This window comes from Pristiophorus japonicus, chromosome 1 (genome assembly GCF_044704955.1).
Source record: "Pristiophorus japonicus isolate sPriJap1 chromosome 1, sPriJap1.hap1, whole genome shotgun sequence".
NCBI classification, from domain to species: Eukaryota; Metazoa; Chordata; class Chondrichthyes; family Pristiophoridae; genus Pristiophorus; species Pristiophorus japonicus.
In genome coordinates this window covers 482,939,783-483,083,961 of record NC_091977.1, presented here as the reverse complement: position 1 = coordinate 483,083,961, position 144,179 = coordinate 482,939,783, and the positions used below count along the sequence as shown (strand labels likewise).

Below are 144,179 nucleotides of genomic sequence, written 5' to 3'. Positions count from 1 at the left end.
TAATGAACACTGCCCTTTTCTAACTGTCAACAAAATATAGGTGAGATAATTAGTTAGCTTCAAACTTGAACTAACATTAACATGAAGACTCTTTCATCCACACTCCTCCCTCTTTTTCTCCTCCCCCAGCTTAATACATTTTCTAATGTATATAGAACACAAAAAGTTACAAGCTTTGTTTTTCTCACACATGCACACACAAATACAGCTTTTTTATTTTAATTTTAAAAAGCACTCAATAGAAATTTTAGCTCCAATCATTTGAAATTGATCCTCTTTGCTTTCAAAATGATTTGATGAAAAACTACTGAGTAAAATTGATTAGGAGCAATAGAAAAATATTCCAGTGGACTGAATGATAATGGTGCAACCTTGGGCTGGATGTTCTGGTCCTTTGCACTCCGGGTTTCTCCCTGGAGCAGTGTGAAAGGCGGCGATATGGTCTCCTGTGCCCCGTTACGATCCTCCAGTGGGGTTTAGCGGTGATGCCGAGCAGGACTGCAGGGAAGAGCTGCACGGGTGTGCAATGTCTCTGGTTGTGACACCGGCAGTAGTTTTGACTTTTGCCTGATCCGTCCACCTGGAAGTACGCCCACAATGACCTGACTGCCTGGGAAATCAGAGTGATCCAGCATAGCCGGCAACACAGAGGAAGATAAAGTACTCCCAAGGTAAATGCGAGTGTTTCTCCTTTTAATTTTTTTGCGATTTGTGTTGTGGTGGCATGGACAATGTTTTGGGAATGGTTTTTTAATGCTTCCCCCCGCCCCCGCCAGGCCTCTCTCGGACCGTACACTGACCGGCTCTTTAGTTCGCGAGTTTCCCATCCTTGTGCCACGAAAAGTGTACAACACCTCCCTTAGCGCTGTGCCCCCTGACGCAGTGCCCAGATGCCCAAACTTACATACTAAAGCACAAACAAATTATTCCCGGCTGGTAACTTTCCTTCCTCGCCTCCGTTTTCGCCCTGAAAACAGAAAAGCCTATTATCCAGCCCATTGTACCCACTCAAATTGTACAATCCAAACTTAGGTCATAGAGTCACAGCTCTGAGCAAAAAAAATCAAGTTTAAGCTCAGGCTTTTGTGAGACGTTTAGCCTCTAGTAAAACGTCAATGAAGTCATTAAAAACACAAAGGGCAATTTAGTGGCCAAATGTATTCATGTTATTGTTAAATATATATTTTATGATTTTTTTTAAATTCAAAATTCTTACTTTGGACAATTGGAAATGTCAGTTACTGAGGAAAATATGGTAAATGTAAAAGAATTTAGAAAGTACTTTGAGAATTGTGGGAACCCAATAGCTAGGTTCACAATTACAGGATCATATTTGGTCACTATAAATAGAAACTATTCTGTGTATCACACATTGTTATAGGGAAGCGTGGCACTTACAGGAGTAACAGGTAATACATGTCCTTGAAATGCATGCCCCAGACTGAGAATTCAATATATAATGGATAGATCGAGGCAAATTTGAGCTTTCCCTGACAGATCATTCAGTGGCTAGCTATACGGACCAGGAAGCTCCCAGGTTCGATTTATTTTCTGTGCTACCTTAGCGGATCTCAGCCAAGGAAATGGTCAGAGGGCTATATTTAGCCTCAGCGCTCTTGGGCTGGGATGGGAATCGTACTGAGTTGGACTTCCGATTGCCATGCAATGTGTTGTGCTGGAAATGGACATCATTGAGTAACATGCAGTGGGCAACACAGCCGAACCTGATCCTCTCCAAACCTGCGCACATCCAGCAGGAATCACTGGATAGTCATCAGGAATGGTATTCCTGTCTGATTTTTCCCTCTATGTCAAAGCTCATGCATGAGAATGGACACTTGCTGAAGTAACAGATGGCTACCACCCATGGAACTTTACCACAGCAAGGAGTTCATGTTTTCAGGAGAGAAGGGAGAAAGGAGAGATTGTTCTCCTTCGAGCTGAGAAGGTTAAGGGGAGATTTAGTAGAGTTGTTATGATCTGGAATGTACGGCAGTAGAAGCAGATTAAATAGTAACTTTCAAAAGGGAATTGGATATATACTTGAAAAGGACCAACTGCAGGGCCATAGGAAAAGAGCAGAGGCTAATTGAATTATTCATTAAAAGAGCCAGCATAGGCACAATAGAGTCCTACTTTACTGTATGAATCTATGAATTGCATTTTCAAGGAGAAAGACTTGAGTGGAAAAATACGATAACCCCGAAAATGGGTGTGAGAATCACGATGCGCGATTGACCTGCTTCGTGCTGTCTGTTAATTTGCATGATTGCTGCATGCAACCAGCGCTAAACTGGTTGAGTGAATTCATGCTTCAGCAGTTTGTGCAAGGCTAGCACCACTTAAAGCTAGCCTGCACTACTTAAAGCCAACCTCGTAAAGGGGAGGTGCATTCTGGCTGCAGCAGCTGACAGATTTTAATGAAGACGTGAAGCTCCGACGTCTGACACATTGTTTCTCACTTAGGTTCAGGTAGTAGTATTGCTCCCTGAACACCCTGGGTGGACATGGTCTCCTGTTGAGAGCCCTTCTCCCCCTTCCTCTTCCCGCAGTTTGTCCTGCTCTGTGTCACCTCTGCTCATTCTCGCTGTCATGCTGTAGGCCAAGGGGAATGCCTACTACTGCACCCATGTCTGGGAGCAAGTGGTCTGAGCAGAAGTCCTTCAGCACTTGTCACACCACTCCCTGTAGACTTTAGCAACTTTAAAGAACTCTAGAAACCACCAAACACTTCTACAAACACAGCAACAACCAGTAGAAATCAATCAGCAACATTTTGGATCCAGAATGGCACTCATAGTGCCCAAATAGCAGCCGCTAAGAAGCTGAATTTCAAAAATGTTCTAAAACTCCTTCACAGACAATGAATTACTTTGAATTTCCATCTCGTTCACCTTCTACCATCCTGGTAGTCGCATGATCTAACAATATCATCGAACTTGCTTCCACACCAAAAGGGGTGAGTTCACAGATGTTTCAAAGGAGGACCCGATATACCAGTCGTGAACTCCAGGGGTGGAAGATGCCTCTGCGTGGATATTTTTTAACGTACGGTGACCATTGCACATCAGCCACCACACCGGCTTGACAGAGCTCGGCCTTTATCCAGTGGCAAGGGTAAACCAGGATGACTGGAGACCTGCTCTGTTGCATGGACCTAGTGCACGCACATATCGCAGTGTGGGCTTGCCCGTGCTGCCCCTGGGCCCTCACCTCTTCTGGGTCCCGCACCCTCATTTGCTGCCCCGATCTCTCACCGCTCCTCCACCACAAATATTCGTCTCACCTCCGCCATGATCTCTCACCGCACCTCCGTCACGATCTCTCACCGCACCTCCGCCATGATCTCTCATCGCATCTCCACCACGATCTCTCACCGCTCCTCCACCACAAACATTCGCCGCACCTCCGCCACGATCTCTCGCCGCTCCTCTGCCACGTTCTCTCGCCCCACATCCACCACAAACATTCGCCGCACCTCTGCCACGATCTCTCACCGCTCCTACGCCACAATCTCTCACCGCACCTCTGCCACGATCTCTCACCGTACCTGCGCCACGATCTCTCACCGCTCCTCCGCCACAATCTCTCGCCGCTCCTCTGCCACGTTCTCTCGCCCCACATTCACCACAAACATTCGCCGCACCTCCGCCACGATCTCTCGCCGCTCCTCCGCCACGATCTCTCACCGCACCTCCACCACAAACATTCGCCGCACCTCTGCCACGATCTCTCACCGCTCCTACGCCACAATCTCTCACCGCTCCTCCGCCACGATCTCTCGCCGCACCTCCACCACAAACATTCGCCGCACCTCTGCCACGATCTCTCACCGCTCCTACGCCACAATCTCTCACCGCACCTCTGCCACGATCTCTCACCGCACCTGCGCCACGATCTCTCACCGCTCCTCCGCCACAATCTCTCGCCGCTCCTCCGTCACGATCTCTCACCGCTCCTCCGCCACGATCTCTCACCGCTCCTCCGCCACGATCTCTCACCACACCACACAACAATAATGGAGTTGTTGACTAATCCTAGCAATCAATCTCTTTCAATTAGTCTACAACAGACCCAGACATGATGTGAGGAAAACCCCCAGTGATGGAGAGCTTTGGGAACCATGAGGGGAATGTAAATCCCTCAAAATAGGCAGGTTTGGGGTTGGGTGATAGGAATCTAAAGCCTCACACCAACCCACCTCCAACCCACTCACTTTCGGTTTTAACAGTTTCTTTACTGTCCCACTGTATTGCCCAACCAGACAGATGGAGCCTCAGTCTGACATCTCACCCGAAGGGCAACATTTTTGGTAATGAAACACTCCCTCAAAACTGCACTGAAGTACTAATTTAAATTTGTCCTTCAATCTTGGAGAGGGACTTGAGGTAACAACAGCTGATGAGAAAACATCAAATACTCCATGGGAATCAATGGTTCGTGTGCTGCTGGGATCATGGGAATAACATAGGTTTGGATAATGAGAGTGTGGAAGCATCAGATATCCACTAAGGAAAAGGCAGGGAGTGGACAGCTCAGCTGAAGACTGGAAATGCTTGATGGGCTGAATATCCTCCTTTGTAATGTAATTTCTATGTCGACATTGTTGAACTTATTTCTCTACGTTCAGGATCACAGCGTATTAAACAACAGTTTTTCTCAGGAGATTCTGTAAATTGGATAGATTCCACAATAGGGCACATTATACCTGGTTTGTGAAAAAGAGTGGGCTTGACAGGTCAAATGTTCTTTGTTCTTTGTATAATGTTTAGTAAACTCTCTTCCTATCTCTATCTCTTTTTTCTTTCTCATATGGTCTCTTTGAAGTATTGCTCCAGTCTTTACTGAAGCTTTGGAGTCCACATGTCGGAGATCAAACCTGAGACTTTCCTCATCTGCGCGACCACCATGCCACGTGGTGCAGTTTCCTACTCAACCACCGGGGGAGTGTTCTATTTACAAAGCTGTGTGTTCAGACTAGTTTGTTCATGTTTTATAGGACTCTTGAATCAAATCTGAAAGGCCCCAATAAATTTTCAGACAGTTTATTACAAAGCTCGCCAACTAATCTCTGTCTGCCCCAAAACCTATCCTCTGTGCAGTCAAAGGCTTTCTCTTATTTCCTTCCTTCATGCCAGCTAATTCATATGTAATGTTAATGGGATGTTTTCAACCTCAGCTAGAGGGGCTGCACTTGATTATTGATGTGTTCTTTGGACTGCTGTTGGTCTGTTTCTTAACAGCAGTGAATAAATTTAGCTGACCCGTCTTAATATTTTCTTAAGGGTCAATTTATTTCCCTAATTTTTCTTCTCGCCGGTCACGAAAACGCTGACTCTTGCTGGGGTACAGTTCCACTGGTGCCAACAGCTTTCCGACACTTTGTCAAAGTGGCCGCTCTCCACGGAAATGTTGGCAGGCTATTCCACCACAAAGGGCATCACAACTGCACCCCCCTCCACCATCCCACCCTTGCCCAACAACCGTTGCAGCAGAGACTCATTTGATAGAAATCAGAAGTCGGAACCCCTGGCTGTTTCCTAATTTTCCTCAGCCCAAGGGTGTTGCATCATGACTATTGCCCTGCCTGAGATCAGCGAACATAAGGACAGATTGGGGACCGAACCTTGGTCCTTCCTGGGCCAATTAGCTCAGTACTGGACTAGTGATGCTTTTACCATCATTACTTGTTTTTAACCTTGATTTGTTTAAGACTTTGTTCTTGAGATATGGACGACACTAGCGAGGCTGCATTTATTGCCCAAAACTAATTGTCCTGAGGGAAAAGGCAAAAGTTTGGGACTTGAGTCATGTGTAGGCCAGACCAAGTAAAGGTGCTAGGTTCCCTTCCATGAAGGACATTAGTGAACCAGTTGCGAATTTAACAACAAAATAGCAGCTTTTGTGGTTATTTTGCTGGTGTCATAGAAATATAGAATCATAGGAAATAGGTACAGGAGTAGGCCATTTGGCCCTTCGAGCCTGCACCACCATTCAATGAGATCATGGCTGATCATTCCTTCAGTACCACTTTCCCGCTTTCTCTCCATACACCTTGATCCCTTTAACCATAAGGGCCATATCTAACTCCCTCTTGAATATATCCAATGAACTGGCACCAACAACTCTCTGTGGCAGTGAACTCTCTGAGTGAAGAAGTTTCTCCTCATCTCACTCCTAAACGGCCTGCTCCTTATCTTCTAGACTGTGTCCCCTGGTTCTGGAATTCCCCAACATCGGGAACATTCTGTCCAGTCCAGTCAGAATCTTTTATGTTTCTATGAGATCCCCTCTCATCCTTCTAAACTCCAGTGTATAAAGGCCCAGTTGATCCAGTCTCTCCTCATCCAGAGATTACCAAATTTTTTGAATGTCATTTCACAATTTGTCATGGTGGGATTTGAACTTATGACCTCTGAGCTGCAAGTCCAGCACTCATTTAAGAATGGATTGGAAAGGTGGTTGAAGGAAAGGGGAATAAAAGAATATAAGACATGGAGATTAGAACTACCGCTTGCATGGAAGATAAACACCAACATGGATTTGATCAGACAGAACAGCCTATCTGGTGTTGTCATTTCTATTTAATTCTCTAACCACCAGGCTACGGGACCCTATTATGTTTAGCATGCTTGGGAGGAACGTATGGTTCTCAAAGCTTCCCAACAATCAAGTTCCATAACCATTAGTCTTAAGTACTCTGAAATTGGCAAATATGCAATACCACCCCCAGTTAATCCTATACTCCCTCTTCAAACTAGTTCTTTCTAAGATTAGATTGGAAGATGTAATGTTTTTGCTTTATGGGTTCTTTGCTTAAGAATTCATAGCAACACATTGCTATTAAGAACTAGTTGGTTTATTAACAGAGGTTTAACAATCACACTACACAATACCAGTTCATCCACTAGGCTCACAACAACATACCTCATTGTGGATGATCTAGACTCAACTGACTGGGGTTTTATTGAGTCTTGTGAACATCATGTGACTGGCTAAGCCACTCACGATGAAACAGCTCTACAAACCTATGAGCATATTCACTGGTGCCTACATTACAGAAGGGTAGTCAACCCTTCAGTAAGATCAATAAGATCAGCCATGATCTTATTGAATGGCGGAGCAGGCTCGATGAGCCAAATAGCCTACTCCTGCTCCAATTTCTTATGTTCTTATGTTTAACCCCTAAGGGGTGAGGCCCGTGAAGACCGATCCCATGTTTGCAACAGTTTCTGTTCCTCTATGTTCCTCAGTACTCTCTAGAGCAGGCTTTTGGCCTATTTGGTGTCTGCAGTAAACTAATCATATGGCATCCAAAAGTATTCAAATGTGGTTCTGAATCTAAGCTCTGGATTGCAGTTTGGCTGCTGCATCCGATTGCACTTCAAAGTCTCTTCTTCTGAAAAAAAGCAAATGGAAAAAGAAAATTAAAGTTGTGGATTGGGTTAAATAAAGAATGATTAGAAAAGAAAATCACTAATCTTCTTAATCTTACTAAAAGAAACTGGTACAACTCAACCTTCACTGAAAACACATGTGCTAAAGAATGTTGTTCAGTCTTACATTCTCCTTTTCATAGCCTGTGCTTCTCCTCGCAGACAATATCACAGTGACCTGTCATAGCTATTTTGTTCAATTCTTTCTTCAATTTATTTCCTACTCCCTCCTTATATGAGGAAAGGGGATAAACGGAACATAGGAACAGGAATAAGTCATTCAGCCCCTTGAACCTGTTCCATCATTCAATTAGATTATGGCTAATCTATACATATCAATTCTATTTACCCACCTTTGATCCAAATGGGGAGGCTATGCTGGGGAACTGAAGGCATGGTAAAAGAGGAATGCTTTGAGGAAGTTATGGCATGTAGAGAGGAAGGTGGCAAGATGGAGGAAAGTGGGTAGAGAATTCCAGTGGGCAGGAAGATATATCTGAACAAGTGAAAGGAGCAATCGGAGAGGAGAATCTGATGTTAGAGGAGTGTATGCAGTATGAGGAGATAGAATTGAATATGAATACTGACATAGAAACAGAAACATAGAAAATAGGTGCAGGAGTAAGCCATTTGGCCCTTCGAGCCTGCACTGCCATTCAATAAGATCATGGCTGATCATTCCCTCAGTACCCCTTTCCTGCTTTCTCTCTGTAATGTCCTTACTCAATGGCACAAAACCCACATGAGGCACATTCTATGGACAAGGTCACTCTATGACCTGAACCTTTATTCACAGGACCAAGAAGTGATGACCCTGCATGGGACCTCCCTTATTATACCTGGATGACCAGATAAGGAGTGTCTCCCACAAGTTCCCCCTGTGGTCAAGGTGTGCATTGCTTAAGTATATACAGTATTGCAGTGGTGTTACATAGAGGTTACATACATGACATCACCTCCCCCCCCAAAGTCATATTGGGATCATAGGTTAAATCTTTCAGGTGGTCTACGCTCCCTCGTGGAGCGCCGCAGTTGGGGCTCTGGTTGTTGAGCCTTGGCGTGAGTGTCTGTCACCTGTGGTGATTCCGGCCTGTCCAGGCTGACCGCTGGGACTGTGCATGCTGCTGAATCTTCTTGTTGCTCGTTCACTGGCGGTGGTGTGAGCACCATCTCATGGTCTTCCTCGGGTTCCTCAGTTTCCATGCTGAACCTTTTTTTTACTTGATCCAGATGCTTACGGCATATCTGCCCATTGTTAAGTTTAACCACAATGACCCTGTTCCCCTCTTTGTCTATTACAGTACCCTCAAGTCATTTGGGCCCCACGGCGTGATTGAGGACAAATACGGGATCATTTATTTCTAAACATCTCCCCCTTGAATTTCGGTCATGGTTCTCATTTTGGGACTGGCGCTTGCCCTCAACTATGTCAGTCAGGACTGGATGAATGACGGTCAACCGAGTTTTGAATGTTCGTTTCATAAGTAGCTCAGCGGGTGGGACCCCCGTGAGCGAATGCAGTCGGGATGTATAGGCCAGCAGGAGGCACGATAGGCGGCATTAAAGGGAGGGTCCTTGAATCCTGAGCATGTCTTGTTTAATGATTTGGACTGCACAATCCACCTGGCCATTGGAGGCCGGCTTGAACGGTGCTGTCCTGACATGGTTGATGCCATTGCCCGACATGAACTCCCGGAATTCGTAACTCGTGAAACATGGGCCATTATCGCTAACAAGGATGTCCGGCAAGCCGTGGGTAGAATCTCCACAGTGGTGGATGTCGTGCTCGAATTCAAAATGATGCATTCGATCCATTTCGAGTACGCATCTACCACAATGAGAAACATTTTTCTCATGAACGGGCCCGTGTAGTCTACATGAATACGTGACCATGGCCTGCTGGGCCTGGTGGGCCAGGGCCACGGGCTGAGCGGGGCCTTCCTGGGGGCATTACCCAGCTGGGCACATGTCATGCACCTGCGAACACAGTGTTCCAGGTCTGAATCAATTCCCGGCCACCAAACATGTGACCGGGCAATGGCCTTCATCAGCACGATGCCTGGATGCTCAGTGTGGAGCTCCCTGATGAATGCCTCCCTGCCCCTCTGGGGCATGACTACCCGGCTGCCCCATAGTAGACAGTCAGCTTGGATGGCGAGCTCATCCATCCGCCTGTGAAACGGTTTGACCTCCTCAGGGCATGCTCCGTGTGCGGGCGCCCAATCCCCAGTCAGGACACATTTCTTAATCAGAGATAGGAGGGGATCTCTGTTTGTCCGGATTTTGATCTGGCGAGCTATGATGGGGGAGCCTGCGCTGTCAAAGGCATCAACGGCCATGATCATCTCAGCGCTTTGCTCCGCTGCCCCCTCAGTGGTGGCCAGTGGAAGCCTGCTGAGCGCGTCAGCGCAATTTTCGGTGCCAGGCTGATGCCGGATGGAGTAGTCATAAGCAGCCAGCGTGAGAGCCCATCGCTGTATGCGAGCTGACGCGTTGGCATTGACAGCCTTGCTGTCTGACAACAGGGATGTTAGCGGCTTGTGGTCCGTTTCTAATTCGAACCTCCTGCCAAAAAGGTACTGATGCATTTTTTTTACACCTTAGACACATGCGAGTGCCTCCTTCTCAATCATCCCATATCCCCGTTCTGCTTGAGAGAGTGACCTGGAAGCATAAGCCACAGGTTGTAGTTGGCCCTCAGCATTACTCTGCTGCAACACGCTCCCAACCCCATAGGACGATGCATCACATGTCAGAACCAATTTCTTACAGGGATCGTATAGGGTCAATAACTTATTTGAACAAAGTAGGTTCCTCGCCCGATTGAAAGCCCGTTCTTGACAGTCCCCCCAAAACCAATCACAACCCTTACGCAGGAGCACATGAAGTGGCTCCAACAACGTGCTTAAGTCCGGCAGGAAGTTCCCAAAAGTCCCAGAGTTCAAGAGTCCCAGAAATGAATGCAACTCCGATATGTTGCCGGGCCTGGGCACTCGTCGAATCGCCTGTTTTGGATTCGGTGGGCCGAATCCGATCTGCAGCAATCCTCCTGTCCAGGAACTCAACCTCAGGAGCCAAAAACACACATTTAGACTTCTTGAGTCGCAGGCCTACCTGATCCAGTCGGTGTAGCACCTCCTCCAGGTTGTGGAGGTATTCCTCGGTGTCACGACCCGTGATGAGGATGTCGTCCTGAAATACGATTGTTCCAGGAATGGATTTGAGCAGGCTTTCCATGTTTCTTTGAAAAATCACGGCCGCTGATCGAATGTCAAACGGGCACCTGTTATAAACGAACAGTCCCTTGTGCGTAGTGATGGTGGTCAGTAGTTTAGATTCATCGGCCAGTTCTTGGGTCATGTAGGCTGAAGTGAGATCCAACTTGGCTAACAGCTTGCCGCCTGCCAGCGTGGCGAAAAGATCCTCTGCTCTCGGGAGCGGGTATTGGTCTTGTAGGGACACTCGATTAATAGTGGCCTTGTAGTCGCCACAGATCCTGACAGAACCATCCGCTTTTAGGATGGGAACGATGGGGCTTGCCCAGTCGCTGAATTCAACGGGCGAGATGATGCCCTCTCTCAGCAAACGGTCCAATTCGCTCTCAATTTTCTCCCGCATCACATACGGCACCGCTCTGGCTTTGTGGTGCACTGGTCTGGTGTCCGGGATGATGGGTATCATTACTTTGGTACCTTTGAACGTCCCGACGCCAGGTTGGAATAGTGACTCAAATTGTTGTAGGATTTGTGAACTTCGCTCCACAGATGACATTGCGTGCACATCCCCCCATTTTCAGTTCATCTCAGCTAACCAGCTCCTCCCCAACAGTGCGGGACCATTGCCCGGGACAATCCAGAGTGGCAGCCGGTTCACTGATCCATTGTGTGTGACAGCCAACATTGCACTGCCTAGTACTGGAATGATTTCTTTGGTATACATCCGTAGTTGTGTCTCAATGCGTTCTAGTTTGGGTCTACTGGCTTTGAGTGGCCATAGCTTTTCGAATTGTTGAACGCTCATGAGAGACTGGCTGGCCCCCGTGTCCAGCTCCATGAGTACAGGGAAGCCGTTTAATAAAACCTTCATCATCATTGGTGGCGTTTTGGTATATGAGCTGTGAATGTTTGCTACATGATCCCGCTGAACTTCAGCCCATTGATTTGCCCCAAGAGTCATCCTGCCTCACAGACCCCTCTTCTGGTCCATCCGTCTCGTAAATTAGCCTGGTTACACGCTTCCTGCACATTCGAGCTAAGTGGCCACTGAGGTTGCAATTTCTGCAGACAAATTGTTGAAACCTGCAAGTCCTGGCAGAATGTTTGCCCCCACACCTCCAGCATGAGCTGAGATTCCTATTGTTGTGAACAAAGGAGCTATGGCCCGGCATTCCTCGCTGATTGTCCCTTTGACTGCTCTTGAGTACCCTGTTAGTGGGCGTCAATGACCCCATCCCAGATCGCATTGTCTACTGTGATGGTGTAAATGCCTGTTCAGCCTGCCATTGTCTCTGTTGAAAACCTACTCTGGGGTCTATTGCTGCCTCGGGTGTGTCGAGCTGCCCTTGCCTGCCTGCGGGGCTCTGAGTCGCGTTTATGATATTGACTCCCTGATCCCCAGCCGCGTTGGAGGCAGAATTGCGTGCATATATTATTTTGGTTTCCTCCTCCCCCGCCATGAAAGTCTGAGCCATCAATGCCGCCGCTTCCAAGGTCAATTCCTTGGTCTCAATTAACTTTCGGAAAATCCACGCATGACCGATGCCCTCAATAAAGAAATCCCTTAACATCTCCCCGCTGCAGGCATCTGTGAACTTACAGAGGCTGGCCAAACGCCGGAGGTCCGCAACGAAGTCCAGTATCCTCTGTCCTTCACGACGTTGGTGGGTATAGAATCGGTGTCGGGCCATGTGTATGTTGCTCGCTGGTTTGAGGTGCTCACCGATTAGTTTGCTGAGCTCTTCAAAGGTTTTGTCCGCCGGCTTTTCGGGTGCTAGTAGGTCCTTCATGAGCACGTAAGTCTTAGGTCCGCAGCTGGGCCCTTCGCTTGTCGGCCGCTGCATCTCCCAGCCATTCTTTCGTGACAAAGCTTTGCTCGAGCCTCTCAATGAAATCATCCCAGTCCTCACTAACACAGTACCGTTCCTCTGTGCTATCAGTGGCCATTCTCGTGGGTCGTTGATTCCCATTTCTCATCGCCAATGTAATGTCCTTACTCAATGGCACAAAATCCACACGAGGCACATTCTATGGACAAGGCCACTCTATGACCAGAACCTTTATTCACAGGACCAAGAAGTGATGACCCTGCGTGGGACTTCCCTTTATATACCTGGATGACCAGGTAAGGAGTGTCTCCCACAAGTTCATCCCTGTGGTCAAGGTGTGCATTGCTTAAGTATATACAGTATTGCAGTGGTGTTACACAGAAGTTATACACATGACAGTCTCCATACCCCTTGATCCCCTTAGCCATAAGGGCCATATCTAACTCCCTCTTGAATATATCCAATGAACTGGCATCAACAACTCTCTGCGGCAGGGAATTCCACAGGTTAACAACTCTCTGAGTGAAGAAGTTTATCCTCATCTCAGTCCTAAATGGCCTACCCCTTATCCTAAGACTATGTCCCCTGGTTCTGGATTTCCCCAACATCGGGAACATTCTTCCCACATCTAATCTGTCCAGTCCCGTCAGAATCTTATACGTTTCTATGGAATCCCCTCTCATCCTTCTAAACACCAGTGAATAAAGGCCCAGTTGATACAGTCTCTCCTCATATGACAGTCCAGCCATCCCTGGAATCAGTCTGGTGAACCTTCGCTGCACTCCCTCAATAGCAAGAACGTCCTTCCTCACATAAGGAGACCAAAACTGAACAGAATATTCCAGGTGAGGCCTCGCTAAGGCCCTGTACAATTGCAATATAACCTTCCTGCTCCTCTACTCAAATCCCCTAGTTATTTGCCTTCTTCACCGCCTGCTGTACCTGCATGCCAACTTTCAATGACTGATGAACCATGACACCCAGGACTCGTTGTACCTCCCCTTTTCCTAATCTGCTGCCATTCAGATAATATTCTGACTTAGTGTTTTTGCCCCCAAAATGGATAACTTCACAATTATCCACATTATACTGCAGCTGCCATGCATTTGTCCACTCACCTAACCCCTCCAAGTCACCCTGCAGTCTCTTAGCGTCCTGGTCACAGCTCACACCACCACCAAGTTTAGTGTCATCTGCAAACTTGGAGATATTACACTCTATTCCTTTATCTAAATTGTTAATGTATATTGTAAATAGCTGGGGTCCCAGCACTGAGCCCTGAGGCACTCCACTAGTCACTGCCTGCTATTCTGAAAACGACCCATTTATCCCGACTCTGCTTCCCGTCTGGAACCAGTTCTCTATCCACGTCAGTACATTACCCCCAATACCATGCGCTTTGATTTTGCACACCAATCTCTTGTGCGGGACCTTGTCAAAACCCTTTTGAAAGTCAAAATACACCACATCCACTGGTTCCCCCTTGTCCACTCTGCTAGTTACATCCTCAAAAAATTCCAGAAGATTCGTTAAGCATGATTTCCCTTTTATAAATCCATGCTGACCCAGACCGATCTTGTCACTGCTTTCCAAATGCGTTGCTATTTCATCCTTAATGATTGATTCCAACATTTTCCCCACTACTGATATCAGGCTTACCGGTCTATAATTACCTGTTTTCGCTCTCCCTCCTTTTTAAAAAAGTGGTTTTACATTAGCTACCCTCCAGTCCATAGAAACTGATCCAGAATCGATAGACGGTTGGAAAATGATCACCAATGCATCCACTATTTTTAGGGCCACTTCCTTGAGTACTCTGGGATGCAGACTATCAGGCCCCGGGGATTTATCAATCTTCAATCCCATCAATTTCCCTAACACAATTTCCCGTCTACTAAGGATATCCTTCAGTTCCTCTTTCTCACTAGACCCACTGTCTCCTAGTACCTTCGGAAGGTTATTTGTATCTTCCTTCGTGAAGACAGAACCGAAGTATTGGTTCAATTGGTCTGCTATTTCTTTGTTCCCCATAATAAATTCACCTGAATCCGACTGCAGGGGACCTATGTTTGTCTTCACTAATCTTTTTCTCTTCACATATTCATAGAAGCTTTTGCAGTCAGTTTTTATGTTCCCTGCAAGCTTCCTCTCGTACTCTATTTTCCCCCTCTTAATTAAACCCTTAGTCTTCCTCTGTTGAATTCTAAATTTCTCCCAGTCCTCAGGTTTGTTGCTTTTTCTAGCCAATTTATATGCCTCTTCCTTGGATTTAACACTAACCTTAATTTCCATTGTTAGCCACGGTTGAGCCACCTTCCCCGTTTTATTTTTACTCCAGGCAGGGATGTACAATTGCTGAAGTTCATCCATGTGATCTTTAAATGTTTGCCATTGCTTATCCACCGTCAACCTTTTACGTATCCTTTGCCAGTCTATTCTAGTCAATTCACCCCTCATACCGTCGAAGTTACCTTTCCTTAAGTTCAGGACCCTAGTCTCTGAATTAACTGTGTTACTCTCCATCTTAATAAAAAATTCAACCATATTATGGTCACTCTTCCCCAAGGAGCCTCACACAACAAGATTGCTAATTAGAGGGAAAATGGTAGCCAAAAATGGTGTGAACAAATTATTATTTCATTGGTGCATTTATGAAGCAGTTGCTGGTTCCAAATTGCTTTGATTTAATTGGCTCATCCAAATGCATCAAATGTGTATACAGCGGGAGTTATGTAACCGTACTTGTATTGAGTAACTTCCAAAACAATCAATGGCTATAATGTCAATGGTAACTGATTGGTTCACATTCAGCCAGTCAAAAACTATTTCCATTCGGGACAAATCAGCAATGAGCAAGCACCACAAAAAAGGATCTAGTCAGATTTTCTCTGAAGCACAATCAATAACTGCCAAAAAATGAGTTAAATCACTCAGACAATTTCTTCATGGTTGCCATTTTACTTGGGCCAGTGCAAAAATAATACACTCAAACGAAAAGCAGAATTCTACAAAAACAAATCACAGCTTGCCAGTAAAATTGGTCGTTTAAGGGGTAGTTCTATGAGTACGCTCAATGGCAACAAACTTTGTGTGCCTCCAACGCAAATTGAAAAATTCTGGGAAGCATTGCAAAAAATGTTCTCTGAACAAGGCGTGCCCATCTGTCTGGAGCCTGGGGCTTGAGATTTTCTTCAGTCTCAAGAGGTGGAAATTTCACACAAGACCTGCGTGCTAGGGCTTTCCAGCTTCTGCTGGCAGATTCTGGGTGTGTGCAGGAGAGAAGTATCATCTGAGTTATGGTTTTCACTCTTTTTTTCTTGTGAACTACAACAACCAGAAATGTTCTGTGACAGCCAAGCATAAAATTTACAAAGTGACAACCGGCAGAATTTTGCCAGCATGTTAATTCAATTTAGCCATTAAATAAAAATATTGAAGCAACGGAGCTATTTTGCATAAGATTTTCTTTTGTGTGTTGCTGAGGAGGGTTGATACTTCATCCAGGGATAAAGGGGAATGTTTACGAGGTACTTTAAGGGCTGCAGCAATTCAAGAAGGCGGCTCACCATCACCTTCTCAAGGGAATTAGGGGGCAATAAATGCTGGCCTTGCCCACATCCCAGAACGAATTTTAAAAAACTTTGATGGATATTATGACCAGTTAATCAATCAAAGGAACAGGAGTAGGCCATTCAGCCCCTCAAGTCTGTTCTGCCATTCAATCAGATCATGGCTGATCTATATCCCAACTCCATTTACGCGCCTTTTCTCCTTGTTCCTTGATAGCATGACCTAAGAAAAATCTATTGATCTCAATCTTGGATGCTCCAATTAACTCCCAGCATTCACAGCCCTGTGGGGGAGTGAGTTTCAGATTTCCATACCCTAGTGTGAAAAATTGCTTCCAGATTTCCCTCTGAAATAGCTTGGTTCTAATTTTAAGATAATGTCCTCTCGTTCTTGATTCCCCCATCAGAGGAAATAGTTTCTCTAGGCTCAATTTTGCCCAAGTCCATTTTCTGGCATATTGCCAGGGTTACCCCCATTTTTCTAGGCCAGAAATGTGCCCAAAATAAGTTTCCCCGAAGTATAATTCGAATTTGGTGCCAGGCAGCATGTCCAGTTGCCTCGGGTGGGGGGGGGGCATGGAGCCTGCTGTCTGCACCGAAAATCGATGTTGCACCTTCTGCGCATGCGCGGAAAAAAAAGTTACATTTCTGATATCATTACAGTGGACGCACATGCACAGTACAGCTCCGAGTTGACAATCGGCCATTTTTAAAGAGCCAGTTGTGTGTATGAGAATGTTGAGTGCTGTGTGCGAGCATTGGAAAAATTGCAGCTGCAGCAGTACAAGATGCAACATGGTGCAAGGACAAGAATTCCTTACAGGATGAAGTGGAGGTACTAGCCACTGTGATTGAGAACTGATGGCAGGAGCTGGTCACCAGCAGAAGTCACATAAAAGTTCCACCCAAAGAAAAGAAGAAACGCTGCAACCAAGTTGCGGAAAATTACTGCGCAATGGTGACCACCACGAGATCTGGAGGCCAGTGTAAAAAGAAGTGGCAGGACCTTGGTCAAGTAGTTAGTGTAAGTAATATTTTCATTTATTCAGTGGAATTGCAATTGTAAATGTGACCAGTTGAATGTCCCACCCAGCAGAAAGATACCTTCTTTAAAAAGTTAGGTTTTCATCTTTGCAGAGGAAGGTGGCACATAATGGGCCCAAGTTACCACATGATTTGCGCCTGATTTTTAGGAGCAACTGGTGGAGAACGGACTATCTTAGAAATCGCAATTCTCCACATTTTTGTTTTTGTAGTTCTAGTCAGGTAGAACAGTTCTACTTTGGAACAGAATTTTTTCTTCAAAAGGGGGCGTGTCCGGACACTGACGCCTGATTTGAAAGTTTCCACAGTGAAAACGTACTCCAAACTAACTTAGAATGGAGCAAGTGAAGATTTTTGTAGAACTGAAAAAACCTGTTCTACACATTAAAAAAATCAGGCGCAGGTTACAAATTAGGCGTCTAGAACGAGGTGGGGGGGGAGGGGGGTGGAAGGGAAGTCATTAAATTCTACAATAAATCCTTATTTATACTTCTACAAATATTATACAAATAAATCCAACCTGAATAAACATTTATAAGCAAAGAAAAGATTAAATAAACCATCTTCCTACCTGTGTGAAAGTGCTTCAGCCAGCCTCACAAGTTCATTCGTTTGTTCCCGACGGCAGGGGGGTGGAGGAAGCCTTCCAGACGACGGGAGGGAGGGAGTGCGGGCCTGCCCGCCTGAACGCAGCGGAGGGGGGGGAGGAAGCCGTTCCAGACGGCGGGCGGGAAGGAGACAGTGAGAAGGCTGCAGGAAGCCTCAGTGCTGATGTGCTGATGGCAATGTGCTTTTATTAAAAAATGTTCAAAAATTAAACAGCTACAAAGAACTACAAAAATGGCCGAGTGCCAATGTTTCCTTCACACTGCGCGTGCGCGAACGCTCCAACGCGCATGCGCAGGGTTGCCGGCAGGAAAAAAACTAATTTAAATAGCACCCGCCCCCTCCCACTTACAAAATCGGCGCGAGTGTAGGCTCCACCCCCCTGGGCACCGCGCCAAACAGACAAGGAGCTGCAGGGCTCTCCTGAATCGCGAGGTTTTTTTCCGGCGCCGTTTTAGGCGTGAAAAACGGGCGCCCAGCTCTGAGGGGCGCCCGTTTTATATCGTGTGGAAACTTGGGCTCAATAAAAGAGAAAGAACTCAAACAGGAGGAGGCTCGGCTAATTGCACCCACTGACACCCTTGAAAGTGAGGGTCGCTGCTTTGATGGGTCCTGCCTGGAGAAAAGCAATCACCACTGCACAAGCTGGGCCCACACTCGAAGGAGAGGGTAAGTCCTGCAAATTCATCGTGGTCCTTCAAATCAGACTGCTGCCTGGCCTGCGCTGTGTGAGCCTACTCATGCCACCAACCCTGCCCCTTCCTCTGCTGCTAACCATTTGACTGTTCTGTTATATTTTGCAAAACTTGAGTCCAACCCTGACGATGCAGAAGATTCAGACGCGGACGCACCTGAAGAGGAGAACATCTTCCAGTCCAACCCTCCAGACCAAGAACATGGGGGTGAGGGGGAGGGGGAGGGGATGGAGCCAGATGAAGCTCCCACTGTTGTACTGACTTTGCAGGAGGTGTCGCTCATTGAGGTGACAGCCATTTCTGTGACTCGTGGTTTGAGTGCTAGTGGGACATTCCATGGTTTCACACCTTCCTAGGTTGTGGGTCTCAGTGGTGGGGTGCAGCGAGGCACACCCAGGGCCCCACTGTCCCAGGCTGCAGGTCCCAGTGGTGGGGTGCAGCGAGGCACACCCAGGGCCCCACCGTCCCAGGCTGCAGATCCCAGTGGTGGGGTGCAGCGAGGCACACCCATGGGGAGGAGGGGAAACATAGAAACATAGAAAATAGATCCAGGAGTAGGCCATTCGGCCCTTCGAGCCTTCACCATCATTCAATATGATCATGGCTGATCATGCACTTCAGTACCCAATTCCTGCTTTCTCTCCATACCCCTTGATTCCTTTAGCCGTGAGGGCCACATCTAACTCCCTTTTGAATATATCTAACGAACTGGCCCCAACAAATCTCTGTGGTAGAGAATTCCACATGCCGACAACTCTCTGAGTGAAGAAGTTTCTCCTTATCTCGGTCCTAAATGGCTTACCCCTTATCCTTAGACTGTGACCCCTGGTTCTGGATTTCCCCAACATCGGGAACATTCTTCCTGCATCTAACCTGTCCAATCCCATTAGAATTTTATACGTTTCTATGAGATCCCCTCTCATTCTTCTAAATTCCATTGAATATAAGCCTAGTCGGTCCAGTCTTTCTTCATATGTCAGTCCTGTCATCCCGGGAATCAATCTGGTGAACCTTCGCTGCACTCGCTCAATAGCAAAAATGTCCTTCCTCAGATTAGGAGACTAATACTGAACACAATATTCAAGGTGTGGTCTCACCAAGGCCCTGTACAACTGCAGTAAGACCTCCTGCTCGACCACACTCTTCTGAGGTGCAGGATCTAACAGATGTGGTTCAGGTGATGTCATTGAGTGCGGAGAGCATTGACCTTAGCCAATCACTCCTGGAAGCCATCAGTGGGGTGGGTGATGAGGTAGCGGGACTGTCGAGAGAAGTAACAGCAATGACACGAGAAATGGGAACGATGTCCGGGACCATGAGTGAAGGAATAGTGGACATGAGGGAAGAAATGTCAGAGGTAGTGCAAACCACATCACTGACCATGAGAGAGGGAATGTTGCAGGTCGTTGAGACACTGTCAGGGCGCATGAGGGACGGCATGTTGGAGTTAGCTGCTGCAATAAGGGCCCATTGACAGAATCAACTGTCACTCCCACTCCAATCCCCACACCATCCCCACAAGAGTCTAAAGCCGGACCCTCCAACTTGTCGCCTGCCATCAAGTACACCCCCCCAACCCCCGCCCCCTCAACAGGTGCGCAGTACTCGATATCTTAGAATGAATAAGCTTGGTACCAAGCCCAGAAACACTGCGCCACCGCCTGTGGGCAGGGGTGATGGTGAGTCCAAGACCAAGCAAAGCAGGCGGTCTTAAAATAACGTGGAGGACAGATGGGTGGGTGCAGCCTTTTTTTGCTGCTGTTGTTGTTATTATTATTGTTGTTACAGTTGTAACTGTTCTCAAATTTAAAAAGTTTTGTAAGTTATGTTAATTATAAGTTTAAAAGTTTGTAAGTGATCTTAAAGAGTAATCTTAAAGTAAAGTTTAATACAAAAATAATTTTGTTAAAATTAAGTTGAGTACAAAAGAACTGTTTGTTAAACTTTTGAATAAAATATGTTTTACATTAAAACTGAATCATTTACATTATTTGTTCCATTAACACAACACAACATTATGGAACAGTTCCAAACAGTAAACATGGTCCATGTGGAATAGTTGTCGCTGAGCCTTCAGGCAGCAAAGTATTCATGGATGAACTGCTGGCGCAAGGCTCGAGCAATCGTTAAAGGGGCACGATGCCCCACCCTCCTCCGGTGTTGTGCTCCGGCCTCAGGCACTTGCATGGCTTCCTCATCCTTGTTGTCCTCTTCCTGCTCATCATCTGCATCTTCCTTATCATTATCATCAGCCATTCTTACCGCAGGTGGGTCTTCCACTACCAGGTGCTGCTGCCTCCTGGTGGCTAAGTTATGCTGCATGCAGCACACAACAGTGAACTAACCGACAATCTCAGGGGAGTACAGCAAATAGCCACCGGAATGGTCCTGGCATCGGAAACGCTGTTTCAAAATGTCAATAGTCCTCTCTATGATGCTGCGCGTCGCAATGTGCGACATGTTGTATTCACGGTCAGCTTCCGTCCGGGTTACGCAAAGGGGCGTCATGACCAGGTGGCGAGGCCGTACCCTTTGTCTCCCGATAGCCAGCTCAGCCCTGCTGGTCCCACACAAGAGATTAATGTGCAAAGTTAAAGCACATGGGATTGGGGGTAGTATGCTGACGTGGATTGAGAACTGGTTGGCAGACAGGAAGCAAAGAGTAGGAGTAAATGGGTACTTTTCAGAATGGCAGGCAGTGACTAGTGGGGTACCGCAAGGTTCTGTGCTGGGGCCCCAGCTGTTTACATTGTACATTAATGATTTAGACGAGGGGATTAAACGTAGTATCTCCAAATTTGCGGATGACACTAAGTTGGGTGGCAGTGTGAGCTGCGAGGAGGATGCTATGAGGCTGCAGAGTGACTTGAATAGGTTAGGTGAGTGGGCAAATGCATGGTAGATGAAGTATAATGTGGATAAATATGAGGTTATCCACTTTGGTGGTAAAAATAAAGAGACAGACTATTATCTGAATGGTGACAGATTAGGAAAAGGGGAGGTGTAACGAGACCTGGGTGTCATGGTACATCAGTCATTGAAGGTTGGCATGCAGGTACAGCAGGCGGTTAAGAAAGCAAATGGCATGTTGGCCTTCATAGCGAGGGGATTTGAGTACAGGGGCAGGGAGGTGTTACTACAGTTGTACAGGGCCTTGGTGAGGGAGGCCACACCTGGAGTATTGTGTACAGTTTTGGTCTCCTAACTTGAGGAAGGACATTCTTGCTATTGAGGGAGTGCAGCGAAGGTTCACCAGACTGATTCCCGGGATGGCGGGACTGACATATCAAGAAAGACTGGATCAACTGGGCTTGTATTCACTGGAGTTCAGAAGAATGAGAGGGGATCTCATAGAAACGTTTAAAATTCTGACGGGTTTAGACAGGTTAGATGCAGGAAGAATGTCCCCAATGTTGGGGAAGTCCAGAACCAGGGGTCACAGTCTAAGGAAAAGGGGTAAGCCATTTAGGACCGAGATGAGGAGAAACTTCTTCACCCAGAGAGTGGTGAACCTGTGGAATTCTCTACCACAGGAATTTGTTGAGGCCAATTCACTAAACATATTACTACTCGGGGGATCAACGGATATGGCGAGAAAGCAGGAATGGGATACTGAAGTTGCATGTTCAGCCATGAACTCATTGAATGGCAGTGCAGGCTCGAAGGGCCGAATGGCCTATTCCTGCACCTATTTTCTATGTTTTCTATGTTTCTATGATGCTGAAACATGGCAGATATAATGCTGACGCGTAGGATGAAGGCATCATGGGTGCTCCCGGGTATCTTGCATCAATTGACATGATACGATGCATGTCATCACACACGGGCTGTACATTAATGGAGTGGAAACCTTTTCTGTTCCTGTACATCTCGGAATCCTCCAAAGGTGCTCGCAAGACGATGCTGTTACAATCAATGCAGCCCTGTACCTTTAGGAAGCCAGCAATCCAGGAGAAACCCACAGCACTGTCATGGATTGCTTGGGCGGTCATGGGGAACTTTATGGAGTCATTCCTCTGGGTATATGCTGCAGTTGTCACCTGTGTTGCATGTTGAGAGATGGCGCACACATCCCCAGTTGTAGCTTGAAACGATCCAAAGGCATAGAATGAAAGTGCAGCTGTAACCTTCACTTCAACTGACAAAGCAGTCCTCCTGATGCTTCTAGGTTGCAGGTCTGGTTTTACTAACTCACAGATCTCAGTTATAACTACTTTGCGGAAACGCAGCTTTCTGACACAGTCTGCATCACTCATTTGGAGTTACGAACGCCTGTCTCGATATACCCGAGGTGGGTAAGGCCTCCTGCCCAGCACCCTACGGGCTCTGATGTTCCTGATGCAATGATGTCAAATCAATTGTTTCCTACGTAGCACCATGATGCAGAAGGCTCGCACAAGGTATGGCATTGTCAGTATTGCCCCCATATTTAAATTTATTCTTTGAAAGAAGCTCAAAATGGCAGGAAAGTAGGCAGTACAGGTTGGCAGTTCTCTCTCTCCCCAAAGTCTGTATGGATGGACCACACCCAAGGTCCTGTAACTTCTCCTCTTTCCCCCCCTACGCCCCCTTAACTAATTGCAGTCTTGTAACTTCTCCTCTCTCCCCCCACTTAACTAATTGCATCCTTGTGACATCTCCCCTTCTCTCTCCCCCTCCTCCCCCACTCATTGCAGTCTTCAGAAGTCTTCCAATCGGCACCTCACTCCCCAGGCTCGAAGTCTTCCGATTGGCATCTCGCTCTCTCTCTCTTTCTCTCTCTCTCTCTCTCTCCCTCCCCCCACGGCTTGTTTTCTAGCTGAGCCCCGAACCAATGTGTCCGGGCGCGGGGCCGATTCTGCCGGCCAAAGCTACAACCCTATAGCACTGCTTCAAGATGTTTGATGGCGGCGTGTGAGTGAGTAAAAAAATGAGAAAACTTCTGAAATCCAACAAATTTACATTTACTACGTTGACAGATAAAAAAAGTTCAACTTTATTATTGATTTTGACAGTGTTCTTGACTCCCTCCAAAATCTTTGATTTAATAACAATGGCGATTTCAGCGCCGATTTCTTAATGTACATTCATTTTCTTAAGTGCCCAGAAGGTTTTTCAGGAGTGGCCAGATATGCCGACCTTGGAGGAAAAAATATTGGCCAAACTGCGAAAAATTATGAAACCAGGCGCAGACATGAGAGGAAAAAAAACTGGGCTAGAAAAATCATATCTCAGTCAATTACGTCGGCGCAGATCGCAGGGGGAAACTTGGAAAAAAATAAATATGCCAAAAAAAACGGCGCACGCCAAAACAACGCCGCAAATGACCGGGGAAAATTGAGCCCTACAATATCTACGCTATCGAATGCATTTAAGATTTTATACACCTTGATCAGCTCACCCCATAAATTTCAATGCTTAAGATAATACAAGCCAAGTCTATGCATGGTGAATGACCAGCCATTCAACCACCTTGCCGTTGGCGAATCAATGTTGAGAAAATCCTCTCAGGTGTGGTGTACGTCAATGACAGCTTCAACAAGAATTACAGATTCACCATAAAGGGGAGAAAACAAAAAGCTTTTATAATCACATAAATTACTGAGAAAAAGGAGGGAGGTTTGAGGAGGGATGAATAAACACATTTTTAAAAAATCACAATGTAAATAAGAGGGAAGAAGAGAAGCAAATTAGGGTATCTTGAGCAAGTGGTAGGGTAGCCGGTATATTATTGTCTTAGTCTGGGCTAGTTCTATTGGGAGTAAGGATCAATCAGCTAGGTAGAATAGTAAGTAGCATATAGGTAGGGTAGGTTGTGATAGTAGTAAGGGTTAACTTGGATTAAAATCACACTCTGGACATGCAAAGATACAAGTCTGAGAAATTAGGTGTAGAATGGCCTGAGAGTGCAATGTTAATTATTGGACAGGTGCCCAGCTGTCTGGTGGAGGTGTTGGAAGTGTGAATAGTGAAGGCGTCAGTGTAATAAACGTTTAAAAAGCTAAGGAAAAGAGGGTTCCGAAGGCCAGCCTTGGTTAATCATGTGTGTGACAAGTCCAGAGACTATGAAACAGATAGTATTGCTAACGAGCATGTAAGAAAGGCGGATATAGTCTTTGTAACCACTAATGTGCTTATATATTAACCTTACGAACTCACGTACTAATTATACATACTATGGACACGCTTGCATACTAACACCATGCTTACCTTATGTAATTAACCATATAAAGATACAACACACTTTAGGAACTTTAAGGAGTTTTCATGAGACTACCATGAGTGGTTAGAGGACTCAGTTCATGAGGCCCAATGAGTTTGTTGCTTGTGAGTATGTACTGCATGCGGTGGGTTTGTATTAAATGTATTGCTAAATAAGGCTTACTAATCAGATGCCTCTCTATCTCTTGAGTCCAGGAGCCTGTATTAAAGTGAAGGATGTGGATTATCCTAAACTCAACATTGGGCACAGCTGTGAGTGGGCAGAGCCTCCGCCCACCGTAATGACGCATCCCTGACCCCAGCTGACCTTCCTGCCTCAGAGTCATTTCCACATTTTAGGCAGGCTCTTCCACTGGGGGATTTCCTTGGATTGGGGAAGGAGTATTCCTGAGGCAGACCATGGAGGCCAGCAAAGTCGCTGGTAAAATCACGTGTGCAACAGGCACACAATTTCCGATTATGGGCTCACGATGAATGAGGCTGCATGAGTGGAGCACAGAGCCTGAACTTTTTCCCTCAAAAGTCATCTTATCGTAATACAGCTGTATGAGTAACCATGACAACACATAACCCTTGGAATGAGTAGAGTGTGAGTCTTCTGTCCCCTAATTAACCAATAAACCCCACCTTCCTGGAGATTTCAACTCAAACCTTTTCTAAGTTATTCCACCTTTCTTGGAACTCCATTAAAATAAAGTAAAATACAGATTTTCAAAACCATGTATAACAGGAAAATCATCCCTTTCCAGCCCTCCTTTTTTCCCTCCATTTTTCCAGCTCCCCGAGTTTCTGCTCCTGATCTCTCTCCAGAACTTTGGCAGAAGATTGCCAGAAACTCTGAAGAAATAGAGTAAATAGTCTCCGCCAATGTTATGGCAGGTGATCAGAAAAATGCCATGTGGAAATTTTACACTTCAATTTTTTAGCCTTCAGTCTGATGAAGGGAGTACATCCCAAACGTTAACTAACCGATTCTCTTGATGCTGACTGATCTGCAGAGTATTTTCAAAATTTTCTCTTTTCATTTCACTTCTTCTGCCTGTCATGGCATTTCTTTTTTAATCGACAAGAACAAATTGTACAAACTCTGAGAATGTTCCTGCTCCTTGCATCCTCATTGTGATTATTTCGAGGCTTGTTCCATCACCTGCATGGTGCTCATTCCTTGAAGTGTTGAAAAGGAAGACTTGCGTTTATATAACCCCTTTTATTACCAGAAACAGGGCATTTGGCCACTCTCCCGACAATAAACATGGTCATCCTCCCATACAAAAAACATGGTCACCCTCCCTACAAAACACATGGTCACCCTCGCTACCAAAAACAAGGTCACCCTCCATACATAAACATGGACAAGCTCCTTACAAAAACTAAGGCCATCGTCCCTACCAAAAACATCATCACCCTCGATATATAAAACATGGCAACCCATCCTACAAAAAACATTGTCACCCGCCCTATAGAAAACATAACCATCCTCCCTAAAATAACATGGCCATCCTCCCTACAAAATCATGGCCCCTCCCTTTCTACAAAAAACATGGCCACCCTCCCTACCAAAAACATAAGAACATAAGAACATAAGAAATAGGAGCAGGAGTAGGCCATACACCCCCTCAAGTCTGCCCGCCATTTAATATGATCATGACTGATCTGATCATGGACTCAGATCCACTTTCCTGCCCGCTCCCCATACCCCTTATTCCTTTATCGGTTCAGAAACTGTCTATCTCTGTCTTAAATTTATTCAATGTCCCAGCTTCCACAGCTCTCTGAGGCAGCGAATTCCACAGATTTACAACCCTCTGAGAGAAGAAATTCCTCTTCATTTTTAAATGGGCGGACCCTTATTCTAAGATCACGCCCCCTAGTTCTAGTCACCCTATCAGTGAAAACATCCTCACTGTATTCACCTTGTCAAGTCCCCTCATAATCTTAAACGTCTCAGAACATAATCACCCTCCCGACAAAAAACATGGCCACTCTTCTGAAAAAAATATATAGCCACCCTCCCTGTAAAAAACATGGCTACTCTTCTTCCTACAAAAAATATAGCCACCCTCCCTGCAAAAAACTCGGCCACCATTCCTACAGAAAATATAACCACCCTACCTATAAAAACATAGTCACACTTTCTATAAAATACGGCCACGCTCTTTACAAAAAGCATGGCCAACCTCTCTACTAAAAACATGGCCACCATCTCTCCAAAAAACATGGCCAATCTTCCTAAAAAAACCTTTATCATGTATGTACATTCTGTTTGTAGCCACCAGATGGCGTCATTGTTGGATGCCACTGTGCAGCACGCACATGGTGCTGCTCAGGTATAAAAGGCCAGCCATTTTGAGAGTCAGGCACTTTGGGCCTACAAAAAGCAGAGCCAAGATTGTACCTTGCTTAGTTAAACAGTACTCATTTTGAACCTTTATTGCATACATAACATTTGGCGACGAGAATACAAGAACATTTGTTTGCAAAATGAGCACGATTGGATTTTTAGAGCGATTTGTAGAGGGTGAAGATTGGACAGACTTTGTGAGCCATTTGAACCAGTACTTCATGGCCAACAAAATGAAGGGGGTCGACGATGCAGATCGGCGCCGGGCCGTGTTCCTCACTGTTTGCGGTTCAAAGATCTACGGTCTGATAAAGAATCTATTCATGCCTAGTGATCCAACAGAGAAAACGTACGAGGAGTTGTGCACATTAGTACAGAGCACCTCAAGCTAGATGGCGGCATCATCATCTCGAGATACAGGTTTTATACACACGTTCGATCGGAGGGCCAGAGCACGGCGGAATTCGTTGCCGACCTCAGACGTCTAGTGGGACCGTGCAAGTTCGGGTCGGTGTTGGCAGATATGCTGCGGGACTTCTTTGTTATCGTTATCAACCACAAGGTGATCCTGCGCAAACCTCTGGCGGTGGAGGAGTTGGATTTAAAAAGGGCCATCCAGATCGCTCAATCATGACAGGAGTCTAAAGCAAATAGCGGTGAAGAACCGCCAAGCGATTGATTCGGCGTTCAGCAGAGCGGCACATGGCAGGGCCTATACGGCTGCATTCGCGAAACATGTGGCTGCCCAAAGTCCGCCAGCGGGAATGTATCTGACTTCTCCGTGTTGGCGTTGTGGGGAAAATCATCGGCACCAGCAGTGCCGATTTAAGCAATATAGTTGCAAAGGCTGTCTGAGAGTGGAGCATCTCCAGTGCAAGCGAGCTGCGACACACCACGTGGAGGATGAGAGTCAGACTAGCGTGGATCCAGATACGCTATCTGAGATACCAGAGGAGGAAGTGTATGGACTGTACTCCTTCATGACTAAGAGTAAACCAATTTTGATGAACGTGAAGTTTAACGGGATACCGATAGCGATGGAAATGGACACGGGGGCGAGTCAATCGATCATGAACAAGAGGGCATTTAATAAGCTGTGGGATACTAAGGCTGAGCCCTGTTAATGCCAAGCTGCGCACGTACACCAAATAACTAATAAAGGTGACTGGCAGTGCACAAATCAATGTATCATATAATGGTGCGGTTCACGAGTTACCGCTGTGGATTGTTCCAGGCAATGACCGAATGCTGCTCAGCAGGAGCTGTTTGGAGAAAATCAGATGAGACTGGAATGACAGAAAGGCATTGTCGTCGGAGGAAGATACATGTGCCCAAGTATTAAGCAAGTTCCCCTCGCTGTTCGAACCGGGTATCGGCAATTTCACGGGAGCCAAGGTGCAGATCCACGTGGGCTCAGATGCAAGACCCGTCCATAATAAAGCTCGGGCAGTGCCGTATATGATGAGGGAGAAGGTCAAAATTGAACTGAACAGACTCGAGCGTGAAGGGATCATATCACCGGTCGAATGTAATGAATGGGCCAGCCCCATTGTTCCTGTGCTGAAAAGTGATGATGGCACAGTCAGAATCTGTGGAGACTACAAGGCTTCGATCAACAGGGTTTCGAAACAAGATCAGTATCCATTACTGAAGGCTGATGACTTGTTTGCGACGCTAGCCAGAGGGAAGTCATTCACAAAACTGGAATTGGCGTATATGAGACAGGAGTTGGTCGAGACGTCGAAGTGACTTACATGCATTAACACGCACAAAGGACTGTTTATTTACCACAGGTGCCCTTTCAGAATTTGCTTGGCTGCAGCAATATTCCAGAGGAATATGGAAAGTCTACTGAAGTCCGTTCCCAGAACCATCATAATCCAAGATGACATCCTGATCACCGATCAAGGAACATCTGAACAACCTGGAAGAGGTTCTACTGCGTTTGGATGGAGTGGGACTCAGACTGAAATGCTCGAATTCCTCGGAAAATTGCCGCTGATGGCATCAGACCTACTGACGTGAAAGCCAAGGCCATCAAGAATGCACCCAAGCCGCAGAATGTGACGGAGCTGCGTTTGTTCCTGGGTCGACTCAACTACTTTGGTAACTTCCTACCTAAATTCAGTACGTTATTAGAACCACTGCACATGCTATTGAGAAAAGGCGACAACTGGGTGTGGGGAGCATCGCAAGACAGAGCTTTCGAGAAAGCCACCAATCTGCTTTGCTCGAACAAGCTGCTGGTACATTATGACCCATGTAAATGTTTAGTTTTGGCCTGTGACATATCGTCATATGGAATTGGTTGCGTACTCCAACAAGCCAATGAGTCGGGGAAACTTCAACCTGTCGCATATGCATGAAAAAGTTTGTCTAAAGCAGAAAGAGCCTACAGCATGGTAGAAAAAGAAGCTTTAGCGTCTGTGCACGGTGTAAAAAAAAATGCATCAATATCTGTTCGGTCTGAGGTTCGAATTAGAGACTGATCACAAGCCGCTAATTTCATTGTTTTCTGAGAGCCAAGGTATCAATACCAACGCTTCATCCCGCATCCAAAGGTGGGCGCTGACATTATCTGCCTATGATTATGTCATTCACCACAGACCTGGCACAGAGAATTGTGCCGATGCTTTGTAGGAAGGATGTTATGTATGCAATAAAGTTTCAAACTGAGTACTGTTTAACTAAGCAAGGTACAACCTTGGCTCTGCTTTATTTAGGCCCAAAGTGCCTGACTCACAAAATGGCTGGCCTTTTATACCTGAGCAGCACCATGTGCGTACATGACAATACCCCCCTCTGTGATCTAATCACAGTCTTTCACAGGTTGAGACGGTCCGGTGCTTTGTGCTCCCGGGTTGACCGTCTCAGTTCGATTCCAGCCTGGGTGAGTGTGCGGGGTCTGTTATGGCTGGTGGCTGGATGGCTGACTTGTTGGAGGTGGCAGTGGCCATGTGAGGAATTGCAAGTCCATTTTTAATGAACAGATCTGTGATGGAAATTCCGGGTTCATTGATGACCCTTGAGTCCTCTGAAAACTGCTGGTAGGTTGGTTGGTCATCAATGGTTTCTTCGTCCGACTGTTCTGGCTCATCTGTGTGCCTCAGCTTTGTCTGATCCATGTGTTTCCTGCAAGTTTGTCTATTCTTGAGCTTAATAATGAATACTCTGTTGCCCTCCTTGGCCACGACCGTACCAACGATCCATTTGGGACCCTGACCATAGTTCAACACATATAAAGGATCACTAACAGAAATCTCGCGTGACACAGTTGCACGATCATGGTATCTTTGTTGACTTTGTCTTCCGTATTCAACATGATTATGTTAATCCGGATGTACCAGAGATAGCTTGGTCTTAAGACTTCTTTTCATCATGAGTTCAGCAGGCGAGACCCCTGTGAGTGTGTGGGGTCTTGTCCTGTAACTCAGCAGTATGTAGGACAAGTGGGTCTGCAGTGACCCTTGGGTCACTCTCCTCATGCTTTGCTTGATAATTTGTACTGCACGTTCAGCTTGCCCGTTGGACACAGGCTTGAATGGTGCTGACCTTACATGATTTATGCCATTAAGTTTTACAAACTCCTGAAATCCCTGACTGGTGAAGCACGACCCATTGTCGCTCACTATTATGTCAGGCAGTCGTGAACATGATATTCAGATTCTCTATGATTGCCGTGGATGTGCTGGATGACATGATTATGCATTCTATCCACTTCGAATAAGTGGCACCACCACTAAAAACATCTTGCCCAGGAAGGGACCTGCAAAATCTACATGGATCCTGGATCAAGGTTTGGATGGCCACGACCACAGACTTAGCAGCGATTCCGCTGGTGCTTTGCTGAGCTGCATGCAAGTGTTGCATGCTTCCAGCTCAGAATTAATTACTGGCCACCATACATGGGACCTGGCGATGGCCTTCATCATCACTATACCAGGATGTGTGCTGTGTAACTCATGCACGAACTTCTCTCTCCCTTTCTTGGACATTACAACGCGATTGCCCCACAATATGCAATCTGCTTGAATAGACAAATGTATGGTTTGGCCTCCTTGCACATTTGCTTAAGTATGGCAGACCAATCCTCTTTATGGCCACCCTATTTACAAAAAATATGGCCACCCGCCCTACAAAAAACATGACCAACCTTTCTACAAAAAACATGGTCACCCTTCCTACAAAAAACATGGTCACCCTTCCTCAAAAAATATGGACATTCTTCCTCCACAAAACATGGCCATAAGCATGTGTGACCTTAGCTCCTTTAATAAGACTCCAGAGTGTAGGTACCTTGTGGGTGGCCTGCTTGTATACCGTGCTCCCAAGAGATGCTGGGATCCCTTGGGACTCCAACAGGTAGGCCCTCTGGTCGTAGTGTAATACAGGTTGCAAGGGGTTAAATACATAACAAATCTGCCCACAAAAAACATGGCCATCCTCCCTACAAAATTATAGCCACCCACACATGCTTATTGTACACAGTACTCAGTTTCATCCTTTATTATGAACGCATCAAGGTTGCCATGTGTTTTGTAGGGATGGTGGCCATGTTTTTGGTAGGGATGGTGGCCATGATTTTTGTAAAGAGAGTGGCCATATTTTGTAGAAAGGGTGGCCATGCTTTTATAGGTAGGGTGACTATATTTTCTGTTGGGAGGGTGGTCATGTTTTTGTCGGGACAATGGCCATGTTTTGTGGAGGAAGAATGTCCAAAAAACATGGCCACCCTCGCTACACTAAAAATGGCCATCCTCCATACCAGAAAAATGGTCAGCCTCCCTACAAAAAACATGGCCATCCTCCCTATAAAAAACATGGCCACCCTCTCTACAAAGATATGCTCAACCTCCCGACAAAGACATGGCCATCCTTCCTACAAAATCATGGCCATCTTTCCTACAAAAAACATGGTCACCCTCCCTACATAAAAACATGGCCAACCTCCCAACAAAAACATGGCCACCCTCCCTACAAAAAACATGGCCACCCTACCTACAAAAAACATGGCCACATCCCTACAAAATTTTTACATGGCCACTCTACCTAGAAAAAACATGGCCACCCTACCTACAAAAAACATGGCCACCCTACCGACAAAAAACATGGCCACATCCCTACAAAATTTTTACATGGCCACTCTACCTAGAAAAAACATGGCCACCCTACCTACAAAAAACATGGTCAGCCTCCCTACATAAAAAATGGCAGCCCTCCCTATGAAAAACATGGCCATCCTCCCTACAAAATACTTGGCCACCCTCCCTACAAAACACTTGGCCACCCTCCTGACAATTACATGGCCACCCTCCCATACAAAAAACGTGAAAACATAGGCATCCTCCCTAGAGAAAACATAGCCCACCCTCCTTACAAATAACATGGCCACCCTTCTTACAAAAAACATGGCTGCTCTTCCGACAAAAAATATGGCCACCCTCCCTAAAAAAAACACAGCTACACTTCCTACAAAAGAAATGGCCACCCTTCCTACAGTAAATATGGCCACCCTCTCTGCAAACAACATGGCCACCCTTCCCACAAAAAAACATGTCCACCTTTCCTACAAAAGATGGCCACCCTCTCTACAAAAAACATGGCTAGCTTCCCAACAAAAAACATGACCACTGCCATCTTTCCTAGAGAAAACATAGCCACCTTCCCTACAAATAACATATCCACCCTTCCTATAGAAAACATGGCTACTCTTCCTACAAAAAACATAGCCACCCTTCCTACAAAAACATAGCCACACTTTCTACAAAAAAATGGCCACCGTTCCTACAAACAACATGGCCACACTTCCCAAAAAAAACATGTCCACCCGTCCTATCAAAGAAGGCCACCCTCTCTACAAAAAAACATGGCTAGCTTCCCTACAAAAAACATGGTTATCCTTCCTACAAAAAAACATGGCCTCCTTTCCTACAAAAGACATGGCCACTCTTCCTACAAAAAACATAGCTACACTTCTTAAAAAAAATACAGCTATCCTTCCTATAAAAAATATAGCCACCCTCCCTACAAAAAACATGGCCAACCTACTGACAAAAACATGGCAACACTCGCTACAAAAAACATGGTCAACCTCCCCACAAAAAACATGGTCACCCTCCCGACATAAAACTTGGCAGCCCTTCCCACAAAAAACATGGCCATCCTCCCTACCAAAAATATGGCTGCCCTTCTTACAAAAAATATAGCCACCCTTCCTACAAAAACATGGTCACACTCCCTACAAAGAACATTGCCACCCTTCCTACAGAAAATATAGCCGCCATACCTATAAAAACACGGCCACCCTTTCTACAAGATATGGCCACCCTCTCTACAGAACATATAGCCACCCACCCTACCAAAAAACATGGCCATCCTCCCTACCAAAAATATGGCTGCTCTTCCTACATAAAACATGGCCACCCTCCCTACAAAAGACATGGCCACCCTTCCCTATAAAAAACGTGTCCACCCTTCGTTCAAAAAACATGGCCTCTCTTCCTACAAAAACATAGCTACTCTTCTTACAAAAAATATAGCCACCCTTTCTACAAAAACATGGTCACCCTCCCTACAAAGAACATTGCCACCCTTCCTACAGAAAATATAGCCGGCATACCTATAAAAACATGGCCACCCTTTCGACAAAATACGGCCACCCTCTCTACAAAACATATAGCCACCCTTCCCTCAAATCACATGGCCACCCTATCTGCAAAAAACATGGCCACCCTCCCAACAAAAATCATGGCCACCCTTCCTACAAATCACATGGCCACCCTCGCTACAAAAAACATGGCCACCCTCGCTACAAAAAACATGGCCACCCTTCCTACGAATCACATGGCCACCCTCCCTACAAAAATTATGGACACCCTTCCTACAAATCACATGGCCACCCTCGCTACAAAAAACATGACCACCCTCCCTACAAAAAACATGGCCACCCTCTCTACAAAAAACATGGTTACCCTCTCTACAAATCACATGGCCACCCTCCCTACAAAAAACATGGTCACCCTTCCTACAAAAAAATGGCCACCCTTCCTACAAATAACCTGACCACACTCCCTGCAAAAAAACATGGTCATTCTACAAAATGGCCACCATGCACACAACAAACATGGCTATCTACTGTTGATGGCTTGTCACAATTTACAAGTTTTGGACTTTTTTAAAGTGCTGGCAGTTCAAATGAAATTTTGAAACATGTAGGCAGGTACATTTAAATTGCCACATGAATCCAGTATTAATCAACAAATTGCAGGACTCACAAATATTTGCAACATTGCTGCCATTAAATTTCACTGTTATCTGAATATTGAGCGTACTGACCCTAACACCCGATTCTTTGATTGGTGCTCCCATTGAATGAGACTTAAACCTGGAGCACAGTTCTTGAGCTTCAGTGCTGAGGTGTTTTCTCTGATCATGTCTGACAGTGTGATGTCATGACCTCAGATCCCTTCAAATTGATCTGCCCGCATAGTTGAAATGGTAAGAATGAATCAGTACCAAGCATGGGATAATGGTGGAGTCGTTTTATTCCATATATACTGGCTGACTTCTCATGCACATGATTACAGGAAGTCTGGGGCATGGAGTTTGAATATCATGTTTAGCTGTTAACTGATCCAGTCCATTTAAACTATAGCTGAAGCAATTCTTGTGGTGGTCTAAATAGGCACATCTAAGATCAATTAGAGGCTAATTGTTGTTGCTGTTGGTTGTTTGTTAGACGGGCAGCTGCTTGACTCCACTCCTCAGGGAGTTATCTCAAAGTTAGGAAATTGATCAGAAAATAATTGGCTCTCTTCCCTTTGCGTAACCTTTATTTTTAAGATTGTTTAGTTGCAATTTTTTGGTGCTTTATACAAAGTGTGACATGTGGAATGTGAAGTGTGATGTGTAGCGTGTGAGATGTGGAGTGTGATGTGTGGCGTGTGAAGTTTGGCATCTTGGGTGTGGTGCGTGATGTGTGACATTTGGCATGTGATATGTGGAGTGTAATGTATGGTGTGTGACGTGAAGTTTGACATGTGGTGGGGAAGTGTGATGTGTAGATGGTTCCCATTTTGATATAAAAATTTGAGATATAAATTTGAGATGGTATAGCAGAGCACAGGCAGAGAGATTAGCCTCATCATTGTCATGAGCCTCAAACCCAATAGCCAGCAGACAGAGGCACCTTCCAACTTATCAGTCAGAGCTGCACTTAGACCCACATTCCAGTTGTGAAAGACCAGTTTACAACCCAACTGGACCATACATTCCCACCCCGCCCCCCCCCAACAGTCACTTCCACCACCTTGTATCCTTCAGGTCAGTTGCATCATCATCCGATGTAGAGTATACCTCCCTCTGTTGTGCCCCAACAACATGCTTTGCCCCCAACTGCAGAAGTGCAGTCTGCTCTACTGCACCAGTGTGACATTTCAATATCTCAACCTAGTCGTCCTTGTAACCTTTCTGGCTGAGAGAGCAAGTTTGCTTGTTGTGGAGCTCTGTGCTGTGGGACATGGAGCTGGTATGACTCTAGCTCAGACCCAATTTGTTTATGACCTTAAACAGCCAGAAAAGGAATACTCATCCCATAGATCATTTGAGCCCAGGTATGAAAAAGTGAAAAAGACAGAGTTCTACCAGATAACACCATAGAGTCCACGGCCCCTTCCCCTATCCGAGAACATCGGAATTTTACAGATGATCCCGTCTCTCCACACAATCTATGGCCCCCTTCACCATCCTTTAACTTCCAATTTTGGGATGTCCTCCATTCCACACTTTCCACAAACCCTTCCACCGTTCTATGACTTCCGAATTTGAGAAGCGAGAAACGAGAAGGATGAAGACCAAACACATTTGAAAAATAATTCACAATTCATTTATTTCCAAAATTCTCTTGCTTTTGTTATACCAAGATGTTAAATAACTTAAATACATCTTCCATAGTCATTCTGAAGAATCAGTACATTACCTACAAGCTATGCACATGAGGTAGAAACAAATAATTTAGGCTCCATTAGACTCTGTGAGCAAAAACACACGTAACCTGGGTATGTTAGTATCAGGAGTGCAATAACCACAAGTTTCTTTTTCTTTTTTCACTTTTCATTCAGTTAAGTTTGTATTCTATGTGGATCAGGGTCCCACCCTGATGTTCCAGGTCTCCGCACCTTGTCTGACTGAGTTATATATCTTCATTAACACTGCAATATAGTACTAAGGAAATACTATATTGTCAGAGCTGTCGTCATTTAGATGAAATTTTGAATCTAGGTCCCATCTGACTGTTCAGTTGGGCGTTAAAAAGATCTCATTACACTATTGGAAAGAGGTTGGGGAGTTCTCCAAGTGTCAATTCGTTATTCAACTCATTACTGTTTGTGCAATCTTGCCGTGTGCAAAATGGCTGCCGTGCTTGACTACGTAACAGTGACAGTAGTTCAAGATAATTCATTACAACTAAAAGTAACTCGTGAAGGCTTCTTCAACTGTACCTCCTAAACCTGCGACCTCCACAACCTAAAAGGACAAGGGCAGCAGGTGCATGGGAACACCTTCACCTCCAAGTACTCCTGCAAGTTAAACATACATTACCATTCCTTCATCGTCGCTGGGTCAGAATCCTAGAGCACCCTACCTAACAACATTGTAGGAGTACCTTCACCGTACGGACTGCAGCGCTTCAAGTAGAAGGCTCACCACCACCTTCTCAAGGGAAAATAGGAGTGGCCAACAAATGCTGGCCTTGCCAGCAATGCCCATAATCCCAAGGATTAATTTTTTTAAATGTGAATTGCGTTGAAATGTTTCTCAAAGGATATAGTGATTTTCTGATTTCTTCTTTGCTGTCAGGACACTGAGATTGGGCATTCTCCATGTTAGGGCGATGATAGGCAGAGACTGTCTTTCTGACACTCATTGGTACAACCCATTAGAGCAAAACATTCACTGTGCAACTTCGTAGAACAAAGCCCATAGGCAATCTCTAGAGTGAGGCAAGTTTAGCAGCCGATTTAAAAGATGCCCACTTTTAGCACTGCTTCACACCGTAGTGGCACTACATAGTATCAGGAGTTTCATCAGAATAACTCCATCGGAACACAGCTGAAAGACAATTTTGATCTCTATCCAATATTAATATTTTTCTCAGTAAATGTGGCAGTGGCCATATTTCACATTCATGAAATAAACCCTTTTTATTTCAATCTTTCAAATATCAGAATAAATTCTTGATGCTAGGTGGCTTCCCTGTTTCAAAGGGCCCCAGATTGCCATGAGCTATAAAGACACACGGGCTGCATTCATTGAGTGATGACATCACTAACCGCATGATTGCTTTCCGCAGATTAACACTTGCGAGTGTGCTAAAGCCGCAATGGGAGGAGCTACACTGCAGGGTGGGAGTTTGGCTCTTTGCTCAGGAGCAAGTACTACAAGAGGAGGCCGAAAACCTGCAAGGGATTTTGAGACAAGCGTCCCACCACTCCAACCCCCTCCCCTTCCCCCACTCCTGGTGAAGGGGAAATTTCAACTTCACTGCGGGCCAGGGATACTTGCTTAATAATGAGATAGGGACAATTGGAGATAGGATTAATGCAGGATTATCTGCTGGAATGGAATTAAAATGGTGCCCAGTCCTGGACCTTTCCATCATCATCCAAAATCTAAAGTGCCCCAAACTTTTATGGCCATACAAACCAGAAACATTCTGATGCTCTGATGACTAACAAAACAGCAAGGCTAGCAGCTAAAACGGGCGGGTACTGCTTTAGTTGAAGACCCTTCCAACAGAATTGGGGCAATACTGACCTCGAATCCTTCCCTAAATATTAATCTTTCTTTTTCTTAGATGCTGGCCAATCCCTGCTGTTTATTTCCAGCAGTTTTAGTTATTACAGATGTTCAATGTTTGTTTTTTTCATTTTGTCTCCACAGCCTTGAGGAGTTCTTGTCTACCGGGTTAAGGTGCTTGAGGTGGTGGAGATTCAGGGAAGAGTCCAGTCAAGGAAATAGCGATATGGACATGTAAGTAACTTAGAAAGAGAAAGACTGCAACCATTGCACTCCTAATTAATGTCAATATAAAGTATATGTGCCGCACTAACTGAGACGTATTAATACCACAGGAGAACAGGAGAAAACTCAGTATTTACAATTTACAAGAGCAAAATATATCCACATTAAATAGTATATATTTAAATAATTACAGAAAGCATCCAGGTTCAGTGCGAGAATCTGCCTTAAAGTCACACAGCAACCCTCATTCTCCCTCATAGAAACCCCGCACCCACACATATACACCCCCAGTCCCACACATATACATCTCCACCCACACATGCACACCCTCACCCACACATATACACCAATGCTCCCATATACACACCTTCACCCACACATATAAACCCCCACCTCACACAATGCACATAGGCATCTGTTTCTTCCTGGCTCTCTTTTGGGGTGAAACCACACTATGTGATGTTAACAGAGCGTATTACCCCCATGAGGTTCCTCTCTCCGCTCTTTTAATGTAGGAGTTAATTCATGACCTCTGCAGGCGAATGACACAATTATTTATATAGCAGCCCACAACTTGCATTTCTACTGTGCACCCTTCGTACAGAAAGCATCTCACGCAATTAATGTTAGGAAGTAAAAAAACAATGGACGCTGAGTATTGCGGGGGGTGGGGAGGTGGTGGCTGGTAGTGGAGAGGGATTGGGGGGGCAAGGGTTGGAGGATGGGCAGGCGGAGAGAAATCAAAGAAGGATCACAGGGTGCTTTTTAAAATCAGGAATTTGGGTGGCAAGCCTTAGGGAACCAAGGTGGGGAATGGTGGAGGGGAGTAAGTAGGGACAAGGAGATGAGCACCAGCTGAGTGTTGGAATGTGTGGCAGGATGAGCCAGCTTACTTGGGCATGAGGAGCCAGTGGAAAGGAAGAGTTGATGGAAATGCAGGACAAAGGATTTTGATACAAACATGTTAACCTTTGCACAGCGAGGTTTCACCTCAGTTATGTCAAAGGAAAACAACTAAACTCTAATGTAAGTCTGAGGTTTAATATTTGCATAAATATTCTACCCAACTGTGATGCAAATTTGATTAAAATAATCTTGTGTAACATTTTATAGCTATACATTTAATAATGTTATCCTTTTCTTGTCACGTCTTCTAAAAACATTTTTGCCTGTCATTCAACACAATTAGCCTAATATACAAATAAAATCACACACCCTGTTGGCTCATTGGTAAATGCATTGCCCTGCATCAATGCTTCTGTTACCTTCAGACTCGACTATTCCAATGCTCTCCTGGCCAGCCTTCAATCTTCCCCTTTCCATAAACTTGTGCTCATCCAAAACTCTGCTGCCCATATCCTGACTCACACCAAATCCTGTTCACCCACCATCCCTGTGCTCGCTGACCTATATTGGCTCCTGGTCCACCAATGAGTCGATTTTAAAATTCTCATTCTTATGTTCAAATCCCACCAGGGCCTTTCCCTTTATCATCTCTGTATCCCCCTTCAATCCTACAACCTTTGAGAACTCTGTGTTCCTCCAACTCTGGCCTCTTGTGCATCCCCCACTTCCAGTGTCCACCATTGGCGGCCATGCCTTCAGCCATTTAGGCCCAAGCTCTGGACTTCCCTTCCTAAACCTCTTCGCCTCTCCTCTCTCTTCTCCTTTAAGTCCCTCCTTAAACGAATTCCTCAGCTCACTCAAAGCTCCTCAGCGAACAACTCACAGCGCTACTCTATGTGACAATAGGAAGACTAAACTCCTCTTCAACAAATGCTCCTAGAATTCTTGATTCACATTTGTTGATTGTCACAAGAATAAAAGAAGCCCTTGTGTGTGACTCTGATTAGAATTCTTTCCCAACGCTTGTCCCAAGTTCTCTCATATTCCAAGCTGGAGGACTCAGGATTCGTTTGATGACTCCAATTATACAAGTATGCATCACTTCAATCTCGAAGTGATTACCTGCCTCAATTGGTAAAGAGATAGCCTTCAGTGGATAGGAAGTTATTCTGAGAAGGGGATGATTCTTCCCATAACATCCTACAATAGGTATCAGCTGGACCAAGAAGACAAGTGAGCAGGATCATGACAGGACAAAATGGGTTTAGAGCTGGTCAGGGCTGCAGGGAACACTAGTCCATAGAGTGGCTAAATGGGATAGAGCTGGATTGAACTGCAGACTTCCTCACACACTGATAAGGAATGTTATTCCATGCACGGGCTCCATGGGAAGCTAAAGACAACTTCAGACTCTTCCACAGTTCGTGGACAATGTTGCTCCCCTAACTGACTAAATGGTCCCAACCTTTGGGCGATATCATTCCAGTAATCGGAGCACTCCCACAAGGTGGGGGTTGAGCCTCTTGATATTACCATTGGCAATGCTATGAAGTTAGCTATGCATTACCCCAATCCCCATGGGGTATTAGGTGCAACACTGTATCATGGGCTAAGTATCTGCAGAAGGAGCAAAGCTGAACTACAGACCCTGCTGCAGCCCCAGATACAGATTAAAGAAGAACTGCAGTCGCCACCGTGGCATAGACAATGCTGTCCACATAACCATCTGATTTTCCATCCATTCATTCAGAAACGTGCAACTCTCCAGAACCCCTGCTGCCAGATTTCCCCTGATGCACTCCACCTAGGCGGTTATTTGATGAAGGAGCACAACCGAAGCAATTTGCTTTATGGTTTTTAAACATACATGAACATCACCCCTTCCCCCACATACTAGCTTGCACCCCATTCAAGTAGCTATAACTCACATTGAACAGATGCTTCTGTTTGGTGCATACTACCATGTAATATCCTTCAGAAGTGACAGCATCAGTGCCTGAATTCAATGTTATCACTTCAGTAAAGGGACTTATTTATTAAAGCATTGCAGATGCTATTTAGTGGCGCTTAATCAAAACCTCTTCTATGTGTTTTAAATTGTTGTTCTCACGCTCTTTTTAACCTATTTTTTGTGAACCGTTATCCATTCAGCTGAGTTGGAGGAAAATTTCCTCGGTTCGCTGTGTGTTAGAGATGCAGTAAACCTATTGGGAAGATTTTTTGTGATCCCCAAGTTTGTGACTTTGCCAGAAATGGCAGGCGTCTCGAAATCTTCCTGTTAAGTTTATGATGTCACAAACACACGATGACCAGAGATAACTTTTGCCGTAGTGTTTTCTGGGGTCGTTTGACCCAATTTGCCACCCACGCACACGCACACACTCGCACACGCAGCCATAGCATCCCTTCCCTCCCACTAACATTTACATATTTTATAATATATATATATATATATATAATATATATTTATATATATATATATATATATATATATTTATGATTAGAACTGACCGGTTCTGTGACCGTTATACTATAGGTTACAGCAATGGGCACACTTTTATCAGTCAGTGGTGCACTGTGGTAGAAAGTTAAACTAAAGGCTTTCCAATACTACTACCAGGGTCAATATACTCTGCACTGCACTAATCATTTATAACACACCCTGCAATAGTGTGGGTTTGCATTCACCTTTATTTTTGCCTCGTTTAAAAAAAAAATTCTGGATTTTATAATCCACATCTTGGTGTCAACACTCGTTACAAAACACAGTGAAATAATTTGACCTTTCCTTGGATGTTCTTTCCCCAGCTCAAAATTACTGCCCTCCTCTCTCTTGAAGGCACTGTCTGGGGATATGGGTCCATGGGCAAAATCTGCCCATTGGTACTTCCCGCAAGGCGGAGATTTGGCAATCGAACTCAGGAGACATTGCGGCTGAGCCCGAACCTGTCCTTAACCAACATCCACACACACATGTGCTTGCCAGTTGGAGTCATTGGAAAGCAATCAAGAGCAGGAATACTTTCTGATCTTTCCCCCCGCCCTCCCCACCCCACACTCCGTCCTCTGGTCCAGAGGTACTGAGCCCAACCATAGCACCTCTGATGGTTTCCTGGCTGAGATCAGCTCACTCAGTGTATGAAACATGGGACCTCTCTGGCTTGTATGCCTCAGTTCCACACTTGGAAGTGCATATACCCACTAAGCCATTGAAGTCATTTTCACTTCCCTCCACACACTGTGACCTACAGGGAATAATACTAGGTGTGTTATAAGTAGAGCATATAGCACATTAATAACAGTCACTTAACAAAAGAACTGTCAACATTTTTGATAATTCTGTACAACTAATATGAGGCTATTCACCACATCTGCATGCACTGAACCCTCCACCCCCATTCCACGCAGATGACCGTAGCTCCTTTGGCTGGTTCTTATGTCGCACTGGGCAGCCTTGTCCTAGTGTTGTCCAGCCTGATCTTGCTGATGGAAACCGCTTGGGCCAAATTCAATGACCTCATCCAAAGTATTTGTTGGACACAAGAAACCACCTGGAGTATGTCCTGATGCCTAAGGCACTAGAAATCTTGTCTCAGTCCAGGAAACGGAAGGTATGGATCCAGGTTCTGGTCAAAATGATTTTGTGTTCCTTGACATTTTTGGATGTCTGAATTAATGACACCAAAATGATGTGCGGTGTACAGTCAGAGTGTAATGGGGCTTTGGGTTGAATGGATCAGTCTAGTAGCCAAGTGAGCTTCAATAACTCATCAATCCATTACTTACTGATTTCTGAATAAGAGTTAGTCATTTTGATTAGAATTAGATCTAACCACACATCTGATCATTCAAGATTAGATTGACATTCTATTTATATCCAATGAACCCAAGCCATGTAATTGTTTTAAAAGTTGATGCAATATTGATATTCTACCACTAGGTGTCACCAGCATATTTAGTGAATACTATTTACAAGGCATGCTCGTGATATCTAGGGGCAGGAAACCATCACTGCACCTATTTTACTGCATAGAAACCTCAGTTACGGAAGCTGAGGCAAGATGATGTTTGATCTTCCTGCTGATCCTTGTTCCTGTTTTTGCAATCTGTTGATTTCAGCTGTGAATGCTTCCCTGATGGAGCTACTAGTATCTGAATCCATCTTGTAGAAATTAGGGGTGTCAGGGTTAAAGACCAGTTTGTGAACATGCATGGTGATACGTCAAGTTGTTATAATAGTGAGGAATATGCAATTACTGCCAGTCCTTTAGATCTCCAGGCAGTTAAATCCACTTAAGCACAGTAGATTATTATCAGAGACCAGCCTTTCCATCGACATGTTCTGCCATGTCTACTTTAAAGTCTGCTAGTCTTCAGTCTGAAGAACCACAATCCTGGAACAAAATCACATCCTCTTTGCATCCAGCGAAACTATCCAGCCCTCCACAGTCTGATCTGCACATAACCTCGTAAGAGCTGCTAACTTTATTGGCTAGTGCTTTCTCCATCATGTATAATTGACCTACAATAGTCGTAGAGTGAGAACAACGACTAATGCTCTGACTATACCGACAGCTGGTAATTGGAGTATTCTGAACCTTCAACTACAATTTCCATTTCCAATTTGTTTCCTGCTGAACATGGGACGACCAGTGATCTATTGGTCTGTATTCTGGTAGACTGTATTTAAAGTAAGTGGTTGAGGCAAAACTATGAGCCACATCGCTAGTCTGGTTTGCATATCAAATCTTTTCCATGTATAATGCCTGCTTTCCTCACATTGCATGTGCAGTAGAGGAACACAGTCATATAGTAGCTTACAGGCCTTGTTTATTATGAATAGAACAACGTAATGAGATCATTACGTCATTGAAGCGTGGGAACTCATAGCTATGCTCTGGGGGCACATAACTGTCCAGGATTCACAATTTATGGCCATTTTATACGAACTGTTTCACGCCAATTAGGGTTAATCTGGGATGGTCCCAGACCCAGTATAAACAGATCATTAATGTCTATTGGCATGGATACTACTACACTGTCGGCCTGCATCTTCTGGGAACCTGATACTTAACAGCCACTGGAGTGAGGAGACTTTCATCTACCTGATGCCTCAGCTGGATTCAAACACAGGTCCCAGGAATGAAAGGACCAGAACGTATTACCACTCTTCTCTAAACCCTTTACATGTACAAAAGCTGCTTTGTCTGGCTCCTTGTTCTAATTGCACTATCGAGACCCATTTTCTTTTAACAACCCAACCTGAACCCTGCAGAACAAACATGAAAACCAAGTGACCCTTCGGAAAAGACACATTAAGGTTAAGGAAAGCTTTGCCGAGAACTTGCCGAGATTCTAAATAAAACCATGAAACGTCTCACACATTTTGTTTCTCTTCAGTCTCCCCAGCACCCACCCACCCATCCCTTCTGCTGAAAGGCATCGATTCCTCACTAGAGTCAGCACCCATCATCACCTTACTATCATTCACATGTGAACTGCAAAAGCATCAGGCTGCGAGGCTATCCGATCATGGAAATGGGGGGGCGCAAGCGGCATCACAGCTTAAACCCAAACTTGCCTTCACCGGATGTCCACAATCATGCACTTCCAGCAGGTGTCACAGTGTAGTAATTAGGAATGAGGGGTGCTGGCTGATTGCCCTCTCTCTCACCCTGGAGCACCGCTATTCTTTGCTCAGCTCAGATCAGGTAGCTCAGTACCGGGGATCGAGCCTGCGGCCTTCCTAGTCAGTATGCCTGAGCTACTCAAAGGGCAAGTCTATTCACCACGTTTCTCTCCTCATATCCTTGAGGCACTGACTCTTGCTGGGGCATCAGGTGCAGGTTTACTGGCCCTCTCTAGTATCTCACACCAGTGACCATTTTCCACATCTCAGCCTAGATAATGTACAGGCAGTATGTTTATGGGAGTTGTCCCAGATAGGCCCAAACCTAGCCTCACATGCACTTCCAGCAGGGGTTACTGGATAACACTCAGAAATGGGCACAAGGGCCTATTTCCCTTTCCCTAGTCCTGAGGTACTAAGGCCAATTGCACTACCCCAAATCTTCATCCCAGTGGAGATCAGCGAATTCAGTGCAGGCAGAGAATCAAACCTGAGTCTTCTCTGGTCTGTAAGGCTCAGCACTCTACCAAAGAGTACCTTTACTCCCGAACATTCTACCATTCTATGAAGACACGAGGGGGGCAGCTTACATTAAACAGGTGTTACTCAATGATGCCATGAGCATGGTCTGAATTCCCACCAAATATGTTAAATATTTGGGTTGTGGCTACCTTTCTGGTAGCCCTTCATCCAATCAGCTTTGGCTACTTGTTGCACAATGGCCTTTCAAACTGCTTCACTCTTCAGCCCAAATAGATCTAGCTAATTCTTCCACCTCTATCTGTTCTGTCCATATGAATCATCAGTAATTAACTATTTGAGCATTGGGTGGCACACAATGGACCTTGAAATTGTAGGCCTGAATAGACACGGTTGTAATCCATTAAAATTGAATTTCTTAAATTTTTAACCAGCTCATCAGTGGAAGACCTACGGAAGTCCTTGTTGGCATGTTCAGTTGGTGTTGACCTGTGATATCCTTACGAAGATCCATCGTTTCCAGGATTTTGCAGTAAAGTGGTTTGTTTAGAAGCAGACATTGCATCATTCAATATCCATCTCTGTGACTTCAGACTTTAGCTCTTTGAATTCAAGCGATCTGTGGTGTAGTTTATACGTTTGATGTAAATTGAAGGCAGAATTCTCTCCGTGTATTTTTTGGGGACTGTTGGAATTTGTTGCAGTGTTTCCTCAGGCAGATCCTTCCTGCTCCTCACTATGGTTCTCCAGAGCCTTTCCCATTGGAAAGTGGAATCTTTAGTCTTTGCAGGTGTAAATCTCTTCTCTTTGAGTACATTGCTTACACTCCACATAACAGCACCAGCGCACTTGGCACTGACAGGGTCGCGTCACCACCCGGCTCTGAGTATTGTGCCCTCGACCACAGCAGATGCTCTCGCAGTTCTTGTCCTTATAGCACTTCCGCGTTGCAGTGCCCGGTGAGTACTTGCTCGGCCGGCAGAAGCTCGGCGAGTCATCAATATAGACCAAGTCAGTAGTCCTTGGGATCTGGTTTTGCTGGTGTTGAGTAGCAGTAATGGCCTTTTTCGGTGGTGTAATCTCCCCTTCGCCCGTAGCTTCATTGGTCGTGCTGCCCACCTTGAGCGAGGTCTCGTATTTCAGTTTGAGTAACTTGCCGATTTCATGGAAAGGGGACAGCTGCCTCCAGCAAGTCCGAACGGTGCAGGAGCCAGAAACACCATGGCATTTGCAGGTGGTCTCCACACCGGATTTGATAACCTGTAGACAAGACAGGCACACAGACATCAGTCAGCATAGAAACCTATTTGGGGCAACTCAACAGTATGGATCAAGTGGAGAAGTAGACTTAGAATCATAGAATCATACACCATTCAAAGTATTGTACCTGTGCCAGCTCTTTAAAGGAACTATCCAATTGGTCCCACTCTTTCTGCTCTTTCCCCATAGCCTGGGAAAATGTTCCTTTTCAAGCTTATATTCAATTCACTTTTGAAAGTTACTATTGAATCTGCTTCCACTACCCATCCAGTTTTTAACAACGTGCTGCATGAAGAAATTTTTCCTAATCTCCCCCTTATTTTTTTTGCCAATTACATTAAATCTGTGTCCTCTGGTTACCAACCCTCCTGCCATTTTCTCCCTATCTACTCGATGAAGGCTCTTCATAATTTTGAACATCTCTATTAAATCTCCCCTTAACCTTCTCTGCTCTAAGAAGAACAATCCCAGCTTCTCCAGTCTATCCACATAACTGAATTCTTTCATCCCTGGTAGCATTCTAGTAAATCTCCTCTGCTCCCTCTCCAAGGCCTTGACATCTTTACTAACGTGTGGTGCCCAGAATTGGGTACAATACTCCAGCTGAGGCCTAACCAGTCATTTATAAACATTCATCTAAAACGTCTGTGTCATTTTAAAACACCTATGGCAGTAATTTCTGCGGGTATCCGCTCCATCATTTACCGTTACTACAGCAGACCACTGGCGGAAACCAATGGAGAAACAGTGTAAATGGGCAGTTATGGCAATTTCTCTGGCAATTTTTGTGAAGACTCTACTTTTGCATTTTGTGCTCAGTGGTGAGAGCTCAGCATCGAGGAATGAAACTTTATCAGCCTCAAGTATTTCCGAGGTCAGGTATAGTTAGATGAAGAGTAAAACTCCCTCTACTCTGCCCCAACAAGAAAGACTTGCATTTTTATCACACCTTTCACAACCTCCGGACGTCCCAAAGCGCTGCATATCCAATGAGGTACATTTTGAAATGCAGTCACAGTTGTGATGTAGGAAACGCAGCAGTCAATTTACACACAGCAATATCCCACAAACAGCAGTGAGATAAATGACAGCTATTCAGTGATGATGGTTGAGAGATTAATGTTGGTCTAGACAGCAGCAGAACTCTTTTAGGGGTGGTGCTATGTGACCTCGTATGTCCACACGAGAGTCTTGTCTGCACACTGCCTATAAGGGTCTATGCAAAATGAGTTTTGGTTCTTTATCCTGTCAGTCCGGACTGCAATCCAGGTCACAGAGTTAGAGGACCAATGTCAAATCCACTACATAACCCACTCATTTTGACCAACAGCAAGATATAGATACTGGCATCTTCCTGCTTCAGACTTCAGGAAAAATGACGAAGCCATTTGGTCCAAAAGACCAATGCTTTTGCACTGATCTCAGTCCCACAATCCCACCATCTCACTGCATATCTCAATCCCTTCTCTCTCCAGCAGCATATCTAAGTGTCACACTAATGCCCTCTTCAGTAGCTTTATTCCACGATATGGGGAAAGCTCTACCTGATTTTAATTTATGTTCCTTGGGATTTGATCCTTAATTTCTAGTACAAGTAAATTAATATTTAAGTGAAAAAAAGAAATGAGAAAGGTGATACCATACATTCCAGGCATTTTGGAGTAAATTTCTCCTGTGATTTTCTGATCTGCGCTTCCGATAGGGGAGGTTCTGTGCTGAGAGCACATAAATGTAATTTTTACTCTCCAGTTGACACTAAATAAATGATGACCTTGAAATGACATTGTGCAATATTGATGTATGGAAGCCTTTTGGGTTCCTATGGAATTCCTCTGTTCACTAATGGGTACAGGTATTATTGGGTGCAGTAGCATAGTGATTATGGCAATCCAAAGATCATCCTACCAGGGTAAGTTGTGAAATTCAATATCATTAATTTGGTAACTTGTGGGCTGGCACCAGAAATAACCAGAAAAGTTGCTGGGTTGTTGTAAAAAAAAACCTTGGTTCACTAGTGTGCCTTCAGGGAAGGGAACCTGCCACCTCTAGCTGGTCTTTTTATTCATTCTTGGGATATGGGGGTCGCTAGGAAGGCCAGCATTCATTGGCCATATCTAGTGCCCTTGAGAAGATGGTGATGAGCTTTCATCTTAGGAGCTGCAGTCAGTGTGGTGAAAGTTCTCTCACAATGTTGTTTAGTAAGGAGTTCCAGGTTTTTCACCCAGTGATATTGGAGCAACAGCAATATATGTCCAAGTAAGGATAGTGTGTGACTTGGAGGGGAACTAGGGGATGATGGTGTTCCCATGCTGCCCTTGTCCTTCTAGGTGATGAGAGGTCGTGGCTTTGGGAGGTGCTGCCGAAGAAGTCTTGGTGAGTTGATGCAGTGTATCTGGTCGATAGTACACACTGCAGACACGGTGCGCCAGTGGTCAAGGAGTGGATATTTAAGCCAACACTTGACTCGAGTCAGCCAGTTTTAAGGTGGTGGCTCACTGCCTCCTTTCTCAGGATAAATAGTGAAGGGGTAATAAATGTGGCCTTGCCATATCTGAGAACAGATATTTTTAAAACTGTTCGATGTATCTGTCAGAACGACAGATGGAGAATTTTGATACTAGTGCATGTGGCTTTTGTGTGCAGAATTGGACAATTTCAATGCAGAGATATCTTTTATTAAATGTAATCAAATTTATTTTTGGGAGCAAAGGGGAAATCTGCGACACTTTTATGAAAGCTAACTATGTGGCCAGAAAATGAAAGCTGGCTTGCTGGCATAAATCAGCATCTATTCCACCTGTAACTCCTTTACAATCTGCATAGGTTTGTGATGCTGAAAGGGTTAATGTGGTGTTTGAATGTTCACAGTTCTATTTGCTGTCAAATTTACATTACTTCCCCCCAACCCCATGCTCCCAATGGACTACTCCACTGATGATGTCATGCGTTGACTCTCTGCCATGCTCTGTGCATTATCTGTTAACCCCATGACATCATCCAGTGGAAAAGTCTGTCTGAAAAACAGGGGAATAGCATTTGGCACTATGATTTAAGGTATTGATCTGAGATTTAGAAGACTTAATTAAATAAAGGGTATAATCCCTCTAATTTTGTCCATCATTTTCTCCTTGGACTAACAGGAACATAGGAACAGGAGTAAAACATTCAGCCCTAACATTGCATTCTCTTGTTTCGGATTCCCTCAACAGAGGAAATAATTTCTCGGTATCTACCCCATTTAATCCCTTTATCATTTTAAACACCTTTGAAACAACCTTCTAAACTTGAGGAAATACAAGCCAAGTTTATGCAATTCTTCATCATAATTTAACCCTTTAAGCCCTCGTATAATTCTGGCGACTTACTCTGTGTCCCCTGCAAGACCAATATTTCTTTCCTGTGCTTTGGTGTTTAAAACTGAATGTAGTACACTAGATAGGATGTGAGCAAGGCTAGAGATTGTAGAGGGACGTGATCGGAGCCCGGGAGAGGCGTGAGTTCGGGGCCCAGAAGAGGCGTGGGCCCAGGGCAGCATGGGCCAGCCCACACTGTGATATGTGTGCGCACTGGGTCCATGCAGCAAAGCTGGTCTCCAGTCGTCTTGGTTAATCCTTGCTACTGGACCAAGACCTAGCTCTGTCAAGCTCGTGTGGTGGCTGGTGTGCAACGGTCACCACACGTTAAAAAAATCCAAGCACAGGCATCTTCCATCCTTCAAGATTTAGTTCGGACCTGGAATTTTAGGTCCATCATTGAAACATCTGTGAATTTTTTGACGTGGAAGTAAGTCATCCTCAATTCGAGGGACTGCCGATGATGGATGGTACAACTGAAGAATCACTTCCTTACTTTTGAATTCAAACCCATTTGAGATAAAGGTCAACATTCCCTTTGTCTTTTTGATTACATTTTGTATCTGTGCATTAGCTTTTAGTGATTTGTGTGCATGGACATCTGAATCTCTTTGCTCCTCCACAACTCTGAGTCTCTCACGATTGAAAATATTCCGCTTTGTTTTTCTCAGATCCAAAGTGCCTGACCTCACACTTCTTACTACTAGGGGGAATCAAGGGGTATGGCGAGAAAGCAGGAATGGGGTACTGAAGTTGAATGTTCAGCCACGAACTCATTGAATGGCGGTGCAGGCTAGAAGGGCCGAATGGCCTACTCCTGCACCTATTTTCTATGTTTCTATGTTTTCCCCACATTGAACTTCATGTGCCAGAGTGTTGCCCGCTCACTTAGCCTGTCTATGTTCCTGCTCCCATATACAGAACATACTGTGCCTTTATGATTCGATTTGAACTCTGAACGTCTGGGTTGCTAGGCTAGTACCATAATCACAATGGTCCTCTACATTATCTCATCCAGCACTCCCTGATTAGGTACAGCACAGTTAGATGTAGTTTAAAGCTTTCTCTACACCACTAAGATCAGGTGTATCAGGGGTCAGATCCAATCTATGCAATTCCTGTGTCAGCCGTGGGTCAGTGGGTAGAACTCTCGCTTCTGAGTCAGAAGGTTGTGGGTTCTAGTCCCACTACAGAGCCTCAAGCACAAAAATTTAGACTTACACTCCAATGCAATGCTGAGGGAGTGCTGGACTCTCAGAGGTGCTGTCGATTAGATGAGATGTTTAACCTAGACCTTGTTTGGTCTCTCAGGTGGACGTAAAAGATCCCGTGGCACTATCTAAGAAGAGCAAGGGAATTATCCCCAGTGTTCTGGTCAATATTTATCACTCAATCAACATGACAACAAAAAACGGATTATCTGGTCATTATCACATTGCTTTGTGGGACCTTGCTGTGTGCAAATTGCCACCGTGTTTCCTACATTACAGCACTGACTAAAATTCAAAAAGTACTTCATTGGCTGTAAACCACTTTGGGATATCCTGAGGTCGTGAAAGGCACTATATAACCCCCAGAGGCTCAAACGGAGCTATAAAAAGGGCCAATTTCATCCCATTGAGCTTATAATTAGGCCAATGTGAACTGCAGGCCATATATTGTCATATATGTTTATCAGCTTCAGAAAAAAACTTTGTTAATTCATCACTTTTATGTCATGCATGGAGAAACCAATGCAGAATTATTTTCTAAATTACCCACTGTGTTTCTGCTGAATACTTATATTCCACAGCATTCAAATGTCACAGAAGCCCAGGGATAAAAGTCTGCTCAGTTTACTGGGTGTAAGGGCCCCACGTCAAATGAGTTGGGCAGTCTCAATCCAGTTCTTAGCAGGCATGCGTCCATAGCACAAAACCTTTGCTAATATGGCAGTGATTGGAAGTCTTTCAGCAAGGCCACAGGATGGTGTGGGTAGGAAACAGGGGTGGTGGGAAAGAGATAAAATATCACAATATGGTGCCTTAGGGGTGCTCTTCTGAGGTTGAAGCTGAGGCTCATTGAGACGATGGACTTTGCATTTAGCTGTACTATACCTGACCTGCAGAGCTTAATGCAGACATTGAACATATGTGTGTGGCTATTGGATGAGGCAATATTGTGCTGATCAGTGAAGCTCCTACAAATGAATAGGCTATGAAAACTTGCTCTCTAGGATCACACATGAAGCATAGTTACTTGAGAGAATGGGTGCAGGATGCACAATGGTTGTGAAATTATTCCGCATGGTTTGGAGAGGAAGAAAGCAAATTGGAGGTGCCAAAAATAAATCAACGGGAAAGCTTAAATGACCAGTGAGTTAAGCGATCTCAGGGTATCTGAGGCTGGATAAGTCATAGCCTGAACTTTGAGAGCATTTACACCTCAGACTACCATTAACTTCAGTTCCGAATTAGAAATGACTTTCAGTTGCATTGGGATTAGTGCTTCTTTGCAGCTGCCTTTTTCTCAGGGAAAGAGCAGAGTGAGAGAGTGCACTTGGGAGGAGAAAAGAAATTCGTTTTTTTATAAACGACTCATTGAGAGCTGGAGCTCAAGCTTGGCACCAAAAAAAACTCAAGAGGTTCCCCTTAATTACCTCATCCTCACTCCAGACAAGCCCCTCTTTCACAATGAGTTAGAACTCATTGAAAGTACTTTTCGGCATTCAAACCAGAGCATCTGTGCTGCACACTATTGGTTTATGCCTTTCCTTGTGCACTTAAGACTAAATAAGTGTGAGGAGGAAACAAAACAGAGGGAGAGGACAAAATAAATCACTCATAGATTAATGAGAAATACAGAGACAGAGCAAATACAGAGATGGAGAAAGACTGATAGAGAAATAGAGAGACAGAAAGAACTGCAGAAACTTGGAAAGAGGGCTGGAGATATACAGAAAGGGAGGGAAAGAGAAAGGTAGAGAGAAACAGATGGAGAGAGAGGTAGAGAGAGACACAGTGATGAAAAAAAACAGATGAAGACTGGAGACAAAGGAGAGAACAATGAAGAGACTACATTTAGAGATAGCGAGAATATAGACATAAAGGAGGCATACAAAGAGAAAGAGAGAAACTGAAAGAAACATGCAATTAGAATGAGCAAGAGAGACATACAGCACAAGAAAAGCAAGGGAATGGATAAACTAAAAAAGGAAGGGGGAAGAAAAAAACAAAATCAGAGAAAGAGAAAGATGGAGAAAAAAAATCAAGTAAAAGTGAAGTAAGAAATTGGAAGAAAGGCAGCAGAGCGAATTCCAGCTGGCCGTTCTAATATTGACTTTCACTTCCTGATTATATACACCTGCCCAGTTTGTTTGAAAAATGATCATTTTCTCTTAAAGCAGTGAGTAGAGGAGACTGGCAGGACCCAGCTCGGCCAGGCTGCGAGGATAGATGGGCCCTGTGAGCTGGCTCATCATTTTCTGAGGCGATGGAAAACTGAGATACCTGAGGTGGGATTCAAAAAATTGTGACTGCTCCAAGCTTTCATCGCCTTAGACTGGGTCAGACACTCGCCTCGAAGTCAGACGGTCAAGGGTTCAAGTCCCACTGCAGAGTTTTGAGCACATAATCTAGGTTGACACTTCAGTGCAGCACAGTCTAAAATGCCGTCTTTCAGATGAGACGTTAAACTGGGACCCCATCTGCTCTCTCAGGTGGATGTAAAAGATCCCACAGTACTATTTCGTAGAAGAGCAGCAGAGATCTCCCCAGTATCCTGGCCAATATTTATCCCTCAATCATCATCACTTAAAAAAAACAGATTATCTGAACATTTTTCTCATTGCTGTTTGTAGGAGCTTGCTGTGTGCAAATTGGCTTCCACGTTTCCTACATCATCATCATAGGCAGTCCCTCGTATCGAGGATGACTTGCTTCCACGCCAAAAAGGGATGAGTTCACAGGTATTTCAATGAAAGACCTAATATTCCAGGTCCTGAACTACATGTTGAAGTGTGGAAGATGCCTGTGCGTGGCTTTTTTTAAAAAAAACGTGTGGTGGCCGTTGCACACCAGCCACCACACTTCCTACATTACAACAGTGACGACACTTCAAAAGTACTTCATTGGCTGTAAACTGCTTTGGGACTTCGAGGTCATGAAAGGCGCTATATCAATGCAAGACTTAAAATTAGAGAAAGGAAGTCTTATGTTTGTATCGAAGAGAAAAGAAAGAATTTGCATTTATATAGCGCCTTTCAAGATCGTAGGACATTCTAAAGTGCTAGACAGCCAATGAAGAACATTTGAGGTGTAATCACTATTGTTATGTAGGAAAATTCCAAAAACTGCAATGAGATAATGTCCAGATAATCTGTTTTAGTGATGATGGTTGAAGGATAAATATTGGCAAGGACACCAGAAGAATTCCCCTCGTTGTGAGTAAGGCTCATTCACTAGTAAGAGATACCAAGTAAAGTACCATATATTGTAGCCTCTGCAACAAATGCCCCTTCCCCTGGCAGTCTCCAATATCCCATCTCCTTTTCCTTTAATTTCCAAAAGTTTTATGCTTCTCAAAGTGTTAGTGGTGGGGAATGGAACTCGTCCCATTTCAGTCTATATCAAGCACTCCCAGGTCAGGGCACAGCATGACCACATGCAGAGTAAAGGTTTCTCTACCTTTGCTCCAAGAGCATACCTCAGCTGCAACCTCAGAAGAGCACCCCCTCTGCACCATTTCTCACACCAACCGTCTCTCTCTCTCTCTCTCTCTATCAGCAAAATTAGCGCTGAGTTAAAGATGGTTTTGGACAAATTCATTCTGGTTTCAAGTACAAAATAGACCAGGGAATCTAACACTGAGCTGGTTTCCTGACAGAGCTTTGCAATACGATGCAGGTATTCTGAGCTTGTTTAGTCGGCTAAGACGGGAGATCTTTCTTTTAATGCATTCTCAGAATGTGGGCATTGCTGATAAAACTAGCATTCCTTGTTGCCCTGAGGAAGTGGTGATGGGCCTTCTTGAACCACTGCAGTCCATGTGGTGAAGGTCTTGTTATTCCTTCCCAAAAGTGCATTAGTAAACCAGTTGGGTTTTTAAACCACAATCCAACAGCTTCATGGTCACTTTTTCTGATACCAGACTTTTGAAAGTCCATTTGTTTTTAAACTGAATTCATATTCTCAAACTGCCATGGTGGGACTTGAATTTTGTTGCCTGGATTATTAATTCCGACTGCTGGATTACGAATCCAGTAACATAACCACTACACTACCGCAACCCTTGGTAAAATATGAACATGGGTCACTCCTGTCCCTAGAACCAGCTCATTTATATTTCCAACAGCAAAAGAGCAGTGTAGTTAGTTTCAGATGTACAGTAAATGCCGTTAACAGAAGGTGTGAATACTGCTCACGAGCAGTCGGGTTTGTGATGTTTAGCTTCTAAAATAGAGCGGTGTGTTTAACCTGCTGTTTTTTATCCCAGTGAATTACAGGACAAATGTAAAAAAAACAGACACCTGGCATGGAGTGCTACCAACTGGGAGTATCTATTGGGAATTTGGGTCCGGAGGTTAGTAGGTCCTGCAGAATTTCCTTTTAATGGCAAAACTCCACAACGGGAGTATGAATTTGTAAAATTTACCATTTGGTGTGAAATAGCGTCAGCTCTGGGCAGTTTTGTATTGTGGACCAGGCCTATTGAATAACTGGATTCAAGCTTCCCTAACCAAATTTTGACGGCGAACCCTTACAGCTGTCTGACAGGGCGAGAAGGAATGACTTTCATCCCCTCCTTTCTGGGCTGGATTTCAATACAGCTCCCAGAGACGATAGGCCAGTGTTCCAACCAGCCACACCACCCAGTCTGAAGTTAACAAGACTTTTTTTTAATGTTAATGTTCTGTGAAACGAAATATTCAGATGCAGCTCAGTGACTCAATGGTGCAGTAAGTAAAACTTAAGAACTAGCCAGCTATATGGATACAACATGCAAATCGCAGCCTAGGGATTGTTCAAGACAAGGTTCGAGAGAGGTTAGCAGCACCAGCAGTGTCCGAATGGGAAATATTAATGCATTCCCTGAGCTTGGAACATGTGTAATAGAACTCAATGCAAAGTTGAACTGATTATTTAATACAAAAGCAAATATTTCTCACGCTGGTGTCATTTATTTCTCTTCCAACATTCTTCGTGTGTGAGTCTAGATAACTCAGGCAGCGGACTATTCGACTGTAGGAGGTATTACAGCTGAGCCCGATTCTGACCTCAACAGCATGCATTTTCCAGGAGTTGTTACTGGATAGAGAATGGGAATGGCCAACCTGGAAAATTGTCCTGCTGCCCGAGCCCAATGGCTCAAAGGCCAACTATAGTTCTTCATCTATTGAGATTAGCAAACTCACCACAGGCTGAGGATCAAACCCGAGATATTCCTAGTCAGTGTGGCTGTGTACCAACTGAGCCATCAGAGGAACTGGGAAATGGGGGTCAAATTGGAAATGGACGAGGATGCAAAACTGGGAAGTTTAATCACATGATCTCCCACCACTATTAGTCGCCTGGCCCATCAATCCATGCAGCAAATGGTCATTAATGGCGAGTACAATACCCACAATCCTTTGCCCTGGTCAAAGTTTATCCCTCAGCTATCACAAACAGGTTAGCTGGCCATTTATTTCTTTGCTGTTTCTAGGAGCTTGCTATGTGTAAATTGGCTGCTGCATTTCCTACATTGCAACAGCGACTATACTTCAAAAAAGTACCTTTTTGGTTGTGAAGAACTTTGGGGCATCCTGATCGTGAAGAGCACTATATAAATACAAGTGTTTAATTTGAAGGGAATAAAATGAGCACACAAAGGGTTATTTAAACTGGGTGGGGCCTGAATGGGTGCAACTAATGGATGACACCACAATTTATTTCACCGTTAACCAAGTCTTGAGCAAGATTACATAGGTCTGAATGATGGGTGTATACAATGGCTATTTGCATGTTGGTATGTTTAGATCGTGACTTTACTACGAGTAACACAGGTCTGGAATGCTTTCCTCTTAACAGATGTTGAATGTCTGAATAATTAATGGTCTCCAGCCCAAATGCAGCATGTGGAATTCAACTTCAAACTGTTCAGTGCCGACTTTCCTTGCCTGTGTTTTATAGGGAATTAAACCAGAGTGAACTGGATGGTGCAGTGGGCCAGGATGAGTGTCAAATACAACAGATAAAAGGTTTCCTCTTTGTCTCCTTCTGAAACAAATAGCTTGCACTTATACAGCACCTGTCACAACCTCAGGACGTCCCAAAGCGCTTCACAGCCAATGAAGTAACTTTGAAGTGCAGCCCCTGTTGTAATGTGAGGAAAGACAGCAACCACTGTATGGTCCCACAAACAGCAATGAGATGAATGACTAGATAATGCTTTAGTGATGTTGGTTGAAAGAAAAAAAGAATTTGCTTTTATATAGTACCTTTCACAACCTCAGGACATCCCAGAGCACTTGGCAGAATGGAGCTTGAGGGATAGAAATTGGTTAAGACACCAGGAAAACATCCCTGCTCTTCAAATAATACAACAAGATATTTTACATCCATCTAAACAGGCAGGCAAGGCCTCTTCGATTTAACATTTCAACCAAACAACAGCACCGCCAACAGTGCAGCACTCCTTCAGTGGTTCATTGAAGTGTCAGCTGAGATTATGGTCGGAAACTACTGGATTTGGGCTTGAACCCATGACTTTGACTCACTAATGAGAGTGCTTCCAGTGAGCCAAACTGACACTCAGAACACATGTGCTCACTAAAGCCAAGCAACGGGTCAAACGGCCCAATGCAGTGGCCCTGCTCACCAATGGAATTAGACAACACAAATGGGTTCAAGAGGGTTGTGCAGTATTAGTAACAAACATTAATTACATTTCCTTGTCCATTATTTTAAAAAGATGTCGTCATTCAAAAGAGAGAGACGGACGCCTTGATTTGAACAGTGGACAAAAAAATCTCAGAGGCATTGAAAGCATTTATTAATAATATCATCAGTCAGTATTTCAAGGCAAAGGATACCTTGCTGCATTTAAGAACAGCATCTACCAATGCACTGAATGAGCAGGTGAGGACACTATTCCTAAATGCCAAGCAATACTTACATGAAATAAAAGAATGGTGAGCTGTCTGGGGACTCCAAATGTGATGTTGACTGATACCGCAACAACAACTTGAATATATATAGCACCTTTAACGTGGTAAAACGTCCCAAGGTGCTTCGCAGGAACATTATCAGACAAAAATTGACACCGAGCCAAAGATGGATATGCTTGGTCAAAGAGTTCGGTTTGAAGGAGTGTCTTAAAAGAGGAGAAGGTGAAATGGAGAAGAGGTTTGGGGAAGGAATTCCAGAGCTTTGCGTCTAGACAGGCTGAAGGCATGGTGGCCAATTATGGGGTAAAGGAAGTGGGGGATGAACAAGATGCCAGAATCAGAGGAATGTAAAATTCTCAGAGGGTTGTAGGGCTAGAGGAAGTTAGAGATAGGGAGGGGAGGGATTGGAACATGAGTATAAGAATTTTAAAATTGAGGTGTTGGTGGACTGGGAGACAATTTAGGTCGGCGAGCAAGGGAGTAATGGGAGATTGAGACTTAGTGCGAGTTAGGAAATGGGCAGCAGAGTTTTGTATGAGCTCAAGTTTATGAAAGGTGGAAGATGGGAGGCTAGACTAGAAAAATCAAGGCTGGAGGTAGAAAAAGCATGGAGGAGGGTATAAGCTAGGAAGATGACAGGTTCAATTCCCAGTCTATGCTGAATTGGCTGAGAAGCAGCATGCAGACTTCTATAAATGGCCACATTATCCCAGGCTAAAGGGAAAAATCAGCCTGGCTTCCTGTTTCTGATTACTATCCAGCATCCCCTGCAAGTGGGTGTGGACATCTAATAAGGGCAGGGTTGGGTTGGCTATGATGCCTTCCATTAGCAAATAGCCTATTGACCCTCACTGTCTGGACTCCATGAAGAAAGGCTACTGAATGAGCTAATGGTGTCAGCATGAGCCAGTGCCTTAGGAGAGGAAGGAAGAAAACTGGCTTGGCTGACATACAGTAAGGTGGGACATGGGCCTATGTCCAAAATCCCCAGTACACAGGTCCGTGAAATACCCCACACTGAGTTGCTGAATGCAAGCACGTCACTGATGGGAAGGGGAGGGGTGCAGAATACTTTTAATGAAAAACAGGAAAATGTCTGATTGTTAGCAATCACGTTTAAAAGCATTGCAAATCCATCAGTTAGTTAGCAGATCCTTAATGCTGAAGAAAAATGGGTATTCTTTCATTGAAAGATGAATTTCACTCCCCGTTTTCCCCCAAACAGGAGAGAGTAAATGTCCCCTTGGCATGCAACCGCACCACAGGCTTAGTCGATACAACTCCTTTCATACCAGCCTTGCCTCCAAACCTCTGGCCTCCAACACCATCTAGATTATGAAGACCTCCCAGGAGCTCCTTTGTACATCTGGCAGAAGCTTGGCATGTGTTTGCTTACACAGCTTCCCAGTTGAAGTACAAGGGGTAACTCTGTGATCCTGCACTCCCGCTGTAGCCCTGTTTCTCTAGCCTGGGCCTGCTGGGAGCCCTGGGTCATGGAATCACCCTCTTATGTCCTGTCCAAAATCTATCCCTCAACAACACCATAAAAACAGATGATCTGGTCATTTTTCATTGCTGTTTGAGACCTGTGTGCAAATTGGCTACTGCTTTTACAACACATAAGTTTACCATCGAATAGTCATATATGCACCCAGGTTCAGTTAGGTGAACAGCCTTTGCTCAATCCAGACTTTATGGGGTAGATTTTCAACTTGGTGTAAAACTGGCTGTGTGGCTCAAACACCAGTTATATAAACCACCAAATGTTAATTTCCATGGTAGCGGTTTTTATAACGGGCGGACGATCTGTAAAGGCCAGCTTTATGCCCAGACAACAAGTTGAAAGTCTACTCCCCTATTTCTCACGCTAAATATCTATCGAGTTCCCTCTTGAATTTATCAATTCATAATTTGAGAGTTAAAACTAAGCTGGTTAAAAATTACTCCAGGAAAAATCTTTACACAAAGATAGAATTTGGAGTAATATAATCATATCACCATACCTCAAAATGCTTCTCAACTAAGAATGCGCAGTTACTAGGCCGGGAAATTCCTCTGAGCTGATAGTGCTCTAGCATTTACAATTCTGCTGCACTTCCAGCACAGGTACAGTGCTAGAACGGCAGCAGCTCCAAGGAAATTCCCAGCTTACATAGGTAAAGTCAGCAGACAATTTTCATGCAGCAAGGTCCCATAGATAGAAGACAAGGGAATGACTCGTTAGTCTGTTTCTGGCCAGTGTGCCAAGCAAACTCTCTTCTCAGCTTTCAATCTTCCATTGGATCTTTTACATCCACTGAAGCAGTGAGGGCAGACAAGGGGGTGGATTTTAACAGGAGCGGGTTTCTGGTAGGAAGCGTGCATAAATTAACGAGACATTGCAGGTTAAAATCAGAGATAGCAGGAAAAAGTTGAGTTCTAAGTGGGTAGAGTGTAAAAACAACGTTTCCCCTCAGACATACACACGTCCTAAAGAGAGCACCTCTGACAATGCTGCACTGAAGTGGAGGCTTAGATTATGTGCTGAAGTCCTTATACAATTGGAACCCACTGAGGTATTTGAGAATCATTAGGATCAGAAAGATAGAGCTGCCACGGCTAGGTAAATGGTGGAGCAGGCTTGAAGGGCTAACTCCTGTTCCTAATGACACTACCTGTCCTGCCCCACCCTTTCCATCTCCCTTCCTGTGGTCCAGAGTTACGATTTCTGGAATATATTACCATTTATCAGTACATAATTAAATAAAAACAATTACATGTTTCGAGTTTTATTGGAATCAGATGTGCTCTTTAAAATGTAAAGGAATTTTAGGAAAAAAAGATTAAAAAAAATGTAAACATCACAAGACAAATTTCTGGAATAACTGAAGGCCACAGATCAGAACCAGCCTTCCTGAAAAATAGCCAAAAAGTAGCTTCAGAACTTTTGCCAGTTCAAAAAAAAACATATCACAGAGATCAAAGAACATTCCAGCACAGAAAAAAGGCCATTCAGCCCATTGAGCCCACGTGCTGCTTTCCCCCTATATGAGCCATCTCTCTAACCTATGCTGCTTCTCATTATTGGCTCTCCAGGCATGTTGCTCAGGCTAATCCGGATGATGCACTGCTTTATAAGGACAAAAGTCCATGTGTTGAAGCTACTCCCACAGTGCTTTTAGGGAGGGAGTGCTAGGATTTTGACCTGGCGATGGTGAATGAACGGCGATATATTTCCAAGTCAGGATGGTAAATAGTTTTTTTTTAATAAAACTTACCTGTAAGGACTGCTAGTTATATTGAATGCAGATCTGGTAATCCTGAATGCAACAGGCCTGAAGCCTGCTGTGTTCAGTGCAAACCAATTTCCAGTTTGGGTCCTAAAACAGGTGTTAGACCCCTTATTAGCATATTCAAGAGGACCCAAGGCATGTTTTAGGCAGAACTAGGAAGCCCTCTACAGCACCTGAACCAATATGGCATCAGCTATGTTTCCCTGCTATTCAAGCATGGGAGGTTGGCCCTAAATTAGTCTCTTACAAGCGGAAAATGGGTGCAAAACAGGCACAGCGCATTCCAATTTCTAAGCCAGTGTGTTTTGTCTGTGTACTTCCGGAGTTTCCGCAGTTCTTCATCTTGTCCACCGTAGCTTTATCGAGAGAACCCTCCCACCCCTCCAGATATTCACCCTCTATCACTGTATCTGGTCTCTGTGTTGCTGTCTGTGTGTGTGGCCTGATGTTGGGTAAAAAGGGGAGGGAGGAGGTGCTAATGAGCTGGATGAATTCCCGCACAAGGAGCGGCAGAAAATTAGACAGGTGACCTACATACCAACAGGAACTGAGCGGAAAGTGTATGTCTGAAGACTATGGCTGTAATGGAAGAACCTACAACATTGGGAACAAACTGCTCGAAGGAATTTAGACCAAAGTGGGAGCTGGAACCATTCCCTTTGCTTTTTTTTCCCTGCCTTGCTTAATGCATTTCTACTTTAGAAAAGGTCTCTTTACAAGTCCCACATTAGCATCAAAAATTCTTAAAAGCCGTATTAGGTTCTCTCTACTACAAAGGCAAATGGCTTGGCAACTCTTGGGTTTTATTGAAGTCAGCTGCACATTGCAGAGTCCCACAGCGATGTGGAAATCCAGGAGTGGCCATGTATCCCCATGTTTAAAGATGGAGTTGTGCATTCCAGAAAGTCTTCCTGGAAAGTGTTTGGTAGTTTGTTTCTTGTTTGATGTGATGGCGGAACTCAACTCCTGGACATAGAGGCCCACTGCTTGTGCATGAGGTCACGGCAAACGCAGCTGGTATGTGGCTCACCGCCCTTCCGGGTGATGGTTAACAAGGTCCTTTAATTCTTCTGGCTAAGAAAAAGCATGACATAGAAATGTCTCCTAAAAAAACAATTTCTGCTCTGGTGATTGTGTCCTTTAACTGGTCTGAATACAGGATCATGATAGTCAAATCAGGTAGGGACTCAATTTGTAGCACACCTGCCTCTGGGTCAGTGGTTTGTGGGTTCAAGCCCCACTTCAGAGCACACAATCTAGGCCAGCACTTCAGTGCACTGGTGAGGGAGTTCAACATGGTCAGAGGCATTGGACAAGGCATTAGTTAGATCTTAAAAATCCAATAACACAATTCAAAGAAGAACAGAGAGTTCTTCCATTGTCTTGGCCAATGTTGCTCCCTCTAACAAAGCACAAACAGATTCCCTTATTAGTCTGATTGCTGTTTGTGGGATGTTGCTGGCACAGTATAGCTCATCTAGTTAAAAAGCTCACCAGGAGAATTATTTTTATTATTAATCCTCAGGATGTGGGCATCGCTGGCAAGGCTGGCATTTATTGTCCATCCCTAGATGCCCTGAGAAGCTGGAGGTGGGCCTTCTTGAACCGCTGTATCTTAGCGTTTTTTGATGCAACTGAGTGGCGAGGAATATTCTCCATTTGCCTGAATTCACACATTTATCCTTTTGTTATTTATTTATTTTTTGCATTTTTTTGGGTTTGTTTGTGTTTTCATGACATTTCTGGGAGCGCATCATTCATTTTTAACACCCTGAAATGTTAGCATGGGCATTGCTCTGGGAATTCCCCTTGGCTCCGAGGATGATAAGGAAGTTGCGAAGGAACGATCAGAAGCCTATGCGGTTCCACAGACCTCGCCAGAGATACTTCAGCAAGTCCGGGAAGACACGCCTTCACTTTTCCGAGGAGGTCCTTCTCCAGCTCTGGATCGTGCCCTGGAATTATGTGCCATTCCATTGTACAAGCAGAAAAGTATTCTCGGGACGGTGTGTGGCAAGGAACATAGAAACAGGGGTAGGCCATTCAGCCTCTTGAGCCTGAAGTCAGCCTGGCTGACGTGCTCAAGCCCTGGAGTCGGGTGTGACTCAGGCGAGAGTGCTACCAACTGTCCCAAGTTGAACAATAGTGAAGTTGATTTCAACACTGCGCTGATCCAATGCCCCTTCAAAAAACAACTTGACATTCCCATCACTAGTGACCACTCACCTTGACACCAACGTTAGTATTGTGCAGATCAACGCGTGCTCGTAAATCTTTGTTGGATTTCTTCTGTCCCATAAACTCTTTGACAAACTTGTTGCTGTACTTGAGGTTGTCCCCGCAGCCTCCCCACTGCCAAGCCTCCCGGTTTTCCAAGTCAGGAGCTTCGTCGCAAGTACACCGCTCCATCCGGCCAGCACTGCAAGCCTTGGCCAGGGCATGAGTCAGTCCAGCGGAAGAGATGGCGTATAGGAAGGCAGTCTCTTTAAAACCTGAAGGGGAAAAAAAAATGAGAGTTTTTTTTTTGTCGAGGAAGCAAAGTGGCCTAAAGTGCAGGACTGAAGGTTTAAAACAAAGATAAAAGACAAAGAAAATCTAAAATTCTTGGTTAGTGACCATCAGGCTTGGGTTTAAAAATCTGAAAGGATCAGGAAGGAGAAGAGTTCTGGGAAAGAATAAGTTTGAGTTGGAAACTATGCCATGAGTCTGCATTCCAAAACTAAGGAGGAAGACTATGTATTAGAGTGTATCTGGAACATAGAAGGAAATGGGCTGACACCCCAGTACATTACTGAGCAAGTGGTGCGCTGCCTTTCGGATGAGATAAGAACATAAGAATTAGAAGCAGGAGTAGGCCATTCATGACTGATCTTCTACCTGAACTCCACCTTCCTGCATTATCCCCATATCCCTTATTATCCAAAAATCTATCGATCTCTGTCTTGAATATACTCAAAGGCTGAGCCTCCACAGCCCTCTGGGGTAGAGAATTCCAAAGATTCACCACCCTCTGAGTGAAGAAGTTTCTCTTCATCTCAGTCCGAAATGGCCGACCCCTTATTCTGAGACTCTGACCCCTGGTTTTAGACGCCCCAGCCAGAGGAAACATCCTCCCTGCATCTACTCTGTCAAGCCCTGTAAGAAGTTTGTATAGTTCAATGAGATATTAAATTGTAGCTCCATCTGGCCTGTAGGTTGACGTAAAAGATCCTATGACACTATTTTGAAGAAGAGCACAGGAGTTCCGGTGTCCTGGCCAATATTTATCCCTCAGTCAACATCAGATTATCGGATTGCTGTTTGTGGATCCTTGTTGGGCGCAAATTGGCTGCCATGTATCCTACATTACCACGTATCCTACATTACAACAGTGACTATATTTCAAAAGTATTTACTTAACTGTGAAGCGCTTTGGAGAGTGCCGAGATCATGAAAGGTGCTTTCTTACTTTTAAAAAAGGAAAATTCAGAGAAAGAAGTAAAGAATGCCGAGGCACAGATTAAGCAATGTGATACCGACTCAGAGTAATACTGGCTCCTGCGATAAAGGAGGGAGCATAAGTTCATTGTACATGGGAGCCTGGATGTTAATACGGGCCACTACATTACAGTGCAGTTGCCAATAATGCAGAGTCCTCCACATGCAAGGTTACAGGTCTCAGCTCCCAGGGAAGGAGCGGAGGAGAATCCAGACACAGCCTCTGCTCAAGCAGTGAAAAATGCCTGTGGTGGGCTCACCGCAGATTTGCAGTTGACCATCACCTGGCAGCCAGTTTCACAATGGGAACGGCAGCACATCACTTCTCTTCATGTAGACACTGCTTAAAAGGGAACGATTCACTCCCATCTGGCACTGTGCAGCTTTTGTGTGTCTCAGTATCATCTCCTGGGCATGAACATTATTTCAGTGAGCAAGTGATTTGGGGATACGGTATATGCAAAATTCGGTCAGGCAGACTCAGCATGGATTTATGAAGGGGAAGTCATGTTTGACAAATTTGCTAGCATTCTTTGAGGATGTAACAGACAGGGTAGATAAAGGGGAACCAGTGGATGTAGTGTATTTGGACTTTCAGAAGGCATTTGACAAGGTGCCACATAAAAGGTTACTGCACAAGGTAAAAGATCATGGGGTTGGGGGTAATATACTAGAATGGATAGAGGATTGGCTAACAAACAGAAAACAGAGTAGAAATAAATGGTTCATTCTCAGGTTGATAATTAGTAACCAGTGGGGTGCCGCAGGGATCAGTGCTGGGACCCTAACTATTTACAATCTATATTTACAACTTGGAGGAAGGGACGGAGTGTAACGTAGCCAAATTTGCCGACGATACAAAGATGGGAGGAAAAGCAATGTGTAAGGAGGACACACAAAATCTGCAAAAGGACACAGACAGGCTAAGTGAGTGGGCAAAAATTTGGCAGATAGAGTATAATGTTGGAAAGTGTGAGGTCATGCACTTGGGCAGAAAAAAAATCAAAGAGCAAGTTATTATTTAAAATGGAGAAAGATTGCAAAGTGCTGCAGTACAGCAGGACCTGAGGGTACTTGTGCATGAAACACAAAAGGTTAGTATGCAGGTACAGCAAGGCCAATGGAATCTTGACCTTTATTGCAAAGGGGATGGAGTATAAAAGCAGGGAAGTCTTGCTACAGTTGTACAGGGTATTGGCGAGGCCACACTGGAATACTGTGCATTTTGTGATCCATATTTACGAAAGGATGTGCTTGCTTTGGAGGCAGTTCAGAGAAGGTTCACTTGGTTGATTCTGGGAATGAGGGGGTTGACTTATGAGGAAAGGTTGAGGAGGTTGGGCCTCTACTCATTGGAGTTCAGAAGAATGAGGTGATCGTATCAAAATGTATAAGATTATGAGGGGGCTTGACAAGGTGGATGCAGAGAGGATGTTTCCACTGATGGGGGAGACTAGAACTAGAGGGCATGATCTTAGAATAAGGGGCCGCCCATTTAAAACTGAGATGAGGAGAAATTTCCTCTGAGGGTTGTAAATCTGTGGAATTCGCTGCCTCAGAGAACTGTGGAAGCTGAGGCATTGAATAAATTTAAGACAGAAATAGACAGTTTCTTAAACGATAAGGGTCTAAGGGGTATGGAGAACGGGCAGGGAAGTGGACCTGAGTCCATGATCGGATTAAATGATGGAGCAGGCTCGAGGGGCCGTATGGCCTTCTGCTGCTCCTATTTCTTATGTTCTTATGTCTGTTGCAGTCTAATTGATAGCTATGATTAGTCAACAACTCCATTATTGTTGTATCACCAGGATAGTAGAAAATTTATTAGATGGACCTTGGTAATTTTTTATCTGGTAATTCCAATGTTCCTACAGAACACACCAGGTAAAAGGGTACAATTCAAATCCAACTGTACAGTTTTGTGTATGTCTGTTGCAGCTCCTGTACAGATAGAGTACACATTGAGTAAAAGGGAATAATTCACTCCCATCTGGCAAGGTACAACTTTGGTCTCAGTGGCAGGTCCTGTTACAGTACACAAGGAAAAAAATCATTCTCAGATGATACTGTACAGCTTATGTGTCTCAGTGCCAGCTTCTGCATTGCATTACAGAAAGAAAGAATATATATTCACATTCTCAGGACATCTGGGATGGGGTTTGAACTCACAATCTTCTGACTCAAGAGGCAAGAGTGCTCCCACTGAGCCATAGCTGACTCCTAGAAATGGTGGTGTGGCCCTGCGATCTAGGGTTTTTTGGTCTGAGGGTTGGGGGTATCCTTTGACCTATGCAATTGATTGCAAGATGGATATTTTGGAAGCTTCCCTGGGGACCACCGGCCATGCTACTCCCATGGGTAGGCATCCAAGATCTGCCGTTGCAATTTTCCTCCTCACACTGCCCCCCTCACCCAATATAAAGTTTCCATGGTAGCAGGAATCTCACCAACAGCCCCACCCTTTAGTTAAATTAGCCTGACCCTGGGAGAAAAAAAAATCAGCCAGGATCAGGAACCCAATAGTCAGTGGGCAGAAGCCTACTCCACCAGCTATACAGTGGGATTCGGTCCTTGTGGAACATCCCGATCGCAGGACATGGCAAGGTAATGGAAGAACTGGAAGTGAGGCTAAGGATTTTGAAGGTTGTGGGGCAGGGAGCCTATAAGGAATAGGAGTGATGGAGTCCAGGAATTGGTATGAGATCGGAGATGAGTGACAGACTTTTGGACAAGTTGAAGACCAATGCATTCTGATCAAGGGCACGGGTGATAGTTAGAAACAGCAGCATAGAGACGAGGTCAAAGATTAGACTTAAGGGACACCTGCAGGAAGAATCAGTTAGTACCGTTGATTGTTGTTCGAGTTTGAGAAAGAGATTAAGTTCAACTTTTTTAAATTACGTGCTTCCTGACTCTTGAAACCTGTCCTTCACAGGTAGGTCCCAGAGTGAAGGGGCAGCCATGCCTGTATCAGCTGTGCAGCCCAGGCAAGTCCCTTTCACGTTGGAGGGGACTTTTTGCAAGTTTGAAGGGAGAATTCAATGTGTTTTTAAAAATTACATATCAATGCATGTGTAGGGGCAAAGCAAACATCTGCCCTGTAACCATGGTAACTCATTGAGGGGATGGAGATATTGATAGAGGTGGTTAAATGAATGGCGTAGTTGGTTACAACACTTTGCATTCACCTCTGGAATCTGAGTTTGAACCCAGCCCAAACTGATGGGTTGAAAGTCCTCTCTCTCTCTTCTTCGCTGGCTTGTATGTGATCTTGTGCAGTCTCCATCCCAGTTGTTAGTGGGCATGATTCCACAGCATAAAATTATTCATCAATCATTGCAAAAATGCCACTAAGTTGGCAGCCTCGCTGAGTGAGGCCCCACGAGATGGCTGGTGCAGGAAATTGAAAAGTCACAATGGTGCAGTAAGCATTGCTCCCCTGAGGTTTGAGAAGAGGCACACTGATGGGGGCATTGTAGAACCAGCTTGGTTCTGCCTTTATATAACCCAGTCCTGGGAAAGTGATGCTCAAAAGGAGACCCATGACTCCCATCCGGTGGTCTCTTCCTTAGGTTGCTGTAGCTTCCCACAATTAACATTAAGGGGTAACTGACTGATGGAACACAGGACCAACAGAAAACAGGGAGCCCAATAGTGCAGGGTCTCCAGATCTCCCCAGCTTTATATGACAAAGCTCCTGCACCTATTTTCTATGTTTATAACAGCACCATATCCTTGTAAACAAGCCTTAAAGTAGAGTGTATTTGATGCAGCAGTGTAGAGGGAACTTTACTCTGTACCTAACCCGTGCTGTACCTGCCTCAGTCCTCAATTCTCATACTAAATGATATCGGAGCAGGACACTGTCCCATTCCCTCAGTACTGAAATTCCACATTCACAGGAGGGAAAACCCCCTCCACCCACAAACAAAAAAGATGGGATATCAATTACAGTTAGCCATCTTACTGCCTGAACAATTAACGAGCTCCCCACTGTTTTACTGGAGATACTGATCCATTTAAAATACACAGGTTAACGCATCTGCTAAACTGCTGGAGCCAAGTACTTTTCACGAGCCCGTTCAACGAGTGGACAACATCGTCACTATTGGTCCATTTTAGCCTCAGATATTGGACAAACCACAAGTTCTGGAGAGAGATTCATTTTTTTTTGCACATGTTTCATAAAAGAGAAAGCAAACAGTGTGCAATTTAATTTTTAATTAGGTGATATTGCATATGAGGGGTTTATCTGAAGTGTACAGCTTGCAGAAGTCATAGCAGGGCTCATAAATCAGCATGCTGCACGCCAGATGTGCAGCAATAAACTCAACCTTTTCACTGGCAAGGCAATTGAAAATGGAAAAAATAATTACAGTCAAATGTACTTGTCCTCTTGGACTAAATGCTATTTTAATTTCTCATTAAAAAAATATGAAAAGTCAAGTTGAATATTGACTCAGTAGACAAAATAGCTGAGGTCTGCTCCTCAGCCTCCTGATTATGGGTTCAAGTATCAAGGCTGCCTGATGCACTAATCTACACATCAATTCACATCTGAAAGTCCTCGTCGGACTTTTTCCTCTGTCTACTTTCTCTGTCGATATCTCTGCATCTCTCCTCGTGTCTGTATCGCCCTGTATGTATGCCTCATTTTCCCTGAGTGAAACGGATCTTGCTGAAAGTTACCTTGAGTATTAAACAGGAACTTCCGGTCACGATGAGCTTTACACTACAATTGTCAACATGAAGAATTTCACCCCCCTCGGTCTGCTCTATTCTGTTTATTTTTATTTATTCCTGGGATCTGGGGGTTCATTGGCAAGACCAGCATTTATTGGCCTTCATTAGTTGTACTGAGAAGGTGGTCGTGGGGTGCCTTCTTGAAGCACCAGAGTTAGGGGTTTGGTACAATGGAATGGTTTGTTAGGCTCTTGAGGGCAGTTAAAAGTTGGTGTGGAACTGGAGTCACATATAGACCATAGCGTGTAAGAACAGCAAGTTTTCTTCCCTAAAAGGAAATTAGTGAACCATTTGTGTTTTTACAACATTCAACAGCTATATTGTCACTTTTATTGATACCAGTTTTTTTTATTTCTAGAATTTTTAAAACTAAATTCATATTCACAAACTGCCATGGCGAGATTTGAACTATGTTCTCTGGATTACAAGGCCATTACCATAACCACTCTCCTTGTCAGTCCATGTTAGTCCATTTTATCCTTCCCCAGACTTTCTATCTGCCGCTCTCATTCCCCTCTCCGCCTTTTTCTCTCTCTCCTTTGGGGGTGTCCTTGTTCATTCTCACTTTAACCTGTCAGTACTTCCTTTCTAGCTCACTCTGTTTCTCTGCTTCTCTCTCCTCAGGGCTGATCTTGCAGTTGTGTGCATAGAGAATATCTGTGCTTTGGGCACAGGGATAATCAGAGGTGGAGACCTGAGGCTTGCTGCACTCTCCGTGCGATGTGTGCAGGGAAGTGCAGACAGCAAGCAGCTTGCTAGTACCCTGCATACCAACTGTGCTCATCAAGACCCCACATTTCATGCAAATTCAAGGCCTTCTGCAATGTGACTAGACACCCTGAGCAGTGCTGCAGGCAATGAACCCCAGTTCAGTGGAGGCTCACCTTATTTGACTCCTGGGTGACCCGCTCCATGTTAACAGGGTCACCCTTTGTTACTGGCTGTGTTGCCCTGCGGTTTCATATGGCCAATTTTTGCATTGGGTCTTTGTGCTCTATGGCATTGAAATGTTGTTAACAAAAGTAAAGGTGATAGCTTACAGGCTGCCATCAGGCCATCATTGGTGTAAAGTCCTGTCCCCTCAGTACAGATTCACACGAGGCATGTAGTGAAGTCAAGGTCACTCTGGACCCACACCTTTATTTCACAGCTCTGGAATGCTGCACTTGCCTGAGACCTCTCCTTACATACCTGTCTCTTGCAAGTGCACCCCTGGTGGTAAGGTATGCTGGTGGTTACAGGTCATATCTTATTAGTCATATATAGCATGTTAGGATACAGTTATATATACTAATGTAAGATACATGACAATTGGCTGATGCTCTGGCCTCAAATCCCTATGAATATTTGAATGAGCTGATCTCACATTATCTTGTGAGGTCAGCTCAATTGGGCACTGCACACTGAATAACCAAGGAGCAGAAATCCCGGTGGCATTGTAGTGGGTCTACAGTATCACCCCAATGTTCTCTTCGCTCTGTCTGTTTGTCCCCTGCTCTCTCTCTATATAGATGCACTTCCAAACTCTAGTTCCAGTGAGGCACACACATTATTTTATCTCCCTCTATCTCTGTCTGCCCCTTTCTTCTGTCCAGAAGATCTGTTCTCTATGTCTTTTGCCTCTCTCCCTTTCTGCCCGTCAGTTCCCTCTCCCTTTGTCCTTTTCTTTCGCACCACGTCTGCCCTTTTCTCTTCAAGATGATTTTTCCTCTCCGTATATCTGTTTCTTTCTTAGTATGTGTCTTTCCCACTCGGTTCCACTGCTCTTCTAAATTTTGAGGTGTGCATCTCTGGCCAACGACAACTTTTCCTCCTTCTGTCAACTGATAGAGCTGATGAAGGGGTATGGAGAGAAAGCAGGAATGGGGTACTAAAGTTGCAAAAATGATCAGCCATGATCATATTGAATGGTGGTGCAGGCTCAAAGGGTCGAATGGCCTATTCCTGCACCTATTTTCTAAGTTTCTATGATAACAGAGCATTAAACAGGCAGCTCCCTGCCCCTTACCAGCTCATATACAGCACAACTTACTTGAAATGCCACAAAAACCTTCCCCAGTTCCAGAAATGTGACTCAACAACAACTCCAAGAAAAATATCCATTACTCCACCAGTGTGATATTTAATTTCCTACATCATCTACCCTGGAGTTTTTCGGAGTAAGACTGCCCAATTTTGAGCTGAATCCGAATGCAGCTTGGTGCCACGGACTCATGTCTACTGTACACTGGATTGAGGTCACTCCATTTAGAACCATGAACAGAGATCAGCTCTCCAGCTCACCCACAACTCTGACCAGGGCCATCAATCTCCTGAGAGGGAGATTTTGTTTCCAGCAGCAAGCTGTGTCATTCAGCTGTTGCCCCGGACGGAAACCTTGTTGAAGTGAGTGATGGGTTGCGTCAGCCACATGGACTGAAGGGCCGGCTAAGTGACAAAGAAAGATTAACTTTTTGTATAGAGACCCTTCTAATGTGTGGAAAAAATGTGAGCAAGTGATTAATCTATGCAGCAGGCTCCCTAGGAAGACGGTGAAAGCAGTTAGTATTGTTTCATTCTAAATGAAAATTAGGTAGGTTTCTTTCAGAAAATAACATTTTGGAATACAGTATATGAGTCATTTCAGGCATGACGTGTGGTAAGTGTAGTGAGCTTGGGAGGAGCAGATGACTTTGGACCCAGGATTCCCAAAGCTTTCCAACATTGGAGTTTCCCTCATCTCATGTCTGGATCTGTTGCAGACTAATTAATATAGAGATCGATTGCCATGATTGGTCAACAACTCCATGACTGTTGCAACTACCAGGATGGTAGAAGGGGAACTAGGTGGACCATAGTCTTTTGGGGCTAACAATTTCGATGTTCCTATGTTCACCAGAACCCTGACTTTCTGCCGAAGACTCTCTATCCAAAACATTATTTTTCCTTTTTTGATGGTGACTCAGAGGTGAGAATGCTACCACTGAGCCAAGACTGACACCTAATCTCCATTAATATACATTAGAACTACACAGCCTGTCAATTTAATAAAGGGCATCCAAGTAAGTGCAGGGTAGTCTGACCCCCATAGTGCAAGCTTGTTTTTTTTTATCTTTAGCAAGAGAAGGTAGGAGGAAATACCCTGAAATTCCAGCCAGCTGGCCTGTGTAAAGACAAAGGGGGAAAACTGAAATGAGAGTGTAAAAGACAAAAAGAGATCAGAGAGAAGAAAATGTTAAATAAAAGCAGAAATTGCTGAAAATATATTATCTTGCACGTATCCTCATTAAATTGCATCTGCCATGCCATTTGAAACATCTTACCCAAAATGTGAACCTGTCTTTCTCTTTCAGACTAACCCACTATATATTTCCCAACATTTTGCCATTTTTATTCTGTGCTGTTCAACCAGAAAGCCAACTGTCCATTGGCGAGTAGGTTGTGGCTTGAGCTAACATTGAGGTGACCTTTCACACCATCCCTTCTCCCACCCTCCCCCTCAAACACAATCCCAATGCACAGCAATTACACAGCAGAAGAGGCACAGCACATAGAAAACTCCACAATGCAGGAAGAGCCACAACTGACCTCTTCTCAAAAGGCTCGTCCTGTACCGCCCTTCCAGGGTGCAGTTCCACCTCTCAAATCTGAACTGGTACTGACACTCGAGGGCACTCATACTGATCGCTTCCATTAGGGTCTCCGCCACTCCGGGGTCCCGCCGACACATCCGCCGCTGTTTCCGCTCCAGCTTCAGACGATCGCAGACCTTGAAGTGGGCCTTCCCGTGACTCTGTTCTGTTTCTTGGGTCAGAGGCAAAATGGTGAGTGGTTCATTACCAGTTAAACTGTGAAGGAGAGGAAAGAGAAGAAAAAAAAATCATGAGTATTGAAGCTTTGGAGGAAAGAAAGGTTTGCCTAGGAGAAAATGATTTGTGCATATTGCACTCCTGCCCCCACCACATGCAACTTAAAGAGTACTGCAGGTTAGGAAAAGCATAGGTTAGATACAGAGCTCCCTCTACATTGTCCCATCAAACACTCCCAGGTCAGAATACAGAGCTCCCTCTACATTGTTTCAAACATTCCCAGGGCAGGTAGAAACATAAGGAGCAGGAGTAGGCCATTCAGCCCCTCGAGCCTGGTCCGACATCAATTAGATCATGGTTGATCTGTAGCTCAACTCCATTTGCCCACATTTGGTAGTGATAGTTTGGCTCAGTAGGTAGTGCTCTTGCCTCAGTCAATTTGTTGGTTCGAGCTGCACTCTAGAACTGATGGCAACAATTTATGCTGATGCTCTGGTGCAGGAAGGTACCATGGACATTGTTGGAAATGACATCTTTTGGGTAAAACATTAAATCGAGGTCCTATCCATCTGTTCAGGTGGGTGCCTGTTGATTTATGTTGCCATTACAGATGCCACAACACTATCTGAAAAATAACGGAGTTGCCCTAGCCGACATTGCAACTGATGCCACCAGACAGAAATGGTCATTCATCTCATTGCTGTTTTGAGGATCTTGCCTTGTGTAAAATGGTTGCTGCTTTTGCCTACTTAATAACAGTGACTGCACGTCAAATGCATTTCATTGGTTGTGAAATGCTCTGGGATATCCAATAAGGTACCATGGAAATTGAAAGCTCTTATTGCTTTGTTATCTATCAACTCTCCACAGTTCCCTAACGTTAGCCAAAATATTCAGCTGCAGAACCAGTCAGCTCCAGCTAACTCCTGTGAGCTTGGTACCAAGAAGCTGGCAGTAATACCTCTTTCTATAAGTGAAAAATGAAGCCGATCTGAACAGAATTGTAAGGTGAAAAGTTCTGTGGCCAGCACATCGAGAAATAATTTGCAGTTAGTTATCCTGAAAACCGATTCCTGATGATTGTTAGTGGGACATTGCTGTACCAAAATGGATGCCAATTTTGTCTACATGTTAACAATGACTGAACTTTAAAAAGTACTGACTGTCTGTGAAGTGCTTTCGAGATGTTTGTGAAAGTTTAATAAGTCACTATATAAATGCCAGTCCTCCTTTTTTGATTATTGTGGGCCATAACTCAACAGGACTGACATATGAGGAGAGACTGGATCGACTGGGCCTGTATTCACTGGAGGATGAGAGGGGATCTCATAGAAACATAAAATTCTGAAGGGATTGGACAGGTTAGATACAGAAAGAATGTTCCCGATGTTGGGGAAGTCCAGAACCAGGGGACACAGTCTAAGGATAAGGGGTAAGCCATTTAGGACTGAGATGAGGAGAAACTTCTTTACTCAGAGTTGTTAATCTGTGGCATTCTCTACCGCAGAGTTGTTGATGCCAATTCATTGGATATATTCAAGAGGGAGTTAGATATGGCCCTTACAGCTAAAGGGACCAAGGGGTATGGAGGGAAAGCAGGAAAGGGGTACTGAGGTGATGATCAGCCATGATCTTATTAAATGGTGGTGACTGCTCGAAGGGCCGAATGGCCTACTCCTGTACCTATTTTCTATGTTTCTAACACATAAACAGATCACTGTAATCCAGTTAAGTGCCAATGTTGTGTCTGGTTGGAAAGAGAGTGGGCAGTGTAGGCTAACCATTTTACATAGGAGTGGGGTCATCATGTTGACTAAAACATTCATACAATACTACCTTGTCGGCTGCAGAGTTGGAGTGGACTAAAGTTGGAGCAGACCCTAAAATTCAAACAATTGATGTTGCTAACCTTTCTGTCGACACTGAGGGGTTGATCTTCCGCAGGGAATTTCAGTGGATGATCTGCAGAAATCTCAGAAGCGGCATAAATACCATTTCTCTAAGGTTTCCATTACACTTCCAGTTAAGTTAGGTCAGGCGACTGGGAGAGTCCCCATAGAAATGAATGGCGCATGGTTAAGCTTATTACAACAGAAATACAAGTCTTGGGTTGGATGATTTGAAAAGAAAATAGAAGGTGGTAAATCTTAAATCATTACCTGCCCCAAGGGTTCAGAGCCATGTCTCCATCTGAAACAAACAGACCAGGAAAGACCCAGACTGTATCCCCAGTCTGTGCTTCATTTGCTGTTCTCAGCTGGAGCATTCACTACCATTGTCCTCTGTGTCTATGGATATGGTGCCAGCAAGGTGTGTGGGGGAGGGGGGGGGGGTGAAGCACTGACCAGAATTTCTGCTGTTGATCACTATCTAACCACCACTGGTAGAAACGTATGTGTGTGGACACCAGGTGTGGGCATGATCGGTCTTGGCTGTGGCTACCTTCATAGTTGAATAGCCATCTGACATTGATTGTCAAGCACACTCATGAATAATGTCCCATGGATGAATTACCACCACGCATTCTGTGCCTCAGTAATGGAACCAATGCCATCGTGAGATTAGAAAAATTGTACTGAAGCTCCCACTGAAAGCAATGGAAACAGGCTGACAAGAGTAATGGAGGATCGGCGGTGCACGCTTTGATGACGCACTTAGGGGGGGGGTCGGCAGCAACGGGGCTGAAGTGGGGACTGCCTGAAAAAGCACCGGGGAGAAATCTGCAAGCGGCGGCCATTCGACAGAAAATCGGCAGCCATTCGACTGCGCCGCATGGCCGCAGCTTTCCGGCGGTAAGATGCCTTATCGGGCGGCTGAATTTCGGCCCCCAAATGTTGGCACCAAGCTCTCTCAGGTCTGGTATTGCATGATTAGATGCAAATAACACCCATGTCAGTTCTACTCCAACAGCATGCCCCATACTCAGGAAAGCATACCCAATAAATGTAACATTTTTCGATCCATTTCCCAGCCGTTCTATAACTGCCCGACTAAGATTGCCTGTTACAGGTATTAGTGCATTGGCCCTATGTCCAGTTCAACTCACATGCTTACAGGCAGCAGAAAGAGGAGACTTTTGTTCAATTAATGTGGGTCGGATTGGAACCCAAGTTCCAAAAGGAGAAGATGATTATCTAACCAACCTCATCACCCAGTTCCTCTAGTCCTAGACAGACTTAATGTTACACTTCCTGTTGCCTCCCTTGTTGCTTTTGGAAAAGACTGTGGTTAAAACAAAGGTTTAAATTACGAACTTTTTAAATCAAATATCCAAACAAATATCTTGCTTGAGGATAACTGAGGTTTGCTGCATCAAAGAGTGACAGGGCGCTGATCTGTGCTTCTGATTCCGAACATGACGAGCCCTGATTTGAAACATGCTGCTGTGAGCAGTTGCCAAGTGGAATCCACAACAACAGCTTGGGTTCCTATGACATGGCCTCACTTGGCAAAAGATGTCTCGATGCACTTCACAGAGCAGAGGACTAAAAGTGGACATCGAGCAGGGGGAGAAAGGAAGACCAAGAAATCATTTAAAGGGTTAGAGCCAGACCAAGCTCTACAAAAGGTAATGGAAATCTCTTCCCCCAAAAGTTGTTGAGGCTAAGTCAATCGAAAATTTCAAAACTGAGTTTGATATTTTTGTTAGGCAAGAGTATTAAGGGATATGGAGCCAAGGTGGGTACATGGAGATCAGCCATGATCCAATTGAATAGAGGAAAAGGCTCGAGAGGCTGATTGACCTACTCCTGTTCCTATGTCCCTATAAGAGAAGGGTTTTTAATATAGATTTTCCAAAGGTGGGAGGGAGGTGCAAAACAGAAAGATTTAGGAGGGAGTTGAAGAGGGCAGCTGCTTAGTGGCTACAAGAATGGGCATTAATGGGAAGATCAGGCACTGCTACCCATGAACTGAAAAAATCTTCAGTGAAGCAATTAGGTTTTAATAGAGCTGTTATACTTGGCACATTAAAGTCAGAATAAACCTTCCTCCTCATACAGGGGTGAAACTCACCATGGGCGCTAGTACAGAACTGGTGATAGCACATGGGCAACTCTTCGAAGTCATGGAAAAGAAAATCGGGCAGGGTGCAAAATGCACTGCCGATGTGTTATCACCCTTTCGTAGATTGTCTTTTTCCCTTTGCTTTGAGTGATTACCACAACAGGCCTTTGTACTCAATTACCCATTCACTGCAGTCACATGGCAGCTTTTAATCTCAGACAGGTGTGGAGTATGATGCACAGTTGCCAAACCTAAGTCATACTGCCCACTGCGAATCACCATAGGTAGCACTCTGATCTTGGAACCAGAAGCTTGTCCTTTGAGACTCAATTGCATAATCCAGGCTGACTTCAGTGTAGCACTGAGGGAGCGCTGCAGCATCAGACTCATCCTTTGAATGAGTCATTAAATGGCCTGTTCAGGTGAATGTTAAAGATCCCATGAAGAAGAGCAAGGGCGTTCTCCCTGGTGTCCTGGCCAACATTCCTCCATCAACCAACACCACCAAAAACAGATGAACTAACTGGTCATCCCTCATTACTGTTTGAGGAATCTTGCTGTGCACAACATGGCTGCCAGATTTGTCTATGTAACGACAGTCAGTGCCCTTCAAAGGCCATTCTTCCCATTGAGATGCTTCTCCTGTGATAAGGAGCAATATCAACATATCCACCTGGAATTTCCGTGAGAATTCTTCCGATTATCCCTTGTAATGTCAGAAAAAGATTGGCAGAAACCCCAGCGGGAAAAATAAAAGTGAGAATGGCCGTTTCCACCTCATCTCCCTGGTTTCCATTGTAGTTACGATGGACGATCATGAGACTCTCCTGTCCTCTCTCTCCCCCCCCCACCACCCACCACCACCACGGAAATTCTACCCACTCTCTCTTTTCTTTTCCAGGTGACACACAGAATTGCACCCATGGGCGGTTAACTTCAGGAACTCAGACAGGAGCTGGGACAGATCGCGTGTTGCTTCGCACTGGGCCCGAAGTTATACGGCAGTGGGTGCAAACTTGAATCGCCGCGAAACGGCCTCACGGGCGAAGGCTCAACCAATCACATGCCAGTACACCTGGAAGCCAAATGAGAATCAGCACCCGTATTAATGCTGCCACTTGTGGGTCAGTTTACACCCAAAACTACTTTGCATCAACACAAAAGCATCAGCACAAGTGTACCCAAAATCTCTCCTATGCATGGCAGCCGTAACAATGGCAATGTACAATCAACATACTCCGTTGATAGAAACAGCACAATTTTGGGACACTTGACCCTCCTACAAAAATGAATAATTGAATATCTCTGGTTTAAAAACTGCATTTCCAAATTGTGGTATTCTCTCATTTTTAATAAAACATGTCTTTAATTTAATGCTGTGAGACCTTTGAGTTTTATTTATTGTTTCATGGAAACTCCTTAAAACATTAAATGATGAGCTCTGGGGAAAATTATATATCATAAACACATCAAATCAGTTTAGTTTTGTCTACTCTGCCCCAACAACCTCGGGAGCCCTGTGTGCCAAGCCTATATGTATGTATCTCTATTTACTGCACAGGCTGTTCTTATAGCAATCTAACTCTGAAAGAAAGGCTGTAATTAGAGAGAGAGAGAGAGAGAGAGAGAGAGAGAGAGAGAGAGAGACAAAAGGGAAAGAAACACAGCACGAGACACCCACAGCAATGGAGGTAGATAGTTCAAGGAAGACACAGATAGAAAGAAAGAGAAAAATGAGAGAATGAGAAGAGAAAGATAAAAGAAACATAGCAAGAGACATAGAACAAGGAAGGTAAAGTTCCAAAAAACACAGGCAGATGGAGAGACATGCAGAAATAAATACAGAGCAAGAGGGAGAGAGAGAAAAGAAAGAGGAACCCAGGTCAAGGAGAGGAATGAACACTGTTTCAACCCACGTTGATTTTCCATGTCATCAGTCTGGGCTGGATTTGGACACGGATCAATAAGGTGAAAGGGCAGCATTTTAACCTACACTGCCTTCCATCAGAGAGAGAGGAGTCCCAGAGATACTCTCACCTAGCCCATTTCCCTTCAGCATGAGCCTTGATGACATCATTACCTTATGACATTATTGGCTTAGTTGAAGGCAATAGACCATTTTGACAGCTTTCCTCATTGCAGGTTGGCACCGGCCCATCTCATTTTATTTTTATAAGGAAGCATTATAGCTACAGCTGCTTTGCTGAAGCATTTTTCCAGTCCCTGGTTTCACTTAACTATTGGTGCTCTCTCGATGGAGAAATTATTCCACGCATGGCATGATCTAGAGTACTCCATGGCATCATACACCCAATAATGGCACATTCAGGCACTTGACCCAGTCAAGGCCCATAACCCATCCAACCAGGGCCAAGAAATTTAAAAAGAGGCCATATTGTTGTAGAAGGTGTTAGGCAGACTTCAGTTGGAGCATTCCTATAGTCATGGTCACCTGACCATGGGCAGGAACACTATTGACCTTGAAGGGAGCAACCAAGATGATTCCAGGTATCAGTCATGAGAGATGTTGAGGAAATTGGCTTTGCTTGACTTTGAGATATCCTAATTGATGTTGTTTCTTATTAAAGAAACTGACAACATTGATCCAAGTAAACTGTTCACTGTGGTGAAGTTTCAAATCCCAAGGGATACGAGTTAAAAATGAGGAAGTGTCAGGGCGAGCAAAAGGAAAATTGAGTTGTGGAATATGTTACATGGAAGGCCACTGAAGCAGAGACAGTACAAATGGGTTCAAGAGACAATTAGTTGTGGGTCTGAAGAATGAAGGAACTGTGGGATATGCTGTGAAGATGGGTTGGTGGGTTGAGGGATATGGTGAGAAGGTGGGGAGATGAACTTGGGATGGAGTCAGCGCGAGGTGTACACAGAAACAGCAAAGATAGACAAAGACTAACAGCAAGACATACACTGAGGTAGAGCAACAGAGGGACAGACAGAGAAAGAGAGAATAGAAACACATTGAGACACAAGGATAAAGAGACAGACCGAAGGGTTGATCATATGATGCTGGGCGCCTGATGCACAAAGGGTACTGAGAGCCTGGATACAAATCTTGCTCCAGGCTTCTTCAGACCCTAAAAGCACTTCAATTGGAGGTGGCCAGCTTGTAATAATACAAGTGGAGCGCCTGAGCAATAATCCAGTCACCCTGCCCCTTTTCTTAAGAAGGAGCTGGAGGGGGGATCCTGTTAGAAATAATTATACTTCTCCCTGCTGGACCCTTCCCCCACGCTACCACTGGAAAACAGTGCAGATGCTCAACTGGTAACAAGCAACCCTCAACTGACTGCTTGTGCTCAAATTGGCGACCATACCCCCATAGCCCTAGCCTTCACAGACTCAAAGACAGAGCGAGAAAGACACACACACACAGAAACATTGGCCGGTAATTCCCGCGGGCAGCCATTGTTGCCGCTGTAACTTTGCTGGTAGTGAGAGGTTAAGCCAGGGTTCCGCCACACTGCCAGTGACGATATAGGAACGGAATGGGAGCAGATCCAAAGAGATTCCCAACCACTGAGACATAAAAGGAATGACAGGGAAACCTACAGACAGACACAGAGACAGCAAGAAATATGTTGAGACAGAGAAAGACATTGAAAATAGAAAGAATAGCAAACAGAGAGCCAGCCTGAGGGAGAAAGAGTGAGACAAACCATACTGTGTGTAACAGAGACACAGATAAAAAAAGAAACACATTGAGGGAGGGAGACAGGTAGACGTTGGGACAGAGTGTGAGAGAAACAGTCGAAGTTCCACTCCTTCCTGACTGGGAGGAATAAAACATCCTGCAGTCACCTGGACTGCATTCCCAATTACAATAATTGTGCCTTACAGAACCACACTTTACACAACAATGATTGCAAAAACTGGAGCAGTTTGTACACGGTCAGGGAATATGACAAGTAACTGGCACCATCCTGGCCAAGCGTAAAGTTTACTTTGAAAGGCATGAGCAGTACAGCACCCTCTTGTGATCAGCCTAAGTACTGCATCATAGTTTAAAAAGCAATGCTGTAAACTACACAGAAACCAAAAAAATGGGCTCCTCCATCTGACCAATTAACACCTTTGAAATATATCACAGGTGCCTTGTACATGTACAGGATGTGACACTGAGACACACTGCAGGTCTAAACACAGCAATCGCTAGTAATGGGAAGAATAAAAACAAAATACATTCTAAAATATCTTTATTTCCAGATAAAGGCAGCTTCCCAAATTTTCTCAGGCTGATTCCTCCAGGATAATTATTTTGGATCCTAAACTTCCTGTAATTCATTCTAAAAGCCTGTGTTTATTGCCCAGCCCTACTTGTCCTGAGAGATGGTGGTGGGCCTTCTTCTTGAACCACATTGCTGGGAGTCTGCAGTTACAGGTAGGCCTGAAAGGACATTAGTGAACCAGTTGTTTTTCTTTTTATCCAACAACTTCATGGTCACTTTTACTGATATGTACTAGCTTATTTATTTATTTTTTTTAACACACTGAATTCAAATTCTTAATTTGGTTGGAATTGAAGTTATGTTCTCTGTACAGGTGCAATGTCCCATATCCGGAACTCTGAAAACCGGAATTGTCCGAAAACCGGACATTTTGGCGAGCGGCGAGGAGGGGAGGATCAACGGGCGGCGAGGTCCAAAATCCAGCAAAACCCAAAATCCGGCTCAGATTTGGGACACGGCAAGGTCCGAAATCCGGCAAAACCCAAAATCTGTCTCGGATTCGGTCCTGAGGATTCCAGATTTCAGACGTTGTACCTGTATTACTAGTCCAGTAACATAACCACTACACTAGACTGTCCATCGACCTTATTCCCACATAAAACAAGAAATATTGCTGCAGCTTTAGGCTGACCCTGGAGAAGAGATCTCTCCATGGCTGTGAGCAAACACACCTCGAAAAGGCCTTGTACACATCTCACCAAACAAAGTGGGAGTGTACAACAACCACAACTTGTATTTATATAGCGCCTTTAATGTAGTGAAGTGTCCCAAGGCACTTCAGAGTAGTATTAGGAGATAAAACATTTGACACCGAGCTGCATAAAGAGAAATTAGCGCAGGTGACCAAATGGTTGGTCAAAGAGGCATGTTTTAAGGAGCACCTTGAAGGAGGAAAGAGGGGTAGAGAGGTGGAGAGGTTTAGACAGGGAATTCCAGAGCTTAGGGCCTAGGCAACAGAAGGCATGACCAATGGTGGAGTGATTATAATCAGGGATGCTCAAGAGGGCAGAATTAGAGGAGCGCAGACATCACAGCGGGAGGGGGGTGTGGGGGCAGGGGGGGTTGCCGGACAAGTGTTCTATACAAACACAATCATATACTGACACTTGTTGCTCTATTCCTCTGGGCATGGGCTGGAATTTTAATCTGGAGGGAGGTAGGGAGTGGGTGAGGGGGGCGGGGTGGAGAGGCTGGAAAGAAAGACTTGGATTTACATAGCACTTTTCATGAGCATTGGACATCCCAAAGCACTTTATAACCAATTAAGTAATGTTGAAGTATAGTCACTGATGTAATGTAGGAAACACAGCAGCCAATTTGCACACAGTAAGCTCCCGCAAACAGCAGTGAGATGATGATCTGAGAATCTGTTTTAGTGACATTGGTTGAGGGATAAATATTGGCCAAAGCACCAGGGAGAAGTTCTCTGCTCTTTTTCAAATAGTATCATGGATGCTTATGTCCACCAGAGAGAGCAGGTTTAATATTTCATCCAAACGATGGCATTTCTGACAGTGCAACACTCCCTCAGTACTATAGTGTCAGCCTGGATTATTTGCTCAGGTCACTGGAATGGTGTTTGAACTCACATCCTTCTGACTCAATTGTGGACATCTTGTTAGTTTATCACAAAGTTGAAAATGTCCTTACTACCCAGAACAGCAAGGCTTTGTGCCAATTGATCGACCCACACAAACTGTGCCATGGTGAGGAAGCCAATGGCAGGTGACAAATGCTCCCACTACAGGTAACAGGCCTTTAGACCCAACAAACCTATCCCTTTGAACTCAAAGACCACCTACCCGCTTTCTCATCTGAGCACTTAGTCCCTTGCCTCTCCAGAAGGAGATTTATATGGAGGCAACAGAGTACTCCTGATAGGCTCACGGGTAAATGCACTGCCGGGGTAATGTTGAGCCATACGAAGGTCTTGCCTGGGTTGACAATTGGGTGCAGTTAGTGCCAGCTTCACTTGAACTACAACAAGGAAAATAAGTCAGGGTTTTCACTTCTAATCACTGACTAGTAAGCCTGCTGGAGAGGAGTATGTTTGTGGACAGGATTGGGCTCAGCTGTAATCTCCACGCCCCCACATTGGAATGCCCTGCCAACACTAACTAGGCCACAGGATGAAGCTTGGTCACTTGGCAGAGGTATCAAAGGGCATGTGAATTGCATACCTGCCACAGCCATTGCAAGAGGAGGGAAGAAAGTGGAGCAAAAAAGGCCAAAGAAATAAATCACCATTCTTTGACACAGTCACACCTGTAACTACACCTCGACCACTAGGTGGAGTGTCATATCTCCATCATCATCATCACCTTCATCATAGGTGGACCCTTGAACGAGGATGACTTGCTTCCATACCAAAAGAGATGAGTTCATAGATGTTTCAATGAAGGACCCAATATTCCAGTCCTGAACTCCAGGGGTGGAAGATGCCTGTGCGTGGATTTTTTTAATGTGTGCCACCACACGGACTTGACAGAGCTAGGCCTTTATCCAGTGGCAAGGGTTAACCAGGACGACTGGAGACCTGCTCTGCTGCACGGACCTAGTGCACACACATATCGTAGTGTGGGCAGGTCCGTGCTGCCCCTGGGCGGCTCTTCTGGGCCCTGTCATGTATTCAACCAGCATTGTAACCCATGTATAATCTGACCTAAGTTGTACACTGAGAACAATGACCACTAGGTGGGAGACACTCCTAACCTAGACCTTCAGATATAAAAGGGGAAGCTCCACCCACTTCCATCACTTGAGTGCTATGAAATAAAGGACAGGTCACAGACTGACCTCTCAAGCATGGGCCTCGTGTGCATTTATACTGTATAGTAAGGACGTATCAGGCCCCATATCCTCATTTGCCGCACCTCTCACCGCTCAGCCACAAACATTTGCCGCATCTCCGTAACTCCATACCTATATAGACAGCATCACTAATGCAATCTGCAGGAGATTCTCTACCCTGACTTACTGTGAGCAATGCCATAGGAGATGTGCTAATAAAGAGAAACCCCAGCCAGTCACCCAACTACCACTCCCATGCTCCGTCTGGCAGCTGGTTACCTCGCAGTATTGGCCGAGGCCTACCAGGATTTCTGCCCACACTTGCTGCCAGCAAAGGTGAGCAGTGCAAGGAGATGATGGCATGGTGAGGGACATCTTTGAAATTGCCTTCTGTTTAGACCAGATATGGCCCCTGGCAGGTGTTGACCGAGCTGCTTTCCATACGGCCAGAGGGAGGGGCCTTGCAGTGGACTCGAGCCGTTCCTACTTCTGATCGCTATCCAGTGACCCACCCACCCCCAGGTAGCGCAAGTGTGTGTGTATCTGGTGAGGACTGGATTGGAACTGACCGTGATGCCTCTGCTCTCCAGGGTTTGGAATACCCAACTCCCATGGGATTGAAGGATTCAAGGAAGGAAAGAAGAAATACGTGTTTTGCTTGTGTAGATGACAGCTGACACTATATAAACTCTCTTGCTCCCCCTACTGGTTCCTGGGTCAATAGGTCAAAAAGCAATAGTCGTGTCACTAATAAATATCTTGTTGCGGCTTCACCTTGTGTAGTTTACCTTTGTTATAGGTATGTACTGGTCTGTCTAAAGCACTTAGTTTTCTTGCACATTTGTGTGATGTCCTTTGTTCAGTATTCAATGTTAAAACATTTCTTATGAACAATTTTTTAAAAACACTGACTTCCCAGTGGCTCATTCAGTGAATGCTCTACATTTTATATTAAGTACTGAGCCATACAGACCAGGAAGGTTAGATTCCCCCCACCCCCATCTGTGCTGTGCTACCTGATCTCAGTCAGGCACAAGTTGGAATGCTGCAATTCTCGTCAGTGTCACAGAGCTGCAGAAGTACATAGTTAGCCTGGGACCTTGTAGGCAAGGTATCACGGGGCTGACAGTGCCCGTTCAACCTGCACCCCAGTCACAGTCGGCACCTTCACAATGCTGGAAAATAAATCAGATGAGAAAAAAGCATCATGGGAAAAGAGTGATGTGAAAGTAGTTTACCAACCCCAATATGGCTAAGATACAGAATAAAGCTCCCTCTACACTGTCCCACTAAATACTCCCAGGGCAGAAACAGCAGAGATTAGATACAGAATAAGACTCCCTCTACAGTGTCCCATCAAACTTCCCTGGGCAGGTACAGCTTAGGTTAGAATGAAGCTCCTTTTATACTACAGTAAAGCTCCCTCCACACTGTCCCATCAATACTACCAAGTTAGGTACAGCACAGGTTAGGTACCGTAAAAGCTCCCTCAACACTGTCCCATCAAACACTCCCAAGTCAGGTACAGCACAGGTTAGGTACCGTAAAGCTCCCTCCACACTGTCCCATTAAGTTATGCCTTGCAGACAGTATAAATAGCAATGATTGGTCCTGTCCCCAGCTGTAACTCTTACCCGTGTATAAGGTTCCATTGCGATCCCCTCATTTGCAATACTGCTGCTATTTATATGACAACCTCTTCTTGAGATAAACATGCTGCGATTGCTCAGATGTGAAGACATTTAATTTATTATGTGAAACCAAATGTAAATCTGAAGACAAAGATCTGAAAATTGTATGTTGAGATGATTCAAGTGCAAACTCTGGATACACGAGCTAACAGTCAGGAACAAACTCCAGCTTCCATACTGACCCATTAGGAAAAGAAGTCCTTGGAGATATCTTCTTCTAGCTGAGGTCAATGACATCAATCAGAAGAGGAAAACCTATGTTATATTCCTATCCCTCGTCAAGGAGTATTTGCAACCCATCCATGTCTGCCCCCACTAACCCACCTTCCCTAGGGAAGGCTTGCATGTTCCCATGACTGTGGGAGCCATGCTGGCGGGAGTATAACTCCTCGTAGGACCACCCAAGCCAGTCAGGTCAAAGGTTAGGAGTCAGACTAAAGACAGTCCACTGGCTCTCCTGGTAGAGACTTGGGAGCAGGGGCGAATTAACCATGGGGTGATGGGGCTGCAGCCTCAGGTCCACCAAAGAACATAGGCCCACCAAATAAATGTAGGAAAAAAATAAAGCCTCCAAAATAGGCTGAATAGAATAGACGAGAGGAAAAACAACAGGAAAATATTGTTTATTGGCCTAACATGTACATACCTATTTTTGAAGAGACAAGATCTTTACTATTTATGTATTATATAATAAAATATATAATATATTAATATATTATAGTACAAGTTCATCGTAGTAATTTGTTATTATATTTATACATTTGATATATATGCTTTCATTGTTGAAAATACAGGCCTATTTTTTCTTACTCAGAATTAGAATGATATATGTAATGTAATGAACATGAACAAACGTAACTATAGGCTCATTTGGATCAGTTTTCCCCAGGCCCATCAGGCCCTTAATCCGGCCCTGCATGGGAGACAGGCTAATAACTGTTCTACGTAAAAATGCCTTTCGTTACGGAAACAACCCAGAGATAGGACAAGTCTATTACAGATTGGCAAATATAGAGAACCGCAATCTGCTGAATGTAAGGCATGATGATATTCCAAGGGAGTCAAATGTTTTGCTTTGGACAGACTACAGTGGAAGAAATGGATTGCTTCATGTGCCACTAGGCACAGGAGACAAACTAACTAATTATCCACTAACACAGTATTCCAGAGGGGAATATTTTCCAATTTGGTGCTCCCAGAAAGAAGCCTCCGTCATTGGGACTGAATATCGGAAATCTGTGCATGTGCTGTGTCAGAAAGTTATATGCAGTGCACACATGAATTTCTGATATGAGCTCGCAGTGAGTGAGGTTCCTTAATGAGAGGGCAACGTCAGTAAAATTACCCACAGGTGTGGTTTTCAGTACTCCAAGTGCCACAGAAAGTTAGAAAAACTTCCAAATTGTAGGGTAAACTTACTGGTGCAGAGGGGAGCGAAGAATTGAACATTAAGGAAGGACTTCCCAATTTACCTTACTGGAAAATTGAGACTTTCCCCCCATCCCACCCCCACCCCACCCCACAAACCACGCGATTCGGAGAGGGGGGCCACTGACCTCCGTGCTAGATTCTCCAATCTACACTTCCTCTCAAGGAGGGCTGCTCACCAGGCTTGTTGTTCTCAATGAATCTGCTGTTGTATGTCAACATTGAGGTCTGGCACCACCAGCTAAGCTTCCAGTACAGGCAAGTGGGCTGAATACACACAGATGCCAATCTTGTTGACTGAGGTCATTAGAGTTGGAAGATCCTGCATGCGGCCAGTCTGCAATGTATTCTGGGTTAATCGCTGCCCGTCAGGCTCCAGCTGAACTCCCGTGGAGTTTCACCACATGGGAGACAAGGGATGTCCAGTTGCACGTGTTGGTTAAAGAGATGAGGGAGGCAGTTTTCAGAACACATGCTGGTGGAGACCCACTGGCTGTGTGTGCTCAAACTGAATCCAATGTGGTAATTATGGTACAGTAGCTTAGTGGTTCTGGTACTGGACCAGCAATTCAGAGGTTGTGGCTTCAACCTCCAGCAAAGCAAGTTGGGAAATTGAATTCAATAAATTTGGGGACAGCACCAGATAAATAAACCATGCCAGATTTCCTTCAAAATTCAACTGGTTCACGAATATCCTTCAGGGAAGGGGATGTGCCAACCACTATCTGGCCTGACCTACATGTGAGTCCAGTCCTATGGGTGACTCTTAATGCCCTCAGAGCAACTAGGTATGGACAATAAATGTAGCTTTGCCAGCATCGCACACAGCATGAGCAATTTTTTTTAAATTAGCAAATAAGAACACAAGAACATAAGAAATAGGAGCAGGAGTAGGCATACAACCCCTCGAGCCTGCTCCGCCATTTAATAAGATCATGGCTGATCTGATCATGGCTCCACTTTCCCGCCCGCTCCCCATAACCCCTTATCGTTTAAGAAATTGTCTATTTCTGTCTTAAATTTTGCAATGTCCCAGCTTCCACAGCTCTGAGGCAGCGAATTCCACAGATTAACAACCCTCAGAGAAGAAATTTCTCCTCATCTGTTTTAAATGGGCGGCCCCTTATTCTAAGATCGTGCCCTCTAGTTCTAGTCTCGCCCATCAGTGGAAACATCCTCTCTGCATCCACCTTGTCAAGCCCCCTCAGGTAATCTTATCAAAACGTATAAGATTATATAATTCTTCTGAATTCCAGTAAGTAGAAGCCCAACCTACTCAATCTTTCCTCATAAGTCAACCCCCTCATCTCCGGAATCAACCTAGTGAACTTCTCTGAACTGCCTCCAAAGCAAGTATATCCTTTCGTAAATACAGAAACCAAAACTGCATGCAGTATTCCAGGTGTGGCCTCACCAATACCTTATTGAAACATAGAAAATAGGTGCAGGTGAAGGCAATTCGGCCCTTCGAGCCAGCACCACCATTCAATAAGATCATGGCTGATCATTCCCTCAGTACCCCTTTCGTGCTTTCTCTCCATACCCCTTGATCCCTTTAGCCGCAAGGGCCATATCTAACTCCCTCTTGAATATATCCAATGAACTGGCATCAACAACTCTCTGCGGCAGGGAATTCAACAGGTTAACAACTCTGAGTGAAGAAGTCTCTCCTCATCTCAGTCCTAAATGGCCTATCTCTTATCCTAAGACTATGTACCCTGGTTCTGGACTTCCCCAACATCGGGAACATTCTTCCCTCATCTCACCTGTCCAGTCCCGTCAGAATCTTATACGTTTCTATGTGATCCCCTCTCATCCTTCTAAACTCCAGTGAATAAAGGCCCAGTTGATCCAGTCTCTCTTCATACGTCAGTCTAGCCATCCCGGGAATCAGTCTGGTGAACCTTCGCTGCACTCCCTCAATAGCAAGAATGTCTTTCTGTACCTGCATGCCAACCTTCAATGACTGATGAACCATGACACCCAGGTCTTGTTGCACCTCCCCTTCTCCTAATCTGCCGCCATTCAGATAATATTCTGCCTTCGTATTTTTGCCACCAAAATGGATAACCTCACACTTATCCATATTATACTGCATCTGCCATGCATTTGCCCACTCACCTAACCTGTCCAAGTCACCCTGCAGCCTCTTAGCATCCCCCTCACAGCTCACACCGCCACCCAGTTTAGTGTCATCTGCAAACTTGAAGATATTACACTCAATTCCTTCATCTAAATCGTTAATGTGAAGAGCTGGAGTCCCAGCACTGAGCCCTGCGGCGCTCCACTAGTCACTGCCTGCCATTCTGAAAAGGACTCGTTTATCCCGACTCTGCTTCCTGTCTGCCAACCAGTTCTCTATCCATGTCAGTACATTACCCCCAATATCATGCGCTTTGATTTTGCACACCAATCTCTTGTTTGGGACCTTGTCAAAAGCCTTTTGAAAGTCCAAATATACCACATCCACTGGTTCTCCCTTGTCCACTCTGCTAGTTACATCCTCAAAAAATTCCAGAAGATTCGTCAAGCATGATTTCCCTTTCATAAATCCATGCTGACTTGGACCGATCCTGTCACTGCTTTCCAAATGCGCTGCTATTTCATCCTTAATGATTGATTTATATAGCTGTAGCAAGACTTCCATGCTTTTATATTCCATCCCCTTTGCAATAAAGGCCAAGATATCATTGGCCTTCCTGATCAATTGTTGTACCTGCATACTATCCTTTTGTGTTTCATGCACAAGGACCCCCAGGTCCCGCTGTACTGCGGCACTTTGCAATCTTACATGTCTTCCAGTCTACATGTAAAAAACTAAAATAGATGTATATCCAATGTGTAGCTCAGTGTTAGTGGGACTTATCTAGGCTTTTAAGTACTCCATCCTGCGTACTCCTCATCCTCCCTACAGACTCCATACACAGTCTCGTATGCCAACCAATTCTTTACCAGGACCTCAAAATGATGGGGGTGAAATAGGTCTTTGGGGGACAGCGCAAAGCAGGCAATAAGTTAAAAATTGAGTGGGCTGTTGATTCGCCAAATCCTCTCAGGTGGACGTAAAAGATTTCACGGCACTCTTTCAAGAAGAGCAAGGGTGTTCTCCCTGGTGTTCTGGCCAATATTTATTCCTCAACCAACATCAGAAAAAAACAGATTATCTGGTTATTTATCTTATTGCTATTTTCTGTATGCAAATCGGCTGCCAAGTTTCCAACATTACAACCAGTGTCTGCATTTCAAAAGTGCTTCATTGGCTGTAAAGCGCTTTGGGATGTCCTGAGGTTAAGAAATATACTATATATGCAAGTCTTCAAATGATAAGGTTGGGGGTTCAAGCCTTACTCCAGGATTTGATCTGACATTCCAGAGGAGTGCTGAATTGTTGGAGGTACCATTCTTTGGAGCATTGGCTACATTTTCTTTTTCCGATGGTTGTTGAAAATCCCAGGACACCACACGAAGGAAAGCAAAAAAGGTCTCTGTGTCCTGATCAATATTTCTCTCAGTCAACACAACACAAAAATTAATTAACTAACTAATCAATCATCTCAATACTGGTTTGGAGGTGGGGGGGGGGAATGTGCAGTGTGTTAAATGGCTGCCGTATAGGACTACATTACAACAGCTGATTGAATTACTCAGATACATTGTGAATTGTTTTGAGACATTTCTGAGTGACCTGAAATGGCGTTATATAAACGCAATGCCTTTTCGCCTAAATGTTGAAGTTGCCCATTGAGCCACTGGGAGTTAGTGCCAAGGAAAATGGTCTCTTTAAGTCACAAAAAAATAAAAGTCAAGACATTACTCTCTCTCCCCCGCCCCAATCTTCTTCCACATGCATTCAATTTGCAGTAACTAAAGCTACCAGCCAAAAGCAGCAAGGCCTGGGTTTGAGAATCAAGTCAAACACATTGGAATGATCTGCACTGTGCTGATAGAACTAACATCAGTCCCAGGCAGGCCAGGCTCACAGCCAGAAACTTATTGGCTCGGGTTCCCAGTAGAGCACAGGGTCGAGCCAACAGCACGCTAACAGGTGATTGCCGAGCCCCAGCACTGCGCACAGTGCAACTATCTATCCAAGTACTGTTTTGAAAAATACCATATTAAAACCCTCCTCCCCCACTAGAGCCTACCAGAACAGACGCTTCGCTGTCATTGGATACAGATGTTAAATGTATCACTTCCCACCGCCTCTCTCTCTCTCTCTCTCTTCCCCCACCCCACCCACTTACCATTTCCTTCTTCCTGAAGGTGGCGATTCCTGCTGGATTTACAATCCCACAACAATCCTGGGGGGGCGGGGGGGAGGGCAGTGGTGGAGGCAGTGGTGTTCTGCTTTCAGAAACCACCCAAAACACTTCACATACCATTGTTTTATTTTTGGGGTAAACATGATGGTTATATTGCACACGGCAAGATTCCACAAACAGCAATTAATTAAATAGTTAGTTTATCTGTTTTTGGTAGTGTTGGTTGAGGTAGGCACGTTGGCCTGAGACATCAGGAAAACTGCCTGCTCTTCTCTTTAACATCCATCTGAACTGGCAGACTGGGCCTCAGTTTAACCTAAAAATGGTACCTCCGACAGTGCAGCACTTCCTCAGTACTGCACTGAAGGATTGGTCTAGATTATGTGCTCAACATCTGGACTGAGCCTTGAACTCAAGTTTTCTGACCCAAGGAGAGAGGGTAGTACCAACTAAGCCTCAGGATTGCGATCAGTGCATCTCGGCTAGGTATGGGAAAATCACCCTGGATTCCTGCTCCTGCTCGCTATCCAACAGCCTCTACTGGGGTGGGGACAGGCTAGGGCTTTTGTGAGCTTGACTTAATTGGTACATGGATTGTGTACCTGTTGGACAGCCAACCACTTTAGTAGGATAATGGAATAAACCTGGCAATATGATTCATGACATTGCCAGAATTGGGGAGGGAAATGTTACCATGAGCTAAGCAGGACAAACACATTTGCTCATCCATAATTATCTAGTGATCAGAAATAATAGTGGGACAAAAAAAAAATGGAGCCCATCCCACAAAACGAATGCACTTATTTGTTTCCTAGAAAAGGTCACTTTTTTTTTGATGGTGACAGACGTTCAAAATTCTCTCCCTCGCGACCATTTCTAGGCTGACATGGTCGCTCGCTTCAACACGACGTTCTGTTTATCAACGACAGTCACAACAAAACAATGGCAAGCTGCAGTTTGATGCCATGGGACAACAGAGAAAGCAATGTGGGAGACGTGTACCCAAGACTGATCGCATGGAGATGAGTGAGGAGCGAAGGGACCTGCTGAGTGAACACCAGGCGCTCTCCTATAGGAAGGGGGAAGAAAAGGAGACTTGCAAACGCCCCACCTCTCCTTCCTCGATGGGTCGGCCTTACACACTTCTGCAAACTGGACCGAATGTGCCATTCCTCGGGAAATGAAAGACTTGCATTTATATAGCGCCTTTCACGACCACTGGACGTCTCAAAGCGCTTTACAGCCAATGAATTACTAATTAACGTGTAGTCACTGCTGTAATGTAAGAAATGCAGCAGCAAATTTGCACACAACAAGCTTCCACAAACAGCAAATGTGATAATGACCAGATAATCTGTTTTTTTGTTGTGTTGGTTGAGGGATAAATATTGGCCAGGATTCCGGGGATAACTCCCCTGCTCTTCTTCAAAATAGTGCCATGGGATCTTTTCCATCCATTTGAGAGAGCAGATGGGGCCTCGATTTAATATCGCATCCAAAAGACAGCACCTCTGACAGCGCAGCACTCCCTCAGCACTGCACTGGAGTGTCAGCCTAGATTTGTGTGCTCAAGTCCCTGGAGTGGTACTTGAACCCACAATCTTCTGACTCCGAGGTGATTGTGCTACCAACTGAGCCACAGCTGACACTGTAGGTAGGCAATTATCTTCCTGGATTCTCAGATCAACAAGCTAAGGAGCGGAGCAAAAAAACAACACATTGGGAAATCGTCTTAATGTCTCAGTTAAAGTTTCCATCTCTTAGTCTCATGAAGGTCCCCGTTTCAAATGCAGGTCGGTTTCCTGTTCAAATACCTATATGGCCTCTCCCCTCCCTACCTCTGTAACCTCCTCCAGTCCTACAACTCTGACCTCTCGTGCATCCCAAACTTCCTTCGCCCCACCATTAACGGCCGTGTTTTCAGCAATCTAGGTATTAAGTTATAGAACTTCCTCCCTATACCTTTCCGCCTCTCCTCCTTTAAGGCATTTCTTTAGCTACTTACATAAGAACATAAGAAATAGGAGCAGGAGAGGGCCATACGGCCCCTCGAGCCTGCTCCGCCATTTAATACGATTATGGCTTATCCGATCATGGACTCAGCTCCACTTCCCTACCCGGTCTCCATAACCCCTTAATCCCCTTATTGTTTAAAAAAACTGTCTATTTCTGTCTTAAATTTATTCAATGTCCCAGCTTCCACAGCTCTGAGGCAGCGAATTCCACAGATCCACAACCCTCAGAGGAAAATTCTCCTCATCTGTGTTTTAAATGGGCGGCCCCTCATTCTAAGATCATGCTCTCTAATTCTAGTCTCCCTTAGCAGTGGAAACATTCTCTCTGCATCCACCTTGTCAAGCCCCCTCAATCTTATACGTTTCGATAAGATCACCTCTCATTCTTCTGAATTCCAATGAGTAGAGACCCAACCTACTCAACCTTTCCTCATAAGTCAACTCCCTCATCTCCGGAATCAACCTAGTGAACCTCCTCTGAACTGCCTCCAAAGCAAGTATATCCTTTCATAAATACAGAAACCAAAACTGCACGCAGTATTCCAGTTGTGGCCTCACCAATATATAGCTGTAGCAAGATTTCCCTGTTTTTATACTCCATCCCCTTTGCAATAAAGGCCAAGATTCCATTGGCCTTCCTGATCACTTGCTGTACCTGCATACTATCCTTTTGTGTTTCATGCACAAGTACCCCCAGTTACCTGTCTTATTATATCCATGTGGCTTGGTGTCAAATTCTGTCCAACTACTGCTCCTGCATAGCACCTTGGGCCGTCTTACTACAGTAAAGACACAATATAAATGCAAGTTGTTGCTGTCCCCGGGTTATTGTGCCCTACAATTGGCCTCAGTGCTGCTGGGTTAAGGAGATGAATCAGCTGGGTGTGTAGGGGTGGGGGGATGGAATTCCTGCTTCAGGTCACTGCCCTCGGGGTCAGCACAGGTTCGAGCATGGCTGGCAATGTTGTTCGTCTGTTGCTACTCAGTGCCATGGCTCACACATACAACGGCCACTGGGAGAACGACGCTGATGGGCCTGCGCCCCAACATGAGTTAACAAGGGCGAGGGGGGGATTGGAGACAGAGAGCTACAAAAAAAATTAATCAACCCAACACTCCATGGCACAGCGTCAGTGTGCCAACACATCTTGTTATGCCATGCTAAAACAGGTTATTTAGAAACCATTTTTTTCCCCAATGACCCACTGGCCAAACCCCGATACTTTGGTAAACGCTTCCTGCAAGCAAATGTATCTCACGAGCCTTCACAGTGAATGCAGTTTATTGCAGCAGTTCCCCCACCTCTCCATCTTAGCAGCAGTCGTTTGGAACATTGACTTCCTCCCTCACCCAGCTGAACTGGGTTCAATGACAGTGCCCATGAAGTTGGCACCCACATTCCAGTCCCAGGGACTGTTAGGCTGAGGAGCGGTAGGTAAGAGGGGGCTTGGCACAGGGTACAGGTTTCAGATTTCTGCCGGCTCCCCTGCTGCACTATTATAGTTACAACCCCTTCTCACAATTTCCTGTGGTGTATCCTCCTGTGGAATCCTAGGATAATACTTGATTGCTGAGCCACTTCCCAAACAGATGTATGGGAGTGTGGAAGGTTAGAAACGGGGACAGGGGGGTGGAAAGAAAGTGCTGAGAGGCAGCACCGAATATATGCCGGCTCCTCAAAGATCTGTAATCAGTCATGGAGGGCTGCGAAGCAATACTTCAAACATCCTGCAGGAAATGATTTTTTTTGTATTCTGTTGTAGGCACGGAGTGTTGACCTGAACCTTTACACAACATTAACGTTGCTGCAGCTGGCAAACAAATCCACCACCCTAAATAGTGTGTGTTAGAGTGTCTGTGTGTGTGTCACTCTGTGTGTGACTGTCTGTGTCTCTCTCTGCATGTTGCATTGTATGTGTGTGAGCGTGTCTGTGTCTCTCTCTGCATGTCGCTGTGTGTGAGAGCGTGTGTGTGTCGCTCTGTGGGAGTGTGTCTGTGTCTCTCACTGCATGTCCCTCTTTGTCTGTGTGAGCGTGTCGGTGTCTCGCTCTGAGTGTGTGTCTGTGACTCTCTCTGCAAGTCACTGAGCGTGTCTGTGCATCTCTATGCGTGTCCCCGTGTGTGTGTGCGAGCGTGTCTGTGTCTCTCTGTGAGCATGTCTGTGTCTCTCTCTGCGTGCTTCTGTGTGTGAGCATGTCTCTGCATGTTGCTCTGTGTGAGCATGTCTGTGTCTCTCTCTGCATGTCCCTCTGTGTGCGAGCATGTCTGTCTCTCTCTGCATGTCTGTGTGTCGCTCTGAGAGAGTGTATCTGTGTCTCTCTCTGCATGTTGCTCTGTGTGAGCATGTCTCTGCATGTCGCTGTGTGTGTGTGAGTACATCTGTGTCTCTCTCTGCATGTTGCTGTGTGTGTGAGCGTGTCTGTGTCTGAGTGTTGTTCTGTGTTATCATCTCTCTGTGCGTGTCGCTTTTTGAGAGAGTGTGTCTGTGCATGTCGCTGAGAGTGTGCCTATGTGTGTCCCTGTGCTTGTGAATGTGTTGCTCTGTGGTGTGATCCATTTGTAAAATGATTTCCTTGGGGAGGGAACAGGAGTGCTCCTCCAGGCCACACAAGGAATCCAAGGGCCTTCTCTGCCTAGGACTACCCGTGATCACATGGCAGCACACCCCCTCCCCCCACCACGGGTCCCCAGCTGCGGTCTCCCACCGCACTCACTGCCTCCTGATGCCGGGTTTGGTCAGCAGTTGAGCTTGGCCTATTGAAAAAGAGGGGCCCGGGAGTTAAGGTGGCCCGAGACTCATGTCGGCAATTAAAAGCATTACCGCTCCTAAAACAACAGCCCGATTCTTCAAACAAAAATGTTTTTTAAATTTATTAACACAAAGATAGTAGGAGATTAGAAGTTGCGTCAGAGACCCTGAGGGAGTGGGCTTGGAGAGAAAAATAAAATCAGGTCCTGACCCAATGAGGCTTGTTGAAACGTGAGTGTGTTGAAATGTAGGGCAAGGATAAGAGCAGCATGAGTTATGATGACCCCTGTGGCTGAATAGACCCATTGCTAAGGGTCCCATGTGAAGAATGGTCAATTGGATAAGATGCACCTGAGCACTATTTATTGAAGCGATGTCCCAGCACAAGTTGCAATTTCAGACTGAGACAAAAAGATGAAAAGAGACTCAGCAGCAAGACTTCTGGTAAATATCGTTACACATGGAGCTTACTGAATCCCAACTATGAGAGGAAGGGATGAACTGAGCTTTGCAGCTGTAAATCCACTGTCTGCTGTAGCAGTAAGCGTACAGACAAGGAAGGCCCGCTGGTCTGTGTTGAGGAAGCTGCTCTCGTGGGGTGGAGGTGTAATTGGCCTTAGTGAAAGAAAAGAAAGACTTGCATTTATATAGCAATTGCATTTATATGACCTCAGAGACATCCCAATGCACTTTACAGCCAATGAGGTACATTTGAACTGTAGTCACTATTTTAATGTAGGAAACACGGCAGTCAATTTATGCACAGCAAGGTCGCACAGAAAGAGAGATAATGATTTGATAATCTGTTTCAGATGTCGGTTGAAGGATAATTATTTGCCAGAACATCAGGAAGAGCTCCCCTGCTCTTCTTCAAAATAATGTCCCGAGATCTTTTACGTCCACCTGAAAGTGCAGACAGGGCCTCTGTTTAGCTGAAAGACGGCACCTCCAGATAGTGCAGCACTCCCTCAGTATGGCACTGGAGAGTCAGCCTGGATTTTGAGTTCAAGACTCTGTTGTGACATGAACCCACAGCTTTCTTACTCAGAAGCAAGATTGATGCCCTCTCAGGTGGGTGTAAAAAAATCCTATGGCACTACTGGAAAAAGAGCAGTGGAGTTTCCCTTGGTGATGTGGCCAATATTCATCCCTCAACCAACACCACTAAAACAGATTATCTGGTCATTAGCACATAGCTGTTTGTGGGACCTTGTTGTGCATAAATTGGCGTTTCTTACATTACACCAGTGACTACATTTCGAAAGTACTTCATTGGCTGTAAGACCGGAGGTCATGAAAGGTGCTCATTTCTTTTACATGAGACATTCACCTCCAACAATGATCGAGACTGTTCAGTTCGAAGGCTTGGTACTCGCATTCTACTAAAGCTAATGCTACTAATATCCATTTAATGCTACAGAACCTAGAATAGCCAGCAGAGGCAGAGAAGCAATAGCCTCCTGCCACCCCGAAATATGAGGGCTTGGGTGACCAAAAAATTGACAAAGTGCACTGTGGAAACCAGAAGGGGAAGAGTGACAGCGTGATTATGGTATGGGGAGAAAGGTCAACATTTTTAGAGGAACTGAGCAGATCTGTAGCCTGAAGCAAGAGAGAGCGCGAGAGAGTGGAGATTCTGCAGTATCCCTGGGATACGAGGGAGAGTGGAGGTCTTTTGCCACGTGTGGGGCAGATTCACAAAGAGCTCCTGGCAGAGCATGGTATTAGATCTCAAGGGTCTCGCTAAGGGGTGGGGGGGTGCAGGCTCAGGGGTGGGGTCTGCAGAACATGGCAAAGACATTGTTCGATCCTTAGAACAGAGCTGGTGGGCCAAACAACCCCTCGGCTATGGAGGGAATGAAAGATTCAGCTCACATCAAAGTGAAGACCCACGTTGCATGAGCCATCCTGGCAGCAAGGGGCAACAATCACCCATTGCCTATGATGGATAAATGTGAGGTTATCCACTTTGGTGGTAAAAACAGAGAGACAGACTATTATCTGAATGGTGACAGATTAGGAAAAGGAGGTGCAACAAGACCTGGGTGTCATGGTATATCAGTCATTGAAGGTTGCCATGCAGGTACAGCAGGCGGTTAAGAAAGCAAATGGCATGTTGGCCTTCATAGTGAGGGGATTTGAGTACAGGGGCAGGGAGTATAAGGCCTTGGTGAGGCCACACCTGGAGTATTGTATACAGTTTTGGTCTCCTAACTTGAGGAAGGACATTCTTGCTATTGAGGGAGTGCAGCGAAGGTTCACCAGACTGATTCCCAGGATGGTGGGACTGACCTATCAAGAAAGACTGGATCAACTGGGCTTGTATTCACTGGAGTTCAGATGAATGAGAGGGGACCTCATAGAAACGTTTCAAATTCTGATGGGTTTAGACAGGTTGGATGCAGGAAGAATGTTCCCAATGTTGGTGAAATCCAGAACCAGGGGTCACAGTCCAAGGATAAGGGGTAAGCCATTTAGGACCGAGATGAGGAGAAACTTCTTCACCCAGAGAGTGGTGAACCTGTGGAATTCTCTATCACGGAAAGTAGTTGAGGCCAATTCACTAAATATATTCAAAAGGGAGTTAGATGAAGTCCTTACTACTAGGGGGATCAAGGGGTATGGCGAGAAAGCAGGAATGGGGTACTGAAGTTGCATGTTCAGCCATGAACTCATTGAATGGCGGTGCAGGCTAGAAGGGCCGAATGGTCTACTCCTGCACCTATTTTCTCTGTTTCTATGTTTCTGTGAAGATTCAGAACGCTGAAGATTCCTTTGATTAATCATTGAAGGGCTAAACAATGAAGATTTAAAGGGGAACTGTCCTTTTCTAATTGAACAGAAGGCTCAGTGAAGAACAATGGAATAAGTGTGTGTCTGGTCAATTTGTAGCCACAGCAGGAAGATCTCAGTTTCCTATTTCTAGAGAAATTGTAAAAGCCTTTGTGGTTTTACTCGGAGTAACAGTCACTGAGTTTCCACTAGGATTGCAATGGCACCACCACACACCCAGAAATAAGAGTTGGTGACATTGATGAAGATAATGAATGGTGATGAATAATGTTGATGACTCATCTCCAATTTAATTTTGTTGGTGACATTTGTGGATGAAGGTTAATGGTCCCAAGATAGTCTTTTCTATTTTAGCGAAGGTGTTAACCCATTTAAGATTCCCACCTGCGCTAAAATAGCAGAGAGCGGAATTTCAACACACACTTCCTTTGAGCCCCTGACCCTTTAATCAGGGAGGGGCAGAGGATATATATATATATATATATATATAGATGTCGGAACTGGGTGCGAAAAGCAAAAGACATTACGATTAGGGAATGTCTCTAAACTGCCATTAAAAAGTGTTCGTTCGCTAATTTCACCAACAGTAAATTCCGGGCCTCACGGCAATTTCGATCGTAACATCACAAGACAGGCGATACAATGACCTTTCTGCGAAACAGCTGCTTCTTTCTGTAACGCAACTAACGGGTGTCTTCACATCGCAGCCAGAAAGTGAGACCGGCATCACGGGGAGAGTGTCCCTTTAAGACAGGTGCACCTTAAATAAATATCTAACTGCACGATTTCCGAAGCACAGTTTTATAGGCAAGCTCCTTTGATTTTGCTTTTAAAAAAATTGTTCAACGTTATACTGGGATTGTTTTTTGCCTTTATATTTCACGGTAGTTTGGAGACGTTTCCTAATTATAAAATCATTTCATTTCGCACCCAATTCAGACAGCCTGGATTAAACTGGGATTATGGGATTGGGGGGGGGGGGGGGGTCTGGAAAAAAAAATAGATCTGTCCAATTTTATTTATTTATTGCACAAATAATGTCACCTAACAAACAAAAACATGAGAACTCCTTGGGTCATGACAAGGTCAATTTCCAACTTCAACAAACTTCACCATTCCCATTTCTTTCACTTTAAAAATAAAGTGTATTTAAGTGGAAAGTTTTTTTAAATCGCTAATTATTTTAATTTGATTGTCTTAATTATTCCCTAACTGTCTGAAATGTTGAGAATAGCGTGGACTGCACATTTTTCAATTTTAGTTTTTTTAAGTTATCCCTCATCCAAGAAACTGATCCCCGTCTCACTTCACACCCTGATAAACATGGGGCCAGTGGAATTTGAAGGCTGAGGATTCCCTGGGATTAAATCCCCGATCTTTTATTTTTTTTTTAAATATATGATTCCACACAACTTTTTTTTGTAAAACAGCATGTGCTGACTCGTGTTGTTATAGCTGGGAACTGTAAAGCTGCCTCCAAAATACAAATGGTCCCACTAACCGGGAAGGGAGTTCTCAGAAAAAAAAGACTGTCTGCATAACTTGAAGCTGTAAAAAGATGAGTTCCAGACTCAGAACCTAACCCAGAGTCTGATATAAACCGCGATCTAGGATTTCATTTACACACACACACTTCTGCCCTCCCAACTGCTGGTTTACTAATCTCATGTTTAGAAGGTTGAGCAGGCGTTTGAACCTTAGTGGGCGGGGGCAAAATAAAAAAGTTAAATAAAAGTCAGCAAGTGTTAAGTGATAGCTCACTACATATAATATGTATGTATATAGGCACACACACATACATATATAAGAAAGGTCGGGGTATAAGTCACAGGAAAGTGGAACCCCTCGCCTCCCCCTACACACACATACTGCACTGACTTCGAGTACAGCATTGCACGTTACAGAATATAGATCATTGCATTAAGCGATGACACGCGACATAACACTAAATCCTGAGAGAGACAGACAGCATAAAAAGAGAGACACGTTCAGATAGGATCATGAGACAATCGTGTTGTAAGTCAAAATTTGTAAGCGATCCGTACAAGAGTGATCAGACCGCACTCGGGATAAAAGAAATATTAAAATCTGAATTACACCCAGCAACCTGCAGCTGGGAGCTCTGTGCAGATCGGTTTTAATTTCCCAGAGAACAGAGAGGCGCACCCAACTCATTTAAAAAAACTCGCTATATGAATTTTCTTTTCTTGTTACAGGGAAACAAAAAAAACACACACACAGAAAACTGAAATTAAAAATTCAAGGGAAGATTTGAAAAAAAAAAACTTTTCCTGAGAAAGTTTGGAAAAAAAAATACTCGGCGAAAGTTTGAAACAAAGTTTGAAAAAAGTTTAGAAAGAAGTTTTGGAAGTTTGAAAAAAAGTTTAGAAAGTTTGAAAAAAGAACGTTTTGAGAGTTTTCAGGACGTACCCGAAATAGGCAGTGGTGTTGCCGATGGTCAGAAGGACTATAACAGCGAAGAGTTGCCATCCCAGAGAGCAGTGTCCATCCAGCATTTTGCTGTACCGGCTCGAAAGCTGACCATCTCGTTTCGTATTGAGGTTAGTTTCTGGTGAGTTTCGTGATCGCGGCGCCTTCTTATAGAGCAGCCGAATTGAGCGCAAGAGCCAGGCGCAGGCGCAGGCGCGTTGGCCGGTCCGCCTCCCCGCTTAGCGAGCAAGCACCACAACAAGCGGAGTAGGGGCAGGGTGGAGCTGGAATCAGAGAAAGGGAGGAGGGGGGTGTTGTATAGCGTCTGACAGCGAGCGAGCGAGAGAGAGAGAGAGCTGCAATCGAGCTGGGACCCGACACACAGAGAGAGAGAAATTAAATTGGACAGAAAGAGACGCAGTGAGCTGGAATCAGAATGGGACAGAGAAGGGGGCTGGGGACACAGTGGGAGAGAATTGAAATTAGAGATCGAAAGGGAGAGCTGAAAGTAGGGAGAGGGGGAGCTGGGATTAGACATAGAGAGGGAGAGCTGGAATTAGGAGAGAGAGTATGAATTACAGAAAGAGGGAGAGCTAGAATTAAACAGACAGAGTTGGAATTAGGTATATAGAGAGAGATGGAGTTACGCAGAGGGAGTCAGACAGAAAGAGCACTTGAATTAAACAGTGCTAGAATTAGACAAAGTAAGTGCTGGAATTAGACAGAGGGAAATAGACCTGAATTGAGACAGAGAGGGAGATGGAAGTAGAATTAGAGAGCTGGACTCAAAAAGAGTCTGGAAATGGGCAGAGCTGGTAGCAGACAGATGGAGGGAGAGAGCTGGAATCAGAGAGAGGGGAGGGGAACCTTGGATCAGATGGAGAGAGCTGGAATCAAAGAGGGAGATGGAATGCGAGATACACAAAGCATTCAGGAATCAGACAGAGCTGAAATCAGAAGATGGAGGGAGAGCAAGAGATGGAATCCAACAGGGCTAGAATTTGAGAAAAGAAAGACTTGCATTTATATAGTGCCTTTCATGACCACTGGATGTCTCAAAGTGCTTTACAGCCAATGAAGTACTTTTGGAGTGTAGTCACTGTTGTAATGTGGGAAACGCGGCAGCTAATTTGCGCACAAGCAAGCTCCCATAAATGGCAAATGTGACAATGACGAGATAATCTGTTTTATTATGTTGATTGAGGAATAAATATTGGTCAGGACACCGGGGATAACTCCCCTGCTCTTTGAAATAGTGCCATGAGATTTTTTATGTTCATCTGAGAGGGCAGACGGGGCCTCGTTTAATGTGTCATCCAAAAGACAGCACCTCCGATAGTGCAGCATTCCCTCAGCGTGGCATTGGAGTGTCAGCCTAGATTTATGTGCTCAAGTCCCTGGAGTGGGATTTGAACCCACAACCTTTTGACTCAGAGGTGAATGTGCCACGGCTGACACTAGAAGAAAAGGCAGATAGCTGGAATTAGAAAGACAGGCAGAGACAGTTAGATGAAATCAGAGAGTGAGCGACAGACGCTGATTGCTGGAATCAGACAAACATCGATCACTGGAATCAAACAGGGAGGCAGAGGTCGATGGCAAGTTGAGATAAAGTGAATGAGATAGCATGGGACGGAGTGAAGGAGAGACATGGAATAGAATGAATTAAGAAGCATTGGATAGAGTGATGAAAGATCTTGGCATACGCTGAATAAAAGAGAATGGGCAGTGAATGAAGGAGTATGGAATAGTGTGAATGAAAGAATGGGATAGAATGATTGGATATAGTGAATGACAACATTCAGGATAGAATGAATGAAAGAGCATGGGTTAAATGAATGAGGGAATGGGATACATGGTTGACAAATCAAAGCATGTGATGGAATGAATTATACTTTCAGCTAGAGTATGTCGAGTGAATGAGAAAGCATGGTACAGAGTGATTGAGAGAGCCCAGGATAGAGTGAATGTGAGGCCATCGAAAAAAGTGAATGAGAAAGCATAGAATAGAGTGAATGAGGTACAGTGCCACAAATTCCTTCCCCTAAACATCAATTCCATCTCCCACCCAAGCCACTGTTTCAAGCTGAACCTAACTGTTCACAACCTTGGAGTCCTATCTGACCCTGAACTAAGGTTCCGACCCCATATCTTCTCCATCACCATGACCACCTACTTTCACCTCTGTAATATCGCCTGTCTCTGCCCCTAGTTCAGCTCATCTGCTGCTGAAACCCTCATCCATACTGTTGTTACCTCCAGAGTCGACTATTCCAACACTCTCCTGGCCAGTCTCCCATCTTCCAACCTCCGTAAACTTGAGCTCATCCAAAACTCTGCTGCTCACTCCTAACTCGCTCCGAGTCCCGTTCACCCCTCACCCCTGTGCTTGTTGACCTACATTGGCTTCTGGTCAGCAAGGCCTAAATTTTAAAATGCTCATATTTGTTTTCAAATCCCTTTATGGCCTCACCCCTCCCCATCTCTATAATCTCCTCAAGTCCTACAATCCTCCGAGAACTCTGCGTTCCTCCAATTCTGGCCTCTTGTGCATCACTGATTTCCTATGCCCCTCCATTGGCAGCTGCGCCTTCAGCTGTCTAGGCCCCAAGCTCTGGAATTTCTTCCACAAACCTCTCCACCTCTCCACCTCTCTACCTCAATTCATTGAGATGCTCATTAAAACCTACTTCTATGACCTAGCTTTTGGTCACCTATCTCCTTATGTGGCTCGGTGTCAAATTTTGTCTGATTACTCTCATGTGAAGTGCTTTGGGAGATTTTACTACATTAAAAGCGTTATATAAATTCAAGTTGTTGTTGTGAGTGAATAAAAGAACGCTGGACAGAATGAAGAATCATAGAATAATTGAAATTTACTGCACGGAAGGAGACCATTTCGGCTCATCGTGTCTGCGTCAGCCAACCAGGAGCTATCCAGCCTAATCCCACTTTCCAGCTCTTGGCCCATAGCCCTGTAGGTTACGATACTTTAAGTGCACATCCAAGTATCTTTTAAATGTCGTGAGGGTTTCCGCCTCCACCACCCTTTCAGGCAGTGAGTTACAGACCCCACCACCCTCTGGGTGAAGAAATTTCCCCTCATATCTCCTCTAAACCCCGCTCCCCCCCCCCCCCAATTACTTTAAATATATGCACCCTGATTATTGACCCGTCTGCCAAGGGAAACAGGTCCTTCCTATCCACTATCCAGGCCCCTCATAATTTTATCAGGTCTCCCCTTAGCCTCCTCTATTCCAAAGAAAATGGATCCAGCATCTCCAATTTTTCCTCATAGCCAAAATTCTCCAGTCCAGACAACATTCTTGTAAATCTCCTCTGCACCCTTTCTAGTTCAATCACATCTGTCCTGTAATTTGGTGACCAGAACTGCACACAGTACTCCAGCTGTGGCCTAACCAGTGTTTTATACAGTTCAAACATAACTTCCTTGCTCTTGTATTCCATGCCTCGACTTATAAAGGCAAGTATTCCATATGTCTTCTGAACCACCTTATCTACCTGGCCTGCTACCTTCAGGGATCTGTGGACCTGCACTCCAAGGTCCCTTTGTTCCTCTACACTTTTCAGTACTGTACCATTTAATGTTTATTCCCTTGCCTTGTTAGTCCTTGTTAGTTTGTATAGCCCCTTTCATGACTTCTGGATGTCCCAAAGTACTTTACAGCCAATTAAGTCCTTTTGAAGTGTAGTCACTGTTGTAATGTAGGATATACGGCACCCAATTTGAAAACAGCAAGGTCCCACTAACAACAATTAAATAAATGACCAGGTAAGTTGCTTTTAGTGATGTAGGTTGAGGGATAAATGTTGGCCAGGAATCCCCTCCTCTTCTTCAAATAGTGCCAAGGGATCTTTTACATTCACCTGAGAGGGCAAACAGGGCTGTTGATACTTTGACATTTAGCTTGCCTTAAAGTCACTGACACCAGCTCCACTCTTACCGATTATTGCTCTCCATGTGTAATTCTACACAAACCTTTCACTACTGGCCTTTAACTAATTATCAGTTATGACTTTCCTCTGGCATTTCAACCTTTGATGGATCGATCTCTACCTATCTATCTATCTATCTATCTATCTATCTATCTATCTATCTATCTATCTATCTATCTATCTATCTATCTATCTATCTATCTATCTATCTATCTATCTATCTATCTTTCTGTCTGTCTCAGTCTATCTCTCTCGCTCTCTGTCTGTTATATTGATCTCTACAGCTAAATAATCCATATGTATATATCTATCAAGTCATCCTCGAATCCGAGGGACTGCCTAAGAAGAAGATAAATCAATGGCCTGATTTGGTGTTGTAACTTCTGTCTGTTTTGTGCATATCTTTTATATATGAAATTTTGCTTATATAAAATATATAACATTCTTACATCTATCACATACTCCATTGAAACCTACCATATAAACATTTCCAATGGGAATTCCAATGTTAAAATGTCCACACTTGCCTGTTACACTTACCAGTTACATTTCCAAGTAACACCAGTAGAGGGCGCTCTAATAGGACTTTCAATGCTAATCTGATTTAGTTGTCTCTGTAAGACCACCACCTACTATGGTTGTGACTATTATTATAATGTAAATCTTAAAACTTGAATGTAATTTTTTTTTAAATTGGTGTGAAAATTAGTGCCTTGCTGTCTCTGCTGGCCCTGGCCCCAAACCACGATGTCCTACTCCGTAGCTTGCGCCCAACTTCGGCCCACAATGAGGCTGCCCGGAGTCAATATCTGCTGCCCTGTGGCTCTGTCAGCAACAGACCCAGGATGGTATCACAAGTATTCAATAAAACGTCACACCTGCCCTCCGGCTCCATTTAAAATGCTGATCCCGTTCTCCAAGGCTCCCTTGGCCTCTTTCCTACATTATAGCAGTAACTACACTTTTAAAAGCACATTGGTTGTAAAGCGCTTTGGGATGTCCGGTGGTCGTGAAAGGCACTATATAAATGCAAGACTTTCTTTCTTTACTCAAAGTCATGCTGTTCCAATGCTTGCATCACTGTCCCCCATCTCCGGATCTTGGCTTTGCTCAGACCCCACCATGTTTGAGGTGAGCCTCATTCCCCAAGGCTAATTGTTCTCCACTGCTGCTATTCCTGTGAGCTTCATCTACCAAATGTCTGCACACCACCCATTGACTCACCATGAACAAGGCCACTGGATATCAGCCTGTATATATTTATTTCTTGTACCTTGTATGCATCCTTTGCATTTCAGACATCACATTTCAGACAGATGCCAGAAGTCAAAACAGAAAAGAGAGACAGCCAGTCATTTCCTGATGATTTTCTGAGCTTCTGAACCTGGCCTTTTGCCAGATGCAGGAGCCAGAGATTTACAAGGAGTTGTCAATCTATAGAAACTACCATCAAGAGTTAACCTCTCATTGATATGGGGAGGTATCTATTTAAGACCACTTCTCCACACCTGATTAACAGTCTTTATGTGAACGACTGAGTTCAATGCAGCTCCAACATAGCAGCTAATTGTTTCCACTGTGCTTGATGGGAGATCAAGGTGTTGCATACTTGAGAGACCTCCTCTAAGACCCAGGGTTGGGTTTTTCCCCGAACTGAGTTTGTGTGGCTGGCCAGCCACCCGATTATCCCGAGGACCGAGCCTTGTTAGCATTGGGACGGGCGAAGATTGATCGCTCTAGGTCGGCTGCCGTAATATTGGGCAGCCCAGTCAGCCTCCGAGCCAGTAGATCTGTGGGATAGTGGCTCTTGCCCAAGGAACATAAGAACATAAGAACATAAGGGAATTAAGGGTTATGGGGAGCGGGCGGATAAGTGGAGCTGAGTCCACGGCCAGATCAGCCATGATCTTTGAATGGCGGAGCAGGCTCGAGGGGCTAGATGGCCTACTCCTGTTCCTAATTCTTATGTTTTTATATTCCACCTAATATAGGGACAGGAGTAAAACATTCAGGCCCTCTAGCGCCTGACGCAGGGGAGCGCTGCGACACTTCAGCCACCCAGCAACAGATTCGGATTTGAACATTGCCGCACATGTAGTGGGAACGGGGTGGTAAGTCATTGTCCACCAGTCTCGAGGCCCTGCCGCCCTATGTCTGCCAGATAGGAGGCCCCAAAATTCAGCTTCATGTGTTTGAAGCTAGAGTAGTAAAATTCCAAGTTTGAGGAACGTGTTTGATTTTACATGTAAAGAGCAGAATTCCCATGGGATGCTACTTGGATCGACTTTTGCTAGGTTGTTTGAAGTTTATATTTAGAATGTGATTGCCGATGGGGCGGGAGGGAAATTTCCAGAGTAAAAGCTGATTTAAACTGATTTGCTCCCAAACTTTTCACAGTGAACCCTTCCAATTGGACATCTCATTAACTGTTACTCGCCCCCCACCCATTTGTTTTCTAATTCTGCCCCACCTCGGTTGAAGATACTGACTTGTTTTGCGGTGAACTTCCGCAGGCACCAGCCATACTTTGATACCTTGTTCGAGTGGTTATTGTGTGTGAGCCTAGTCGATATTTGGTAACCTCAGTGCTTAGCCAGAGGAACTGTGGGTCAAGATGTTGTAGGCCCATCCCTGATCCATGTGCCCTTTGAGTAGAGCTTCACCCTTGGGTATGCAGAATGTACCCTTAAGTGATGGCTAGATATTGAGCCACAAAGAGGTGGATAAAGTAACCAGGTCTGATCTTATCACCGCTATTTCATCAGTATTTCAGTTTGACGGAATGGGGAGGACCTGGGGCATGCAGTTAAATTATGCAACAGGACAAATTGGCCTGATGTTAGGCGACTCTTCTTTTCCCAGATTGCCTCTGGATTGCATTGCCGGTGTCTGCTGACTCCTCCACAAGCCTTCTAAAGGAAGCGATACCAGTTCTTGGCCGGGGCAGAGATTGCATCATATAGAAGTTAAGTGGAATAACAGTTAGCGTATGCATGGTCAACTTGACCTCCTGGACTAGTTTCAATCACCTGAGGGAGTCAGAGAGGAATTTCCTATCTTTTCCCCCTTGTTGGCACTGGATTTTTTTTCTTTTTTTTTGCCTCTCCCAGGAGATTACATGGCTGCAGGGGGAGTGGGGTGGGGGGGGGGGGTGTGGTGGGAGAGAGTAGGTGGAAGTATCTAATCATGATGCACTAGAGAGCATGAGTGTAGGGCAGGTTTGATGGACCAGCCGGTCTTTTCCAACCCGTCACTTTCATATGTGCGTATCACTGGATACCCATGCACATGCACCTTCCCACATGACTTATTAGATGGCAGTCAAGATTGCCAACTATTTGTTCCTCCTCCCTTGCCCAAAAGCTCTTTGCCAATGATAATGTTCCAGTAACATCCTGCCTGTGATCAATGCAGACTGGGAATCAAACCTGGGATTGCCCGACTCTGTGCCTCAGTGTGGCAACAAACTCAACCGTAATTGAGGAGGGATATACTTGTATTGGAGGCAGTTCAGAGACGGTTCACTTGGTTGATTCCGGAGATGAGGTGGTTGACTTATGAAGAAAGGTTGAGCAGGTTGGGCTTGTACTCATTGGCGTTCAGAAGAATGAGAGGTAATCTTATTGAGATGTATAAGATAATGAGGAGGCTCAACAAGGTAGATGCAGAGAGGATGTTTCTACTCATGGGGGAGTCTAGAACTAGGAAGCATAGTTTCAGAATAAGGGGCCGCTCATTTAAAACTGAGATGAGGAGGAATTTCTTCTCTCAGAGGGTTGTGAATCTGTGGAATTCACTTCCCCAGAGAACTGAGGAGATAAGGGAGTCAAGGGTTATGGGGAGCAGGCAGGGAAGTGGAGCTGAGCCCATGATCAGATCAGCCATGATCTTATTAAATGGTGGAGCAGGCTCAAGATGCCAAATGGCCCACTCCAGCTCCTATTTCTTATATTCTTATGGGAGCCCTTCTCAATTTTTAATAACTTGATCTGATTCCCCATCTCTCCAGATGTTCTCTTCCCTTAGCATTCCACTCTCACTACTCAGCTTTTTCTGGCTGAGACAGGGATGGAGGGATTGGGGTCATTATTGGCCCCTGCAAGGATGGGCAGAAGAATTGAATGCTCCATAGAGGAAAAACCTCCACAGACAGCAAGTGTTTGTGTACGAGTCCCATGGTGCCTCATTGTTTATAGACTGGGTCTTTGTGTGTCTACTTATAAGAATATAAGAACATAAGAATTAGAAACAGGAGTAGGCCATCTAACCCCTCGAGCCTGCTCTGCCATTCAAAAAGATCATGGCTGATCTGGCCGTGGACTCAGCTCCACTTACCCGCCCGCTCCCCATAACCCTTAATTCCCTTATTGGTTAAAAATCTGTCTAACTGTGATTTGAATACATTCAATGAGCTAGCCTCAACTGCTTCCTTGGGCAGAGAATTCCACAGATTCACAACCCTCTGGGAGAAGGAATTCCTTCTCAGCTTGGTTTTAAATTGGCTCCCCCCTATTTTGAGGCTGTGCCCCCTAGTTCTAGCCTCCTCGACCAGTGGAAACAACCTCTCTGCCTCTATCTTGTCTATCCCTTTCATTATTTTGAATGTTTCTAAAAGATCACCCCTCATCCTTCTGAACTCCAATGAGTAAAGTCCCAGTCTACTCAATCTATCATCATAAGGTAGCCCCCTCATCTCTGGAATCAGCCTAGTGAATCATCTCTGTAACTCCTCCAAGGCTAGTATATCCTTCCTTAAGTAAGGTGACCAAAAGTGCACGCAGTACTCCAGGTGCGGCCTCACCAATACCCTATACAGTTGCAGCAGGACCTCCCTGCTTTTGTCCTCCATCCCTCTCGCAATGAAGGCCAACATTCCATTCGTCTTCCTGATTACCTTCTGCACCTGCAAACTAACTTTTTGGGATTCATGCACAAGGACCCCCAGGTCCCTCTGCACCACAGCATGTTGTAATTTCTCCCCATTCAAATAATATTCCCTTTTACTGTTTTTTTTCCAAGGTGGATGACCTCACATTTTCCGACATTGTATTCCATCTGCCAAACCTTAGCCCATTTGCTTAACCTATCTAAATCCCTTTGCAGCCTCTCTGTGTCCTCTACACAAGACGCTTTCCCATTAATCTTTGTGTCATCTGCAAATTTTGTTATACTACACTCTGTCCCCTCTTCCAGGTCATCTATGTATAATGTAAACAGTTGTGGTCCCAGTACCGATTCCTGTGGCATACCACTAACCACCGATTTCCAACCCGCAAAGGACCCATTTATCCCGACTCTCTGCTTTCTGTTCGCCAGCCAATTCTCTATCCATGCTAATACATTTCCTCTGACTCCTCGTACCTTTATCTTTTGTGTGGCACCTCATCGAATACCTTTTGGAAATCTAAATACACCACATCTATCGGTACACCTTTATCCACCATGCTCGTTATATCCTCAAAGAATTCCAGTAAATTAGTTAAACATGATTTCCCCTTCATGAATCCATGTTGCGTCTGCTTGATTGCACTATTCCTATCTAGATGTCCCGCTATTTCTTCCTTAATGATATCTTCAAGCATTTTCCCCACTACAGATGTTAAACTAACTGGCCTATAGTTACCTGCCTTTTGTCTGCCCCCTTTTTTAAACAGAGGCGTTACATTAGCTGCTTTCCAATCCGCTGATACCTCCCCAGAGTCCAGAAAATTTTGGTAGATTATAACGAATGCATCTGCTATAACTTCCGCCATCTCTTTTAATTCCCTGGGATGCATTTCATCAGGACCAGGGGTCTTGTCTACCTTGAGTCCCATTAGCCTGTCCAGCACTACCTCCCTAGTGATAGTGATTGTCTCAAGGTCCTCCCTTCCCATATTCCTATGACCAGCAATTTTTGGCATGGTTTTTGTGTCTTCCACTGTGAAGACCGAAGCAAAATAATTGTTTAAGTTCTTAGCCATTTCCACATTTTCCATTATTAAATCCCCCTTCTCATCTTCTAAGGGACCAACATTTACTTTAGTCACTTTCTTCCATTTTATATATCGGTAAAAGCTTTTACTATCTGTTTTTAAGTTTTGCGCAAGTTTACTTTCGTAATCTATCTTTCCTTTATTTATTGCTTTCTTCGTCATTCTTTGCTGTTGTTTAAAATTTTCCCAATCTTCTAGTTTCCCACTAACCTTGGCCACCTTATACACATTGGTTTTTAATTTGATACTCTTCTTTATTTCCTTGGTAATCCACAGCTGGTTATCCCTTCTCTTACTGCCCTTCTTTTTCACTGGAATATATTTATGTTGAGCACTATGAAAGAGCTCCTTAAAAGTCCTCCACTGTTCCTCAATTGTGCCACCGTTTAGTCTGTGTTCCCAGTCTACTTTAGCCAACTCTGCCCTCATCACACTGTAGTCCCCTTTGTTTAAGCATACTATGCTCGTTTGAGACACTACTTCCTCACCCTCAATCTGTATTACAAATTCAACCATACTGTGATCACTCATTCCGAGAGGATCTTTTACTAGGAGATCGTTTATTATTCCTGTCTCATTACACAGGACCAGATCTAAGATGGCTTGCTCCCTTGTAGGTTCTGTAACATACTGTTCTAAGAAACAATCCCATATGCATTCTATGAATTCCTCCTCCAGGCTACCCCGTGCAATTTGATTTGACCAATCGATATGTAGATTAAAATCCCCCATGATTACTGCCATTCCTTTTTCACATACCTCCATTATTCCCTTGATTATTGTCCGCCCCACCGTGAAGTTATTATTTGGGGGCCTATAAACTACGCCCACCAGTGACTTTTTCCCCTTACGATCTCTAATCTCCACCCACAATGATTCAACATTTTGTTCATTAGAGCCAATATCATATCTCACAACTGCCTTGATATCATCCTTTATTAACAGAGCTACCCCACCTCCTTTCTCTTCTTGTCTATCCTTCTGAATTGTCAGATACTCCTGTATATTTAATTCCAGGACTTGGCCACCCTGCAACCACGTTTCTGAAATGGCCACCAAATCATACCCATTTGTAATGATTTGTGCCATCAATTCATTTACTTTATTTCGAATGCTGCGTGCGTTTAGGTAGAGTGTTTTAATACTAGTTTTTACACCATGATTTTTAGTTTTGACCCCTCCTGCACCCCTTTATATTCATACATATTGTCCCTTCCTATCACCTTGTGGTTTACACTTTCCCCAGTGCTACTCTGCTCTGTTGCCTCGTGCCTTTTGCATTCTTTCTTGGGGTCCTGTTCATCTGAGCTCTCACCCACTCTAACTAGCTCAGAGCCCTCTCCTGGGTTCCGAATACTACTCGCATTGAGGCACCGAGCTTTCAGGCTTGCCTTTTTTATTACACTTTGACCCTTTAGAATGTTGCTGTACAGCGGCCCTTTTTGTTCTTTGCCTTGGGTTTCTCTGCCCTCCACTTTTACTCATCTCCTTTCTGTCTTTTGCTTCTGTCTCCATTTTGTTTCCTTCTGTCTCCCTGCATTGGTTCCATCCCCCTGCCATATTAGTTTAACTCCTCCCGAACAGCGCTAGCAAACACTCCCCCTCGGACATTGGTTCCGGTCCTGCCCAGGTGCAGACCATCCGGTTTGTACTGGTCCCACCTCCCCCAGAACCGGTTCCAATGCCCCAGGAATTTGAATCCCTCCCTGCTGCACCACTGCTCAAGCCACGTATTCATCTGCGCTATTCTGCAATTCCTCCTCTGACTAGCACGTGGCACTGGTAGCAATCCCGAGATTACTACTTTTGTGGTCCTACGTTTTAATTTAGCTCCTAGCTCCTTAAATTCATCTCGTAGGACCTCATCCCTTTTTTTACCTATATCGTTGGTACCAATGTGCACCACGACAACTGGCTGTTCACCCTCCCCTTTCAGAATGTCCTGCACCCGCTCCGAGACATCTTTGACCCTTGCACCAGGGAGGCAACATACCATCCTGGAGTCTCGGTTGCGGCCGCAGAAACGCCTATCTATTCCCCTTACAATTGAATCCCCTATCACTATCGCTCTCCCACTCTTTTTCCTGCCCTCCTGTTCAACAGAGCCAGCCACGGTGCCATGAACTTGGCTGCTGCTGCCCTCCCCCGATGAGTCATCCCCCTCAACAGTACTCAAAGCAGTGTATCTGTTTTGCAGGGGGATGACCACAGGGGACCCCTGCACTACCTTCCTTGCACTGCTCTTCCTGCTGGTCTTCCATTCCCTAGCTGGCTGTGGACCCTTCACCTGCGGTAAGACCAACTCGCTACACGTGCTACTCACGTCATTCTCAGCATCGTGGATGCTCCAGAGTGAATCCACCCTCAGCTCCAATTCCGCAACGCGGTCCGTTAGGAGCTGGAGGTGGACACACTTCCCGCACACGTAGTCGTCAGGGACACTGGAAGTGTCCTTGAGTTCCCACATGGTACAGGAGGAGCATATCAGGCGACCGAGCTCTCCTGCCATGACTTAACCTTTAGATACACTTAATTTGGTGACAACACTCTTAACAGGTTACTTACTGATATAAAAAATATAAAGAAAAGCTACTCACCGATCACCAGCCAATCATTTCCCCCTTTGGCTGTGACGTCCCCTTTTGATTTCTTTCTACTTCTTTTTTGATTTTTCTCCTGGCTGAAGCTGCACAAGGCACGCCTCTCCGACTCACCACGTGGCCTCTTGTAGGCCTCCCGACTCTGCTCCCGCCTCTCATCGACTGCCGCCTCTCCGACTCACCACGTGGCCTCTTGTAGGCCTCCCGACTCTGCTCCCGCCTCTCATCGACTGCCGCCTCTCCGACTCACCACGTGGCCTCTTGTAGGCCTCCCGACTCTGCTCCCGCCTCTCATCGACTGCCGCCTCTCCGACTCACCACGTGGCCTCTTGTAGGCCTCCCGACTCTGCTCCCGCCTCTCATCGACTGCCGCCTCTCCAACTCCTTTCTTTCTTTGTCTATATGTAAGGGAGACTCATCGAATGAATCCAGATTCCCAGCCTGGGTAGGAAGACACTAAGTTAACTTGGATGTGAGTACTAGAAGTATCGGCCTCAAAATTCGAGTTGTTTGCGTCTCTGGGCCGCAAACGGCCTTATACCCAGGCGCAGAGCCGCTAACGCCTCCCATTAAATTCCGCGGGAGTTTAGTGGCAGTGGTACCCTGAAGTGCCCCGCTCCACTGCGCCGGCAATGACAGCATCATCACCATGTGCAGTGCCCGGTTTTTGCCCCAGAACCAAAACTGGGGAGTGCCCCCTATAGCTGTGTTGGGCGATGCCAGCAACAGCGTCAGGGGGCATGAACCGGCGAGTGCTACTTAAAGCAGAGGTGGCGCCTCGATCATGGGGTCCATGCCACGATCGTTCAGCCTGGCACTGTGCTTGAGTGCCGGGCTATTGGCACAGCCCCCCCCGCTCCCCAGTGTTTCGGCCCGGTACTGTGCTTGAATGCTGGGCTGTTGGCATGGCACCCCTGCTACCCGGTGGTTCATGGAGGCCCGTTTAATACCTGCAGAGTTAGCAGCTTGGGGCCTTCCCTTTTATGAAGGGGAAAGCCCCTCCTACATGGCAGCTCTACACCATCCAGTGCGTAGCGCTGCGTCCCGCTCTCGACCCGTCCACCGCACTACCGCCACAGAAAGGAAGTGGAGTGTGTTATTTGTGCTCCACTTCCTTTCGGGGGCGGAAACCTGAATTTTTCAAGCGGGGCAGGACTTGCGCCCCTAGTGCAGAATGTCCCGCCTCCCGGATGTTACCGGTCCCAAAAGGGGCGCAACGGAATTTCACCCTGATAAAATCTTACAGCACAGAAAGAGGCAATTTGGCCCATCCTTTCTGTGCCGTCTCTTTGAGAAAGCTATCCAATTAGTCCCACTCCCCTGCTCTTTCCCCATAGCTCTGCAAAGTTTTTCTTTTCACGTATATATACACTTCGCTTTTGAAAGTTACAATTGAATCTGTTCCCCCCACCCTTTCAGGAAATGTATTCGAGATCATAACAGCTTGCTGCCTAAAATAATTTCTTCTGATCTCCCCCCCGGTTCTTCTGCCAACTATCTTAGTTCTTAGTCCTTTGGGTACAAGGGCAAAGAGTGTTAAAAAGACAAGCCTGTAGGCTCTGTGCCTCAATGCGAGGAGTATTTGTAATAAGGTGGACGAATTAACTGCGCAGATAGTTGTTAACGGATATGATGTAATTGGCATCACGGCGACATAGCTCCAGGGTGACCAAGGCTGGGAACTCAACATCCAGGGGTATTCAACATTCAGGAAGGATAGACAGAAAGGAAAAGGAGGTGGGGTAGCATTGCTGGTTAAAGAGGAAATTAACGTAATAGTACATTAGCTTGGATGATGTGGAATCTGTATGGGTGGAGCTGCGGAATACCAAAGGGCAGAAAATGCTAGTGGGAGTTGTGTACAGACCACCAAACAGTAGTAGTGAGGTTGGGGACAGCATCAAACAAGAAATTAGGGATGCGTGCAATAAAGGTACAGCAGTTATCATGGGCGACTATAATCTACATATAGATTGGGCTAACCAAACTGGTAGCAATATGATGGAGGAGGATTTCCTGGAGTGTATTAGGGATGATTTTCTGCACCAATATGTCGAGGAACTAACTAGAGGGCTAGACTGGGTGATGTGTAATGAGAAAGGACTAATTAGCAATCTTAATGTGCGAGACCCCTTGGGGAAGAGTGACCATAATATAGTAGAATTCCTTATTAAGATGGAGAGTGACACAGTTAATTCAGAGACTAGGGTCCTCAACTTAAGTAAGGTAACTTCGATGGTATGAGACGTGAATTGGCTAGAATAGACTGGCAAATGACACTTAGAGGGTTGACGGTGGAAAGGCAATGGCAAACATTTAAAGATCACATGGATGAACTTCAACAATTGTACATCCCTGTCTGGAGTAAAAATAAAACGGGGAAGGTGGCTCAACCGTGGCTAACAAGGGAAATTAAGGATAGTGTTAATTTCAAGGAAGAGGCATATAAATTTGCCAGAAAAAGCAGCAAACCCGAGGACTGGGAGAAATTTAGAATTCAGCAGAGGAGGACAAAGGGTTTACTTCGGAGGGGAATATAGAGTATGAGAGGAAGCTTACCAGGAACATAAAAACTGACTGCAATAGCTTCTATAGATATGTGAAGGGAAAAAGATTAGTGAAGATAAATGTAGGTCCCTTGTAGTCAGATTCAGGTGAATTTATAATGGGGAACAAAGAAATGGTAGACCAGTTGAACAAATACTTTGGTTCTGTCTTCACAAAGAAAGACACAAATACCTTTCCAGAACTTCTAGGGAACCGAGGGTCCAGTGAGAAGGAGGAACTGAAGGATATCCTTATTAGGCGGGAAATTGTGTTAGGGAAATTGATGGGATTGAAGGCCGATAAATCCCCGGGGCCTGACAGTCTGCATCCCAGAGTACTTTAGGAAGTGGCCCTAGAAATAGTGGATGCATTGGTGATCATTTTCCAACAGTCTATCGACTCTGGATCAGTTCCTATGGACTGGAGGGTAGCTAATGTAACACTACTTTTTAAAAAATGAGGGAGAGAGAAAACGGTTAATTATAGACTGGTTAGCTTGTCTTCAGTAGTGGGGAAAATGTTGGAATCATTATTAAAGATGAAATAACAGCACATTTGGAAAGCAGTGACAGGATCGGTCCAAGTCAACATGGATTTATGAAAGGGAAATCATGCTTAACACATCTTGTGGAATTTTTCATAGATGTAACTAGTAGAGTGGACAAGGGAGAACCAGTGGATGTGGTGTATTTGGACTTTCAAAAGGCTTTTGATAAGGTCCCACACAAGAGATTGGTGTGCAAAATTAAAGCACATGTTATTGGGGGTAATGTACTGACATGGATAGAGAACTGGTTGGCAGACAGGAAGCAGAGAGTCGGGAAAAAACGGGTCCTTTTCAGGATGGCAGGCAGTGACTAGTGGGGTGCTGCAGGGCTCAGTGCTGGGACCCCAGCTATTTACAATCTACATTAATGATTTGGATGAAGGAATTGAGTGTAATATCTCCAAGTTTGCAGATGACACTAAACTAGGTGGCGGTGTGAGCTGTGAGGAGGATGCTAAGAGGCTGCAGGATGACTTGGACTGGTTAGGTGAGTGGGCAAATGCATGGCAGATGCAGATAAATGTGAGGTTATCTACTTTGGGGTCAAAAACACGAAGGCAGAATATTATCTGAATGGAAGTAGATTAGGAAAAGGGGAGGTGCAACAAGACCTGGGTGTCATGGTTCATCAGTCATTTAAAGTTGGCATGCAGGTACAGCAGGTGGTGAAGAAGGCAAATGGTATGTTGGCCTTCATAGCTAGGGGTTTTGAGTATAGGAGCAGGGAGGTCTTACTGCAATTGTACAGGGCCTTGGTGAGGCCTCACCTGGAATATTGTATTCAATTTTGGTCTCCTAATCTGAGGAAGGACGTTCTTGCTATTGAGGGAGTGCAGCGAAGGTTCACCAGACTGATTCCCGGGATGGCTGGACTGACATATGAGGAGAGACTGGATTGACTGGGCCTTTATTCACTGGAGTTTAGAAGGATGAGAGGGGATCTCATAGAAACATATAAAATTCTGACAGGGCTGGACAGGTTAGATGCAGGAAGAATGTCCCCGATGATGGGGAAGTGCAGAATCAGGGGACACAGTCTAAGCATAAGGGGTAGGCTATTTAGGACTGAGATGAGGAGAAACTTCTTCACTCAGCGAGTTGTTAACCTGTTGAATTCAGAGAGTTGTTGATGCCAGTTCGTTGGATATATTCAAGAGGGAGTTAGATATGGCCATTACGGCTAAAGGCATCAAGGGGTATGGAGAGAAAGCAGGAAAGGGGTACTGAGGGGATAATCAGCCATGATCTTATTGAATGGTGGTGCAGGCTCGAAGGGCCGAATGGCTTACTCCTGCACCTATTTTCTATGTTTCTATGTTTTTACAGACCCCCCTGTCAGTGGAAACAGTTTGGGCTGGATGTTAGGCTTTTCTGTTTTTGGGCTAAAACGGAGGCAGGGCTGGAAAGTTACTGGCCGGGAATAATTTGTGCTTTGGTAAGGAAGTTTTGGTATCTGGGCCCTGTGTCAGGGAGTGTTGTGCACTTTTTCTGCCGCAAGGATGGGAAACTTGCGAACTAAAGTGCCTTGTGCGCTCCGAGTTAGGCCTGCTGGGTAGGGGAAATTAAAAAAAACACATCCTCTTTATTTACTCTATCAAAACCCTTCATAATTTTGAATATCTCTATTAAATCTCCCCTAAATCGTCTGTGCTCTAGGTTGGGCCTCTACTCATTGGAATTCAGAAGATTGAGAGGTGATCTTATCGAAACGTATAAGATTATGAGGGGGCTTGACAAGGTGGATGCAGAGAGAATGTTTCCACTGATAGGGGAGACTAGAACTAGAGGGCATAATCTTAGAATAAGGGGCCGCCCATTTAAAACAGAGATGAGGAGAAATTTATTTTCTCAGAGGGTTGTAAATCTGTGGAATTCGTTGCATCAGAGAGCTGTGGAAGTTGGGACATTGAATAAATTTAAGACAGAGATAGAGAGTTTCTTAACCGATAAGGGAATAAAGGGTTATGGGGAGCGGACCAGATTCCATGATCGGATGAGCCAAGATCGTATAAAATGGCGGAGCAGGCTCGAGGGGCTGTATGGCCTAATCCTGCTCCTATTTCTTATGTTCTTATGTTCTTAGGAAAGCAATCTCAGCTTCTCCATTCTCTCCACATAATTGAAGTCCCTGATCACTGGTATATTTTTAGTATACCACCTTCTCCGAGGCCTTGACATCTTCCTAAAATGTGGTGCCCAGATTTGGACACAATACTCCAGCTAAGGGCTAATCCGTGATTTGGCATAACTTCCTTGCTTACAGTAGGATTACCTTGCAGGCTGGCATCTGAGCAGCACCAGTAGCACTAAAAACAGTGAAGATAGGAGGCAGACTTAAAGGGCTGGGGTATCCAAGATGGTAAATAGCACAGGTGAGGAGCCAAATAATGGCAGTGATGGCTAGGTGCTCCCCTGCAGATTCATGTGCAGCATGGCTGGATTTTACTTCCATTGTGAAGAGAGCATATGACACGATATGAGAGAACAAGCACACTTATCCATATGTGGTACTGTTGTCATTACAGGCACAATTACACTTTCCCTCATCCACACATGTCCAGTGATGCGTTTGCAGAGTAATACTCATGGTTCGTCTGTCTTCATTGTCTTCTTCTCTCAATAATTCGGAGTCATTGAAATTCCTTCCGTGGCATATAGCTATGATCGCTGCCTCTGTTTAATACTCAAGAGTTGTCCTTCATGGTCAAAAATCTGCCTATATTTCAATATAACAGAGCTTTGTTAATAGGTCCAGGTGATGAAACATGTTCACCTCAAGATTTGTTGACTCGTTCTCATCAGAACTGTGCACTACGCTGCTGGATTCATTACCATTTTGACACCTTTGCACAGTTTGGTGTCTCATTAGCTGTTTGATAAATGTTAGTCTGCTCCTTTTCTGCACTTTTTTTCACTCGGATCCCTGCCTGCGACCTCCTTAACATAAACACAATGTAAGAGAGACACAAGATGTTGGCATTCTTTCCATTGCACAAGCTGTGGCATGATTAAATGCTGAATTCTCTAGGATTACAGGGTCTCAAAATGTGATTTTGCCAGCAGGTCATGAGTGATGAAGAATAAAAAATAAGAACTACCAGCAGTAAAGTATGAAGCAAGGACTGAAGAGGATTGCGGTGAGAGGAAGGAAATCTTAAAAGAGGAACTGCAGAACCAAAATCCCGGGGGGGAATAAAGCTTGGAAAGGAAATGAGAAATTGCAAAAACTGAAAATAAAGGCATCTACAGGGAAAGCTGAGAGAAACGAGAGATATAAAAGGAGCAAGCTAGAAGTAATGCTTTTATTTACCCCACCAGCTTGTACTCGTAACCCTTTGCTCCACTGTCCCGTATCAAGGCACATAATCTAGGCTGACACTTCGGAGGTGTCATCTTACTGACAAGACGTTAAACTGAGCCTCCGTCTCGGGTAGATGCAAAAGATCCCACAGCGCGTGAACATGCAGGGGAGTTCTCTCAGTGTCCTGGCCAAGATTTATCCCTCAACTAACACCTAAAACAGATTATCTGGTAATTTATCTCATTGCTGTTTGTGGGCCCTTGCTGTGGGAAATTTGACTGCTGTGTTTCCTACATTTCAACAGAGACTATGCTTCAAAAATACTATAAAGCATTTTGGAATGCCCTGAGACCATGATCGATGTCATATAAATGCAAGTCTTTCTTTCATATATATGTGCATTTTACGCATCCATAGTTTTGAGGGGTTGCCAGGCAACAAATGCCCTGAACAACATGTTTTGTATACACAGCACTGAGTGCCAGCCACTAGCTCGATGATGGAGTTTATTCAGCGACTGCGAGTGCACCTGTCATCATATAACATTATTCATAATTTGATATAACAACACAACATTCATCTAAAAAAGAACTCTGTGTATTCGCAAACAAACTTGAGCGTAAAATGGAAAACATGCAGCAGGCCTGGGTGATGTCATGAGTCAGAACTCTATCCGTTCACTGCTAGGGTGGGATGAAATAAAAATCCCTCTCTCTTCAACAGTTGTAAAATGTGGAGTGAGTTTAGCCATACTTCAACCCAATTCCTTATGGTCCGAAGTCTAAATCACAAAACTGCCCCCATTTCATTTTGCCTGTTTCACTGTGACAGCCCATAAGGTTGGCTCGTTTGAGAAACTGAAATGTTGTATTGGTACAGTAAAGAGCGACTTTGAGGATAGAGTAGAAGGAGATTTAGTCTACCAAGGTGTCACATGTGATTCAGTGGTAGCACTCTGAGTCAGAAGGTCATGGGGTTCAAGTGAGACTTGAGCAAAAAACCCAAGCTGGCACTTCAGTACACACTGTGCTGTCGAATGTGCTGGTGAGATATTAAACCGAAGCCCAGTCTGCTCTCTCAGGTGGACATAAAAGTCCCCATGCCACTATTGTAGATGGGGAGGTGTCCTCACCAACAGTTATCCCTCAACTTATGCACAAATTGGCTGCTACATTTCCTACATTACAATAGTGACCACACTTCATTGGCTGTAAAGTGTTTTGGGATGTCCTGGGTTCAAGAATGGCTGTTTACAAATGCCCTTTCTTTCTTTCCTTGACCAATGCTATATGAGCTGGAAGATTTGGATGCTGATATTAGATGCCGAAAGTAGGAAATGCTCCAGGCTTGTTTAACATCTCTCACTTTAATGAGTACAGGTAGATCCTCTCTTTTCCAGGACTCCCTTATCCGACACCACCCCTCGTCCGGAACCATTCCCGGCCACCGGAGGGCGCATGCGCAGCACGCGGCCGGTCAAAATCCTCGAAAAATATCGATGTAAAAAAAAAACTTGCTCATTTGCACTTGCACGGAACATCTCAATCTCAACAGACCCACAATAAATGTACCCAATTTCGGAGCCGACACCTCGGGGCCCGCCAACACCTCGGGGCCCACTAGCCCGCTGACATCTTTGGGGCCACTGGGCCCGCTCAGGCCGCAAACCTCCCCATCCCCTCTCAATCTCAGAGCGCCTCTCCCCTCCCGACCTCGGGCCACCTTCTTCCCGACCACCCCTCCCCCCCGACCTCAGGCTGTGTGTGAAAGCGACGGGAGCTGCTGCAGTGTCGAATATGGGATGGCCGGTGATCCGGAGAATCAGTGCTGGCCTACCTCCCTCACCGACGCACCCCCCCCTCCACACCCTCACCCTTCCCCACACCCACAGCCCTCGGGCATGGCAATCTGCATTGCAAAATGCCCAATGCAAAGACACACACCCCAAGAGAGAGACAACACATAGCGAGCTGCAGCCATCAAGCTCCCCAGCATGCCATTTTGCAGCATTCCCACTCTCTCTCTCTGTGTCTCTATGCTGGAAGCCTGTGGACGGGCGGCCGGGGCTCCCTCAGCCCCCTGCACACTGACTGACTGTCTGACTGACAGCCGCTCCCAGCCACACTGACCACAGTAGCATCCTAGGCAGTCCCCGAAGGTGTCGGTGGGCCACGAAGTGGCTTGAGGCTGGGAGTGGGTTTGTATAGCTTTGTGTCATGTGTGTACTTTTGGCATCACTAGCCACTAGATGGCGTCACTGTTAGAGGCCATTGGGCTGCATGCACATGTGTGCAACCCAAGTATAAAAGGCCAGCCATTTTGTATATTAGTCACTTTGGGCCTTAATAAAGCAGAGCCAAGGTCATACCTCCTGGAGTTAAACAGTACTCAGTCTAACAGTTATTGAATACACAACATTTGGCGATGAGGCAACAAGAACCTTTGGATGCAAAAATGAGCACAATTGGATTGTTGGAGCGATTTGTGGAAGGAGAAGATTGGGCAGACTTTGTGAACCATTTGAGCCAGTTCTTCGTGGCCAACAAAATGGAGGAGGTCGGCGACGCAGATCGGTGCCGGGTGGTGTTCCTCACGGTTTGCGGTCCAAAAATTTAAGGTCTGATAAAGAATCTACTCCTGCCTGTGAGTCCAACAGAGAAGACGTAGGAAGAATTGTGTAAGAATTGGTACAGGACCACCTTAAGCTAGACGAAGGCATCGTCATCTCGAGCTACAGATTTTACACGCACGTTCGCTCAGAGGGCCAGAATGTGGCGGAATTCATTGTCGACCTGAGACATCTATCTGGACCGTGTAAGTTCGGGCTGTGTTGGCAGACATGCTGCGGGACTTTTTGTAATCGGCATCAACCACAAGGTGATCCTGTGTAAACTACTGGCGGTGGTGACGTTGGACTTGAACAGGGCCATCACAATTGCTCAGTCATGCATGACAACGGATAGAAGTCTAACGCAGATATCAGTGAAAAATCGAAACTCAGCAAGTACTGTAAATATGATTGATTCAGCGTTCGGCAGAGCGGCACATGGCAGGGCCTACCCGACTGTGTACGCGAACCTATGGTTGCCCAAAGTCCGCCAGTGGGAATGCATCCGATTTCTCCGTGTTGGTGTTGTGGGGAAATCACCGGCACCAGCAGTGCCGATTTAAGCAATATAGTTGCAAAGGCTATCTGATAGTAGGGCATCTCCAGTGCAAGTGACCGCAGATGAGCAAGCGTACTGTGACACACAACATGGAGGATGATGGTCAGACTAGCACGGATCCGGATACACAATCTGAGATACCAGAGGAGGAAGTGTATGGACTGTACTCATTCCAAACTAAGAGCAAACCAATAATGATCAACGTAAAATTTAATGGGGTGCTGGTATCAATGGAACTGGACATGGGGACGAGTCAATCGATAATGAGCCAGAGGGCATTCGACAAGCTGTGGGATACTAAGGCTGTGAGATCCAGGCTGAGTCCAGTCAATGCCAAGTTGCGCATGTACACCAAAGAACTCATAACGGTGATTGGCAGTGCAACAATTAAAGTGTCGTATGATGGTGCGGTTCACGAGTTACCGCTATGGATTGTCCCAGGCAATGGCCCAACGCTGTTTGGCAGGAACTGGCTTGAAAAAATCAGAAACGATTGGAACGACATCAAGGCATTGTCGTCGGAGAAAGATACATGTGCCCAAGTACTGAGCAAGTTCCCCTCGCTGTTCATAGAAAAACATAAAAACATAGAAAATAGGTGCAGGAGCAGGCCATTCAGCCCTTCTAGCCTGCACCGCCATTCAATGAGTTCATGGCTGAACATGAAACTTCAGTACCCCCTTCCTGCTTTCTCGCCATAACCCTTGATCCCCCGAGTAGTAAGGACTTCATCTAACTCCCTTTTGAATATATTTAGTGAATTGGCCTCAACTACTTTCTGTGGTAGAGAATTCCACAGGTTCACCACTCTCTGGGTGAAGAAGTTTCTCCTCATCTCGGTCCTAAATGGCTTACCCCTTATCCTCAGACTGTGACCCCTGGTTCTGGACTTCCCCAACATTGGGAACATTCTTCCTGCATCTAACCTGTCTAAACCCGTCAGAATTTTAAACGTTTCTATGAGGTCCCCTCTCATTCTTCTGAACTCCAGTGAATACAAGCCCAGTTGATCCAGTCTTTCTTGATAGGTCAGTCCCGCCATCCCGGGAATCAGTCTGGTGAATCTTCGCTGCACTCCCTCAATAGCAAGAATGTCCTTCCTCAAGTTAGGAGACCAAAACTGTACACAATACTCCAGGTGTGGCCTCACCAAGGCCCTGTACAACTGTAGCAACACCTCCCTGCCCCTGTATTCAAATCCCCTCGCTATGAAGGCCAACATGCCATTTGCTTTCTTAACCACCTGCTGTACCTGCATGCTAACCTTCAATGACTGATGTACCATGACACCCAGGTCTCGTTGCACCTTCCCTTTTCCTAATCTGTCACCATTCAGATAATAGTCTGTCTCTCTGTTTTTACCACCAAAGTGGATAACCTCACATTTATCCACATTATACTTCATCTGCCATGCATTTGCCCACTCACCTAACCTATCCAAGTCACTCTGCAGCCTAATAGCATCCTCCTCGCAGCTCACACTGCCACCCAACTTAGTGTCATCCGCAAATTTGTAGATACTGCATTTAATCCCCTCGTCCAAATCATTAATGTACAATGTAAACAGCTGGGGCCCCAGCACAGAACCTTGCGGCACCCCACTAGTCACTGCCTGCCATTCTGAAAAGTACCCGTTTACTCCTACTCTTTGCTTCCTGTCTGACAACCAGTTCTCAATCCACGTCAGCACACTACCCCCAATCCCATGTGCTTTAACTTTGCACATTAATCTCTTGTGTGGGACCTTGTCGAAAGCCTTCTGAAAGTCCAAATATACCACATCAACTGGTTCTCCTTTGTCCACTTTACTGGAAACATCCTCAAAAAATTCCAGAAGATTTGTCAAGCATGATTTCCCTTTCACAAATCCATGCTGACTTGGACCTATCATGTCACCATTTTCCAGATGCACTGCTATGACATCCTTAATAATTGATTCCATCATTTTACCCACTACTGAGGTCAGGCTGACCGGTCTATAATTCCCTGTTTTCTCTCTTCCCTCCTTTTTTAAAAAGTGGGGTTACATTGGCTACCCTCCACTCCATAGGAACCAGGCATCGGCAACTTCACAGGAGCTGTGGATTTGGATGCAAGACCTGTCCATCATAAAGCTCGGGCAGTGCCGTATATGATGAAGGGATTATATCACTGGTTGAATTTAATGAATGGGCCAGCCCCATTGTTCCTGTGCTGAAAAGTGATGGCACAGTCAGAATCTGTGGAGACTACAAGGCTACGATCAACAGGGTTTTGAAACAGAATCAGTACCCGTTACCGAAGGCTGATGACTTGTTTGCAATGCTAGCCAGGGGGAAGTCAGTCGTTCACTAACTGAACTTAACGTTGGCCTACATGACACAGGAGCTGGTCAAGAGGTTGAAGAGACTTACGTGCATTAACATGCATAAGGGACTGTTTATTTATCACAGGTGCCCTTTTGGAATTCGCTTGGCTGCAGCAATATTTCAGAGGAACATGGAGAGTCTACTGAAGTCCGTTCCCAGAACCGTCTTGTTCCAATATGACATCCTGATCACAGGTCGTGACTCCGAGGAACATCTGAACAACCTGGAAGAGGTTCTACATCGTCTGGACAAAGTGGGACTCAGACTGAAACACTCGAAGTGCGTCTTCGTGGCACCAGAGGTTGAATTCCCGAGGAGGAAAATTGCTGCTGACGGCATCAGGCCCCGGACGCGAAAACCAAGGCCATCAAGAATGCACCCAAGCCGCAGATTGTGACGGAGCTGCTTTCATTTCTGGGTCTACTCAACTACTTTGGTAACTTCCTACCTAAATTGAGCAACTTATTAGAACCACTGCACATGCTGCTAAGAAAAGGCAACAACTGGGTGTGGGGTGCATCTCAAGACAGAGTGTTGTGTATGCATGCCTGTTTACTGTGTGATGTCAATAACACTGTTATGCCACATTGAATGTACCCTTATACTGTACACACCTTACCGGTACACCAAAGGGTGCTGCTGCTGGAGACCTAGGGTTTGCCTCCACACGGCAGGTAACCCAGTATAAAAGGGAACACACAGCTTGTTGTCGTCACTCAGAAGCTGCAAATAAAGGACTACAGGTCTGCACAGTTTAAGTATCATACCCTGCCTCGTGGAGTCATCACTAAAGGTGCCTACATATACTACAACTGGCGACGGGAATATAAGGTCACGAACTACACGCTCAACATGTCTAATCTCAGCAACTTTCAGCAATTTACAGAGGGGGAAGATTGGGATGCTTTTGTGGAAAGATTGGAACACTTCTTTATAGCCAACGACCTGGACGGGGACCCACCGGCTACACTACCGAACAAATGCAGGGCCATCCTGCTTAGCAGTTGTGACCCACCATCTACGGTCTGATCAGGGACTTACTAGCCCCAGAGAAGACAACCACCAAGAGCTATGAGCAAGTTGTAACAATCATACAGGAACAACTAAAATCGAAAGAAAGCATCCTCACAGCCAGGCACCGGCGACCTGAGGGCCAAGAAATTGCCAACTATGCTGCACACATAAGAAGACTAGCTGCACCGTGTGAATTTGGCGACCACCTTAATGAAGCACTATGGGACATAATTGTCATCGGAATCGGCCACGAAAGCCTCCTATACAAATTGCTCTCGGCTGACATCATGGTCACCCTGCAGAAAGCAATTCAAGTGAGCCAGGCCTACATGGTTTCGGCCAGCGACTCCAGGCGAATACTGACCCAGGACTCTAAACCGGCGAGCGCAGTGCACCGCATGGATACTTCTAAAGGCAGAAATGCTGCCCTCAGTCCCGCAACCCTGAGTCCACCACATGGGGCAAGCCGGATGGCCCCGTGCTGGCGCTGTGGAGGAAACCACAGGGCCCACCAGTGCCGCTACAAAGACTATGCATGCAAAGGCTGCAAAGAGAAAGGGCACCTTCAGAGAATGTGCAGAAAAGGCTGTACTTACTGTGTCTCTGATGAGTTGGCTGATCACCGGGGCTCCGACACAGATGAAGATGAAGCTGCTCAAACCCTGGAAGAAGAGTATGGAATCTTTACCTGCTCCACCAGAAGTTCCCCGTTGTTGATGGAAGTGGACATCGATGGGGTCCCAGTCTCCATGGAGAGCGACACAGGGGTGAGCCAGTCTGTGATGAGCCAAATGACCTTTGAAAAAATTTGGATGAATCCTGCCACTCGACCAAAACTGTCTCCTGTCCAGGCAAAGCTGCTCACCTATACCAAAGGTAAAATCCAAATCGTTGGCAGCGTAGACGTTCAGGTCTCCCAGGGCAGCGTGTTGAACAAACTCCCCCTGTGGATTGTAGCCGGCGACGGTCCCACGCTGCTGGGCAGGAATTGGATGAACTGGGTCCACATCAGGCGAAGTGGTGCTGTGGAAGAAAAGACCACCACAGCCCTCCTGCAGGAAAGCCAGGAAATGGCTGCAGAACCAGCAGCACAAGGAGAAACACTTGTAATCAAAATGGCCACCGCCATGCCACTAGTGAGCATGGAGGAGCATCACATGACACCGAGCAGCCAATCGGATTTGAAGGTTCCCTTAAAGGAGACAGGTAACCAAAGAAATTTAAAGGGGAAGTTTCAACTATTTGAGTACATGGACTTTAAAGCTAAAGATGCGATTAAAGGGTGCAAGTATGAAAATGTATGCAATGTAACAGTGAATTGTGATGCTGGTTTAACTAATGTGACTAATGATATGAATGCAGGTGTCAGTAAGGTTAAGAACAAGTTTATTATGCTTAACAGTAATGATAGAGATTGTGAAATGCCTAATGTAACCATGTCTGTTGAAACCAGGACACCCAAAAGTGATGCAAATGCTAGAATGTATAATGCAGGCTCGACTATGTGTGATCAGAGCCAAGGTGTCATGTATACTGGTAGGACACTGCCAAAGGACATTGAGTCCTACAGGGACCATGCTAATGCCAATGGAATCCCCCTGTGGGAGACCCCCAGGTCCAGCAGGCTACCTGACCATGTAGCCTGGACCTTTGGAACGAATGTGATGCCCCTTGCAAGACACACACACATGCCGTGGGAGCAGACCCACTACAGGGATAGTGGTCAATGGGCAGCCCAGCCACCACCCATGGCAACCTGCACCAGACAAGCCCCACAACCCCTGGCCACCAGGGCCAACACCAGGAGCATGAGGCCAATACCCTCCAGCTTCCCTGGCAAACCCTGGGATGACCTGACCTTCATCCCAATTGGTGGACAAGGAGCCCACCCAGTCTTGTGGCCCTGCCCACCACCCCACAACTACCCACATCACAGTGCATACACACCACCCACTGCTGCCGTGGCTACCTCCCCGAGGGATCCCACAACAGTGACACCCACTTGGTTTGTGTGTGAGGGAGAGGAAACGTACGAGGCCAGCCTCAAGCACAGGGGTCATACCTGGCAACCACACAACCCTCACCACAACCTCCCATAGCCCACCACTGATCACCTCCCCTGGGCATGACAATAAGGATATGAAAAATGCTCAGGGGGGAGTGTTGCTGTGTATGCATGCTTGTTTACTGTGTGATGTCTGTAACACTGTTATGTCACATTGAATGTACCCTTATACTGTGCACACCTTACCGGTACACCAGAGGGTGCTGCTGCTGGAGACCTAGGGGTTGCCTGAACACAGCAGGTAACCCAGTATAAAAGGGAACTCACAGCTTGTTGTCATCACTCAGGAGCTTCAAATAAAGGACTACAGGTCTACACAGTTTAAGTATCATACCCTGCCTCGTGGAGTCATTACTAAAGGTGCCTACATACACTACACAGAGCTTTTGAGAAAGCCACTGATCTGCTTTGCTCTAACAAGCTGCTGGTACATTATGACCCATGTAAATGTTTAGAATTTGGCCTATGATGCTTCGTCATATGAAATTGGTTGCGCACTCCAACAAGCTAATGAGTCGGGTAAACTTCGACCCATCGCGAATGCTTCAAAAAGTTTGTCTAAAGCGGAAAGAGCCTACAGCATGGTAAAGAAAGAAGCACTAGCCTGTGTGTATGAGGTTAAAAAGATGCATCAGTACCTGTTTGGACTTCAGTTTGAACTGGAGACAGATCACAAGCCGCTCATTTCACTGTTCTCTGTAAACAAAGGTATCAATACCAATGCTTCATCCTGCATCCAGAGGTGGGCTCTGACATTATCCCCTTATGATTATGTCATTCGCCATAGACCTGGCACCGAAAATTGTGCCGATGCTTTGAGCCTTCTGCCATTGCCCACACCGGAGGTGGAAACGCCACAACCGGCGGACCTATTGTTAGTTATGGATGCTTTTGTGAGTGAAGGAACCCCTGTCACGGCGCAACAAGTTAAGACCTGGACCAGCCAGGACCCGATTTCATCGGTGGCGAAGAGTTGCATCCTCAAAGGTGATTGGTCTGCCATACCCAAGCAAATGTGCGAGGAGACCAAACGTTACAGTCGTCGTAAAGACGAACTGTCTATTCAGTCGGATTGTATACTGTGGGGCAATCGTGTTATTATGCCCAAGAAAGGGAGAGAGAAAATTGTACGTGAGCTACATAGCACACATCCTGGCATTGTAATGATGAAAGCCATTGCCAGGTTTCATGTATGGTGGCCGGAACTGACTCTGAGCTGGAATCATGTGTGCATCAGTGCAACACTTGCATGCAGCTCAGCAAAGTACCAGCGGAATCACCGCTGAGTCTGTGGTCATGGCCTTCCAAACCATGGTCCAGGATCCACATCGACTTTACAGGTCCCTTCCTGGGGAAGATGTTTTTAGTTGTGGTGGATGCATATTCAAAGTGGATAGCATGTATAATCATGTCATCCAGCACGTCAACAGCTACCATTGATAATCTCAATGTCATGTTCACGACACATGATCTGCCTGACATCCTTGTAGCAACAACGGATCGTGCTTCACCAGTCAGGAATTTCAAGAGTTCATGAAACTCAATGGTATCAAACATGTAAGGTCAGCACTGCTCAAACCTGCATCCAATGGGCAAGCAGAATGTGCTGTCCAAATCATAAAGCAGAGTATGAAGCGAGTAACTCAAGGGTCACTGCAGACCCGCCTGTCATGCATACTGCTTAGTTACAGGACAAGACCACACATACTTACCGGAATCTTGCCTGTTGAACTAATGATGAAGAGAGGTCTTAAGACCAAGCTATCTCTTGTACACCCTGACTTGAATAATCATATTGAATATAGAAGACGAAGTCAGCAAGGGTATCACGATCGTGCAACTATGTCACCACACGGGCTTAGCTGAGCAAGGTCTTGGTCCAATGGCAAGGTGGTCCAAGACGACTAGAGACCAGGCACTGCTGTATGAGCCTAATTGCCTACGGCGAGATGTTGGCCACAAGCTCGGTGCTGATTAGCGCCCTTGATGGTAGGTGGCCAGAGGCTTGGTTGGGGGAAGGCATTAGGAAGGTCAGTTGTCCGCTGGAGTGGGAGGTCAGCAAGGAGTGGGAGGGTGGGAGAGTCATAACCGTGATGCTCACCAGTAGAAGAGGCCAGGTCACCAGTGGGGAAGGAGAGGTCCAGCCGTCGACGAGGAGAGGCCCAATCGCCGCTGGAGGGATGAAGGCCCGCCACTGGAGGGATGTAGGCCCACCGCAGGAGGGGGGGATGATGTCCCAGTCGTCTGGTCGGAGGCTCACCTGCTCGCCGGGCGTTGTTGTGAGTAACCCGGTTTCAAATGATTGAAAATGATGCTAATAAAACACACCAAACTATTTTCTGGTAAGATTGGGGTACAGTATTCAATTCCTCAGTAAAGATTTTTAAAAGAAAATAATTCTTGAAAGTTCCTCACATTGTTTAAAAGTTTCTCCAGAAGTTTTAAAAGTTTCTCCAGAAATTTTTTAAGTTTTCCCCGAAGTTTTAAAAGTTTTCCCACGTTATTTAAAAGTTTCTCCAGAGCTTTTAAAAGTTTCACCAAGTTGTTTAAAAGTTTCTCCCGAAGTTTTAAAAGTTTTCCCAAGTTGTTTCAAAGTTTCCCAAGTTGATTAAAGTTTAAAATAAAAGTTAATAGTAAGTTACTTCCTTTGGTATTGTTCCATGGGTGCTGCCAGCCCTCTGCAGCTGTACAAAGCCCTGATTAGACCACACCTGGAGTACTGTGGGGAAGTAGAGGCCCAGTCGTCTCTGAAGGAGGGGGAAAGGCCAGCCGCCCTCCTGGAAGAGGAGGAGGCCCAAATGCCGTCATGGAGGAGAGGCACAGCTGCTGCCACTGGAGGGGATCCGTTCGGCGCTGGGGAGAGGTCGACGCTGCCGGGAGCCCGAACGCTTGGACGCGCTGGGAGCCCGAACACCTGGTGCCTGGCCTCTTTAATTCTCAGACCTCTTCATTGCCCACAATTCCTTGCGAGATCCACAGCTTCGCTCACAGAGGCGGAAGCTGCAACGCCGGCCCCGGACAGAAACTTCCATTCGGAACCCTCCAGCAACGGAAGGTGAGCACTGTGTCACATAGCTGGTGTGCAACGGTCACCACACGTTAAAAAAATCCACGCAAGGGCATCTTCCACCCATCAAAATTTAGTTCGGGACCTGGAATTTTTAGGTCCTTCATTGAAGTACCTGTGAACTTTTTGACGTGGAAGCAAGTCATCCTCGATTCAAGGGACTGCCTATGATGATGATGACATATCTCTTGAAAGGAGGTAACTGAGAAAGGGCCCTGCAGAGAGGCCTGTAAGATCATAATTGATATAAAAAGGTAAATCTGGAAAACTATTTCAAACAAAACTTAATAAATTTAAGACTGATGTCAAGAGGTTCTTCACATAATCAGAGATCAACACATGGATGGGACTTCTGGATAGAAGGGTGAGCTAAGATGATTCTAATGAAAGAAAGTCTTGCATTTATGGAGCACCTTTCACATTTCAAAACATGTTACTACCAATTTAGTACTTTTGAAGTGTAGTCACTGTTCTATGTAGGAAATGAGGCAGCAATTTGTGCACAGCAAGGTTCCACAAACCAGCAAAGAGATCATGACCAGATAATCTGCTTTGGTGATGTTGGTTTGGGATAAATATTGGCCAGGACACTGGTGAGAACTTTCTCAAATAATGCCATAGGATCTTTTACATGCATCTGAAAGGCAGACTGGGAGTCGGTTTAATGTCTCATCCGAAAGACAGCACCTCCAACAGTGCAGCACTCCCTCAGTACTGCACTGGACTGTCAACCTAGGTTATGTGCTCATGTCTATGGAATGGGAGTTGAACCTGTCATGTATTCAACTATCATTATAAGCTGACCTAAGTTGTACACCTTAAGAACATTGACTACAAGGGGGTGAACTTGTGGGAGACACTCCTAACCTGGACTTTCAGGTATAAAATTGGAAGCTCCACCTCCCTTCATCACTTGAGGTCTTGGTAATAAAGGTAACTGGTCACAGAGTGACCTGCTCTCAAGTATGGGCCTCGTGTGCATTTATACTGTATAGCAAGTACATATCAGAACCCACAACCTTCTCTTACCGGGTCCTTTTCAGAATGGCAGTCAGTGACTAGTGGGGTACCGCAAGGTTCAGTGCTGGGACCCCAGCTATTTACAATATACATTAATGATTTAGACGAAGGAATTGAATGTAATATCTCCAAGTTTGCAGATGACACTAAGCTGGGTGACAGTGTGAGCTATGAGGAGGATGCTCAGAGGCTGCAGGGTAACTTGGACAGGATAACTTGGGCAAATACATGGCAGATGCGGTATAATGTGGGCAAATGTGAGGTTATCCACTTTGGTGGTAAAAACAGGAGGGCTGATTATTATCTGAATGGTGACAGATTGGTAAAGGGGGAGGTGCAATGAGACCTGGTTGTCATGGTACATCAGTCATTGAAGGTTGGCATACAGGTGCAGCAGGCGCTGAAGAAGGCAAATGACATGTTGGCCTTCATAGCGAGAGAATTTGAGTATAGGAGCAAGGAGGACTTACTACAGTTGTGCAGGGCCTTGGTAAGGTCACACCTTGAATATTGTGTACAATTTAGGTCTCCTAATCTGAGGAAGGACATTCTTGCTATTGAGGGAGTGCAGCAAAGGTTCACCAGACTGATTCCCGGGATGACAGGACTGACATATGAAGAAAGACTGGATCGACTAGGCTTGTATTCAATGGAATTCAGAAGACTGAGAGGGGATCTCATAGAAACATATAAAATTCTGATGGGATTGGACAGGTTAGATGCAGGAAGAATGTTCCCGATGTTGGGGAAGTCCAGAACCAGGGGTCACAGTCTAAGGATAAGGGGTAAGCCATTTAGGACTGAGATGAGGAGAAACTTCTTCACTCAGAGAGTTGTGGGCATGTGGCATTCTCTACCACAGAAAGTTGTTGGGGCCAGTTCGTTAGATATATTCAAAAGGGAGTTAGATGTGGCCCTTACGGCTAAAGGGGTCAAGGGGTATGAGAGAAAGCAGGAATGGGGTATTGAAATGCATGATCAGCCATAATCATATTGAATGGTGGTGCAGGCTCGAAGGGCTGAATGGCCTACTCCTGCACCTATTTTCTATGTTTCGGTGTTTCTAACTCAGAGGTAAGAGTGCTACCAATGAGCCAAGACTCACACCTTGCCATATCTGTCTGTCTATATCTGCAATGTTTCCCTATTTAACAACATTTCGATGGGTAAATTCACTAATGACTCTCAGAAAGGAGTCACAAAGAAAGTTTGAATCTCCGCTACTGTAATTTAGACCTATATATGACCCGCACATCCCTTGAGTATGGCACTTTACTTAGGAAAGTGGGATTGGTGAATTTATCTTTGTACATGAAGCACTCTGAGACATTTCTGAGGGACATAATAAAGACAGTTTATAAATTAAAGTCTTTCTTTCAAAAGTAAACCGATAAAATCTCTGGAACATCTATCCAGTCCTATAGCCTACACTCCATGTTGACCAGTTGACTTCCTTGTCTCAACATTTCTACAGACGAAATCTGCTAGGGGCCATCACGTTCCACGAACATACAGTGAGTTACACAGAGAGGGTGAGCACTATGCAACAACCTCATGCTTTTCCAAGGAATGAAAGACAGTCTGTTAATAGACTAAGCCATGCCCCTCACTCACTCTCTGTAAAGTACTTTGGAATATCCTTTTTTTTATTCCCTCATGGTATGTGGCCGTCACTGCCATCCCATGAACGAATAAAAGAAAAGGACATTCCAAAGCACTTTACAGAGAGTGAAAGAGAGAGAGAGAGAGAGAGAGAGAAGGGTTTGGAAAAGTATGATCTTGTGAAAGGCACTTTAGAAATGCATTTCTCTTTTTTACCCTCCAGACAACCGGGTACAGAATACCATTGATAAAGGCCTCGAAGCAAAGTTCCTACTTCACCCTGTTAATTCCATGCAATAGTGCATGCCATGGAGGTGTGTGGGGCTAACTGGATAGGGAGAACAACTGAAAACTGAAGCAAACTCTAAAACATCGAGAAACAAAATATTTAGGAAAAGAAGTGGAATCATATCTGGGCAAGTCTTGGAAACAACTACTCAAAACACAAAAAACAACAAACATAATGTATTATACCCCGTACAGAATGGTTTCTATGATGATCAAATCATCTCATGAATTTTGGAGCGAAATGAAGGAAAGAAGCTCATTAATTCATTTGCTGTGCGAGTGACTCATTTAGCTCCGTTTGCTAAATGTCACTTTCAAAATAAACAGCATCTCTATTCCTTGAGCTCCCACACCATCATTGGATTTATTTACTCAATTCAACTCTAGTGACCTTGGGGTTAAAATTGTATTGCATTATTAGTAATGAGTGCGTTAAAGTGCGATTATCACATTGCTCTCCCTTCAGCAGTTTAACAAGGGATTTAAAATAAACTAGTTGAAATGGCAGTCAGAGGGGAATTTTACACTAACATGGTAACATGTTCATTGCTAAAATATGCAGTTTAATTTCAACCCGTTTATTTTTTAATTTGTTCTCCAGGTTTGGAGGACAGCATCAAGGAAGAATGAAGACATGATACAGGTGGGTTTGACATAGTGCAAGAAATAAGGTTAAGAATGGATTGAAAACCGTAAGGATGGGTACAGATGGCGATGATCAAATCTGGTGTCAAACATGGTGGTCTCGAGCTGCTAGGTAATATGTCTCTACTTATCTGTAGAATAACTCCACGAGGCCTAGTGCTGTGCTTGAACTGCTGTGACCTTAGTCTCTTTATTCAAAACTGCAGAGTGCCTTCATTGCATGGTGACCAGACTTTTATACAGCTCCTGCCTGGGCCTCCCACAGTTGTACCCTCTAGTGGTACCAGCATAGTATGTACACAGAGTATACATATATGACAACATTCCCCCCCAAAGTCTTTGATGCGAGTTAGTTACAGGTTGAGGCGATCCGGAACTCTGTGCTCCCTGGTTCATTGTCTGAGTGTCACTGCTGGCATGGGTTAGTTGGTCGGGCCATTGCTGTCTTGCAGCGCTGTTGGTCTGACTGGACTGTTGGAGATGGTGGGATCATCCTCGTGGTTGGCAGCTAGGTCTGTTGTTGATTGGGTGTATGTAGGTGGATCGCGGAAGGTAAGGTCCTCTCCCGATAGTTCCTGGTTACCTGTAAATCGCAATTTGGTCTGGTCCAAATGCTTTCTGCACGTATGTCCGTTAAGCAGTTTGACAACAAACACTCTATTCCCCTCCTTGGCTAAAACAGTGCCAGCACCCCATTTGGGGCCATGACCGTGATTCAGCACAAACACCGGGTCGTTTACATTGATGTCGCGTGATACAGCCATGCGATCATGTACATGTTTTGATGATAACGCCTGGTTTCCACCTGATCGTTGAGGTCAGGGTGGACTAAGGAGAGCTTGGTTTTGAGCGCATGTTTCATTAGTAACTCTGCAGGGGGGACCCCGGTAAGCGAGTGGGGTCGTGTCCTGTAATTGATCAGCACCCAGGATAGGCGGGTTTGTAAGGAACCTTCTGTGGCACATTTGAAGCTCTGCTTTATGGTTTGCACTGCCCGCTCCGCTTGGCTGTTGGATGCGGGCTTCAACGGGGCAGACCTGACATGCCTGAAGCCATTGCGGGTCATGAATTCATTGAATTCCGAGCTGGTGAAACACGGACCAATGTCGCTGACCAGAATGTCGGGCAAGCCATGGGTGGCGAACATGGCCCTGAGGCTTTCAATGGTGACGGTGGACGTGCTGGATGCCATTATTACACATTTGATCCACTTAGAGTAGGCGTCCACTACAACTGTTGTGTATCTGTAAAGCATGCACTCCCATGTTTCGCCACCAGGGAGCTCATCCCCTGAAGTCCCAAGGGATCCCAGCATCCCTTGGGAGCACTGTATATAAGCCAGCCCCGAAGGCCTGTTCCTCACTCTGGAGTGTCTTATTAAAGACTGAGGTCACTGTTACTTTAACCTCCCTGTGTGCAGCCTCATCTGTGTTAGGAACACAGTAACAATGAAGAACATTTTTCCTAGAAAGGGGCCCGCATAATTTACGTGGACCCTGGACTATGGTTTTGAGGGCCAGGACCACAGACTAAGTGGAGCCTGCCTGGGGGCATTGTTCAATTGTGAGCAAGTGTTACACTGGCGCATGCATGACTCCAAGTCCGAGACAATGCCGGGCCACCAGACGTGGGACCTGGCGATAGCCTTCATCATGACTATGCCTGGGTGGGCACTGTGTAGGTCGCGTATGAAGGTTGCCCTGTCTTTTTTTGGCAGGACAACGCAGTTGCTCCATAAGAGGCAATCCGATTGGATGGACATTTCGTCTTTACGGCTTTCTCTCGTCTTGCATTTCTCTTGGGATCACTGACCAGCCCCCATTGAGGACGCAACTTTTTACAAGAGATAACGCAAGGTCCTGGTTGGTCCAGGTCCTGATCTGGTGGACCGTTACAGGTGACCCTGCGCCATTTCCACCCCGGTGGTGGGCAACGGTAGCCGGCTGAGGGCATCGCCGCAGTTCTCAGTGCCTGGTCTGTGGTGGATCGTATAATCGTAGGCCGACAGTGTTAGTGCCCATCTCTGGATTCGCGATGAAGCATTGGTGTTTATGCCTTTGCTTTCCAAAAACACTGAGATTAGGGGCTTGTGGTCGGTTTCTAACTCGAACCTGAGTCCGAACAAATACTGGTGCATTTTTTTTACCCCATAGACACAGGCCAAAGCCTCCTTCTCGACCATACTGTAGGCTCTTTCGGCCTTGGATAGACTTCTAGACGCACATGCAACCGGTTGGAGTTTGCCCGCTACATTTGCTTGCTGTAAAACACACCCAATACCGTACGATGACATGTCACATGCTAAAACTAGACATTTACTTGGGTCATACAATACAAGCAACTTGTTCAAACACAGCAAGTTTCTGGCCTTTTTGATGGCGGCCTCTTGATTTTGACCCCAAACCCAGTCGTCTCCCTTGTGTAGCAACTTGTGCAACGGTTCGAGCGAGGTGCTCAACCCTGGAAGGAAGTTACCGAAATAGTTGAGGAGTCCCAGGAACGAGCGCAGCTCCGTTACATTTCATGGTCTGGGTGCATTCTTGATGGCCTCTGTCTTCGAGTCCGTGGGCCTGATGCCGTCTGCCGCAATCTTCCTCCCCAGGAATTCTACCTCTGGCGCCAGGAAGACACACTTGGATCATTTCAGCCGGAGTCCGACTCTGTTTAGTCGACTTAAAACCTCTTGCAGGTTGTGCAGGTGTTTGGTGGTGTCACGACCAGTGATTAGGATGTCATCCTGAAATACAACGGTGCATGGAACCGATTTCAACAGACTCTCCATGTTCCTTTGGAAGATGGTTGCAGCCGAGTGGATCCCGAACGGGCACTTGTGATACAAAAACAGTCCCTTATGTGTGTTAATGCACTTTAATTTTTTCGACAACTCAGCCAGCTCCTGGGTAATGTAAGCGGAGGTTAGATCCAGCTTGGTGAATGCCTTTCCCCCTGCTAATGTCGCAAAGAAATCGTCAGCTTTGGATAGCGGGTACTGGTCCTGTAATGAAATTCGGTTGATCGTTACCTTGTAGTCACCGCAGATTCTGACCGTGCCATCGCTCTTTAGTACCGGAACAATTGGGCTGGCCTTCGCGTTGAAGTCTGTCCAATTCGATCTCCACTTTCTCCTTCATCATGTAAGGGACCGCTCGAGCCTTGGAATGAACAGGCCGTGCCTCGGGGACCAAGTGGATCTGCACTTTGGCGCCTGTGAAGTTGCCGAAGCCTGATTGAAATAAGGATGGGAGCTTGCTCAGCACTTGAGCTCAGGAAGCATCGTCCACTGAAGATAGTGCTTTGACATCTTCCCAGTTCCACCGAATCTTCCCCATCCAGCTTCTGCCAAGCAGTGTTGGCCCGTCGCCTGGTACAACCCACAGTGGCAATTCGTGTATCTCTCCATCATGGGATACTTTTACGTTCGCACTGCCGATAACTGGGATCAGTTCCTTGGTGCAAGTGTGCAACTTTGTCTGAATCAGGCTCAGCTTGGGTCTTTGTTCTTTGTTGCCCCAGAGCCTCTCAAATGCCTTCTGGCTCATAAGTGACTGGCTCGCCCCCGTATCCAACTCCATGGAAACAGGAATGCCATTTATCTTGACTTTCATCATCATGGGGGGACTTTTGGTAGTGAAGGTGTGCACCCCGTGCACTGCTTCCTCGGGCTGAGTCGCCTCTCTAGCTTGTACTTTATGATCCTTGCTGGATCGGAAACCTCCTGCCAACTCCTCTGCCACATTTTGAGTCGCAATTTTTCTGCACATTCGCTGTGGGTGGCCCTTTTGGCCACAGCCTTTGCACACATAATGTCTAAATCGACACAGACAGGCCCGATGGTTACCCCCGCAATGCCAGCATGTTAAACGATTCACATTTACACCCCTTGGCGGACTCTGAGTCGGACTAATTCTTTGATCAACAATTATTTTCTGCACAGTACTTGCCAGTGAGTTTTGATTCTGGGAGAATCTCAACATTGAGGTTGTGAACGCCTGGCTTAAGGTGATGGTCTGCTTCACGTCCAGTCCCGTCCCACAACACATTGTTGAGGAGTTCGCCAAATTTGCACGGTTCCGCGAGCATTCGTAGGTCTGTGACATATTCCGCTAAATCCTGGCTCTTGGTGCAGCGGTGTATGTAGAAGCGATACCTGGCCAGCGATACCCAAGTAAAGGCTTCACCTGCTGTAAACTTTTCTAAACTACCAACGGCAGCCATCTCTGCATGTAAGTCCGTGATCTGTACTCGTCGCCAGTTAATATGTCTCTACTTAAATGTAGAATAACTCCACGAGGCCTAGTGCTGTGCTTGAACTGCTGTGACCTTAGTCTCTTTATTCAAAACTGCAGATTGCCTTCACCGCATGGTGACCAGCCTTTTATACAGCTCCTGCCTGGACCTCCCAAAGTTGCACTCTCTAGTGGTACCAGCATAGTATATACACAGAGTATACATATAACACTAGGGACTACAGTAGTGTCCTTGTCAAAATAAGTTATGAGTGTATAAAGTGGGATGTGGGGCTGGATGGGCTCTTTGATGCCTTGTTTGATTTTCCCATGGGAAAAGGGGCAGGGAAAAACTATGAAAACATTCCTCAGGAGATTAAATGGCCAGAGTCCTTGATAGTGTGAAATACTTATGTGTAAAATAGTGCAGGCATCACGCTTCAGGTATGTATCAAGGCCTCGGCGAGCGTTCAGAGGAGATTCAACAGAATATTGGGGATGACAGACGTCAGTTATCTGGGGAGTCTAGAGAAATTGCAAACATCTACTTAGAACACTAAAAGTTATGGGGAGATTTAGTAGAGGTGTTCAAAATGATGAGGAGTTTTAAAAGAGGGTATTAAAAGAGATGGCGGAAGTTACAGCAGATGCATTCGTTATAATCTACCAAAATTTTCTGGACTCTGGGGAGGTACCAGCGGATTGGAAAGCAGCTAATGTAACGCCTCTGTTTAAAAAAGGGGGCAGGTAACTATAGGCCGGTTAGTTTAACATCTGTAGTGGGGAAAATGCTTGAAGCTATCATTAAGGAAGGAATAGCGAGACATCTAGATAGGAATAGTGCAATCAAGCAGACGCAACATGGATTCATGAAGGGGAAATCATTTTTAACTAATTTACTGGAATTCTTTGAGGATATAACGAGCACGGTGGATAGAGGTGTACCGATGGATGTGGTGTATTTAGATTTCCAAAAGGCATTCAATAAGGTGCCACACAAAAGGTTACTGCAGAAGATAGAGGTGTGCGGAGTCAGAGGAAATGTATTAGCTTGGATAGAGAATTGGCTGGCGAACAGAAAGCAGAGAGTTGGGATAAATGGGTCCTTTTCAGGTTGGAAATCAGTGGTTAGTGGTGTGCCACAGGGATTGTTGCTGGGACCACAACTGTTTACAATATACATAGATGACCTGGAAGAGGGGACAGAGTGTAGTATAACAAAATTTGCAGATTACACAAAGATTAGTGGGAAAGCAGGTTGTGCAGAGGACACAGAGAGGCTGCAAAGAGATTTGGATAGGTTAAGCAAATGGGCTAAGGTTTGGCAGATGGAATACAATGTCGGAAAGTGTGAGGTCATCCACCTTGGGAAAAAAAACAGTAAAAGGGAATATTATTTGAATGGGGAGAAATTACAACATGCTGAGGTGCAGAGGGACTGGGGGTCCTTGTGCATGAATCCCAAAAAGTTAGTTTGCAGGTGCAGCAGGTAATCAGGAAGGCGAATGGAATGTTGGCCTTCATTGCGAAAGGGATGGAGTACAAAAGCAGGGAGGTCTGGTTGCAACTGTACAGGGTATTGGTGAGGCCGCACCTGGAGTACTGCGTGCAGTTTTGGTCACCTTACTTAAGGAAGGATATACTGGCTTTGGAGGGGGTTCAGAGACGATTCACTGGGCTGATTCTGGAGATGAGGGGGTTACCTTATGATGATAGATTGAGTAGACTGGGTCTTTACTCATTGGAGTTCAGAAGGATGAGGGGTGATCTTACAGAAATATTCAAAATAATGAAAGGGATAGACAAGATAGAGGCAGAGAGGTTGTTTCCACTGGTAGGGGAGACTAGAACTAGGAGACACAGCCTCAAAATACGGGGGAGCCAATTTAAAACTGAGTTGAGAAGGAATTTCTTCTCCCAGAGGGTTGTGAATCTGTGAAATTCTCTGCCCAAGGAAGCAGTTGAGGCTAGCTCATTGAATGTATTCAAATCACAGAGAGATAGATTTTTAACCAATAAGGGAATTAAGGGTTACGGGGAGCGGGCGGGTAAGTGGAGCTGAGTCCACGGCCAGATCAGCCATGATCTTGTTGAATGGCGGAGCAGGCTTGAGGGGCTAGATGGCCTACTCCTGTTCCTAATTCTTATGTTCTTATGTTCTTATAAAATAGATATAAACTATTTGCACTGGCAGGAGGGTCAGTAACCAGAGGTCACGGATTCATGATGATTTGTAAAAGAACCAGGGAGGAGATAAGGGGTCACTTTTTATGCAGCAAGTTGTTATGATCTGGAATGCACTGCCTGAAAGGGTGCTGGAAGAAGATCCAATAGTAACTTTCAAAAGGGAATTGGATAAATACTTGAAAAGGAAAGATCTGCAGTACGATGTGGAAAGAGCAGGGTGAGTGGGACTAATTGGATAGCTCTTTCAATGAGCTGGCACAGGCACGATGGGCCAAATGGCCTCCTCTGTGTTGTAAGATTATATGATACTACGTCTGTGTGTTTTGCCGATCTTCCGCCGAAGCTACCATGGCCGATCAGGAGAACTCCCGAGGAAATTCCCAGTGTTGGAGACAAGTCTATGAACAATAATCTTGGATGTCTTGACTTGGCTTTACTGTATGTTACTGAATGCTCCACATTATGTCACTCTTATGATCTAAATTTAGATTTCTCAATGGGATAAGCAGCCATCTATCAGGTTGTACTGACATTTCAAATAATGATGCAACTATGGATTGGTGTAAAGTAAATGAATGGTGGCAACGACCAGGGTAGTGGTCACCTTTCCGTACATATGGTCACAGCCTAATCTGCACAGTCATGGAATGGAACCCCTTCCTGTTCATGGAGGAAGTGTGCATCACTATCAGGATATAGGGGGCAAGTTTCGGCCTGAGTTGCTCCAATTTTTTTGGAGCAACTGGTTTAGAATGGAGTATCTTAGAAATTGCAATTCTCGGCATTTAGTTTGCTCCAGTTCTAGTCAGTTAGAACAGTTTCGTTTTGGAACAGATTTTTTTTCCAAAAGTGGGCGTGTCCAGCCACTTACGCCTGTTTTGAAAGTTTAGGCAGTGAAAACTTACTCCAAACTAACTGAGGATGGAGTAAGTCTAGATTTTTGTACGTTCAGAAAAACCTTGCCTACACTTTAGAAATCAGGTGTAGGTTACAAATCAGGCTTAGGGAATGGGGGGCAGTGGGGGGGATGGTGGGGGAGCGGTGGGGGGGGGCGGAAGGGAAGTAATTAAATATTACAAGCATTCAACAATCTTACTTTAAGATCACTTAAACTTCAAGATCACTTTTAGGTGCAAAATTAAATAAGTTACAAAATGTAAGAGCATTTACACTATAAGATCACTTAAAAACCCTAAGATCACTTATAAGTTGTAAAGTTATAAAACTTACAAAACAATTTCAATTGAAAAATCTTACACTCTTAAGATCACTTTGACCTCAGGATCACTTTTTAGGTGCAAAATTAAATAAGATACAAAATGTGAGAGCATTTGCACTATAAGATCACTTAAAAACCCTAAGATCACTTATAAGTTGTAAAGTTACAAAACTTACAAAACAATTTCAATTTGAAAAACGTTACTACAGCTACATCAAGAACAAGAACAAAAACAGCAAAGAAAGGCAGCAACTATGTCTCATCCACATCTCAGTGAATGCTCACTTCTTTATGGGGGTGTCATTTGATTGGCCGGGCTGTGTGTCCTTATTGCAGCAGCTTTCTCCATGAGGGCCTGTGCCGTCGATTGCACTCCTTCGGATATTCCCTCCCTAAGTTCCCGTGTCATTACTGTTATTTCTCCCGTCAGGACCGTCACCTCTTCACCCACTGCACTGACGCCACCGATGAGTGATCGGGTAAGCTCATTGGTCTCCACACCCAATGCCATAACCTGAGCCGCATCTGTTGCATGCTGCATCTCATGAGAGCGTGTCTCCAATCTCCTTCTCCTCTGCCTGGGTCTGCCTCGCGGCACCACTGCATTGGGAGGCGCGGGATGGTGGTACTCGCTCTGTGTTCCAGACGGCAGTACTAGAGAGAGAGGCGCGGGCTGGGACGGTGGGGCGCTCGGTGTTCCAGACGACAGCACTCGAGTGCGAGCCGTGGGCTGGGGGATGGTGGGTGAATGGGTGTAAACTGCTCCATTATATCACCAGCGCCACTGGGACCCGCAACGTCGGAATCAAAACCATGGAAGGTGGAACCAGAACCTATGCGAGTGGGAGGCACAGGCTCGGACGGTAGTGCACTGAGTGTAAACTGCTGCATTATATCAGCAGCACCACTGGGACCCGCAATATCGGAATCAAAACCATGGAAGGTGGAACCAGAACCTATGCAAGGGGTTGAAACTCTGATGCCCCTTAATGGGGGCTCATAAACATTAATTTGGAAGCTCTCCTCTGTAGACATTTCAGTCATCGCCGCCATCATCCAGTCT

The 144,179-nt window shown here is 45.2% G+C and overlaps 1 protein-coding gene across 1 annotated transcript; it reads right to left on the bottom strand.

The window, feature by feature from the left end:
* Nucleotides 1-44,257: 44,257 nt before the first annotated feature.
* wnt9a (wingless-type MMTV integration site family, member 9A) lies at nt 44,258-101,461 on the bottom strand. Its single transcript, XM_070876569.1, has 4 exons — nt 101,342-101,461; nt 72,711-72,970; nt 63,150-63,415; nt 44,258-46,173 (listed from the first exon to the last, which is right to left on the bottom strand). The coding sequence occupies exons 1-4, from the start codon at nt 101,425-101,427 to the stop codon at nt 45,691-45,693; spliced, it is 1,095 nt and encodes a 364-aa protein (XP_070732670.1). The 5' UTR covers nt 101,428-101,461; the 3' UTR covers nt 44,258-45,690.
* Between the last annotated feature and the right edge of the window lie 42,718 nt (nt 101,462-144,179).

Excerpts from the sequence above, each read along its gene's own strand:
- wnt9a (XM_070876569.1), bottom strand. The coding sequence starts at position 101,427 with ATGCTGGATGGACACTGCTCTCTGGGATGGCAACTCTTCGCTGTTATA. Across the intron at positions 63,416-72,710 it reads GACGAGCCTTTTGAGAAGAG|GTTTTAAAGAGACTGCCTTC; the intron begins GTCAGTTGTGGC and ends TTTCCCCTTCAG. Across the intron at positions 46,174-63,149 it reads ATACTAACGTTGGTGTCAAG|GTTATCAAATCCGGTGTGGA; the intron begins GTGAGTGGTCAC and ends TCTTGTCTACAG.